The sequence below is a fragment of the Micropterus salmoides genome, unplaced genomic scaffold (assembly GCF_014851395.1).
Source record: "Micropterus salmoides isolate LMB-PRFRI ecotype aquatic unplaced genomic scaffold, ASM1485139v1 Ms_hic_scaffold_8, whole genome shotgun sequence".
In the NCBI taxonomy this organism is placed as follows: domain Eukaryota; kingdom Metazoa; phylum Chordata; class Actinopteri; order Centrarchiformes; family Centrarchidae; genus Micropterus; species Micropterus salmoides.
Genome location: NW_024044570.1, coordinates 5,902,682 through 6,013,255, shown reverse-complemented (window position 1 = coordinate 6,013,255; position 110,574 = coordinate 5,902,682). Strand labels below are relative to the sequence as shown.

General features: G+C 39.7%; 6 protein-coding genes across 6 annotated transcripts; 1 reads left to right on the top strand and 5 right to left on the bottom strand.

Moving 5' to 3' along the window:
* Positions 1-2,704: 2,704 nt before the first annotated feature.
* Positions 2,705-19,414, bottom strand: LOC119893082 (D(4) dopamine receptor-like). Its single transcript, XM_038705011.1, has 4 exons — positions 18,597-19,414; positions 11,820-11,932; positions 7,269-7,846; positions 2,705-3,216 (listed from the first exon to the last, which is right to left on the bottom strand). The coding sequence occupies exons 1-4, from the start codon at positions 18,837-18,839 to the stop codon at positions 2,969-2,971; spliced, it is 1,182 nt and encodes a 393-aa protein (XP_038560939.1). The 5' UTR covers positions 18,840-19,414; the 3' UTR covers positions 2,705-2,968.
* A 4,306-nt stretch (positions 19,415-23,720) lies between these two features.
* LOC119893414 (cytosolic 5'-nucleotidase 1A) lies at positions 23,721-27,536 on the bottom strand. The gene is made up of 6 exons (XM_038705545.1): positions 27,296-27,536; positions 26,329-26,448; positions 25,250-25,385; positions 24,958-25,080; positions 24,568-24,689; positions 23,721-24,476 (listed from the first exon to the last, which is right to left on the bottom strand). Exons 1-6 carry the CDS (start codon positions 27,329-27,331, stop codon positions 24,231-24,233), a joined length of 783 nt encoding a protein of 260 aa, XP_038561473.1. The 5' UTR covers positions 27,332-27,536; the 3' UTR covers positions 23,721-24,230.
* A 4-nt stretch (positions 27,537-27,540) lies between these two features.
* LOC119893412 (GRAM domain-containing protein 4-like) lies at positions 27,541-49,061 on the top strand. The gene is made up of 19 exons (XM_038705543.1): positions 27,541-27,749; positions 29,986-30,226; positions 30,812-30,917; positions 33,356-33,476; positions 33,626-33,717; positions 35,926-36,058; positions 36,248-36,273; positions 36,559-36,650; positions 37,207-37,298; positions 38,070-38,118; positions 38,370-38,441; positions 38,536-38,579; positions 40,091-40,200; positions 41,280-41,434; positions 43,159-43,306; positions 43,819-43,912; positions 44,830-44,920; positions 45,735-45,803; positions 46,454-49,061. The coding sequence occupies exons 2-19, from the start codon at positions 30,044-30,046 to the stop codon at positions 46,559-46,561; spliced, it is 1,785 nt and encodes a 594-aa protein (XP_038561471.1). The 5' UTR covers positions 27,541-27,749; positions 29,986-30,043; the 3' UTR covers positions 46,562-49,061.
* Positions 49,062-49,550: 489 nt separating this feature from the next.
* LOC119893413 (cadherin-related family member 5-like) lies at positions 49,551-64,029 on the bottom strand. Its single transcript, XM_038705544.1, has 15 exons — positions 63,939-64,029; positions 62,372-62,547; positions 62,202-62,258; positions 61,964-62,053; positions 60,966-61,052; positions 60,666-60,767; positions 58,972-59,157; positions 58,331-58,421; positions 58,126-58,223; positions 56,413-56,610; positions 55,425-55,535; positions 55,266-55,332; positions 53,527-53,805; positions 52,073-52,242; positions 49,551-50,792 (listed from the first exon to the last, which is right to left on the bottom strand). Exons 1-15 carry the CDS (start codon positions 64,027-64,029, stop codon positions 50,238-50,240), a joined length of 2,358 nt encoding a protein of 785 aa, XP_038561472.1. The 3' UTR covers positions 49,551-50,237.
* A 2,696-nt stretch (positions 64,030-66,725) lies between these two features.
* Positions 66,726-70,748, bottom strand: LOC119893589. Its single transcript, XM_038705840.1, has 4 exons — positions 68,653-70,748; positions 68,338-68,445; positions 67,846-67,989; positions 66,726-66,873 (listed from the first exon to the last, which is right to left on the bottom strand). The coding sequence occupies exons 1-4, from the start codon at positions 68,919-68,921 to the stop codon at positions 66,783-66,785; spliced, it is 612 nt and encodes a 203-aa protein (XP_038561768.1). The 5' UTR covers positions 68,922-70,748; the 3' UTR covers positions 66,726-66,782.
* Positions 70,749-70,816: 68 nt separating this feature from the next.
* LOC119893588 (ceramide kinase-like) lies at positions 70,817-91,550 on the bottom strand. The gene is made up of 13 exons (XM_038705839.1): positions 91,190-91,550; positions 83,674-83,814; positions 83,227-83,349; positions 82,991-83,116; positions 82,840-82,906; positions 82,403-82,548; positions 81,446-81,520; positions 80,129-80,281; positions 78,902-79,007; positions 78,526-78,605; positions 77,737-77,942; positions 77,316-77,536; positions 70,817-77,211 (listed from the first exon to the last, which is right to left on the bottom strand). The coding sequence occupies exons 1-13, from the start codon at positions 91,323-91,325 to the stop codon at positions 77,124-77,126; spliced, it is 1,668 nt and encodes a 555-aa protein (XP_038561767.1). The 5' UTR covers positions 91,326-91,550; the 3' UTR covers positions 70,817-77,123.
* Positions 91,551-110,574: the final 19,024 nt, after the last annotated feature.

The window sequence follows — 110,574 nt, the reverse complement described above, 5'->3', positions numbered from 1 at the left end:
CTCGGAGGTAAAACACAGGGTTATTCTTCCTGCAGAACTCCAGCAGACAGATTTAATTTTTTTGTTTCACATTAAGCTTTTATATTCTGTTTTTGTGTGTGTGTTTGTGTGTGTGTGTGTGTGTGTGTGTGTGTGTGTGTGTGCAGCTGAAGTGAGAGTTTAGTTTTTTAATGTTTCTGACAGTCAGGTGATCTGTCAGAGCGACTTCTGAAGAATCGCCTCAGACATGATGACATTTGATTCTGCTGTGTCTCCAGTCCCAGTGGCACTCAAGTGTCTGCTACTGCTTGTGACAGTTTAGGCCCCCTAAGACCAGACATTTCCTACATTAACAGCCATGTCACCTGAACTGTAAATGTAGGACACTTTAACAGAAGGAAGCTACAGCCTTTTCTAACTTCTCCTTTGAAGGATAAGTTCATAATTTTTCAAATCTGTCAGGTGCTCAAATGAACATTGACACTGGCTGAAATCCTTCCGGCCCTGAAGAGGTCATATCCTAAAGGGATTTCAGTGTAGGTGATGGGGGACAAAACCCAGAGTCCTGATTACATTAAATATACCTTCGTGTTCACCTTGAGTTAATAAAATATGTGTCTATTGAGTGCTGCAAAATCACAGGTGACCTTCTCAATGCCGTACCTGAATGCATCCTTTGTAGACACTGAGGGAGGACTGAAGCTTCTGCTCTTCTGACATGCTTTGTAAACAAATCAAGTATCTTACAACATTGACGTCATTTTATAACTCAGACAGTTGAAGTCTCTAACTTCAGATACAGTTTGGACATTTTTGCACAGAAGAATGTGGATTTTACTTTATGCTACTATACTTCTACTCCACTACTGGGAAATATTGTGCTTTTTACTCCACTGCATTTATCTGATAACATAACTAGTTACTTTGCAGAATAAATTATGATATATTTTTATAGCTTACTTTAAGCTAAGCAGTAATCAGTTGACATCAGCTCCACCTTTACCAGCTAAAACATAAATATATAGCATCACTACTTATTATCCAGTCTAGTATTTTCACTTTTGGATAAATTTTAAGATATATCCTCTACTTTTACTTTAAATACTTTGAATACTTTTTACTGTACTTTCACTCAATGTGAATTTTGATTTTTACTTGTAACAGAGTATTTGTACACTGTTGTATTGGTATTTTTACTTTAGTAAGAGTACAGCACTGCTTGCCGTGTACTTATGGGCATGTGAGTATTGTTTTTAGACAGACTAGAAAAAATGGTGAACCTACCATATAACATGGCAACTGACGCCACACCACAAGCTCCACCCATCTTTGCAGAGGGCAGGGCGGGGCCAGGGGGTTTAAAATGATCTGAAAGGAACACCAGAGGCATCATGAGATTTCAGCTCTTTGACTCTGATTAAATCTGCTGAAAAGCTTTTAAAGCTTCACGTATGTTTGTGATGTCAGACCTTCACGTGACTTTGTGAAGGTCCCCTTCTGCAGGGACCCTGGTCACTCAGGACTCTGGAATATGCTGAGCAGCTCTGACGTACTTTAGTAATGAGCTAGCTCGGGGGTGAGTTTATAACTCATTTTATCCCCCCTCCATGAAGTATTCCAGTTACAGACAGTAACTGAAGAGTTTGCTGCTTTTATAGTGTAGTACACATTTTGGCTTGGAGGAGGCACTGCCTTGAATACTGAGAATTCAGGGAACAAAAGTCCCCCAGAAAACTCCACAGATTAAATGAAGTATAAACAATGACATGCATATCTTGGTATTTTAGGAACACTAAACGCAGCACTTTTGTTTTTGCGGCCATTTATCATGACCTGAACTCTCAAATATTGTTCAAATTGTACAAATCTGTCAAAATCTGCGTTAGTGAGCACTTCTCGTTTGAGATAATCCATCCACCTTACAGGTGTGGCATCGCAAGATGTTGATCAGACAGCATGGGTATTGCACAGGTGGGCCTTAGGCTGGCCACAATAAAAGGCCACTTGAAAATGTGCAGTTCCATCACACAGCACAATGCCACGGATGTCGCAAGTTTTGAGAGAGAGTGAAAATGGTATGCTGACTGCAGGAATGTCCACTAGAGCTGTTGCCCGTGAATTGAATGTTCATTTCTCTACCATAAGCCGTATCCAAAGGCCCGTATCCAAAGGCCTTTCAGAGAATCTGTCAGTACATCCAACCGGCCTCACAACCACAGACCACGTGTAACCACACCAGCCCAGGACCTCCACATCCAGCATCTTGACCTCAAAGATCGTCTGAGACCAGCCACCCGGACAGCTGCTGCAACAGTCAGCTTGCATAACCAAATAATTTCTGCACAAACTGTCAGGAACCGTCTCAGGGAAGCTCATCTGCATGCTCATCGCCCTCATTGGGGTCTTGACCTGACTGCAGTTCGTCGTCGTAACTGACTTGAGTGGGGAAATGCTCACATTCGATGGCGTCTGGCAGTTTGGAGAGGTGTTCTCTTCATGGATTCTCACTGTACAGGGCAGATGGCAGACAGCGTGTATGGCGTTTTTTTATTGTGGCCAGCCTAAGGCCCACCTGTGCAATACCCATGCTGTCTGATCAGCTTCTTGATATGCCACACTTGTGAGGTGGATGGATTATCTCGACAAAGGAGAAGTGCTCAAATCAGCTCCAGACCACAGTTCACTTCACAAACAAAGTTTAACAACCAGCTTTTTTTGTGAAAACTTTTATTCTGAAAAGATGACTTTCAACATATAAAATCAGTTCTTGTCGGTTGTGTGATGTAGATGTGTTGCTGATCCTCTCAACAGTTTGTTCCTCAGACTGAAGCTTCTTCACTGGAAACATGAAGCTCAAACAGACTTTGCTGTCGTCACATGTAGAAAAATAAAAACCTCACAGTGGAAAGAAACGATGGCAACATACAAAGACTACAGGCAGTAAATGAACAGTCAGTAGCATCTCTTGCAGCTGTTCGCATTTAAAAAATCATCCAAGCAGCAGCAGCAGTGGCATCCTCATCCGGCGTTCTTGGAGCAGAGGCGGTGCAGGAACTTTTTTGAAGAAATTCCTGAACTCTGTGTTGAAGACGGTGTAGATGACGGGGTTGAGCGCACTGTTGACGTAGCCGAGCCACGTCACCACGCTCATCAGCGCTGGTGGGATATGGCAGTCCTGACAGCGAGCTCGCATCGTGTGAAGGACAAAGAAGGGAGTCCAGCAGAACAGGAAGGCACCTGCAGGAGGAGAAGAAGAAGAAGAAGAATCAGAAGCTTTTCTACAGTAAGACAGAAACACCAAGAACATTTACTTTGCTTTTATCAGTAAAACTCCTTCTATCCACAGTCAGATATATCAGTCAGATATATCAGAGGGATATCAGTTTCATCTCTGAGCAACCGGTACTGAGATGTTGATGTAGGGGAGGATGTGTTTAGTGTCACGGAGGCTAAACACATCCTTGTGTTGTTGCGCTTGCTTGATCTTTACCTGTGTTACCTAAGTTGTTGAAGCAAGCAAAGTCAGCCAGAGGTTTCACAGACAGAACAGCTAGCTATAAATCTAAAATTCATGTAAGCAAACTAGATAACACCCTCGGAAATCTGTGTTTCTACCGGAATAAGTGCTCTTGCATGAATTGCTATCCAGCTTTGTTGGCTGGCTTGCCACCCAAGTTTCAGGCAACATAATGCTGCATGTGGTGGAGAGTGGAGTCGGTGTTGTGCTGCAGCTGGGCGAGCGGGCAACATAACCAGGCTCAGCAGCCTCTGTGGATGCATTAGCTAATGGCAGAGGTGAAGAGGATATTGATGGAGATAGCTAACAACTAAAAAAGAGAATGACTAAGCAAGAGGATGCCGAACCTTGGTGAGTGCTTTGTGAAATAAAAGGCTGCAAGATGCCCAACTGGCCTTCTTTCTGTGTACGCAGTTTGACTAGTTAGTCTTGTGTTGTTGCACTTACACCTACCAAATTACTTACATATTTTACAAACCTACCAACTTTTCTAAATACCTAAAAACATACCTAACAATGTACAAATTTACAGCTGGTAGATTACCTTCAGGTTGACACCTGTGTAGTCAGATTAGCTAATGAAGCAGAGCTTCACCCGCTTACCTACGAACTACTTTACTTACCAAACTCACCTATCTTCCAACCAGCTGACCTATTTATCTAACTACCAACCTAAAAACATACCTACCAGCCACCCAACAGAGTAGCCACCTTGTAATGTAGCAAGTAGCACTGCACACTGAAAATCGTGTCTGACCAAGCTTACGTAATAATTGGATTTCAGATTAAGAAGCTGCAGGATTAGCTGCTGTGTGCTAAAGAGAAGCACTTCTGCTCATTAGGACCAACACTTGCTGCTAATAATAGGCTGACCTTTTCTAACTGTTGTGTTAGTGCCTCTGAACAGACATCAGAGGTGGAGGTGTGGCGTTCAGGTACCTGGAGCCTCGGAACAGACATCAGAAGTGGCGGTGAGGCGTTCATGTGCCCATTATAACGCTATTCATGTAAGTGTATGAGGCTGATAGATGGATTACTTTTTACCTAAATAATGTTTGTGACATGTGTCACCAAACATGTTGCTGTTGGTTTTTCAGGCCCTCTTTGTTTCTCTGGAGGTCAAACACAGTAGACAGTCAAATCTTAAGCAGCAGTTGTAAAATAAAAAACAAGCTTGTGGACTTTGTCAGGTTCCACGTTCTTTCTGATGAAAGCTACAAGCTATAACACGTTGGCCTTATAATCAGTGTTGGGCTGTGAACGTATATTACTTACTGACTCTGTCTGACAAGTCACTTTGTTCAGTAACAGTTGTGTAAGGGATTCAGCTATTACATTACAGTTACTAATGCCTCTTTGATAATTTCACATTTTGGGGGGTCGCCTTATTTGCTGTTTTACCAGGAGTTGGAAGGTGGGTTGGTATCATTTTCGTATCTGTGAGTTCAGCCGACACCCTTGTCCAGAGTGTGTTAAGCTGGACAGATAATAAACAGATTAAACCTGACTTTAAACCTGAATTGGTTGCCCCCAACTAATTTTAGAATCGGACAAAATGTCCACCACATCTGCTGGCAATCTTTCACATGTAACCTGGAAAACACAGCATACCACACTCCTGGTACATTTTCTGGGTTTGTATCAAGTTTAATCCTTAAACCAGATAAAGTAATTACTGAAGAGGATATTAAAATTCATGTGACTACTGACAATGACAGCTTTAGTACTGCGTTTATCTCTCTATAAGATTCGATTGGCTTCTATCAGAACTTTCATAAACACACTCACTGTTTTAACCACACCCTCGACCTTGTTCTGGCAAATGGCATTTAAATTGAACATTTAATAGTCTTTCCAGAGAATCGTAACACTATTTAATAACTTTTGAATTCCTATTGCTGAACTACACACCATTAGGCAAATATTCCTACACTAGATGTCAATCTGATAGTGCTGCAGCTAAATTTAAGGTGGAAGTGATTCCATTGGCATTTAATTTTATATCATGTCTTAATAGAACAGCAGATTCCTATGCTAACTTCAGTCCCTCCCAAATTCATCATCTAGTTGACAGTGCTGCTGGCTCACTGCAAATGACACTCGATTCTCTTGGCCCTCTAAAAAAGAAAATAATAAAAATAAGGATGGTTAGCTCTATGGCATTCTACCCAGACATCCCTACTCGGCTGCTTAGAGAACTTTTACCCTTAGTTAGCACTTATTTACTAGACATAATCAATATTTCTTAACTAACAGGCTATGTACTACTGTCCTATAAAGTAGCTGTAATTAAACTTCTATTTAAAAATCCCACTCTTGATCCAGGGGTTTAAGATCCTTGAGAAAGCAGTCTCTGGTCAGTTGTGTGACTTTTTAAATAGCTTAGATTTAGAGTGCATTATAGCAGAGACAAACTGGTGAAAATTACAAATTATCTTCTAATTTCATCAGACAAAGGACTTGTGTCTGTACTTTCTTTTTAGATCTTAGTGCTGCATTCAACACCATTGGCTATCATATCCTATTACAGAGAGTCGAACATTTAAGTGGCATTAAAGGAACAGCACTAAGCTGGTTTAAGTCCTACTTATCAGATCGATCTCAGTTTGTACATGTTAACAATGAATCCTCCACGCACACAAAAGTTAGTCATGGAGTTCCACAAAATTCTGTGCTTGGGCCAAACATATATATACAGTATATATATGCCGTATACGAATATGCTTCCTTTGGCGATATTATCAGGAAACACCATAAAAAATTTGTTTGCTGATGATACCCAGTTATTTGTAGTGATCAAACCAGGCTGATGAATAAGTCCATTGAGACTCTTCAGCTGATCCAGAATGCTGCAGCACGTGGTTCTGACAGGAACCAGGAAAAGAGATCATGTTTCTCCTGTTTTACCTTCTCTGCATTGGCTTCCTGTAAAATCCTGAATAGAATTTAAAATCCTTCTGCTCTCCTACAAAGCTCTTAATGGTCAGGCACCATCTTATCTTAAAGAGGTCATAGTACCTTACTACCCAACCAGAGCACTGCGCTCCCAGAATGCAGGGTTACTTGTGGTCTCCAAAAGTAGAATGGGAGCCAGAGTGTTCAGCTATGAACCAGGTCCCAGTTTGGGTTTAAGAGGCAGACGACATCTCTATATTTAAGATTAGGCTTAAGACTTGCCTATTTGCTTATAGTTAGGTATCCCTTAGTTATGCTGCAAAAGGCCTCGACTGCCGGGAGACTTGATGCACTGACTTCCTCTCTTCTCCTCTCCATCTGTACGGATCCTTAGCCCATTAATGCATGTTGCTAACTTGACTTCTTCCCTCTCCTGTAGTTTTGTGCTCTCTCGTCCCTCTCCTCTCTCTTTCTCTCACTTTTATGGAGGTGCTTCTGCCTCCAGAGCGTTGGGGTCTTGATATGTGGTTGCAGGCCACCTGCTGCCCCCATGTTCCTGCTCGACCCCACCATCTTAACACATGGCTGTCCACCTTGAGTCTAGGCTCAAGGTTTCTACCTGTTAAAGGTGAGTTTTTCATTGCCACTGTCACCAAGTGTTTGCTCATGGTGGGAATTATTGAATCTGTAAATAATATTAAAGAGTATGGTCTAGACCTGCTATATAAGAAAAATGCAATGAGATATCTTCTGTTATGAATTGGCACACAAAATAAATAAAGTTTTACTGAATGTACTTAATCTGTGTGAAATCGCTCAGTTTGTTGGTTATCCAGCCTTGAGTGGTTGTGATGTAACTACCAGGAAGTAAACTCACCCACAACGACAGGAAGCACCTTCATGGCCTTCCTCTCCCGGCTGTTGATCTTGGCTGTCTTCCTCCTATGAGGATCGAACTTGATCTCTGCGAAGCTGACCGTCCGTACAGGGCCGTCTTTGTACTCTGGCGAGTGGAAGGGCCGGTCTGGGGATGGCAAGGTGGATGGCTCATCATTATCGATCAGCTCCCTCTCTATGATGGGCGGCAGCGGCGGTGGCAGTGAGGCCAGTGGTGGCAGCGCAGCGGCGGCCTCCTGCAGCTTGCGACAGGCCTGGATGCTGTTCTTCAGCTTAGCTTTACGCGCCTCCTCCCAGCGCCGCAGGCCACGGAACATGCCACAATACAGCAGCAGCATGATAGGACAGGGGATGAAGAAGGAGCAAACGGACGAGTACAGGACGTAGTCGTCATTCTCTAGTTTACACTCGCTGGGGTCGCGGCCTGGCACATTATTGATGAACATGACGGGTGAGGCTACGGCCATGGCCAGGAGCCAGGTGGCTGACAGTAGCACTGTCTGGCGCAGGTCCACGTGTTTCCTGTTGTAGTTGAGAGGGATTAACACAGCGATGAACCTGCAACAAGTGAGAAATTTTAGAATCCGCTGCACCTGAAATTAAATCACTGACCATCTGAACAAGCTGAGAGCTGCCAGGCTATTCAAGGAAAAATTTATACATGAGATTAAATGTTTGTCATGTTAGAGTTGATGGCGCTTTCTTAGGAAAAATCTCACATTTTTAAATTTGTTCTTTAGAAATAAGCACGATCTACTCGTGTCTCCTAGAGGATGTCCTGTTCATTACAGCGACAATATCAACAAATAACATCCTGATGATTTAGCGATTCTTACGGTCTTGCCACTAGAGGAGCTAAACACGTTTGTACTGAAGGTGGTGCTAAAAGGAAAGATCTGAAGTGTTTTTCCTTTGGGGAGCAGGAATATGACAAGGACATTTCAGGACAACCTTCATGCTAGTTTTTTATTGGAAATTTCACAAGGACACAAATCATAAGGGTTCATCAAGGGCGTAGGTGTATATACATTTATTTAAATAATGGTAGTATAACATGTTTAACCTTTGCATTGTTAATACACCAATCATAATGTTTAGTTTATTTTCTTCTGGTATACACTGTTGCATTTGTATCTTCATTATTTGGGTTACTCAGGATTTTTAATCCGTTCCACCTCATCACTACCAGCACTCATTATTATTAAACTATTTATCATTAAAACTCTGTTAATACTGTATAGTACTTTATTACTATATTCGATATTTATATATTATATATTTTTCTTATTTCTATTCCTTTTAAGCTTTGCCGAGTATCTGTTACAAAGAATTTCCGCTCAGGGATCAACAAAATATTCTGATTCTGATTTTCAGTTCTAGGGTCTGTTTAGGAAAATATTAACCTGAAAAACAAGGCTGCATAAAGCCTGACCTTAATCAGTAGTTTGAGCAATATGTATATCACCTGAGAGGTTAATCTCAAAAAAGCCCATGAAGCACTCACTACTGCTCGTTAAGCTTATTGCTGAGAGGTTGTAATAACTGAATGCAGCTCAGATGAGTGTAGAAACATTTTTATCATGTCCAATCTTCTTTCGTCTGGATGTTGATGGCTGGATGGTGAGAAAACAATGCTTAGAGGGCCTTTATTATTAATATAAACCTGAAACTAAAAGTGAGGGGGACAAAAATAGGATTTGAAAATTACACCCTTGGAGTTCATCATCTGAGGATCATGAAAGTTCACATCAGATTTTATGTCAGTCTTTGTCGAGATGTCTGTCTCTGATTGAGTGTTGAATGGATGGACTGAAAGCCCTGATACACAACAAAGAGCAAAATTTTCCATCCATCCATCGTCAACCGCTTATCGACGTACAGGGTCGCAGGGGGGCTGGAGCCAATCCCAGCTGACATCGGGCGAAAGGCGGGGTACACCCTGGACAGGTCGCCAGTCCATCGCAGGGCCACACATAGAGAAACAACCACTCACACTCGCACCTAAGGACAATTTAGGGTCACCAATTAACCTAGTCCATGTCTTTGGACGGTGGGAGGAAGCCGGAGCACCCAGAGAGAACCCACACAGACAGGGGGAGAACATGCAAAATCCACACAGAAAGGCCAGGGCAACCGGGGTTTAAACCCACAACCTTCTTGCTGTGAGGTGACAGTGCTAACCACTGTCCCACCGTGCCACCCAGAGCAAATATTTATTATAGTATTAAGTTTCTTTTGGACAAATAAAAAAAATGATTTAGTTAAACTTTGTTCCAAACTGACACAGGGCTCTTCTGCATTGCAGACAGTGAAGACAGTGACATGTCAGCCTGATGATCATCGCCTGTTTTTCCTTTCTTCCCTGTCAAATCTTTCCATCTTGTATGTTACATAATAACAACAATGATCATAATAATAAAAATACTCCATTTTCATTTCAGTTATGTTTGTAAAATAGTATTTAATAACAGTTTTTCCAAGTTCTGTTTAAACATCTGATGCAGATGAAGTAAAAAGACAAAAGTCCTGTGACCAGCTATTTCCCCCTGTTTCCAGTCTTTATGTTAAGCTGCTACAGGCAGCCAGCTGCTTCATATGTAATGGACAGACAAGGTTGGCATCAATCTACTCATCTAACTCTCTGCAAGAAAGCGGATATTCGTATTTCCTCAAATATTCCTTCAAAGTACTTTGATCAGGAGGATAAAAGAATGATCACCTTCCTACAAGAAATATCATTAACCGACATCATTCAGAGGCCCTTTGGATCAGGGGCCCCTGGTCCTGTTCAGTCATCCATCCATGAATGACAGCAGGTCATCAGTCCGTTTGATATAACCATCGAACCTCCACAGAGACCAGAAGTTTTTTCCCCTTCACCCTGTGGATAGCAGCAGCAGATGAAGTCTCTGCAGACCTTCAGGATCTGTTTCCTGCCCAGTCTGTTGAATTATTTAGACTCTGTCACACAGTTAAACCTTTAACCGCTGCCTCCTCCTTCAAAAAGCTTCAGATCATCACCATCAGTCTTCATTAGCTTCACTGCATCCATCAGTCTCTAATGTAATCATATTTTCTGGAGTTACAATGTCAGATTTGAGGAGCAGTCCTGCTTTTTAGCTTTTAGAGTTTCATCTTTCAACATCAGCCGAGAGATCAGATAATCTCATTGAGTCTCACTAACGAACGCAGAGCGATGCTGACAGTTCATCACCGCAGACGCATGCTTCATTTGGGGGCTTAAAATTGTTTGGCCTGCTCTGATATTTCTTCTTTTGGAGCTTTTACAGGAAACAGACAAAAGGTCATTGTCATATTTCCACATCAGAGTGGACTGTGTTGTGACTGTCTGACCCTGATGACCTTCAGATGGAGAGCTGAAAATCTCAGCGAGGTGTTCTCCGTGTCTTTGACAGACACCCCAGGGTTATGGTTTGATTAATCAGCTGCATGTTGCTGGATGACCCTGACCTGAGGCTGATTAAAGCGCTGGTTATTACACGAATTCTGTGAGTTACGACTGAACTTTGACTTCTTCCTTTTAATCTACTGCACAATTTCCTCTGATATTCCTGCAGGGGTTTTAAGGTTGCTGCAATCGTCTGCATGTAGATGGACTGCACGTACTGGGGTGCTTCTGACCACTCGAAACCCTTTACACTACACACCACAATCTTGCATTGATGCCAACTGCTAATCATACATCAGTGTGTGAGTAAGTGATAAAATTTAAATCCCAAGTACATATCTTCATTTTAGCCATGCTAGCTGCATGGCGCTAGGGATGTGGTCGGCCATTTTACCTCTTTGCCTTGTACAGACATTGGAAATCCCCAAATAATGAATCCTGTTGACTTTGTGATTCCCTGACTTTTCCTCTAGCGCCACCATCAGGTTGTAATTTGTGCTTTTGGGTAAAATGTTGGATGGCTTGCTATAAGAAATCCTTTTGTTCCTCTTGGGATGAATTGTGATAACTTTGGTGATTCTCTTACTTTTCATCCAGGCGTGAGTTTTATAAAATTCCACCCCTGTATAGTTCTCAAGAAGAAGAAGAAGATGTACTTTATTTTCTCTTTCTACTTTATTTCCACTGTAAAATTGCATTTTAACATGGGGGGTCTTTGGGTTTTGACTCGCTTTTGGAGCTGGCCTCGAGCAACCATTTGATGAACTGCAGGTTTTGGCTTAATTTTTCAGCCCCAGGTTGCCGCTTGGGTCAAACTTGTGGCTCAGGTTGCCCGGAAATCGGAAAGTCCTTGGGCAAGATACTGAACCCTGAATTGCCCCTGGTGACAGTTCCACCAGTTTATGAATGTGGGCGAATGTTAGTTTCTGTTTGAGCACTAAGGCTCAGTGTGTGAATGGTGAATATCATGTAGTGTAAAAGCGCTTAGAGTGGTCGAAAAGACGAGAAATGCGCTTTACAAATACGCAGTTACATACAACTAATGATTTCAACATTCATATTTTCACATAGACTAACCCACAGTTTACTTGTTTACTTGCACCTGTACAGGTGAGTACTGACCTGTCGATGCTGATGGCGCAGAGGTTGAAGATGGACGCGGTGCACAGCATCACGTCCATGGTCATCAAACAGTCACAGATGGTGGTGTTGAGTGTCCACATGCCGTCCTGGAACTGAAACCCAAACACATGCTCAGTATGTTCACTCATATTCAACATTAGCATTCAACTGTATGTACTGTACACACATAGACATAACAAATATACATCATGTGACTCTGAAGTACTTGAAGTACTATTTAAATTATACTTCTACTCCACTACATTTATTTGACTGACAATTCTGTCTGTTTTTTAGATGAATATTTAAGATCACCTTATAAAATAAGGCACATTTTTATAGAATAAAGTACCGAACAGTGTAAAGTGATTTAAATGAATCATCCTTTAACGCACCAGGAACAATTACTGCAATGACATACTATATAATAACAATTTTTTGCTTGGGTGCTTTTACTTTTCATACTTAAAATACATTTTGCTGAAAATTGTTCTGTACTTTTACTTAAGTAATTTATTTAGAAAAAATGTATAAAACAACAATCAGTAAGAAAAAATAAGGTACAAATGAACAAAGCATACATGAAATATACATACCGTACATTAGACATAATAAAAATATAAAATAAATAAATACATGAATGCAAGAGGGAAAATCTGAAAACACAGAGATATATATATAAAAAGATAACCTCTATAAAAAGCTCTTAAATGATTTATTGCAGAATTTATTAATTCACCCACAGAGCTGCAAAGCCTTTAATACGTCCATTAATTCACTTATAGTGGAGTAATTTTAAATTGTGGTATTACTATTTTACTTAATGATACTTTTTCCACCAGAGTGCAGAGGTCTGAAGAAGGACCCTGAGGGTGAAACTTGAATCAGCTGATCAGCAACTAGTTTCTGTGGTCAAATGTTTGTTGAGACGTTGAAACCAAAAACAGTTCAGATTACTAAACGCAACAAAGGTTGACGGTAAGGAGGAAACAGCAAAATATGATGAATGGATAAATATACACTCAAAGAAGACGAAACACAGCAAGGACAAAATAAACACTACTGACGGACTCATTTTGATTGTTTTCTTAAAATCCTTTGTTCCTGCGGGGCCCCTCGGCTGACCTCTGACCCCTGAGCCAACGTCTGGAGGGATGTACAGTACGCACTGTATTGAGCTTTGTTCTCTGAGCTCTGACAGACAAAGACTGATAGATTGGGATAGCTGGGAAAGATTGTTTTGTATTCAGTTAGTTAAACAAAAGATCAAAAAAGTGAGGAGTCAGGGGGGCGGAGCATCAGCAGAAGGTCAGCAAGAGTTCAGAGCTGACGGTTAAAGGGACAGTTCCGTGATTTTAAAACCCGGATCTTACTAACATGTTGGTTCCCTGTAGGACCGCAAACAGGAGCATAAACACTCCAATGTAAACATTAATAGATATGTAAAATTCATTAATAAAAACATGATCTTCATCAGCAGCGTTGAAACTTTCCATTTTTCTGTGCACGACTTGTCTTCTACGCCGACCTATAGGTCGATCTTGGCATCTGCTGATGAAGACTGTGTGATAAAGTCAAAAGCTCCAGAACAAGTGAGGAAAGTGGACCTTCAATGAAATGGTTGTTTCCAACAGGTCAACAATGAACTGTCAAACTCAACTTTTAAGCCAACCCGGATAAGAAGCTCTGGAGGCGATGAAATAGTTTGCAATTACCAAGACACTCGTCTCGGTCTGCTGATGAAGACTATGTGATGTGGTCGAAAGCTCCAGGGCAAATGGGTAGGCAGACCTTGAGATGAGATTGTTTCATCTGATACGTTTGAGCTGGTTTCTACAAACTGCAGCTGCCACTGAAGTTGTGTTAAGACTGTATGTTGATGAGGTCTTGGCTGTAAAAACATTGAACTGATCCTTTAAACCAGTGTTTCAAGTAAAAGTAGCAAAACCACAGTGTACGCTGTTATATGTAAAAGTCCTGCAATTAAAATCTTACTTAGTAAATAAGTATTAACATCAAAATGTCCTTGATTATGCAAAATAGCTCATTTCAGGAAAGAAAAACATTTTTACTGTATTATATATAATTAGTGACGCAATAATGTGTAAGCATCACTAATACTGCAACTGGAGAAGGTGGAGCTAATTTTAATTACTTTATCTGCTGGGTAGTTCAATCCATAATATTACATCATAAAGTATTAGTTGATTTCTATTTTTTATAAATCATCTGAATCTGCAAAGTAACTAATAACAGATGTTGTGAAATAAATGTAGTGGTGTAAAAAAGAACAATATTTGAGTCGAAAACACAGTGGAGAACAAGTATAAAGTAGCATAAAAGTATGTAAATAAGGTACAAGTAGCTCAAAATTGTACTTAAGTAGAGTACTTGAGTAAATGTACTGAAACTACTGGAGGTCACGAGAGGAATCTTCTTGGGTTGCCAGATTTGTGATTTTGTTTTTGTCAAGAAATAAGATAAAAACAAGTTTCTCTAATCTTTGCTTCATTTTTCACGTGAAATTTTGTAATTTTACTCTTTCAAGCCTCCAAAATTTTAATCTGAATTCCACTCAGAATTTATAGATGTGCAACTTGTGATGAGACACTGCTTTATATTCAGGTGTAACAAGCTATAAATGGCAATAAGTGAGGCTTGCACATGTTCAATCTCGCTGTCAGTCAAGATCCAAGCAACATTTGAGCATCAGATTTTGGTCCATGGTGAACTATTCACTTTCTAGGTCTCGACCCTTGAACCCTGTGAGGTCAGAAGTAAAGTAAAAATTACTTTGAGATTTTGTTGTTCTACTTTATTAATTCTCATCTGTTTTATTATTGATTATGCTGTGAGCTCATACTTGCTGTCACTTTCACCAAAAACCTCCCAGACGTCACTGATTAGTTTTGTTACTTTTCTGTGATCAGATTTTATGCATTTAAAAATCTATTAAAAAGCATTTTGTAACAACTTTTCCCAGGCAAACCTAAATTCTGCATGTTTGTATAATCTATTATAAATCATGAATGCAACACTTCAAATAAATCTTCATTTTTCAAGGAAACCCAGTTATAATGACAAAGGAAATGTGCCATTAATTCATTTTTGAAGCTAATAAGAGACTTTGGGAGGCTAAGAAATGGAACAAATATTACAATGTTTATATTTCCTGTGGCAGCTGAAAAAGTTAAACTTGCAACAGGTTTTGTACAGATGTGATAGTTTGAACCCCCCAATTTAGCATTTATAAATAGAAAATAAATGTTTGGCTTATAACCAGATATAAGGCCTTTTTGAGTGTTTATACTGTAAATGTATTTGTCAACAACTTTAACTCCTCCCGTGATGGTATATAACGACTGTCAACATAGTGTAACCTTAGTCCTTACACATTATATTTTTGGGTTACTTTTTTAAGTTTATCATCCTAATATATGTTGCTTATAAAACTGTACAGTATACTGTGGTAAGATGTATGTTTTAGTGGGAGTAAGTAAGTAATTAAGATTATTATTAGTAATCATTTCATTATCATTTGTCGCACTTAACTGTTAATTATACTATTATTAATTAATTTATTATTGTATATTTTACTGTATTTATTACTGTATTTATAATTTGTGTAACATTCAAGTTGCCATTTCATTCCAACTTGGCTCGGAGCAGACTAATTTTGGTTCCTACCTGCCATTGTTTCTGAGGGGACAGTGTGTTGTAGACACAGAGAGAGAGAGACGTGCAACAACAGCGTGAAGTTGTGTGTGTACAGTTATGCCATCTTGGTGTTGAATTAAAGCAGATTATACAAGAAGGAAGTGTAGCCGCTTATTAGCCACAGGCCCGTAGGACAGGAGAACACTACCAACCAAGAAATTAGAGTTACAAGAGTAGATGTAGTTGTGATTATATAACATACAAGCAATTGCTTAAAGTGATGTACATTATTAAAACAAATGTCTTTATATCTGCTTATAACTTCAGTGAGAACATCATGAATAGAGAGAGAAGAAGCCCAAACACCAGTAGACAGTTTCACAAAGACAGACTTTGACTCTCACACTTCAGACAGACGTCTAAATCAATTGCGCAAAGCTGTCTAGTTCTTGACTATCTTAAAAAGAACAAATTTGCCGTGAAGTCTGTAACATAATAAAATAACACTTTTTTAAACTAAGAAAAAATCCAGTTACAAGTAAAACGATTGCTCTTCCTTCAGAATAACAAACCTACTCTGGGTTCCTTGTTGTCACTTGATGTATTATCTTTTAACTACCTTAGCCTGTGTGCCTGTGTGTGTTCTGTGTTTTTACCTGGCTGCAAGACAAATTAAAAGTCAAAACTGAAGTTGATACCCGATCCAGAGATTGCACTGTTTGGGTTTTTGTGTTTCAATTCAAAGTACTACTTTTATGAGTCTGTAAGTCAGATACTACACATTAAGACCTGGTAAATTACATTTGGAAAAGGTTCAATTCATCATGATGCACAGTCTTAATACATTTTCTGGTATATGGCAGCCATTTTTGGATCATCTTGCTCGATATGACACTGCACCTGACCAGCAACAGAATGTGCCGTCAATCTCTCTCTTGGAGTATTTGTGCTAAGATCCATCCATCCATTCATCGTCAACCGTTTATCCTGCGTACAGGCTCGCGGGGGGCTGGAGCCAATCCCAGCTTACATTGAGCAAAAGGCGGGGTACACCTTGGACAGGTCGCCAGTCCATCACAGGGCCTTGTGCTAAGATGTGTTGTGAAATTCAATATTTTCTTTGAATACGCCTGGTTTGTTTGTTTGTTTCTCTTCTTTTTCAACTCTGTTTTCTGTCTATTTCTGTATTTCTGTGTATTATGAAAAATACTAACACAAATATTAAATCTCAGCACAGTGCAGGATTGTTTCAGCAGTATATTTCCAAGAGGTTATTTTGCTCTCTAAAAACTCTCTCCCTTCTCATCACTCGCTCCACAACATGTGAGAAACCCACAAATTATGAGCCATGTTTTGTCTGTATTTTGTGATCAGCAGGTGTCACTTTATTACTTCATCTAAATATTTCCATTTTCTCCTATACTTCTTACTCCAGAAAAAAATATTGTGCTTCTTACTCCACTGCATTTATCAGTTGACTTTAGTTACTTTGCAAAATCAGATTAGAAATATAAAATATAATCAACAAATAAATTACAATGTATTAATACAGTAATTAACATTAACTCCACCTTTACCAACACATTAATGCATCAATAATTATAATCCAAAATGCCATTTGACCTCTTAAGTACTTTTATTTTTGGTATTTAAAGTATATTTTGAATGACCTTTTTAATGCCTTACTGTGTTATTAGGCCTACTACATTTTACTCATGTTACCACAATGCAATTCATTTTATCTATATATTTTATTTGTATATTCCTGTTTCATGTTTGTTAATGTTTAATCACACTTTTATTAAGACACAGTAAATGTGGACCATCGTCCCTTTAAGGAATTTAAGAGATGAAGGTTTCTTACTATTTGGTGCATCCGGTTCACTTTTTCATTGATCCCGTGTGGAGTAAAAGCTTTTCTGATATCCCTGTTCTTATTGTTGCTGTTTTTCTCAGCCCTTTTCATGTCTTTTACTATGTTTTTATTGCATTTATGTTTGCCTTACAGCAAAAGAAATTCCTCTTGTGGGACGATAAAGACCTGAATGATGAGAACAAACAAATATCTAGTGTAAAAATTCCTGTTGTTTCTTCCTGTTTTATGAGCACGATGAAACTGAAGCCCATTAATTTACCCACACAATACAATAATAATGTAATTAAGGTACTTTTAATGGGATTAGGGAGAAAATTGATGGACATATTAATACATTATGATATTGGAAGGAGTGATAATAATTTATTTGTGTGGTTTTAGGGATCTTTATGGTATAAAAACATCTTACCAAGTGATGATTAAATGACATGACAGCCATCCCTACCTTCATTTTTAATCAATGTCACCATTTATATTTGAATGTCATGCTTTGTGGTTCATTTTAAGAGGTTTTTAATTATTAAAAACCCTTTTAACCCCAAGCATATAATCAATTTAAACACCCAATAGACACAATCGATCCATTAATTAATGGATTGAGCTGGTGTTGCTGCATTTAGAGTGTAAAAGACAGAAAACATGTTAGCAGCAGATGACTAATATAGCAATTAAGAGGAAAGCATCATGTGCCCCTTGACACTGATTTAATTTGATGATTGAGGGCTCTGGCAATTGAGTTGTTTTTAAGAGGTTTAATTCTGCATCTATTAGCCTACATAACTAACTCCTTAATGAAAATTATGTCTTGGTGTCCTGTAGCTTAAGAAAAAAGGAAGCACCCATTTGATTCTAGCATACTTAACTTGTTAATTTTACTTTTAAACGTGTTTTTAAGGGGCTTGGTTATTGCTGTTCCAAATGAATGGATGTCTACCACCTTAATCTAAATTAAGGTGTTTGCTGCGTTTTCATGGCTAAATTAAAGTTTATTTTTGTGTTTAAGGGCTTTTTGTTAAATGGTGAGAAGTTCCGTTAAGAGGTCGGCTCTTAAAAAGAGGTTTGAAAGGAAAATGTTCCAATGAATCCATAACACCTGCTGTGCAGAGACCCGACAGACCCGCACCTGAACTCTGAAGTCATGCAGCTCTGTGTGGCCCCTGAAAGAGTCGGGGGGGCTCTGGTCTGGATGCAGCTGTGGGGTAAACATCTAAAGTAGTCAAACCACAGACGGTTCAGGTGCTTACCTCGGAGTAGACGAAGAGCGGCAGCACGAGCACAGCCAGCATCAGATCCGCCACCGCCAGACTTACGATGAAGTAGTTGGTGGTGGTCTTCAGTGCCTTCTCGGTGAACACGCTCAGACACACTAACATGTTCCCGCAGATGATCACTACGATCAGCAGCACCCCGAACAGCAGGGCCGGCACGTTGTGTCCCCTCGCGGCCGCCTCCGGCGACGCGGCCGCAGCGCTCAGGTTGTCCGCCATGTCCGCCGCGGCTCCTCCGCTCCGTCCCGGTCCGAGCCGCAGCAGCGCGGCCAGCGGGCTCTCATGAAGGCCGGGCAGGACTCTGGTCTCCGAACTGTAATCTCATCATTGTGTCATGGAGACGACTCTAGGCCAGACTCTACTGTGGAGCTCCAAAGCGCTCCGGCGCACACTTTACGCAAAATACACCGCGTAAAACAGATTGGAACCCGGGGAAGTTTGGTCTTATTTACAAAATAAAAAAGAAATTTACAGTTAACTCATAATTATAAAATAGATACGGATAAAGTTCCGTGTCTTCTTCTTAAGAAAGAACATTTTGTGTCGTAAAGATGACAAAACTCAGAAATAGCCTATCAGGCGTACGTAGTTGACCAGAAGCGCATTAAAATCCTGAAATCATTAGAAAACTTAGGAGGAAATACATGTCTCCTCAGGTAACAAGTCAGGTTTTTGAGTGGCGACTAGTCTCTGCGGTCTGACAGCGGTATAAGTGCGTCGATCTGCGGGGGATGCAGCTTCGGTGAGTTCACCTGCAGCCTGTTAAAGGCCATCGGGGCCAAATTAGCCGATTAAAGCTGCTTATCAGCTGCGCTTTACGATGTCCTTCAGTCCTTGAGCTCTAGCAGGAGATTGTCCATCTGTCTGTTAGTCTGTCTGTTCATCTGTGTGTGTGTGTGTGAGAGAGAGAGAGAGAGAGAAAGAGAGAGGTGCGGCCTCTGCAAAAAATATCCACAACTTTATTTAACAGTTAGGCTAATTGATGGACAGCAAAAATGTAGGCCTAGGCTATACTTAGACTACTGCATATAAGCTACAAATACTACAAGAATCCTCTGAATTTATTTCCTTTCACATTAATTAAGGTATTTTAATGGACTTTTTGAAATTAACAGAGAGATGAATGGATTACGGAATTAAGAAGTAGTAGGCTAGTCAATCATTAACAATAGAGGTGATTAAAATTAAGAAGGTTAGCAAAAATACACTTGCTAGCATCAGAGCACTTTTGTTTGTTTATGTCACCACATGATCCTTATTCATGCTCAACATCCCTTACCCACTAGCGGATCTACACCCCCTAAGATTTTCAGAGTAAAGGCCTCAGAGAGATTTGGAGGCTAAAACATGTTGGTGGGATATTTTTTGCAGTGTCGAGTGAAGGACTATGGGTCAAACTGGGCAGAGAGCTGCAGGCAGAGAAGAGGAATCCCCCAGACAGCAAACTGCAGGAATCCTCTGCTGCTGTTTAGTGTCAACATCTGGATTTATTTAAGAGACTGGACAATGTTTGCTAAGGTGTAATTAGTGGTTGCAAGTGTGCTTGACATGAACTCTGAAGTGTTAAGATTGGGTGATTGTTGAGTGGGTGTTGTGTTGTTGATACCTCGTTAGGGTGGTTGTTGAGTGGGTGTTGTGTTGTTGATACCTCGTTAGGGTGGTTGTTGAGTGGGTGTTGTGGTGTTGATACCTCGTTAGGGTGGTTGTTGAGTGGTTGTTGTGATGTTGATACCTCGTTAGGGTGGTTGTTGAGTGGTTGTTGTGTTGTTGATACCTCGTTAGGGTGGTTGTTGAGTGGTTGTTGTGTTGTTGATACCACGTTAGGGTGATTGTTGAGTGGGTGTTGTGTTGTTGATACCTCGTTAGGGTGGTTGTTGAGTGGGTGTTGTGTTGTTGATACCTCGTTAGGGTGGTTGTTGAGTGGGTGTTGTGTTGTTGATACCTCGTTAGGGTGGTTGTTGAGTGGGTGTTGTGTTGTTGATACCTCGTTAGGGTGATTGTTGAGTGGGTGTTGTGTTGTTGATACCTCGTTAGGGTGGTTGTTGAGTGGGTGTTGTGGTGTTGATACCTCGTTAGGGTGGTTGTTGAGTGGTTGTTGTGTTGTTGATACCTCGTTAGGGTGGTTGTTGAGTGGGTGTTGTGTTGTTGATACCTCGTTAGGGTGGTTGTTGAGTGGGCGTTGTGGTGTTGATACCTCGTTAGGGTGATTGTTGAGTGGGTGTTGTGTTGTTGATACCTCGTTAGGGTGGTTGTTGAGTGGTTGTTGTGTTGTTGATACCTCGTTAGGGTGGTTGTTGAGTGGTTGTTGTGGTGTTGATACCTCGTTAGGGTGGTTGTTGAGTGGTTGTTGTGTTGTTGATACCTCGTTAGGGTGGTTGTTGAGTGGGCGTTGTGGTGTTGATACCTCGTTAGGGTGATTGTTGAGTGGGTGTTGTGTTGTTGATACCTCGTTAGGGTGGTTGTTGAGTGGTTGTTGTGTTGTTGATACCTCGTTAGGGTGGTTGTTGAGTGGTTGTTGTGGTGTTGATACCTCGTTAGGGTGGTTGTTGAGTGGTTGTTGTGTTGTTGATACCTCGTTAGGGTGGTTGTTGAGTGGTTGTTGTGGTGTTGATACCTCGTTAGGGTGATTGTTGAGTGGTTGTTGTGATGTTGATACCTCGTTAGGGTGGTTGTTGAGTGGTTGTTGTGGTGTTGATATCTTGGTAGGTGATACATGCTTAAGGTGGTTGATGGGGTATTTCTCGTGTTGATACAAGGTTAGGGTGGTTGCTCAGTGGTTACTGTGGTATTGGTATGGATGGGTTAGTTGAGTGTTGTGGTTGCCACAGTAATATTCCAGAAAGAGATGGAGTTGGTTCACTACAAACAGATATATTAAACATTTTAATTGTAATCAATGTAATTACATACTTTGTAGTTCCTTTAGATAAAAAATAAAAATAAAAAGTGGCTAAAAATAATCCTCAGAGTGAAGGAGGTCACACGGAGTCCCTGAGGGAAACTGATCGGGCAGACAGGCTGTTGGTCTCCTCTGCGGATCTGTGTTTTATGCTAATTAGACGTATAAACGGGTATGAACGAGTATGATGATTGATGAATGATTCAGATCCAAAGTGTTTGTCAGGACGTCAGAGCACAGCTGCTGTTTTAATCCAGTCTGTCAGAAATCACTGCCGCCGGTCAGACTGAACATCTGAACTGGGTCAGTCTGCCACTCAAGAGCTAAGATCAAATGAGATGATGCAGTCACACAACCTCACCTGTTTTCAGGTGAAACTGTTCTCAGACTAGTGGTTTAATTTTGTCATTGTTTTGGTGGAGGGATCTTCTCTAACCTGTTAAACTCATTGAATTGCGTGTCATTTTATTGAGAAATTAAGTTATTAAAGGAAAATTCTTGTGTTTTATGCTTTTATCCATCAAGGGAGCGTATTTTCTGGTTCAGTTGAAATTTGAAATACTTTTTCTTTAGCTTTTACTACTGTAAATCCTTTAAACATTCACACTATGAATCTGCATCAGAAAAAAGTAATAAATACATAGATAAATTAATTAAAAACATTTTTATATATTCAAATAAGTAAAGTAATAAGTAGCCATTAAACTGTCCAGAAACCCATTTCTATCTATTATATAGTCTATAAGAAGCATGAAAAACAACAAGTTTTAGAGTGTTTAATAACCTGATGAGATGACATTTTTACAGCTGGATCAAGTATCTTATCAGTCCAAGAATGTCAAATTTAATTATAAATATTAAAAAAGACTGTCACATACAATTTACAAAAAATAAAACTGAGCTGTTAAATGAATATATAGTTGGGGAAATTTGGACTTATGACTCAAATGGGATCAAATAATCATAATAGCAATATTTTTCTGACATGTTTCTGTGTCAGGACAGGGTCAAATCTTTTGCCACATGTTTTATCATTTTCCCACTGCTGCGGCCCTCCAGTTTGCTTCAGGATCCAACAGATGCTTCAGCATCTTCCTCCTCCTCTTCCTCCTCCATCATCACATCCCTCCATCCTGACTCTCCTGCCTGTGGCTTAGAGCAGAAGGAGCAGAGAACAGAGAAGAGGAGCGAGGATCAATGCTGTTAGTCTTGTGATATACGTTACTTCCCTTTTACCAACATGTAAGCAGCTGCAACTTCATTGTTCACTTTTAAGTCTTCTTCACTGCAATAAACTCACCAACTTGCAACATTACAGAACTTTTGGTACGAGGTGTTCGCAGTTATATTTGACAAATCAGGCAAGTCCTCCAACCTAAATGACAAAATAGGTCTTTTGTCAATGACAAACAATGTTAGTTGAAATAAAACACGTGATAAACGTTGAGAAACTGTCGCAGTTTGGTTAGGTTTAAGCAACAAAACTACTTGGTTTAGGTAAACATCATGGTTTGGTTTAAAATAAGTACATTATGGATATACTCACCTATACCTGGAGTACCTTTATACCAGTCTATAAAAATAAAACATAACAATAGACAACATTTAAAATCTCAGTTAAACAAAACATTAATTAATATACTTCCTGTCACAGTACATCCTGTGTCCAGTCACATGATGTGACAACCGTGTGTAAAGCACAGGGCATGATTTTGTTTTGTTATATTTAATTTTGTTTTGGTAGTAATCACTTTTACCAACATTGGTCTTCTTCTTCAAGGTCCCCTGAAACCTCCTGAAGGACCATGGAGACTCTTCGTTGTTCGCTGGAACAAGACACTGGAACCATCTCAAGGGCCCCTGTAACCCCATTAGGACCATGGCCTTTTTCCATGACCCCTGGAACCTCTACTCAAACACCTATCTTACCCCCTCAAGGATCCCAGGAAAGCCACAAGCATGTACCATTCAAGAATACAGGGGAACCTCCCAGACGATCCCTGGCATCCTCTCAAGGACACCATGAACCTTTTTAAACACACCTACTGTAGAATTCTCATTCTTTTCCTTTATATTGACTGCCTCTTTTCATGTGTGCATGTCTTCAACTGATTCTCTGCAAGGTTTTACAGACTGAAGTTCTCTGCTGCCACCTGCTGCTCCGCTTTAAACATCACAGTAACAAAAACACAACAACTGTATTTTCCTTTGCAATATTTTATATGTGGAACTTCCTAATCCTTGTAACCAGACCACATGTGCATATTGAGATGGACGTTCTGCACAAAAATCTTATCATTCGGGAGTTCTGGAGCTCTCTAATATCTCACAGGTTTAACATACAGTGTTTCAGAAAATAAAAAGATACTGCAAACATGTTTTCAGTCTGTTTTAAAACAGAATTAGCAAATGAGCAGAGATGCATCTAGTGGGGTTAAACACCTGGAGAAGCCAGTAAATATAATCCTGAACTAAGATACTGAGCTTGTCGAAAAACAGCAGAAGCTTCTAAATCAACAACATAAACTTTGAAATTAATTGAAGTGATGAAACTGAAGAAGACAAGCAGCCTCTGCTCAGAAGCCTCACGTGTCAGAAATGGTTCAATTTAGTTTAAACAGGTGTTTAATTTCCGAGGATTTGGCAGCTTGTTTCAAAGACACTGAAGTTTGTTGTGAAGTCATGTGACAATACATCCCTTCATGATGTCATCACTCGTCCAGGCCGATGAAGCGGTCACTGAGCAGGAAGTGAGGTCGGAGAAGGGAAAGGATGGGGCCCCGCGGGGACCCGGCCAGGCTGTATGCCTCATCTACGCTCACGCCGTGGGACCGCAGCGTCCGCAGGGCGCTGCCACAGCTTTCCCTCCCGCCACACGACGTCACCAGGATGATGCTGAGAGGGGTGTCCAACATGCCGAACCTCCGCCGCATCTCGCCCAGCTGAGACGAGAAACTCTGCAGAGGAGGAGTGTGAATTATCAGCTTTGGGAAAAGTCTGAATCACAAAGTAAAGATGGGTAGATTAGCAGGATGTTGCTGTGAGCACCTGAGAGGCCTGTTGGCTCGGGCCAGCGTCGGGCCGGATGATGGCGTCCCCGCAGAACATGACTCTGAGCTGCTCTGATGGACAGGAAGCTATCTGCTGGTCCAGCATCACCGAGAGAACACCTGGACCAATGACAAGGAGACCAAGTCACCTTCTAATATCACACTCACTGATCAATACTTGTTAAACTGAACTTTTAGGAGGAAACTACACAAGATGAAAAGGGTCCAAAATCTCATTATTATTATTATATAATTTCCTCTTCAACCATCTTTCAGATTCCGGCATCTGACAGAGACTGATCAGCAGTCAGCAGTAAAAACTCCTGGAGGTTCACATCCGTCACACATTAGCTCTAATAAATGACAAAAGAAGAAGAAACTTCCTGACCATTCTGTGATGCCTGCAGCGCCTCGTTTCTGTCTGTTGTCAGGAAGAGCTGCACGTTATTTTTCAGTAAACTCTCAATGAAATCATCCTCGCTGGCGAAACAGAACCTGCCGACATCGAGGCCTGTAAACAAGAGTGGCGATGACATCATAACAGGAAGTCAACAATGCAGTCACCAACAAGCCTGCAAACTCCAACACTGATCAACTGCTGACTGTAATCTGTCTTCTGAAGGTTAATGTGAGATTACCGTAATGTCTGGTGCTGCTGCTGCTGGTTAAAGTGAGATTACCGTAATGTCTGGTGCTGGAGATGATGCGGGAGCTCTGCTGCTGTTGCTGGCTGTCAGTGGTGATCAGGATGACGTCAAACAGCAACGATTCGGCAGGATTTTGCTCCAGCAGACGTTCATTCACTCTATGAAGCGCCTGAAAAATAAAACATGTATATGAATTAAGATTAGCTGGTGTTCTTATTGTACCCCATCTGTGGCTCTCAGCTCCAAGCCCCTTGGAGATGTAAATCTTAAAAAACGCACACATTAATCAAACAGGAGGAATTAGATCAATCCACATCTGGCGCTCTGGTGAGCATTTGGGGCAGCAGGACAGTGTATTTGGGACTGAGTCAGGATAAACTACAGTGTGTATGTTCATAATGAAGGGACATGTCAACCAGTGAGGAAGTTACTGGTCCCAGCCAAGAAATAGTCTGGCACAAAACCCCCCAGAAAACTGAAAGTTGTTGTTTTTACGCCTCAGTTTTTGCACAAATTAAACAAACAAGATGCAATGTAATAAAGTAGTGAGCCACAGAGGTGATGCTTGGTAGATTTTGTTTCTTTTGGACATATCCAGACTAGTAGTTTCCACCTGTTTCCAGTCTTTATGCTAAGCTACACTTACCGGCTGCTGATTGTGGGCTTATATTTAAAAAGACAGATATGTCTGGTATTGATGTTTGCACCTAACTGTCATGAACAGGGGGAACATTATGGCGCAGGGACATGTGAACAAGTGCAACAGTGAGGCTCACTGATGTGTTTTTAACAGTTTTTGAACAACAATGGAGCTCTATAGCACAGAGGAAGAAGATACATCAGGCTTTGGATAAACAGCTGGATCAATTAAACTTCTGTTTGGGTCTGCACGTGGAATTTGTTGACAAGAAGAAAAATATTGAACATCAGCATACTTACATTTTAAATACCTGACGAGAGAGACTTCTTCAGAATAACAGGATTTTGTTCATAGAAACAATTTGGCATGAATGAATATCAATAAGCTCACATACATGCAAATAAGGTAGGTAATAATTTTATCCACACACACACAAGATTTAAATGTATGTATTTTAGTTTTAAATTCTGACCTTCAGCAGTGGGAAAGCCAAACCCACTCCGTATACGTCATCGCCACCATCATCATCAGCTTCACATTCAAACAGTGCGCGAGATGTTACAGCGACCACCACTGCAATATCAGCATCTTTCTGCAAAGGAGACACAGAACCTGCATCTTTATCTGCACTTTTTATCTGACCTGTAAATCAGAACCAACATGCAACCAAAACAGAACCTATATGAAATGACCAGAAGACCACCACACAACCAACATGGAACAATACAATATGATTAAAATAACAGATTTTGAAGTGAAAGATAAAATTCGTGAAAAAACACCATGCTATTGTACATTTTCTCACACAATAATTTTGTTTGTTCTGTGCAGACAGACTCTTTTGAGTTTTCACAGACACTGCTCCAATTTTTCCCGAACGCCAATTTCAAAATGTTCAATTTTAGCATTGCGTCACTAAATGGTGAAAATATGTCACAGTTAAAAAATGACTGACTGTGTGTTTTAAATGATCAGGCCTCGATCATAAACTCGGCATATGTTACATACATTATACAGCCATTTTCCCCATATAATTTAAACTTTTAAAAACACGTTTGACATTTTTTTCCACTTGACGGACGTTTGTAAGCTTCAAGAGGTCACACACTTTAGTGCAATAATGGACTGCATGTATAAATTAATATGAGCTTAATCTGCCGACAACACCTGATTTATATAAGATAAGATTTACGCTATGCTCTATTATATAATTATAGTAGCAGTAACGACAAAACGTGACATTAAAATACGTAACTATTTACATGTAATCTGGTGGAAAACTGACAAATGGCAAGAAATAAAATGTGATATTTCTAATCAATGTCCGGGCTGGGTGGCAGTGTTTTTTTTTATTTATTTTGCAGGCAGAGGGTCTAACTTGCTTTACTTGTCTTTCAGGATAGGACATTCCTAAATAACTTGCCCCTGGTGAGTCTTACCTGCTTCACGTCGGTGTTCAGGATCGTGGAGACCATCTCTGCAGGTTTTAAAGAGTCTTAACAGGTGAATCTAAGAGACCTGCTCGCCGTCACAACATCGCTACCCCTGAACCTGCTGTCAAACTAACTTACTCCGAAGTTCCTCCAGAAACACAGACCCGCCTGTTCGGGTTCCGCCTTCCTGACGTTCGCTTTAAGAGCGCAACGTGATGGCGTCACTTCCTTGTTTGCCTACCACTGGCCACCCCGCCCACAGCAGCGCTTCTGGTGTCAGGTAGAGGAACACGGTGCGGGTTTTACCACCTGAAAACCACCGCATCTGGACTAACTGTCGGGACAGCGGAGTGTGGGGGGGCTGATCTGGAGCCTGGCCCGGTTTGCAGCGTGTCGGTGACGAGTGCGGACCGCTAGGAAAGAAACCAGGAGGGAAAGTTTGCTTCAGCTTCGGTTCACGGTGAGGAACTCTTTCCTCTGCTCCCTCTTTCCTTCCTTTCTCACTTCTCACGCCCTCTTTATCTCGGGGCCCCTGAGGTTTTCAGGTGTGTGCAACCTGGACCCGCGGACCGGTCTGGTTCTCGCAGACCATCCTTGAGGTCCGCAGGTAAACAGCGGCTGATTGCGGGTGTCCCCAGGTCAGGTTGTGTTCAGCAGCGATACCAACAGCCTCAGATCATACTCGGGTGAGACCAGACACTACAGGTGAATAGGGTAAACATTTAAATAACAGATATTTAACAGACATTATCTAATGCTAACTTTTGGTGAAAATCTACAGACGCAAATACACAGTGTGGTAAAATAAACACATGCATGTTGTATTTGGGGGCATTTTCATTCTGCTAGTCTGTAAGTAGACTTGTTACAGAAGCAAAATAGCCCAAAATCTCAAAAATTGACCAGTGCATGAAAAATGTTCAGTACACTGTCAGTCAGCCACTTAAAAGATAAAAGTCAGTGGCTCAGTGAGAATTGGGAGTCACTCAACAGTGAGTCTGTAAGTCTGAGTGAGTCAGTTTAAAATCAATCACCATTTCTCTCCTTCAGTCAATAAACTGTCAATCAGTCAGTCTCACCTGTACAGACAGAGTTGAAGGACAAGACAGAGCAAGCCAGTCTCTCTGGCAGTAGATAGCGTGTGATCAAACTGAACGATATCAGTCTGCCCTACATGTTCAAACAGTGTTTAAAATCAAAGCACACAGAATCAGACAGAACATTATTGAAGCAGTCAGACCAGTCAGACAGCTCGGTGATCCAGCGGCTGAACACAGCTTCAGTCTTTTTTTCCAAACACAAGATCTGGGCTAGCTGAGCTTTAACTGAGGGCTGTGTTGAAGTGTGTTGAAGCCGGTTAGCGTAGCTTAGCAGTAAGACTGGAAACAGGGGGAAACAGCAGGCCTGGCCCGTCTAAAGGTAACAAAACCCACAGCACATGTAAAGCTCACCTAAATATCACATTATATCACATTTGTACTAACATGCAGGGTTCATACAAAGCCTGTAAAGTTTGGAAAATATTTAAAATAATAATAATAACATAATCTGGTGTTTAATCACAATCAATCTTGTAAATATTTGAAATTACATTTTGAATCTATTAGATCGTGTTTTGTGTTTACAAATTGTAATATTTAAATTAGTTTTAGATGTTTATTGTCATTGTGCTCAAAACAATGAAAATATAGCAGCTCTTCCGCAGTGTGCAGCATAAACACAAAATAAAAGGGAAAATAGAAGCAAATATAAATAGAAACACATTATATACAATGGCACAAATGATAAAAATGAGACACAGTGACCTAAAATAGTGCAGTAGTGGTAAAATAGCAACCTATGGAACGGTATGTGTAGTATAGCCTATATTTGTGACTCATAGTCTGTGCATTTACAATGATATTGACATAGATTTACCCCCAAAGAACATTGAGTACATTAAATATCAACATGCTAGCATTGTCGTTGTTATTATTTTTGAAGGTATTATTTTTAAATTAGATATATTTAGATATGAATTTAACAATTCATGCAGTAGTTAGTAGTACCCAAAATGTTAACCTTGTGGTTGCTCTAGAAGAAAGGTCAGGAGGTCAACAGTCATTTTTATGTATTTTCTGGGAACCGTGAATGTCTGAAACAAATTGTCCATCCAGTAGTTGAAATATTTTGCAAGCTAAGTGATACCCTTGACCTGCTGGTGGCGCTAGATGAAAAGTCAATGGATCTCCAAAGTCAAAAATCATCTGGGAATATCTGTACAAACGTTTATGGCGGTTCTTGAAATCAAGATTTTCCCACACTGCAAAAACTGAGCTCTCAAAAACAAGGAAAAAAAGTATTAAAATGGGGGAAATATTACTTAAAATAAGCAAAATTATCTACCAACAGAACAAGAATATTTCACTTGCTACTTAAGGCCAAAAACACTTGAAACAAGTGAAATTCTCTAACATAAAAGCCGCCTGCTAAGAAGAAATATCTTGTCAGACAAAAAACAAGTATATTTTGCCTTCAATTAAGATAATTAATCTTACTAAGATTTTAGTTTTTGCAGTGCACCCATAGAGCCGTGCTGCTAGCATGGCTTAAAACCTGACTCACCGTGGAAACACACATCAGTTATCAATGTATTGAAAACAGGGTATTATTTAATGTTTTGTGGATAATTTCTCGGTGTTCCTCTTGTCTTCCAGTCTCTGCAGCACCGTTGTCAGTCATGTTCAGGTAGAGACGGGCTCCACGGCGCCCACCATGCGGAGGCATCTGGACAAGATCCGGTTCCGGGGCCAGAGACGGGACGAGCTGGATCTGGCCGAGTCGCCCTACACGTCTGACACAGAATGCACTGAGGAGGTCGTGATTAAACCTCGCGTCTCTGTCAGAGAGGCGGAGGAGCCGAGGGAGGCGGAGGGCGATCAGCAGAGTTACGCTCAGGTACGCAGACACACCTGTTGAGTAGAATTTCAACAGATATTTTCACTTGTGTGTTCACTTTTTTCTTGGTGTGATTAATTATTGGGTCAAACTGCAGGTTTGATACCAACCTTCTGGTTCATGTTGCTCGGTTGTGAACGGATCTCTGTGGCCGTGTGATGAAGCTGTTGATGTTCTATAAACCGATACAGAGACGAAGCCACCTTGAAAGTGACTTGTGAAAGAAAGTGTTTCAATATCGTCTTTTACTGAAAGTCATTTTGTGTGATAATGGGCCTCATTCACCCAGATTAGGTTTTCTGGTGAGTTCTAGGCCATACAAGAGCAAATAAGATACAACTGAGGTTTAGAAAATACCAGATGTAAAATATTCAATTACACAATGAGGTCTTTCTTAAGGGAAACTCAACATCTTATTCTGGTTTTCTGAACAAATTTGGGGGAAATTAAGTATTTGTGTATGAGGCCGACCGCCTGCTGTTGAGATGTATAATGTTAAAAGTTTCTGTAAAGGTTAATAGTTGATTTTATTTCCCTGTCCTTGTATCAGCTTTTCAGTTTGTCTGTCTGTGTTTTGTATTTCAGGCCAGTTCAGGATCATTTTCTGCAGCTCTCCAAGACGAACCCAGGACAGATCTCAACGAGGTCAAAGGTCATCTAGAAATTGCCTTGTTAGAGAAACACTTCTTACGTGAGTATTCTGACATGAACAGGGTTTCTTTGGTTTCATAATAAAATAAAATGAAACGAAGACAAATAAAACACAAAATAAAAGACATTGTGTCCCTGTTTAAATTGGCTGTTGGGTCATTGTGGCTTGTTAATTTGGAGTAAAACGTCCCAAGGCACAACAGCATGCTGGGTAATCCGTCAATATCTCCTGGTCTGCTTTATGTAACACACACACGGCTATTAATAACCCTGCTGACCTCATCTTACACACACACACACGCACACACACAGTGGTGAATTTAGGACTTTATTTCTCCTTTCATGAGGTGTTAATAGAATTTACAGGAATTAAACCACAGTCCCAACCTCATTTCCTGTCATGCTCTGCTAATTCACTGTTGGACATTATAAAACAGGCTGCTGAGTTCTGTATAAGTGATGACACTAAAATGAATCTGTGGATTCACTGTGAGAAGAGGATGATGGTCATTAATTAAAACTAAACCCGTCCCTGATTAGAGGCTGCATTTTAAATTCATGCCATTAAAGGAAAGGTTCACATTCATTATCTATCTTAAAACAATAAATTCACATGTCCACATCTGTTTGCGGTCCCCCCCCCCCCCCCCCCCCCCGATACTGGTCAAAAAGAGATCCCTTCTCAATGGGTAAAAAGACATTGTACTGTAAAGGTGCTTTTAGACCTTAAGCGTTGGCCGCTGCATCTGCCATCCAGAGAAGCCGATGTTCAGTATTTTGAGTGGGCAGCCGCAGAGTGCAACTATAGCGCCTCCGGCTGCCTCCCAAACTCTGGGAGACTCTCGTACGCTACAGGCTGCTGCTTTCCACCTACTATAATCTCATCACACAGCTAAATAGAGCAGGTTGCAGCTTAGAATTATTGCATCTAAAAACACTATTAAAGGGTAACTTTGGTATTCTTTAGCGTGTGTGTATATGTGGCTAATGGGAAAAACATTTTTTAAATTGGTCCAGTATTGAGCGAGCGTTTGGCAGCAGCGAAACATGGCTGCATCGTCATCCTTGCAGGCCATTGCACCACGTCAAAGTACGTCCACTGAAGTGCTAGTTTTTGCCATTGACAGGCTCCCATTGTTATTATAAGTGTCCCTACAGAGATAGACCTTTTTTTAAAATAGTAAGATCCTTTTTTGTTTAACCAGTAACAGTCGCTATATTGCTATAGTCAAAGCCACCAGACTCCCTTGACAAAAATAGTCATTTTACCTTTCTGGTCTTGTTTGTTTAATTGTGTGACTGTTGTGTTTTTAACCCTTTAAAACAACAAAGTCACACAATAACGCACATGAACTAACCGACCAAGGCAGCGGTAGACCAGCAGCTCCTGTGTTCTGTGAGGTAAAATTACTGTTTTTATCAATGGAGTTTGGTGGCTTTGACGAGAACGATATAGAAAAAAGGTCTATCGCTCTATACAGTTTCTTCCCATCTGCCGCTGGCCACATTAACAAGACCCCCACTGTCACTGAATGTCACGCCCCCTGATAATGTTTTGTACAACATAAATCTGACAAAATTGCACATGTAAATAACTGCCACATTGCACAAAGTCTATTTTATTCCACCAAAGCAAAGTCCTTGTACATGTAAAAACTACTTGGCAATAAATCTGTTTTTATTTCTGATTCTGAATATCATAAATGTTGTTTATTGACCTGATAATCAGGCTTTGAAGCTGATGTCACTCCAAATAACATTTCTCTTCCTTGATCTGTTTGTTCACTGCCGGTAAAGAGGTATGTAACTCACCGAACTCACTGTGGTTGCCATGATCACCAGGCCATTAGAAGCTAATATTAAGCTTCAGCAGTCTGAGTTAGTCAAATCAGGTGAATACCTTCAAAAGTTAAGATGCTTTTAGGACAAAATGATCTTTGTGTTAACTTCCCTCCACTGCAGCTCAGCAAGGAAACACTGTCTGGGGAAACATGACATTTCATATGGAAAATACCCTAAGTTTGGAAGATATCTACTTTATTTGGCTAAGAATGTATATTTAAAGAAAAAGTGGATTTTGTGTTGGAACCATGTTAGAAGATTTCTCACACAACCAGTATGGACATGAACTATCAGTGCGACCAAAAACTGTTTAATGTTACAAATGGGCATGGGACTATTAAAAGAAAATGTGAATCTACGCTTTAATGCTCTTGGCTTGTGTACAAACTTTGCAGCAGCGCTTAAAATGTCACTGCGAATCCTTGGAGGGAAATCGGATAAGAAAATGTCCCTTAAGGAAGCTAAAGGTAGACATCACCAGGTAGAGGGGGAAGAATGCCATCTGGCTCTCAGTGACTGGAGAAAGTCTGAAAAAGCATCTGTCTGATTTATTTTAGCCTCACCGACGCTGACAGCAGTCTGCTCAGAGGACTCAGTTGTTAGTTAAAGAATCATGTGACCATCCGTCTGTTTCAGAGGAGGAGCTGAGGAAACTTAAAGAGGAGTCCAACGTGGATTCACTGAAGCAGGAGCTGGAGAGGGAGCGCAGTAGATGCAACGAGCTGGAGCAGAAGATCAACGAGATCTTGAGAGCCAGGTTGTTATTTAATAAAAAATTTATTCAATGAGCTGGTTTTGAGACATCCGACAGAGCAGCGTCTTCTTGTGGTGTTATATCTAGACCACAGACTGTATATAAAAAGGTCTGGACTGACTGGTCTGTTCTCTCTGCTGTTCAATTCACAGCCTTGAAGACTCACCTTCTCAGACACCTAAAGCCACGCCCCCTCCCCCGCCACCTCCACCTCCTCCACCTGCACATGCAGGCAGCGGTACAGGTGAGCTACAAAAAAAAAACACACATTCACTTTGCCTACCTCTTTTCGTTGGACCAAATTTCCGTCTGTTTGGTCCGGACCGTGGTCCGTGGGAGGTTTCACACCTGCAATTGTGGTTCGGACCCAAATGGAAAGTCTGGACCAAACGAGGTAGGTGTGAAACCCCCCTCAGTAGAAGTGTTCTGCCTTTGAGTTAACAGTATGTGTGCTCCATGCTTAAAATTAATTGTTTTCAACGACGCTGAAGTTAGCATCCGATTCGCAGCTTCCGATTCGGCAGTTAAGGGGAAACTTAAGGGAAAGTTAAGTGAAAATTAACTTACGTTGCTGAGCGACCGATTCTCCGTTTTTTTGCACCTCTTACTGCTGTGAAAGCATTTATGCATTTTAGGCAAAGCCTTAACGCTGTCTGAAACACTTTTTTAGGTTTGAAAAAACTTTATTCAATTTGTGAAAATACTATAAAGTGCCACTTAACTGCTTTTTCTGCTTGTAGACCATATTAGACCTGATCCAGATCCAAAACCACTATGCCTAGAGCTCTCAAATCTGGACTAGATTGTCCAAGAGAGGCTAAAGATTAAAGCAAACATAGTTTCGGGTTTGTGAAACCCTTTTTTTTTCAATTTGTGAAAATGCTTTAAAAGACGATTTCACTGCTTTTTTGCATGTAGACCACATTAGACCAGGTCAAGATCCAAAACCACTATACATAGAGCTCTCAAATACTCCTTTCCTTTGCCAATCAGAGTCAGAGAAGGGGAAAGGATATGAGGCAAAATGCGTGTTCTTCAAATGATATTTGTTGGATAAATGGAGGGGAAAACATGTAGTATATGTTGTGATTTTTTTATTGTATGTATTCCAGTTTTTAGCCTTTTTCTTTCTGCCATAATCCTGTATCTGTTTAAACTGATGTTGTCGTCTTGTGTTGTCCCTGTTGACATAGAAAACTCTGTAATGATCTTGCGTTTTGTGTCTCTGAGTCTGTCCAAAGTCCAGAGTCTTCAATATGCAAATAAATAAGAACATTAAACACATAGTTAAACACTTATAGCTATAAATGCATTGATTGCTGTTGTGACCGAGTACATTTTGTACTTTTGTTGTGGAGTATTTTCACAGTGTGGTAGTACTTTTACTTAAATAAAGGCTCTGACTAATTATTTCACCTCTGATTAAGTTGGTGTGTTTATATATTATGTATTTACTATATACTAACTATAGACACCAACTACAGGCATTCACAGAGAGATTGCAGAACCTCCACTTCCCGTTACATCCCAATAAAACCCAGTATTAAGACATTAATGCATCGATTCTGCTCTTTTATTTATCTTTTTAGGTACACAGTTTGGTTTGATCTGGTTTCAATCTGTAACAAACAACAAAAAAAATACGTAACACTACAAATACAGTTTATTTACTGTGACTATAGGTTAGCATTATTGCTAACAACCTTATGCCAATAAAGCCTCAACCATGGAGTGTTTTGCGGTTGTGTCCATTCTGCTGACATCGCTTGAATGCATCACAAGTAGCAGGACATGTGATCGGCTCTTTAGCGCCGGTAACCAGGTCTACATCATGGTACATTACAAAGTTTTTGCAGTAGCCCAACTTAGTGAAATCGCCCTTTAAAGCATTTTCACAAATTGAATAAAGGTTTCACAAATCTGAAACTGTGTTTGTTTGAAACCTTAGACTCTGTGGGACAATCCTGCCTTGAACTAACCGTTCAAGGCTGCGCTAGACCAGAGAGGTAAAATGACTGTTTTTTGTCAAGGGAGTCTGGTTGCTATGACGAAAGCGATACAGCAACTGTTTTTATTAAAAAAAAAAAACTAAATAAATAAAAATGTCACCTTTAAATATTAATTTCATTGGAATTTTTCTTCTATTTACTCGCTTTTTGTTAATTGATAAATATAATCTATTAACATGTCTATTTTTGAAAGCATTCTTACTTTACAGCATTTTTTCCACACCTGCCTAAAACTCTTGCACAGTACTGCATATATATGTATATATTTTTTGGAGTGGCGTTCCTTTTATTAGTGAGTAAATCTTTTTTTGCATTGCCACATTTGCCATAATATAAAAACACATTTCCTCTCTTACTTCTTCTGGTGTCTCTCCAGTCAGATTGGAGTTTGTTCAGGTACCAGCTTGAATGAATGTTGATCAACATGTTGGTTACCTCCTCAGACAAACAGAAGGACTCTCCTTCCAACAGCTTTTTGAAATGGCTTTATGAGCGTTTTGCCGTTTATATGGAGGACTTCCGCTTCCAACCGGAGGAGCAGACGGTGGAGACGGAGGAACCGCTGAGTGCCAAGAGGTGAGGAGGAAAACCCCGAAGCTGTCTGTACAGAGACCATTCAGGACACGTCCGCTTACTTCAACAGTAAAATCTTCAAAACACAGCAGATAGACTAACTCAACGACAAAAAGCAACTGAAGACTGTATGTTCATTATTGGCGCTGCATTTGTCTTAAATCTTATTAACATCTGGTTTCTGATCCACAGGTTGACTGAAAACATGAGACGGCTCAGTGAGTATTTCTTTCTGATTGAGCTTTCAGACTGAGGGAGTCTTATCCAACACAACACGTCACATTCACAGCTGTAATGCATCAAATACAGCAAAACCATGCAAAACAGACCCGGACCGAAAGGACAGGGGTGTCCACATACATTTGGCCACATGATGTAGTCAGGAAAAGCTTTAATGTTCGTTAACAGGTTATTTAAAACCTACAGAAGACACAGAGTTGAGGTTTTCCTGTCATGACAAATGCTCAGTCTGTGATTGGTCAGCTGTTCTGTTGTGTTTCCAGAACGAGGTTTCAAACCTTTGACCAACTTCAAGAGGAACCTTTCTGCCTTATCCAGCTGGTACTCAGTCTACACGTCAGCCATCGCCTTTATTGTGAGTCCACACTGACACTGACTAGACAGTCGACAGGGCGGCGTTCAATAAGAATGAGATTTGTAGAGAAACAACTATGAGATCATACCAAGATTTTGAAGTTTCAGACCAACACGGCGACAACTCAGCGATAACAGATGTGATGAAGGAAAAAAAAAAACACTGATTAAACGGTTTTGTCTGTATTGTTTTGCACATCAGACAAATAATTTTATTTTAATTTATGAAAATAAGCACCAGGAAATGCAACTTATTGTCAATATACTAATTTTATTTGGTAAATTTCAAGTCAATGTCCATATTTTCTAAATCTCTCCCATTTTTGAATTATTAAGAAATATGCACATATTATTAATGAATTAAATGAAATTATTTTAAGGGATGTAAGGAGGCTAAGTGTGTGTGTTGAACATAAATAATGACACAATGGATATTTTGGTTTAGTCACCCTTGTGACATGAAGTGAAGTCAAGCATTTTCTTCTCGTATCAATGTGTCTTCATCTTGGTGTGTGTGTGTGTGTGTGTGTGTGTGTGTGTGTGTGTGTTCTCTACAGGTCTACATGTATGCAGCATGGCGTGGCTGGGTCATCCCCATGTTCCTGTTCCTCGCCATCCTCCGCCTCTCCTTGAATTATCTCATCGCCAGGTCAGTGCAAGTCACGCCCACTCTCTGTCAGCAAATCACAGAGCCAGAATCCGTAACCTGTCTGTATCAGATCTAATGGCAGGTCCATGCTCAGTACAGATTTTTTGTTATAATAATGAAGTTAGTGTTTTTTTTTTTTCATATCTTTCTAGCTGTGGCATCCATCTTCTAGACAGCAGGTGCACATGCGATGACAGTTGTCACCCTGCTTCTCGCTGTTAGCTCCATACATAGACTTCGCCTAATACATCCTACGTACTGCGTTTCATAGTAGAATGCAGTATGAAACCATAAACAGATTTATTTTGATGTGTGTTAGGCCAGGCTTAGCCGGTTTAGCAGAAGTAAATAATAGGAAGAAACTACACTTTATATAAATATTCATGATTTAATCTTGTGTAATGCAAAAATGTCTGTTGTCAAAAAGGTCGATTTATAGTAAATTACTAACAGTAATTACAAGAAAAAGATAAATAAATTTCAGTTTTAAGGAATATTTATGGTTTAAGGGGTTATATGGAGTGATGTGTACTTAAGTCATTAAAAAAGGACTTGAAAAGTTTCTTGTTTCAGCCGTAAGTGATTTATTCCAGTACAGACACACAAATTACTTTTTACATTCTCACACACACACACACACACACACACACACAAAGCCTTCACAGTGTTTTAAAACCACTTGATGATTCTGATCAGTTCGAATTTAAATATGTAGTGAGCAGGAAAATCTCTCATATGTACTTGCATGTTCCCATGATGCACTGCTCTCAGAGGCTGGAGGATCCAGTGGAGCATCGTACCTGAAGTCTCAGAGCCTGTGGTGAGAAATCTCTCTTCACACCTGCAGACACTTTACTGTATCCAGTGTTTTAACACGTGTGTCTGCCTTTTTTAATATGTAAAAGATCCACATAAAAGTGACCTGACATCCTACTTGGACAGCTGATCTGAGAGTGACATCATAACACGAACTGTTAAATTATGTGCTAAAATGCTGCACAGGTGACGCCAGGTGATCGACGTGTGTGTCAGTGTTTACGACATTATTGTCCTCCTCTGTTTCCCATCCAGGATCCTCCTAAAGAAGACCTGACGGTATCGGAGAAGTTCCAGCTGGTTCTGGACGTCGCTCAGAAAGCTCAGGTGAGACGTTGCAGAAAGGTTATAGCCTCCACATCACGACCCTGAACACCTGCCGACAGATTTCACGATGACTGTTTTTCTTTTGTCCTCACAGAATCTGTTTGGGAGGATGGCCAACATCCTGGAGAAAATAAAGAAGTGAGTTTGTCTGCACACAGTTTGTTCCAGGTCAGAGAGAGCCGATGGTTCCAGGCTAACATCATTTTGTCCAATCTGTAGTCGCATTTTCAAAACTCTAAACACAATTAGCCCAACATCCATACCATACCATTAACACAATTCATGTTGTTCCAAAATATGCAGTCATTCAACCCATTTTTGAAAGTTTTTCTTTACTTACAAGTTTACCGAGTGTGTTATTTACAAATGCTTGCAACATGTCAGAAATGAAGACACTATTATCAAAACCTTAAATTATGTATAAAGCATCTATGTCTGCTACAGTTGAGACTCAAAATCTATACTGAAACAGCTGACAAGCATTTCTGAATAAACATATCATTGAAACACTGAGAAATAGCTCATTTATAGTAATTTGGGTAAAATAGATCAAACAAAGCTAATTCCAGTCTCAACCAGAGACATAGACAGGTGTTGAAGGTCTTTCAATTACATACACAATGCAGTAAAAAGGGGACTTTCTGGAGCATCAATACACTAGTAAGAGCTATTAGCACGGCCAGAATCAATACGGTAAACACATTACATTTATTCATTACCTGACGCTTTTATCCAAAGCGACTTACAATTGCTAATTATGTCAAAGATCGCACGCCTCTGGAGCAACTAGGGGTTAAGTGTCTTGCTCAGGGACACATTGGTAGATGTGTCACACTGGGGGATTGAACCCGGGTCTTTCACACCAAAGGCAGGCATCTTATCCACATACCTAGGGGAAGAAGTAAGAGTTAACGGATAGTGCAATCAATACAAGAGAATTGTAAGGAGATAGAAGAAGAGCACAGGAAGTGCAGAGGTTAGGGGTTAGTGAAGTTGTAAGAGAAAGTGTTCTAGGAAGAGATGAGTTTTCTTGAGCTTCTTGCAAAAAAAAAAAAATAATGCACACATTTGACCCCTAAAGCCCAAAATGTAGGGTGGTTTACAGTAAAAGGAAACTGAATTCTGAATGCAGGTAGAGCTGAAACATCAGTAATGCAGATTTTAATGCCATCAACTGTTTGTATTTAGAAAGTCATTGTGCAATGATTGATTGATCTGGTCCTCTTGGAAAGAAAACGTGCTAATGATTTGATTTTGAGTCGGGTTTGCTGAGACCGTTATTTTGAATTTTGAAATGTAGAGTTGGTGTTTAAAGAACAAAATTTGGTTTTGAGCAGAAATGTACTATTTGGCTAATTGTGTGGTGCTGTTAAGAGTTTCGAGAAAGTATCTCAAGTTTAGGTAAACAGTTGTTAGCAATTGAAAAAAACTGTAATACTATGCGTGTGTGTGTGTGTGTGTGTGTGTGTGTGTGTGTGTGTGTGTGTGTGTGTGTGTGTGTGTGTGTGTGTGTGTGTGTGTGTGTGTGTGTGTGTGTGTGTGTGTGTGTGTGTGTGTGTGTGTGTGTGTGTGTGTGTGTGTGTGTGTGTGTGTGTGTGTGTGTGTGTGTGTGTGTGTGTGTGTGTGTGTGTGTGTGTGTGTGTGTGCAGTCTTTTCATGTGGGTTCAGCCAGAGTTGACTCAGAAGCTGTACGTTGGTCTGTTGGTGGCCTTCATCTCCTCCTGCCTGCTGCCGTACAAACTGCTGGGATTCATGATAGGTACATCCCGTATAGTATAACACCTACACACTATTTTCATTGAATATATTTATATTACTTGTGTATGTGTTGCCCCTCACCTTCACACAGTATTGGTACAGTACACATTCTGGCTAATTTGTTTAACATTAAATGTATGCAGAATTAGTTATTAGCAGATCTTGTTTACAGTTAACTCATTGATATACAAACGACTATAACAGGATTACTTACTGGATAATACTGGAGAACACTTAAAAACATGATGAATCTCAGGGAAGCTCTGATGCGTCTTTTTTCCTATGATTTATAAGCCGATTTATGGGCGTTTATACATCAACGATAATGATGGTCAATAACCCTCGGAAAATGTAAGTCACACTGAATCTAATCTTATGTGTATTGTGTCTGTGTGTTCAGATTTGAGTTTTGAATCAGCTGAGAGCTTCGCAATTTGAAAACCTCTGATCTAATAACACCCAAACATCTGATTTCAGACCCACTTCAAATATTAACTCCATCTGTAGACAAGACTTCATTATCCTTTTTTCAATTTCCCAAAACATACATTTTGTTTTACTCAAATTATTTACATCAAACCACCTCTGAAGTTTATCCATAAGTATCTTTAAATCATCAGCAGCAGAAAAACCACCTGTAAAGAAAACATGCACTTCATTTTAGATATAACAGTGTTTGTATAGTGCCGAAATATTTGTTTGTCTACAGAAACTTCAAAGGATCATTCTGTGTTTTGCAGGTTTTATTACTCTACAAATTCTGGATAATTTTCTTAATCATCCATCTGTTTTAGATTGATTTTCTCCCTTTTCCCTGAAGCCATTGGCTTCAGTCCATTTCTATGAAAATCCAATTGCAGCAGTTTGCCAGAATAAGTCTTCAGTAAGTGATCTTTGGGAGCAGAAACAAAATTATAGCAAACAGCTGCTAACTCCTACATCCAGCAGACACAGAGCAACATGATCGTCCTATTAAAGTGCTTTTTGTCCAATATTCTCTCAGACTGTGATTCAATGACACCCTGAAGAGTCCAGTTACTGCCGAATGCCTCTGATTAGAGTCTTCCTCCTCTTCCTCAGGTGTGTACGCAGGTATAAAGTTCTTCATCATCGACTTCATCTATAAGAGTTGTCCCAAGCTGAGGCAGCGCTACGACACACCCTACATCGTCTGGACCAATTTACCCACCGACCTGCAGCTGAAGGAGCGCAACAACGCCACGCTGAGCAGACGGGTCAGTCCCCACACTCTCAGATATCCACACGTGCCGCTTGCTTCATCCTCGAGTGACACGAGAACACAGATCCTTCAGGGCTGTTTCCTTGTCAGGACAGCAAGATTATGTGAACTAAATTAAAATAGTTTGTAATTTAAAGTTGATTGAATTGAAATTTAATTTGACCAAAGTGAATCTGTATTCCATATGTATTGAGGAGCACTGCACCACAGTAGTGTTGTACTCCTAAAACATTGTCAGAATGAACATTTTCTTATTCCACTATGCAACTCGGCCTTCGACAGTTCAATTACAGATTCATGTGTGTGATAGCAGCTAATGTAGCAACCAACGCACTTTTTATCAGACTTCACTCCGCTCCCTTTTAAGCCACGAACGGTTTCATGGAACGTTTTCCAATAAACTGACCTTGATCATACTTAAAATCAGTGTAGTTCTACTTTAAGTGTTTGTCACTTTTTATTGAGTTTAATATGGAGTTAATTTCCCACCCTAAACTATTAATGTGTAAATTTAAATAGTTTTACACAACATGTGACTCGAATACTGATTAAATTTAATCAGCTTTGGCCTCAAAGCTTCAGGCACAAATCTGAAACATAAAATACCAAAGATCTGATTATTTTACACCCAACAAGTCCAGAGACGACGTCTTTTTCTAGACCGACTAAGAGTTCAACTCCACTCAGGGTTAATACAGCAGATTTTCAATGGAAGTTCTGCACTGGGTTTTTGATAATCTAGTATCCAGTAGACATTTTGTTAAAGATAATCTCCTCAATTAATCTAATTATTTAAACTTGAATAGAAACTTCAAACTGTTTCATAGAACAAAATGTGAAATGTTTAAAGTTTCATATGAACCTCAGACTCCTCTGAGACCCGCAGAGGACACATCGGCTCAGATACATCATGGTTTCTGGATCACAAAACCAGCAACAGCACAAACTGGAACAGTATGTTGCTGCTTCTTACTGGTCCCAGTAGGTGGTCTCTGGTCTGGTTTCAGTTCTCTGTTGTTGTCTTTCTCTCTCAGCTGTCTGAGTGTGAACAGGTAGGATTCTGGTGTGTGTGTTCAGTAGTGAGGTCAGTAGTGTGTAGTGTAGTTAGAGATTACTCTGATTCCGTAATTTGTCCCAATACTGTCAGTAAACGTCCCGATTTCCTTCCTGCTCTTCAGAGGATGAATCCTCTAGATTTTAATGACCCAACAACCTTTCCTCTAGCGCCCCCTTCAGGTTAAACTTTGTTCAGATGTTACTTGAATTTTACCCAAACTTGGGTGCTTGTACCCGAACCTTCAGGTTTGTACGCAAATGTTTTTACCTGAATTGGGTCTTACTCAAAATGTTTGGGTTTTCTTACCCAGACCTTACGTGAGATTATGTTTTTTTTTTTTGTTTTTTTTTTTTTTTTTATTTCATGTTGGATCTTCTTCAAATTTGTGAATTTAAAACGGTTGTTTTTTTTGTTTTTTTTTTCAAATTAGAATAATTTTGTCATCAAACCACATCAACACACTGAAGGTATCCAGCCACACTTTATTAGTTAATCATGCTGATTTTACTCGAACATGCATAAGATTATCCAGCTTTTTGCAAGAGTTTACACATTGACGCATCACCAGGGTTTTGTTGTTTTTTCGCACTGTGGCCGTCACTGCAATACCTTGTCCGCTGCTGATTCGCTTATCCAGTGTCTGCCCCCGCCGCCCTGTTTAGGTTCCTGCTGCGGGGAGTCGAGTCAGCTCCAGCGCTGCAGCTCCTCTGAGTGTCGGCCGGGACGAGGACGGAGGACGATACTACAGCACCAAGAGAGGAGCTTTTCACGAAGTCTTTAACTTGCCGGAGAGTGAGCGTCCTCTGGCAGGTGGGGGGTCAATAGTGTAAAATGTTATTGCATCAGATTCAGAATGAGAGACTTTGTGGATTTCCTGTTTGTTTCAGCTGATTTAACCTGTCATTGATCCTTAGCTGGATCCTATATGTTGAACCTCATCCTCCAGTTTGCAGTCAGATTTAGGATTATTGAGGTCTTTAGTCAAATGAAGTTCCCCAACGCAGTATTTATTCAGCTAAATGTTAGGAATTATACCTTTTTATCTCCAAACATAAAGGTAAGTCAAAGTCTTCACAGTGTCAGGAATTGATGTGTGATGGAAAATACAGATCTTTTTTTTAAAGTTAATTATTAGTTATGGCCCTTTAAGATTTTAATTAAATACTAAAAACACCGGAATCAGTCAAATAACCATAATGTGTAATGTAAACTCAACTCAGGCTGCTAAAACCCCCAAATTTCCAGGAAAAAGGACACGACCTTACCTGCAGCAGGTGACGTAAACTGTTCTCTGAGCAGGTTTTTTTTGTGTGTTGTCTCAGTGTGTGAGAACGGCTGGCGCTGCTGCCTCATCAACAGAGACAGGAAGACCCCGACAGACTACATCCGCAATGGAGTCCTCTACGTCACTGAGAAGTAAGCTCAGTTTATTGTACAGACTGCTCTGCACAACAGATGATGACGATCTGACTGGGATACAAGCGTTAATTTATTTAAATGCGTTTGATGTTTGGAGCGAAGAAACGGTCACAAAAAGAGGCGGTAGCCAACTTCTCATACTCAATTTAGAGAGAGAGATTGAGAACTTTGCCATGAAACATCTGTCACAGCCGTACTGAATGTCATGTGACTCGATTATGATGGTCAACGGTCTAACACACGTCGTGTTTTCAAACTAGCAGTCTGTTAATTTTCATGATTGTGTTTATGTTGCATGTCAGGGTCAGTTAATCTGATGAAAAAGTGGTACAGTAGCTTGCTGCAGCATTGACTCTTTGCTGCAGGATTGTACACACGATATAGCTACATATTCTTCCAGCTATAACGCAAAAACACATTTGTTGGATGACACTATATATCCATCACTATCTTACAGCCACCGTGAAATGCTTGCACGGCAATGAAATAGTTTGATGGGTTTTTTTTCGCACTTAAAACATTTTAAAAATGTAACCACACCTTTTTTGTGTGTGTCACATTTACTGTTGAGCATGTAATTACTCACCTCTGATTGAGTAGGTTAAGAAGTTCATCTCTACAACAGTGTTCATTTGGATGGCTGCTGATGTCGCTGGATTTGTCCTTCCCGGAACCGGTCGCACAGCTTACATTATGTTGCTTATTAAGTCCAACAGGTCAAACAGCTAAATCAACTTCTGAACGAGAGATATTACTGGCTAATGAAGGATGCTGGTTGACCAATCAGGGCCTCCAAAGTGTGATTATGTATGCAGGTTGTTTAACAATAGAAACAGTAGTTAGTTCATTTCCTGTCCAGTCTATGACTCTGTCTGTGTAAAGGATTGTTCACTGAATCTCCTTTGTCTCCTCAGTCATCTGTGTTTCGAGAGCTCCAGCTCCAGGTCTGGATCCTCCAAGAGGAACAAAGTCATTAAACTCAAGGACATCACAATCATCCAGAAGGTATGCAGAGTCTCTGGTTCTGTGTCCTCCTCTAAGCCCAGAGGACGTGTCTGACAATGTTATGGAAAGGATCCCTGCAGAGATCGAGGGAGATCCTTTTTGTTTAACTAGAAAGAGTCACTATATCGCTCCCATCAAAGCCACCAGACTACTTTAATTTTACCTTTATGATCTACCACCTCCTCGATCAGTTAGTTTTTGTTACAAAATAACAAAGTCACACACTATTACACAAACAAACTAACTGACCGAGGCAGTGGTAGACCAGCAATTCCCGTGTTCTGCAAGGTAAAAATTACTACCCGCAAGGATGACGCTGCAGCCCTGTTTCACTGCTGCAAAGTGTAGTGTTGTCACAATTAGTCACATAGAAGCAAAAACATAGAAAAATAAGGTCCAGGTTTGAATAAATATCAACACAGCTAACAATGTGGAATATAATTCAAAGCTAAATCCTATTTTACCAACTCATTCTGTGTTTTGCTTTTTTATTTATTTATTTTTTAATGATGCCTAATAATCATTTCTGTCACAATGTTATTGCAAAGTCTGCAGAGTTGCCAACTTACGGAAAGTGTGCGTAAAGTCTGTGAGTGCGTAAGCGGAGGCCATTGGATCTGGGCCCCTCTGCTGCAGGAAGAAATGGCAGCTTTATATTCCTTATGACTTGTTCCTGTTTATTAATGTTTAGTGTCTGTGTGTCCTCTTGTTGTCGTGTCCGTTTTTTTTTTTTTTTATGCTGTGCCATAAACAGTTGCTTATGCTGATTCATCCAAATAAAGTTAATTTGAATAAACGTCTCTATCCCTTGCAGTACAAAGTGCTGTCAGTGCTTCCTGGTTCTGGGATGGGTATCTCTATAGCAACGCCATCCACCCTGAAGGTAAGAGCTGAGTGGGAGGAGCCTCATCAGGGGGCGGGCACTCTGACCTAATCTAGAGTAGTGATACAGTCAGCAGTCTGTCTGACAGGATTTCTGGTGAGTCAGACTTGAGTTTAAATGAACATCAAACACAGATTAATCAGAATAAAATAAATCTGGTCTTTAGTCTCACTTTCATCATTTAAATCAGTGGTTCTTAACCTGGTGGTCCCAACTCACAGGTCTTTGTGTTTTGTTGTTAAAGACATGTGCTTTAAAAATAAAATAGAAAAAACGGAGGTTGTCTGTTTGTTGAGCTCTCAGGCATGGTTTGGAGAGAAAAGACCGACCAAAGTTTATCTGGGAGTCGTGGACGTGGTGGTTAAAGATAAAACTAGACATAGAGACAGGTTTACAGCTCAGCTTCCCTTCTTCCCTTCTGTTTGCTGTGCGGAGTGTAAAAAGAGCTCTGCTATAAGAAATGCTGCAATTTTGGTCCTCAAAAGCACAGAATTTGTCTTGGTCAGATTATTGGCAGAGGGCCAAATCTTTAAAACTGCCTTCAAACAAATTGTTTTAGCACTGTAGTTTTTATAAAACGCTAGGAGGACAGCGGGAAATAGTGCACTTGTTGTGGACTATAAACTGATTTTCCATCTGTTCTGTTGTAGCCGATGGTGTTTGGTGCGATGATCCACAGAGACGAGGCCTTTGACGCCATCAACGCTCAGTACCAGAAGATCAACTCCACGGCTGCAGCCACCAGCCCAGAGCCATAGGCTATGTGCAAAATTCACTCCATACTTACTATAGTGCACTATATTTACTGTCCGCCATTTTATTTGGGTGCCTGAATTCCTGAGTATGTAAATGTATCCACTATATAGTACCCTCAAAGTACAATCCATGGCATTTACTCTTTATTACTTTATTCGTCAGTCACATTTTTAAGCCGCTGCTGACTTCAGTTGGAGCTGCTGGTCTGCTTTTAAGGGTTACCTGTTCAGTCATCCAAATAAATCGAATCAGAATCAGCCAAACTAACTACCAATCATTGTTCTTCAACAGTTTTTTACAGAAAGTTGCCACAAAACAGATCCCTTTTCATCACTCTTGAGTGTTTTTAATATACATTCTTAAGTTAATGGCTGGATTTTAAATAATGGATCTAATAATCACAGAAAGACCAGGTCAAATCATTGAGGAGGGTAAGGTTACCTGTACTCTAATGTCTCACTTATTTACTCATTTATTTACATCAACTTGAATTCAGTATAACTGCATTGAGTACAACAACAGTCGTGTCATTCTCACCACTCTGCTGAAAACGCTTTCAGTTGCTTCTACTTTTATTTTGTTTTAATTTGATCCCTGTGAAGCTCAAGACTTCCTGCACAGATGCTTCACATTAAAAGTCTTCCAAGGGCACAATCCCTTCCTTATACTTGTTAGGATTTTAATGTGAAACATCTGCGGGGAAACAGTTTTCTTAAAACTACAGCTGTTTTTGTTCTCAGAGTAAATCAGTGTTTTAAGATGTAAGAAGAAGCGGTACTTTCGAATTTGGTCCCCAACACAGCTTCCCCTGCAGCTCATCATGCAGCTGTGTCATGTGACTGGCTGCAGGTTGTGTTATTTTTAGTTTACTACCATAGATGTATATTACACTGGTACATATTGCGCTGGAAAGTTTACTAAACAGTGTGTTAGTGCTGAAATGAAGCAGAAAATCATTTAATTCACCTATAAATCAAAAACTTTAAACATTCCTTGCAATCTGGGGATTTGCTGCTTTTCTCTGTTTCACATAAACTGAATATCTTTACTACATATTACATATCTTTTTGACTGAAGTCACCTTGGACACGTTTCACTGTTTTCTGACAATTGACAGTGATTGATATCTGTTAATAAAGATACAAAATTATTTTTAAAAACTGAAGAAAGAACACAGGAGACACTTTTATCAAACAAAAATATGACATTTTCCTTGGTAAATTTAAAGGACTTGAACAATTCTGACTTTGACAACTACTAGTGGTAGTGACAAAATTTACATTTTGTCAACAATCACCAAAACTGAACTATAAATTGGGGCTGCAACTAACGCTTATTTCCAATATTCATCTAATAATGCTGATTTGGGAAGCCAAAATTATATAAGACAAAGACGAGCAGAAAATCCTCTGAATAAATTTAAATCAGTTCTTTTTAACGGCTTTATTAGCAGATAAACAATTTTAAACCACATTAATTTACATAAATGTCTTCAGGGAATTGTAAACTTCATTATATGAGTCGGTATTGTACTTAGCAGCTAAGCCTTACAGTTAATTTACAGTATGTGGTTTTTTATGTGGTGGTAAGAGACTGTTGTATCCTATAAATGTTTTTAAGCATTGCACAAAATGAACCTCCGCTGTTTTTGTTTGTTAGTAATTGTCTTTCACAATCAATAATCTACTTCTCTCAACTTGAAGCTAATCTGCTAAAGCTAAACTATTAACACATTTACCTTTTTAAAAGCAAGTTTATTTTTAAAACCACAGATTAGTCATCTTTTAGGTTTATAGCCAATAAGCCAAGAGGCTAAAAGTTTTTTCCCGGATACGGCTTTAGCTTTAGCAATCTGATCTAAATGAGGCACTTGGATTTAAAACTTTTAATTTTAAACCAAGATTAGTCGTTATACTTTAAGTTTTACTTTGGGCATCCGAACATCCATAAACATGTATGTTGATTCTTTTTCCGGTCACCATCGGCCTGTTACTGTGGTTTTTATACTGCATCAAATTAACTTAATTTTAATGGAAACGGTGGAAATAATTATTTTTTTTTTTTACTAACCTGCACATGCAACATCGCCACATAAAGGAAACCAGTTTCTTTTTTTGGACTCAGAGGTTTTGATGGATCTTTTCTCTTTCTACAGACCTCACAGTTTTAGCTGTTTAAATTTTTTTGCAATATTTATGACAGTTGTTAACGCCATGTTGCCTCATTTAGACTTTTTTGTTTCACGTGTGTCCGGCCTGTCTTTGCTCCTAATCTTCTTCTTAATTGTTTGTGGTTTCTTGGGTTTCGTTTCTGTCCTGTCTACGTTAACTCTGTAAACGTTTCTCTATCGACCTGTTGAATCTTTTCGAATTTAATGTTTTTTATAAAATTGGGTCATTGTACAAATGGGTGTAATTTTTTAAATGAAATGATTTCTGTTGTTAAAATGTGATTATCTTTTTTTTTTTTTTATTATTTAAGTAAAATCAAATGTCAAACAGTGACAGTCTCCTGTTGTTTTGTGCAGTACTTGCTCCAGCTGGTTAGTGTCACCACCTGGAGGTTGGATTCCTCCTCTGTGGTTTCAGAAGGAAAGTTTGCCTTTTTGTGTGAACGCCAGTGTATGAAAATTTAATGAGGAGACAAACTGACTTTAGTTTACAGTAATCTCCCTTTTAATTAAATGTCAAACGTCAGTCATCACAATTATTAACGACTCATTAAATTGGTGTTATTTGTTTGACTTCATAAAAATTGAAAGACAAGAATTTTAAACCACCTTATTTCTCATTTTAAGGGTTTATTATACATATACAATATTGTCTTCATTTTGGTTCAAGCCAAACATCAACAGACATTTATTTACACCAGTTTTTGCTCCAAGTTGAACGGTTTCAGCAGTAAAATGTGACAATAAATGTTTCTGTTAACTGCTGTTGATTATTTAATTGATTTTCAGAGTTGGTTTCAGTCATATAATGTTTTACAGTCTTCACTATCGGCAGGGAGGGTTTTATTATCACAGACCGTAAATGCAGATGTTTCTGTTTTTATCACCTGCAGTTTATCTTTTTTAGATGTACACAACATGATGTATTAATCTGTCAGCACTGAACAACCAGTAAATTATTAACTCAAAATACATCTCATTTTTTTGCCATAGGTTTTTCCTGTCAGGCAGTGTGACACTTACAAAACTAGAGGGAAAGGCCAACAAACTAAACATACTGATAGAACTTACATTTTTGGAGAAACGACAGAAGTAACTGGTGTCAAAGTACAGTGAAAGCTTATTCCTCCTGAGTTACCTTCTATTACCGTATCTTCATAGTAGGTTCAAACCACTAGGAGTCCACAGAAATGCCTTCAACACCTTTTATACATGAACATGATATCTTTAATCAGGTTACACTACATTAATTATGACACATGAAGTATTTACATAAAGAATAAAAGCTGTAAAATTTTCAATGTACTTACTACTTACTACTAAAGTTTTGAATTAAATTAATTTCAGACTTTTTAAAAATCTGTCCGTAAGGTGTGTTCAGTCCTGGTCCTCTGGAATGAACTGATAATGCAGATTGTTACAGGACTTAATGCTGATAAATGATCACTAAATTTTATTATGGGTGGTTCCTGCTATGTGTGCTTGTGTGTCTTTCCTTTTTGTGCCTCTCACAGATCAACGTTCAAAGGTTCGTCACCATCTGAGTCTTCTGCTGGATCCTCCATCTTCACCCCAAGTCCACTGTCCAGATCTACGTCATTAAAGGAAACCTTCGGGGGTTTTATCCGTGGGTTGTCGACTTCATCCTCCTCTCTGCCGCTGGATGACTCTTCGGCCTCGCTGTCGTCCTCTCGGTTGTCTGGGATAATGACCACCTCCTCCTTGGCATTGGGGTCGATGTCCTCCTTAAACCAGACTGACTTGTATCCCTCGTCCATGCGTCTCTCCTTGGTCAGGATGGGTTTCACCTCCTTCTCGTCGTCGGCCTTATCCGAGCCCGCCTGGCTGGTGTCGTCACTCAGTAGGGCGTGCAGTGGTGCTGAAGACTTCACGATGGCCTCATTGAGCAGAAAATTCCTTGCCTTGTTTCTTTGCTCTACACCATCCATTACGTTTACCCCCCCTGGACCTCCAGAGCCAGTGCTGTCTCCATCTTCATCTTTCTGGAAGGCATCATTGGTGTAATGCATGCCCTCCTTATGACCATCTGAACCTTGACCCAGCTGTGGAAGGACGGTACATTCAGAGAGAGAAGAAAACAGAGAGAGAGAAAACAATATTAACAGTTTAAAGCCCTGCTGGCAAACCTGCTGCATTAGTCCAACTATGGTCTCCAGTGAATGTTTGTTCCCAGAGTTTATCTTTGAGACAGCAAGTCTCCCAAGGTTTGGTGCCATTTTAAGAAGGTACTCATGGATGTATTGTACCTGAGAGTTTGACTCCCTGCACACATGAATCTGCTCATTAGATTCAGATTTCTCGAGCACAAATGGAAATTTTGTCCTAAAGATTGTCATAGAGGAAATGGAGATAACCAAAACAGGACTTATCCTCTTGGAGCCATGAATATCCACTGAAACTCTGATGGAAATATGCTTCGGGTTTGGCATTTTGGCTGTCGCCATCTTAGTTTTTTGGAACCATAAATGAGGATGGTGGAACTAGCTAGCTTAGTTAGCAAGGTGCGTCCAAAATGCACCTTTTTAGATTATTTAGATTCAACTTTATTGTCACTAAACAAGTATAGTACAACACAATGCAGTTTGCGTCTAACCAGAAGTGCAAATAGTGGAAGGAGGAACCTGACTGTGATAATAATTGGGATGCAAATTTTAGCTAGCGAAAAACAGGCTTAAAACAAAATGTACTTTCCTGAGAGAAGCCAACTCCTGAGAATGTCTTTTAGTACAACTAACCACTGAACATCCAAACAAAATGTTACAATTAACTTTCATGAACTGATAACACACTATGAAAGGGGTCAAAGTTCTCAGACAAAAACACAGACAGCACTCAAAAACAAGTTCACAGCTTAGTTAAATGCAGTGCTGTTAAATAAGGGTTTTCAACAGTGCCGGTTAAATGTACACAGTGCAGTGGATACGATTCGCCTTGATCCTGACTGGCAAGTTGCTGTCATAGAGTTGTCAATAACAAGGTAGCCACACCCTGAAGCATACCCTGCTTTATCATCTATTTTGCTCTAAATGGGATCATAATTTACAAAATGAACATCATGTTGTACTGAAGAAGACTTAAAACTAGCAATTGAGACCATTAGTTAAGTGTTTAATGAGGTAATAAATTAAGCAAGAAGTAGGGTAATTTTGTCATAGACTGTCTGTCTTCTTTTGCAACCAATAGAGTCGCCCCCCTGCTGGCCGTTAGAAAGATTGCAGGTTTAAGGTTGCCGCTTGGTCTGGATGGTTGGAAGACGTTTTTATACTTCCTGAACTTGCCCTTACTCAGAGAACTTTATCAACCTTTTAAACTTTGAACTTACAGAGCTTTGGAACATGCTGGCATCATAGATCTTCCTCCAGTCTGCTTTCTCCCTCCGAAAACGAAAGGCGAGCACCCCGATGACCACCAGACAGATGAACAGCAGGACACCCAGGGTCGCACCGACCGCTGCCATCTCCGTTGGCCCGTAGCCACCTAATGGTATGATCACTGCAGGACAAAGGTCACTAAATGGAAATGTCACCAAAAAACATCTCTGAAACTAACTCAACTAACTAAAAATCGATACAGCAAAGTATCGCGATATTTTCCGTGGCAATACTGTACAGATACACGGAAGCCAAGTATCATATCTTTTATTATATAAATTGCACATGAGAATTTTACTTTTTTGGTACTATAATAATAAAATCAATTGCTTTTTCAGTCCACTAGAAAAAGAGCTTTCCTTTGGGGATACAATTTAAAGTTGTAAAAAAGATATAATAAATTCCAGTTCATCGCAATATGTTTTAAATCGCAGTTATACGAAGTATCATGATAATATCGTTTAAGCTTATGGTCTATGTAATTAAGCCATAGGCAGGCTATATATAGGCTGACCAAAGGTATAACCAACATCAAAACTAGTAGCTAACTAAAGAGACAGGTACAGTCAAGCTAACCAAGAACAAAGTTAGCAGTCCAGTTGCTAAGTAAAGCTGAAGCTAACAAGCTAACGTCAATGTTAAAAGTCTTCAACTATTAGATTTTGCAGAATGACTTCCAGGGGAATCATCACCTGCTTTAACTTTAGATACCTAATTTACTTGTACTGTACAGTTTGTAAATGTCTTTTCGAATAAAGAAAACAGCTGCATTTGCAACAGCTATTTGTGATTTAAACATCACATGTACAAATAATAATAGCACTATAAATCTCAGTATAAGTATAAATTGAGAACACAGGGGGACCCAGGACTGAGTTCCTAAGGAAAGCCAGTTGCTTTGGTGTAGAGCCAAATTACGAAGGTTTTGCAAGGCAAGACTTGGTTTCATATAGTGCTCAGTGGCTTCATAAAGTCAGATTAATTAGGCAAAAATATCACAGTCAACATTTTGAGGGGTTTTGTTTTTTTTATAGTACTCAAGAACCTTGAGCTAGCTTAGCATTGAGCTCGATGATGATATATATAAGACAATATATATATCTGGTTACACTCTTTCAGACCTGACTACCGTCACTGCACGACAAAGCCGAGCTCTGTGGTTGGTCGCTTTGAATGTCAACAACAAGACACCTTTTCTGGTCAGGCAGCTCTTGAACACATTGTGAACTCTACCTTTCCAGGAACTTAGAAGTGGGCTCTGGCTTCCAGATGACCTCTGCTTCACTTTTTAGTGTATTGTATTGTATTTTTTATTACCATGGAAGGATCACTCTTATGTTAGCTTAATTTCCCTCAATGGTCAAATTTCCTATGACTGAAGCTACTGAGAGAAAACATTGACCACCTGTGGGAAGGTGAGCTGTGGTAGCTGTTGTGATGCTTTCTTCACTGGTCAAACTGGGATTAGTGGTTGAAAAACTGCCTTCAGTGGACATACTGGAGATAGTGGTGGAGATGATGGTTGTGCTATGGATGGTAGTTGAGATGCTGCTGTCAGTGGACGTACTGTGGCTGGTTGTGGATACGATATCTTCAGTAGTCTTGCTGTTGGTGGTAGCTTCCCCTATGGACGTCGTGGTCATAATGTCTGTAGTGCTCAGAGGCAAACTGGTGGTGGTAAGACCTGGGAGGAGAGCAAACTTTGAAGCTTAATTGTTTGACCTCATGTCCCTTTTTTCTCCGACCCGCAAAGGTGCTTCAGAGTGGACGCAAAGTGAATTTCCACGTCGATTTATTTCCACTAACCTGACTGCTGGAAGATTTTTGTAATAACTGGCTACAAACAGCCAATAGTACAGACATGTGCTCTAGCTAGCCAAAGGAGTTCCTGTATCCTCATTTATCAAGCTGTGTGTAGAAAGAGTTTTACACTTGTGAGAAAGGAGTTAGAAAATTGGTATTTATCAAATGTGTGCGCACAGCTGCGTGCTATCAATAAATACCACACACTGTAGAGCTGTACACATTTTATAAAACACTACATATCAATATTTATATATTGAAAACTTTCCTTTTGGATGCCAGAGAAAAGTTCAAGACACAACAGAAGAAACAGTTGTGTATCTAATGAACTTTGTACTGATAGTGCGCAGGTCTTTTTTATTTTAAATAACTTAAGGACCAAGAAGAGACACTTTACTGACAATGATGGGGAGGTAGTAACTGATGTAGTAGCACAAAACCAAATAATATTTGGCACATTTATAGACGGACTATCACAGAAAAGAAAGGACACAGCATGGCGTTGTTAGAAGTTTAGCAGATGTTTAAAAGAAAGTAAACTAACAGCGATTTCCAAAAAAAGGATTGCAGCGAACAGTTAAGTAATAAGTGCCACATGATGAGGGCAGTACACCTCAGCCAGCGGCCCTTCAGCAATCCAGAGAGCGCACTCCGGAGAGCTTCTTGTGTGCTTGGTTGTAGTTACCGGATGCCATTTGGAAATGTTAGCACTTATTGTTTATGCAAAAAATGTGCATTCAAATGGTTGATAAATGAGGCTCCTGGATTGATCTTAAATCTTAGCAGGAACTTCACATGTTCCCTTTAGTTTTTCTATTTTCTTGTCTGTATACGTTTATGAAGTGGAATCATACAGCTTCAGCCTCCTACATTCTCCTACAATTCACTCAAGCTGATGAGAATGCTGCCTATCAAAACAGCTGCACCAAGACTGCATAAAAAGTATGGTCTAGGTCAAGGTATATTTATTATCTCTGTCTCCCACGCAATGGATGAAACAGTCCCAACAAGACTACTACTAGTAACTTTACACCCTGGTGCCTCTAGTTGAAATGCTGGAAAATTGCCTGAATTCATAAAAAGGTTCCTGGAAACGTTCTGTGATGGAAAAGGACCAATTATGAACCTTTAAATTGATTAAATCTAAAAGGCAGGTATCTTTTGGTCTGGGGAAGTCAGCAGCTAATTTGTTTTCATTCTGGCACTCATGTTTGCATGTATTTGATGGTTATACATTGGAGGTTAATGCTGCATTGAGCCATATATGAAGAGGAGCCAGAATTTTTTTGTAGACTACCTTTCATTTTTAGGAGAACCCTCATGTGGAGGTTTTATTCCTACCTGATGTCACGTCCACTGAGAGCTGGGCTGTAGCTGATTCATTGTTAGACTTGTCTGTTGCCACCACCTGGAAGTGTGAAGATGAAGTTGAGTGCTTTGTAAGAAAATTAACTCTTAATCAATCAGTCACTTAAAATTTTACTGGATTTGCAAACTCACTTGCAGATATACTGTTCCCTGTGAGACATCCTTTGTCATGAATAGATAGCCGTGAATGATGGAGAAATCACTGCTCCTGCTAATGGAGTAAGTGATGTGGGGATTTAGACCCTGTTTGAACAGACATGAAAAGGTTAATGCTGCATATCAAGTAGACAGAAAACTCACTCACTTATCAAACACACAAAACAGATACAGTGAATATTCAGTTAAACTGTAGCTGCATCAGCCCGTGCAGTTAGCTGAAGTTAGGTGCGTGTTAAAGACAATATGCAAAGTAGTCTGGAACCAACCCTCTGAATCAACGCCCACATCTCAAATTTGCTGCCATTATAAAACACACTTAATAATAAGGCATTTTTAAACCCTAAATGTTTAATATTAGTAAATGTATTCAGAGCCTGTGTTCGCCGAACTTATTTGCAAGAGTAAAAAGTGAATCTTGAATGCTTACTGTAGCTGATGTTTTTGTTACTGATAAAAGTACAAAAATAATTCTAATTGACTGAATTTCCGAAAAATATGCAAATTATTTTATGTCAATATTATATAGATGATTTACTTTTTTTTTTAACTGTGAAAAAAAGATGGCTCTGCCATAAAGCACCTGCTTTTTGAATGGAGTTTGGTTTAACTCAAAAGACGATGAGATGTTAACGTTTTTTACATAATGACACAGATTATTGATCGCAAGACATAATTGTTTGCCTGACCGGCCATAACATTTACATTTACATTTATTCATTTAGGTGACGCTTTTATCCAAAGCGACTTACAACTGCTATACATGTCAGAGGTCGCACACCTCTGGAACAACTAGGGGCTAAGTGTCTTGCTCAGGGACACAGTGGAGGATTGAACCCGGGTCTCTCACACCAAAGGCATGTATCTTATCCTTTGTGTCACATCCCAAAAAAACTTTTTGGAGTAACATTTCAAGTAGAATTGACTGAATTAAAGTGTACAGAGTCTGGAACCAGTGTTTTACCCCAGGGTAGTCATCATCTGTGGCGATGATACGCAGCGGCTGGTCCTTGTTCTTTGTATCCACTGCCATGGCGCCCACTTTAGTGATGATGCCTTCATACTGAGGCCTCTGAAACTGTGGAGGGTGGAGACTCTTCACCTGAACATTGACTGTGACGGTGGTGGTGGCGAACTGATAACTGTTCATCTTCTGAGCAGCCTGGAAGAGAAAAACATGCCTGATGGAAGATTCTCACTCATAAAAACAGACACAGGTTTCTAACCACAGAAAGCTCAGGTTTGGTGATTTGCAGGTGAAAAGCAGGAATGTAACAGTTAGAAATACTTAAATCAGATATCCAAGTTCCCCCAGCAGAACTTCACTGAAGACTATCCACCAACCAAGCTCAGTGTATTTGTAAATAACTTTTTACAGCATTCTACAGTTTATGTAATGATTTAACCATTCAATTAGATGTTTTGTTAATTTGATGCACGTCCGCCGACTAAAGCCTAAAATCCACTGCAGTCTCGACGCCACCGGTTCACGCACACCTTCTCACCGGTCTGCTCTTCACTCCCGTATCCATCAGCACGGATCCGACTCCACCCCTTCATCCCTCACCTGTCTTCCCCTCAACCCTTCATCCATCACACCTCGACCCTCTCCCTTATCCCTGCATCCCTCAGCCCACCCTCCGGGCACTCGATCCGTTCTTTTCGTACAATCCCATCTCAGCTCCATTATAAGCAATAAACCATCTTAAATGTACATCTTCGCAGGCGTGGTCTTTGTTAGTGAATCAAAGTCAGAGTGAAATCACATTTAGTTGTCCCTTTTTGCAATCAAAAATAATGTCAACATGTTTTACTATTTTGCATAATCAGATAATCATTTAAGTCATTTTTAGTTAAAATGCTCAAAAGTCGCTGGTATGAGCTTCTAAAACATGAATATATGCTGGTTTTCATAGTCTCGATATTAAAATATTTATGTTTGGTTTTGGACTATTGATCGGACAAAGAGATCTGAAGATATCAACTTGGGCTTTGCAAACTTATTATTTTTATTTTTAGGGCATTTTATGGCCTAAATGATTCATCGATTTGTTAAGAAAATAATTGACAGATGAACTGATAATGAATGTAATTGTTAGCTGCAGTCTTAATAATTATTTGTTATTAAATGAGGAAAAAATGGTCTTTAGGGAAAATTCAGAAATGCTCCTTTTATGTTTGTGTGTTTAGAAATAAAACATTTTATATTTGAACAATATAAATTTCCCCCTTTTGGTTTCAGTTTTTTTCTCAAAGGAGAACAAGTCATGTGATTTACAGAGCAGACATGTAGCCTGTAGAAGACTAAAAAGGATATTTAATTCTAGTTGTACTTTAAGAGATTCAGTCAATATATTAGATCAGACTTTAAAAAACACCACATGTGTTTCATAGTAGAATGTAAATCCCTTTTCACGCGTTTATAAACCGTTAACATTTGATTCCTCAGTGGTAGCTTTGGCTTTGGTGAAAAGATGTTCCAGGAGTTAAAACCAAGCTACATGTTTGTTTGTCCAGGATACATGTAACAACATGTTTCTTTAATTTCACTAGTACAAACCCAAAGAAGCATTTGGTTGCAGCATTAGGCAACAACTCAGATGAAGAAGTAACAGAGACACAAAGGTACCATTGTTTGAACAAACTGGATAAAAGAAAGTGAATGTTTTGTCTTTACGAGCACTGTCAGACTGATCGTCCCCAACACGTCGGCCGGCTTCAGCATGCTGATGTCCCCGGAGTTCGGGTTGATCTTAAACAGACCATCACCATCTCCTAAAACACAGACATAGTGAGCTGCTTCTACCTGCCAATAATCAACAACTTGTTCCTGTAGACAAAGACGTCAGACTGAAAAACAAACCACTGTTAATTATAATTACCGCTCAGGAAGGAGTACATTATCTCCTCATTTATCCCAGAGTCCCCGTCAATGGCGTAAAGTGGTGCAGGTTTCAGTGGTAACACTCCGGTCTGCAGAGGAGAAACACTCTGATCATCATCATGTGTCTAGCACAGCGGTGAAAGTCGTCCTTTAGCACGAGCACAGTGGAGAACAGACTTTAGAGGCTGTATTAAGACCTCAGCATACTTCAATCTGACAAGCACTTTCCTTGTCAGATTGTCTCAAATCATCTGAAACCTTTCTGATGGTAGAATTGGCTGCATGTGATAATTTCTGTCTAAAACTTCTCTGTCTGTCTTGAAAAACAAGACATTCTCATTTTTCATTCTTCACACATTCTTCATTCTTTTCGTATGTTCAGCCAAGTCTAACATCAAGAATGTCTTTGAGGACAGACTGTCTGAAAGTGTACACTGTTATCCCCATGTCAGGACATCAAGTCTAGCCTGATGGCAGGCTTTTCACCCCGCCTTCCAATGTTTATATTCAGATAGTAACTGACTTGGTTAGACCACACGACAGTCCAATTAGGTTGTTTCAAGCCTATCTGGACCTTCAGTCAGGGAACTCGCTGGACTTTCCTCATAAAGAGTTATCACATCAACGGAAATGTCGCACCTCTTGTTCATTTAGGATGACCCTGCTGGTGTAGCCGGCGCTCTGGCAGATCACAGCCCCCCCTATCTCGTGCATGGTGCAGGGCTGGAACCACGGCGGTCTGTTGTCCACGTCTAAGATGGTGACCATAATGGTGGTGGTGGCGGTGAATGAAGCCTCGCTACTGGGCGGTTCCAAAGGTGTGTCCTTAAAAAAAAAGAATTATTTCAGTAAAACAGACAGTTTGACAGTGAGCCCAGGTCTGACAAGCTGGACTTAAACTAGGCTCGCAATGTTTAGCTGTTCAAAGAGTCCAGATTCTGTAGTGTCCAAACATTTTAGAGGCTTTTCTCCGTCTAAAGGCACTACTGACAATGTCACCAGATTTTGATTTGTTATTTTGACAAAAAGGTTTTAGTCAAATTTGAGTAATTTCAAATACAAATTTGACAAAACTTGTCCTCTGAGGATTTTGAAGCTAAAGTTGTCGCCATCTTTGTTGTCTACAGTTACTAAGGTTAGTGGAAAAGGCTCTTTCTATGTAACTATCCTGCAGTAAGTCTATGAAGATTCTCAGTCATCCAGGTCATAGTTATCCAACGAAGGTTAAAATCAAGGGCAACTGGACTTGGTTGAAGATACTGGAAGACGTTTCGTCCCTCATCCAAAGGACTTCTTCAGTTCTGACTGGCTGGCAGGGAAACTCAGCTATTTAACCTCAGTGGGGTCGTTATCCCGGGTCATCGATACCGCTGGTTCGTTAGTGTTCCTTGTTGCTGTGACGACAGTCGTTACAGTCGTTAAGACTACCTGTGGCCAAGACTGAACGACCATCGTTGGTATCTTCACCTGAGGTCAATAGGTGGCGTTTGTTGAGTTTCCTGGGAAGTGATGAAAGGACAGCATTGTAAGTGGGGGATAAGTGGTGGCGTAGACCCCCCTCCTCCTCAGAGGAGGGGGTCTACGCCACCTATTGACCTCAGGTGAAGATACCAACGATGGTCGTTCAGTCTTGGCCACAGGTAGTCTTAACGACTGTAACGACTGTCGTCACAGCAACAAGGAACACTAACGAACCAGCGGTATCGATGACCCGGGCCAACGACCCCACTGAGGTTAAATAGCTGAGTTTCCCTGCCAGTCAGTCAGAACTGAAGAAGTCCTTTGGATGAGGGACGAAACGTCTTCCAGTATCTTCAACCAAGTCCAGTTGCCCTTGACTTTAACCTTCGTTGGATATCCTGCAGTAATAAAACAGACAGACTCTCCAGTATAAACTCTGGCTGTATGAGCAGAACCAATCTCCTTCCTGCTCACCTAGCATTAGCATGACATGATGCCATACCGTACTGAAGTATTATCTGTTCACTGTTGACTGTGTGAGCAGCCATGTGGACTGTGAAATGTATTTATATATGCATGTTTATCCAAAGTGTTACATTTTGCCTCTAATTCACACACAGATGGTGGCGAGACAGCACGCAAGTGTCTTGCTCAAGAACGCTTTGACATGTGAAAACGAGATAGGGATCCAACCCTGTGATTAGTGGACGGATAGTTCACCCTGCTGAGCCATAGCCAGCCCATGTTCACTTGCTGTCTGAATTAACATTTAAGAGAGCGTACCTGACCTCCAGAGACTGAAAGAAACATTTGATTTCATTGAGTTGGAAGAAGTAAATCAGTGTTTAGAAGCAGCAGTTAGCAGTACTCACCTGAGCGTATAATATTAGTTTGACATTTTTGACTTTGTCATAGTCAAGAGGTGTTGCAACAAGGAGATCCGGGATGGTAGACGATTTCAGTTTAAAGCCGTTCTGCAGAAATCAAACAGACAATAAAAGCTGTTTAGATCTGCCTCCACCTGTAGTTTCCTCCTGCTTCCTGTCCTGGACCTACAGTATCTCTGTACTAGAAATTAAACATATATCTCATCTGGCTCTAAGAAAGACAAACAGCAAGAGGATTTATCTAAACTTCTGAGAGAAAAAAGAAAAATGAACATAATGTCTCACAGATTCAGATGTCAGTGTATAGAAGATCTGTTGCTCGTCTAAGTCTGTGGCAGGGAAGTGGCCCACACTTGTGTCTACAGAAGACATCTGGGACAAAATGGTACAAACAGTCAGTGTGATAAAAAATTAACATGAAACACAGTTTTCAACATTTCAATAAACCTGAAGCAACCCTCAATTAGCAGCCACAACAGCATGTTTCTGACTCTTACATGATCAGCAAACCTAAATAAAACCTATACCATAGCGTTCCTATTCAGACTTGACATGGCCAAAAGTATTTCCACAGCCATGGGCATTAACCAGCTGCTATAACACTGTCCACTCGTCTGGTTTATGTTATTACACCGGACTTTGGAAACTGGCTGCAGGGATTTGCTTGTGTTCAGTCACAAGAGCTTTAGTATGGTCCAACACTGATGCTGGACAGCGGGTCTGGCTCACAGTTCCAGTTCATCCCAAATGTGATGGATGTGGTTGTGATCAGGGCTCTGTGCACAGCCGTGTTTGACAACACAACCCTGTTGAAATTCACATAAAACGCAAGTACATAGTGCACACAGTGTACTACATGGAAGTATACTAATGGAAGTGTCCGATTTGAGACACAGCTTGTGTCTTTATGGAGCTTTGTGTATGGGGACGTTGGCTGTTGAAGATGGAAGCACACTTGAGTCTGATATATAAATGGATTCTGTCACAGTCAGATTTTCTTTCAGTGGAAGCAAACCATGAAAATCAGCTACAGATCAAAAAAAGGACATTAAAATATATAAACATGGTGTCTACATGCTTCATGTAGTGCACTTTAGCTACAAAAACAATAACCAGAGTATCTGCAATTAAAACAGAAGATAAGGTTGCAAATAAATGAATTCAGAGAAACTTATTAACACTGGAGCAAATTTAATTCAGTAAAACAACATTTTGTCATTGGTCAGGTCAAAAGACAAACAGAAAACGTTATGTTTAGTCAAATGTATTTATCAGACTCTTACCTCATTGACATTGACATTGTAGGCTTCCTGATCAAAGACTGGAAGGTTATCATTCACATTGGTCACAAGTACAACAATGTTGATGCCCAACTGGAAACATGGACACAACCTTTAGTTAAAAAATACTTCTAAGCTATTGATTTTATTTTATTGTTTATTCTAAATATTTTTGCGTATTTACTACAACTTGTAAATGTTATATGAAAATATTAAAAATAGTATATGTAGACAGTTTTACCTGGAGGCCTATGGCTTTGTCAGTGCAGATGATCTGGGCTCCATAACTTTTTATGGTCTGCAAACAAAATAAACTTCATTGCTCAACAGTCATGTTTTTCCACAGATTAGTATCTGAACAGAGATGTTGGTTTGTATCTGGTTGGTAACATCAGTCATGACCTACTGTACCTCATGGTCCAACACCTTTGCAGCTATCAGCGTGTTTCCTTCAAGAATAAATGGGTTGTTGGGGTCTGGGGGAGATTTGAACTCGAGGGTCACCCCTGGTTGGACAGTGATTGTCACCACAACATCACCCACCCTGTTGTTTTCTGCAAATTCCACAGCTATAGGAGCAGAACAGACTGTTGGGGGAGAAGAAGAACACAGGTGTCACAATTAAAGAGACGGTGGCAACGTTTAGTAAATCCAGTTTGTTCTTTCTTCTCCAAAGTCAAATTGGAACATAGATATCATGTCATACATATCAGAGAGCTAACCTGAGTTCTATACACTCAGAGGCCCAAAAACATAAACAAATGTACTTAATGAAACAGGGGAAATTAGAAATAAAAGCCTGCAGACTGTTGCGTCATGCCATGTGTACATTTAAGTGTAGTATTAGTTTGACCAGAGTGGGAAAATTACGTTATAACTGTACAAGTTATAAGTTATAAGTTACAAGTAAGTTACATATAGAGTGTGGTGTTATGCTGCGTTCACTCGAGATGGGGATTACCACTGACACCACCTGGTTGTTTGTAAAAGAAACTCATAACTTTTCAGGTGTTCAGCTGAATGTTTTTTTTTTACCCTTTCTCGTATCTGCATTTTAAAGCTTATTTTCATGTTGAAATGTTGATGGATAGCGCTGTTTGTCAATGACTTGGTGTTTGAGTCCAAATGCTTAACCTCAACTCAACCTCACCATATTCCCAAGAACTATTCAATGTCTAAGCCAGTCACAGAGGGGAATGGTACAGGAAACACAGGTAGGAAAAATACTTCAACACAAGACCGGTGCTGGTTTTAGTTCTGCAAACTACAGAGTAAATATTAGTAAATAAAATCTAAATTTGGCAGTTCTGCTCCATTATTCAGTGACATCAAATACACATAAACAAGTTAATATATTTTGAAGAGCTCTGAGTGTGACGCTCTGCCATATCAGCAGGACATATTACATAATCCATTGAATCATGGAGGGTTCTTCTGCTACCGCAGTCTGAAGGCGTCACTGTGATTTTATGGATTTATTTATAGTAGTTTTTATCTTAGGCGGCTGACAGCTTTTGCCTGTACTGCCCAGCAAGCCAGCATAGGAGCATATTTGATTAGCCTTTGGGTCTGTAAATCTTTTATTAACAGGTCAGACTTGGACTGGTTAATAAAGGCCTCTTCCATTTATTGATATTTTTTCAACAAAATTATCCATAGATCAACTGATAACATAAATAATCCGAAAATGAAAAAATAATTGAACTACAGCACTTACGGTAAATGTCTCCCCTCTCTGGCCTCCACACATAATGTCCATTGTGCTGTTTCACTGTCAAACTACTTCCTGTATCTATCACTTCAGCTCTTTCAGTGGTTTATCTAAATTTACACAGGGTGAGCAGTTAAAACTGGTCTGTTTGTACCACATATACCAGTTGGCACACTGTTATTGAGAGCATTATTTTCTGTAAAGTGACACCATAAGTCAGATAAAACAAAACAAGCCTCATGTGAACCATCAGTTTTTAGTACTTACTGTCCTGGGCCTCAGTGGACGTTTGAAGCAGAATCAGAAGAAGAAAACTAAAGTACGTCCTCACAGTGAAATGTGGACGAATCCCGTCCATGTCTGTTTGTCCTGCTGAACTGATCCTCGTCTGTCTGAGTCCACCGCTTATCTGCTTAGCTTTATGGCTGCAGTGGACTTTCCCCCATCATAAAAACATGATCTTTACTTTGTGACTAATTGTCTTCAGGCATATATCATAGTTACAGGTATACATACGTGGAAAAAACTTATTATAATATTAATTTTTTGATCATCTAAGTATTACATCTGTGATTCTCTCCTCCACTCTCCCTTTATCAAGCGTCCATGTGTCTTGGTTTCCATTTATGGTTGACAACGATGATGTAACCAACGTAACATTAACATTGCCCCTTGATTTTAACCTTCGTTGGGTAACATTAACATAAACCCTTGACAGGTCGCTAGTTCATCACATGTCTGACACAGATATTTCAGCTCACATTAATACCTTCGGGCAATTTAGAGTCACAAGTTAACCTGCATGTTTTTGGACTGTGGGAGGAAGCCAGAGCAACTGGACAAAACCCACGCAGATGTATCCAAAATGTTGATATCAAAATTACTTCTACGGTTCCCAGTACTGCTTTAACATGTCCAAAATGTTCCACTCAAACCACTATGTGTGTGGTTACACTGTAACCTTAGTTCTGTGAGAGCTCTCCAGCTTTTAGGCTGTTCCTTCGTGGCTCTGCGACGTTGGGTTTGTTCCATCCTCCGCGCGGCTTCATACTCTACCGGGAGCGTTTCAGAAGCGAGACTATTTTGCCTGCCCAATTTTATTGACTTGAGATTTCCACTTCACTCTATTGGGTCACAAATCCTCTGACTGGTTCATTTCTGGCCTGGTGCCACTGTTTATGATGTGATGTTAATGATCACTACAAAATCGAGAGAGTTGAAAATTGACTGAATGCTCTGTTACACCAGGTATCTCAGCATGATTTGTGCAGTGAATTGCATGCTTCCAAGAGACAATCAATGAGTATGGATTTTGTCAGTAGCGTGAGACACTTCTGAAAAGCGCCGTGGCGTTGTCTAGAGTGGCCTACATACCGTATCAAACAGATAAATATGAAATCAGCTGCATATAAAGAGCTTTATTCAGAACATTAGTAAAGTGTTTGTCCTTCTAACATCAGCTTTGCATCCCGTTGAACAACTCTCTTAATTAAAGTTACAAAAAATGTACTCTAGACTAATATAATTAACTCAACTTAAATTTTTTGTTGATTCATACTAATCACTAATCATTTTGAGTTCTAAATTTATGTTGTGATGAAAAAAAACTACTTCCTAGGTATGTGAAATTCTACACTGTTGGGATTTTCATATTCATAATTGCTGCAGTCTAGACCCTTCAGTTAATTTTGTAACCTGATATCACAGAGGCTTGAAGTGTTTCGGTTACAAGATTTATGAAAAATACTAAACCATCATCTGCATATAAAGACATTTTGATGCGTCTTTGACAGTTATAGTGTAGAATTATATTGCTTATTTAATTATCATTCAGACCGGCATTCATCACAGCCAGAAGCAAAAGAGGGGCACATACATGTGTCCATTTTTTGTAAAGGTGAGACCGAGCAGACCTGTCTTTCACCTCACCATGTAGAGAAACAGGTAGAGCTTTTATTTTCAAATACAACAATTGATTATATAGGAAAATGTTTGGAAATGTCTCTTCAAATCCCTTGGTGTGCATATGTACCATAGATAGTAATATATTAGCTGTTGTATTACATTGTCTCTTGTATTCACAATGGTCCCATTTCCATCTGGTTTAGCATGTGATCTATATCTGGATATTATGTGTTACTGTATTTACACCTGGTATTAATACACGTCATCCTAATCTTAATTCTGCCACAGTGTGATCTGATTTTGATACACAAATTTGGTTTTGCTTAAGCTATTGTGAGAGAAACAAAAAAAATCCTTACAAATGGTATGCATGTGGGGTGGTGATGGCTCATAGATAAGATGCTTGCCTTTGGTGTGGGAGACCTGGGTTCAATTCCCACTACGAGACATCCACCATTGTGCCCCTGAGCAAGACACTTCACCACTAGTTGCTCCAGAGGCGTGTGACCTCTGACATGTATAGCAATTGTAAGTCGCTTTGGATAAAAGCATCAGCTAAATGAATAAATGTAATGTAAATGTAATGCATGAACAGGCAGAGTTAGGTAACCTTTCTAAGCTGATTTTTTAAAGCAAAATGTGCATTTACACCAGGCTGGCTGAGATCCAATCATATGTGAGCATGACATCTCCATATGTGGTCTGGTCGATCTGTTTCTGTGCATTAACCTGCATGTGCTTTTCTTTATCCAAATAGGATATCCAGATGAGGATTGCATGCCAGGTGTAATGGGGTCATCAGAATATATCAAAATCTTAAAGAATCTAAAGCAGGCCCAGTTGCCCTCGACTCAGTACTTTTAGATATACTTTACCATGACATGGATTACTGAGAGTTTTACATCTCATAGACATTTAAGGATAGCCCCTTTTCTCGTTTCGACCACAATGTACCAGGTACTATAGAGCCAGAGCAACTAATCTCAGGAGCTAAACTAGGAACTTAAAATAAATGTGAAATACAGTTTCACACACACACACACGAAACACCTTAAGTACTTCATAAAAATGTTTAATATCAAAGATAACTGTTTCCACATTAAATATGATAACAGCTGCACATAAAGATCTTTATTCAGAACATAATAAAGTGTTTGTCCTTCTAACACCAGCTTTACATCTCTCTCTCTCTCTGCTGAGTGACTTCTACAAGTCAGTCGCCCAGTTGTTGTAGACGGACGGACACATGTACTGTTTCAGCAGCAGGTTCACCCTCTCCATGTCTCCTCCCACCCCGCTGTGGACAAAAACACAGTCATGGTTAAAGATTAACTGTCATCATAACTCATGTTGTCTTTTATATACAATACATTTAGCATAACAGACATTTCCACAGCAATAATTACATCAGTACAACAACAGAGTCATTATGAACAACAGATACTGCTAAACTTACCATTTCTGTTTAACTGTAATACTATTTGTATTCTACTTTGCTGTTTTTTCAAGCACTGTTAAGCTTAAGTCAATATATGTCAGTATACATTCACATTAAATGCATATCAGGAAAATAATGCCTTTCCAAAGTATTAAGATAGAGGAGTGTTCAGTATTTTCACTGCCATGATTAGTGACTGTAGGTTTAACATAAAGGATAGAGCAGTAGCCTCTGGGTACCATGAGAGTTCAAACACAGGACAGTCAGTTATTTTCTCGCTGCTGCATTTAAAGCTAATTGCTATGAATCCACTGTAATTGAAAGCAACCTAGATGAACAAATCAACATCCGTATCAACATCTCTTATATCCTCTGGATTTTGGCAGCTGGACAGTCCCAAGAAATTTTAGTGAGAGAGGAGATATGTAAAATCTGCAAATTAGTAATGTTTAATGTTTAAAATATATATAGTTAAACACAGCGGCTCGACCTATGTGACGTTTCAGATGTGTGTCTTTAATAAACCAAATCTACCCAACAGCAACGTCTTACCGCCTGTCGGACTAGTTTTGGGTAAGCTCAAGCTTTCATTTTGTGCAGCTCAACAGGAAAATTAGTTCTTCAACCTAATGTTAGTGAGTGTGTTTATTAATGAGATATGGAAGCATAAAACATGGGTTTTAGATTAATTTTAACTTTAAAATAATGTCATGAAATAAGAAAACATTCAATATGTTGCTACAATTAAATTGAATGCATGTGACGCAGGGCTTTTCAGTTGTGTGCACTGCGCACAGTTATATCACTGTTATAAAGTTTGAAGTCTCACACCTCTTCTTGACGCTCTCCATGCGGCGCAGGAAGGCGCAGATGGAGCTGTGTTTGGCTTTGGATCGCAGGAACTCTGCGTATCTGTTGGAGAACTCGATATCTCCCAGCTGCCTCCTGCGGTCCAGACCTGCAGAGAGCAGTTGCCTGAAACACAATCACATCAATAATCATCTATATGGATCTGAATACACCAATCATTTATCTGTCTACCTACCTGTCTTTCAAAAACTGCAAACTGAACCTGCTGTTCCTAAACAAATTCAGGATGTTCGTTTAAACTCCGAAAACTTAATCAGCTGCTAAATGATCCACTTTATATATATATATATACACACACTATATATATATAGTTTAGAGTCGCTTGAAGGGACAGTTAAAACCTTATGCTGTTGCATTTGTGCCTATATAACCACCAAAGGGAAGTGAGGATTAATTTTCTTCACCAATAAGTGTAGAAGCTTTGTTTTTCTTCTTCTTTTGGTGTAAACTCACCCGAGTCTGGCCTTGAGCAGAGTGTCTGCAGAGTTCACCCCCGACATAGACCACGGTGCGTTCAGGTTTCTGATCTGAGTCAGAAAACTCTCCACCTCATCGTCATCCCTGAGGTCACGTTTACACATTTAAACAAACACAAAACACAATATCAGCAAACAGTAAAACTTTCTCCAGAAGAGAATGAAAGGAGGATTTCTGTAATGGAGAACATATACAGAGGAAATCTGACACTAAAGAAGATGATAGTATTTAATACAGATCACTTGTTTGTAGTTTCTCATGGATAAATCAGATTTGTTCAGGTGTTGGTACCTGACAGGAAGTGATATGGTGATGTGGAGAACTGCCAACAGCAGGAACACCTGAGTCACACTCATGGATGGCATCATGAGGATGATGAAGATGAAGGTAAGGATAATGATGATTTCCTGAGGAGACAAGTTGATTTTTGAAACACATACGTTATTGTCCTTTTGGTCTCGGCTGTTTAGTTCCAATGAAAAAGAAGTTTGTGCTTGTCCCTTTCCTGTTTCAACATGATACTGCCCCCAGTTACAAAGCCAGCTCCATAAAGAAATCATTTCCACAGTTTGATAGAGAAGAACTTGACTGTCCTGTTCAGAGCCCTGACCTCAACCTCATCCAACACCTTTGGCATAAACTGGAACACTGACAATGAGCCAGATCTCAGTTGGAATTATCTCAAAACAAAACAAATCTCAATACCTCACTCACATCAGCCAAATTTAATGTAATTAATCTTAAATTTAATGGATATGCTGTTATATTTTCAATGCACAGTATTTTTACCCTAACACAACCAAGTCTGTATTCATACCATATCCTTGATGATGTGAAAGTGCAGTATCTTTTCCATCTCTACCTTCCATCCCATATTACATCAACTAGAAGAGACTCACCTTGACAGATCCTGCTCAGAGACCAGATCAGACCTGCAGACTGGCTGTCAGGGTCCAGGCCACCTCCTTTTGTACCCCTTCAGATATTGACCTTCTGACAGACTTCACTCTAATTTTATTGGTCTGATTATTTACTGTGTCAACATTCTGAGTTGGGATTCGGATTTCCCAACCGCAGCGTTGGTTTGTTTGCTTCCTGAACTCTTAATGAAATTATTGGATCTCACTTCCTTAACGAGCTATAATCACCTGTGAGAGCTGCCTGCTATTTGCTCACACGAAATCATCCTCACATCAATTCAGTTTATTGATCCATAAACACACATTCATGTGTTTTTATTACTTTGATTTTGTGCTTTTATTTGCTCTCTCACAACTGTTCAGTGGAGAACTTGGCCTATCAGGTTATCAGGTTTTTGCTTCTTCGTGGGTTCTGACCTCTTTCACATACAGATGACGGTGTTTGCAAACATCATTTATTTGTTACTTGTTTTAATCCACCTAATTTCTGGTCTTATGATATTTTGCATAAATTATGGGCAAAACTTCCAGCTATTTCTTTCCCTGAACCAGGTGCAACTTTGGCATCTAAGAGAGTTGGAGGCGTGCTACAGGTTTCTTCTCTTTTCTTAGATATTTGGGGGAAATAAATGATGTGGGAGCATAGCCTGTCACACTATAAATGGGATATCGTGATCATAACTCTGCCTTCTACTAGAGAATGTTGAAATGTCCTGATTTCGCCTCGGATAACGTACAATAGCATGTCTAGCTATTTACTTACCAAACCTAACTTATCTGAATTTAAAAAGTAACCAGTAACATAAGTTAACAAATAAATAAGAGAAATAAGAAGCAGGAAAATCTCACTCTGAAATGTAGCGGAGTAGAAGTATGTAGCAGATAAACGAGATGTTTTCACATTTATAACCTGTCTACACACACACCTGCTTTGACACAGCACCCCATGTGTTGCTATGGAAATCATTCCCCATTTTAGGCTCAAATCAGACTTCTATTTCAGTAATTTTTCATTTTGGGTAACACTTTATTTGGATCCCCTCTGCATTTATATGAACAGTATATTATACATGTAATAAATGGTTTATAACTAACTTATATTTGTTTATAACTAATGTAGTTATAAGCAAATATATGATTATTTGAGTGATGTGAGTATTTCTGTATTTCCCGTGTTTTTTTGGGTTTCCCCCACCATCAAAAATATATATGTTAGGTTAATTTCTCCAGTTGATTAGATCTACTGTTGGTCTCCGGGCACTGCACAATGGATGCCCACTGCTCATAATTAAGATGGTTTAAATGCAGAGAATGAATTTCGCATATGTTGTACTGTGTATTATTGTATATGTGAAAATAAAAGTTGATTTAAATTTGATTTTAAAACTGGTATAACCAGATCATGAATGACAATGTGGTAAAACACAGTTGTAATAATATAAAATGTTTCCATAGCTGAAGTTATAAATATAAATTGTAATTGTATATAAATTGAAAACAAGAATGCAGGAGAAACAAGCACTTTGTACACAGAATAGTTGAATATGTTTTTAATTCCTGATAATGAAACCGCTACAGCAGAAAGTAAAGATCAGTTACAGCTCAGATACAGCTAGAGGTCGACTGATTGACTAGATTAAACTAGTTTTTAGTGTCAGATTAAACTGCAGTGTTGAAAATAAAAATAGAGGTTTAAATTAAGAGAAACTAACTTCGCAGAGCTTCTTCTGTAAAAGTTTGACATTTTCACTTTGAGAACTAAAGCTGGACATTTGACTTTATTGACATTTTTTGGAAATAATCAACCACAAAGATAATTAAGATTAATCAATAGTAAAAATAATCATTATTTGCAGTGCTAATCCTTCATTCTACACGTTCTACATGCTGTTAGCGATATACCTAACACAACACTTGTTTCACTCTGCTTAAAGGTCCCGGTCACAACAGCATATTTATCAGCAAAATTTCATGACAAAATCTGTTGATTTCATTGTCTGATCTCTGCAATCAGTGGATTCACTACTGAGAGTGAAACAAATTAGTCAGAAGCCATTGCGTAGACTTCAAACTGGCTATTAGGGCCATTGTAGGTCAAATACATAAATAACAGAGCTGGGGGTAAAATTCTGAGAAAAACTCAGAAATTAAAGTCTGTAAATTTACAAGAAAAAAACAAAAAAAATTTATGAGAAAAAAAACTTGAATATTCTCTGGGATAATAAAGCCACAAATTTATGAGAAAAAAAAGCTCAGAAAATAATAATTATTAAAGGCTCTGTACTCAAGGTATTCAGATGTTAATAACAGCCATCACGAATAAGCTACTTTCACCAACCAGTGTTATGAGATACTTCCTTTTGTTCAAAGACCTAAAGCATAAAAAATTGAGAAAGAACTACAGACATTTATAAGTGACGTGTGACATATACTTTCTCCGCCTATCTGGAATCTCCACCTCTTCTCATATGTCTGTACTGTGTCTTGTCCTGTATTTAAGTATATACGTTTTTTTCCTTGTACATTTATAATCCGATATTCTGAGTTTTTTTCTCTGAATATTACCGCCTTCTTCAAATTCTGTTATTGCTTTTCAACCTACAATGGCCATAATACATCTTAGTATTTGAGGGAATGGAAAGCTGGGGAGTATAAATTTGAGGAGGCTATCGTATCAGCTTTGTGGCACTATTTAGTTTTATATAACCCTGCTCGAGTATAAACTGCTCCACAAAGAGATGCAGCATTGTCTGCAGTCACCCAGCAGTGCAAATAGGTTCCCTTCATTTACTGTGCATTACTGTTCTGTTAGCTACATGGCTAGCTTGCTAGAAAGCATGTCTGCAGAATTTGAAGAATAAAACGTTGTTTTTATCACCAAGCTTGTAGCACCAACTGAAGATGCGCAGATGAATTTTGCTGTCACTTTCTGGTGTGGCCACGCCCTTTTGGTTTTTACGATGTTTGAACGCGACATTAGCTAGTAGCAAACCAGCTAGCTTGGCAACTAGCTATTCTGGCGGGACTGTTTAACTACTGCTTGTCAGAAATTGCGCTAGCTAGGTGGGCTATTAGTATTTTGCTCACCAGCTACAGTACCTTGCCAGTTATTTACTATGTCACCAAGATTTTAGCATCGACTACTTCCCAAAAACATGCAAATGACTTCCAGTTTTTAGTTTAGCCGAGCACTAAATATATGGTGTATAAGCACAAACGCATTTAGTTCATAATTACAGCTTATTTCACTTCTGTTCAGTCGACCTCTGTATGCATGTTTAACTCTTTTGGTTTGTTTTTGTTTGGGGGTTTCACAGCAAACATTCAGACTCTGATTGTACATCAGTATAACATTATCAATCAACATGAGACAGACGGCTGAACTATAGGTCTTCACAGGTCCACTCGGTTCCTAAGACCCAACTTGGGCCGGGTTCGCATTATTGTCAGTGTTGGTGTTCTCTCTCCTGGTCAGGTCCATCACATACAGGTCTATAGGTTTTCTGTAGATAAGTACTTTTTTGACCGGGTCCAAGATTTTGGACCTGTGAAGAACCCAAGGCTGAGCTACAACTGTAGCAGACACAGATTGCTGGTATTTGGTCAAATTAGGATCAGGAGAAAGCTGGAAGCTGACTGATTGGTGTTTGGAGCACAGTGAGCTGCTACTGGTTCCCTCTGTGAGTTTGAGTCCAGCTCTACATCAGCAGAGAGGAAACAGGACTGCTGGTCAACAAACAAACAGACAAAAAAACCAAACAGCATCTGCAGCCCGACAGTCCAGTGCTGATACTCTACTTCCTGTCCGGTTCATCTTAGAGTCAACTTTAAATTATTTTTCCGAACACAGGCAGAGTGCTAGATGGATTAAATGGAAACAATCATATTATTTCTAATCTATTAAAATGTATATTTTGTATGACATTGTCCCCTAGAAGCTGCAATATCTGCAAACATAATATCCTTATGATTTAGATATTAACAGTTTGTCCTGAGGGTGGTGCTGGAGGAAAGCTGATGGAGTCATTAAAATCTTAATGGTTCATTCTCTTGAAAACAGGAATGAGATCGGGACGTTATGATGATCTGAAAAGATGTGTGGACCCAATTGTTGGACAGACTGACTTCACCATCCTGACGTATATTGAAGAAAATGAAACTTCACTTTGAATAATATTAGTAAACATTACAGACAATGCTGCTACATGTAGATTGTATTTAGTAAAAAGAATTAACCCTGTGGACACAGTGAGCAGATGGCTGAATATCAACACTGGACTTTACAATGAAGCTTCCTTCAACAAAACCAGAATTAAAACAAACTTCAAAATCAATATGAACCTTCCACTCATACAAAAGAAAATCCTAACAGGGTTTTGTATCTAACAAGTGAAACAAGCATTTTTCACATTGCGATGGATTAATTTATACACAGACAGGTTTTTTTGGAAACTACATCACCAAAAGTACTTGGAGTACCCTGTCAATACACTTCACTGCAGTGACAAACAAGGCTACATCTACTTATGACCCATTTAGCTTTGAGCTAAATGCTAACAAGCAAATGTTTATCCCCTAGATATTCACCGTCTTAGTTTAGTGTGGTAGCATGTTAGAGCTGAGGCTGCTGGGAATTCTCATTGAAACATAAGTTTGTGTAGCAGAAACACGTTATTTTCCTCAGATTATTTTTGCGGCTCCACGTTGGGAACCACTGCTTTAGTGTTCTTTTGACCTTTTCTTGTATGTGAATCTTATTTGATGGGTGGAAGGTTCAAATGATTATCCTGAGGTTTCACAAAACAAAATTAACCACACAGTTCAACACATCACGTCACACTGCGAGTAAATTGAAGTTCCAGCTACAAACTTAAGCTAATTTTTGAAGACAGAATATCTGCACAGTTTGTGTGAAACATTGTGTTAAAGCGCTACTTCTTCGGGTGATTTGCTGCATTTGCTCTGAGTTCATTTGCATATTGAGCAGAAATGGAAGATTAAAAACAAAACAATCGTGTGTGCTGCTCAGCCACGACCAGCTTGACTGACACATTTTCTTGACAAAAATTGCAATTTGAGATTCGACTTTTTTTCCTAAATAGCTGGGAATTAAAATATGTAAAAATACAATTTCATAGTTAGAACTGAGCTCTGGTCTTCCTGGAGACGACGGGAACACGGAGGACTGGAGACAACTCTAACTGACCTGTTTGAGAATCAGAAAGTAATCCTCACACGGCTTCAGAACAGAGACGGTGACTGTGAAAGAACAGGGGAAAATAAATCTCCAGTCAGCAAGTACCAATCATGTGAAGGGGATTTACTTTCTACTTTTCATAAATGTGAATCAACCCCTGACCTCTAATGATCACATGACCCTACCAATGCCTGGCAGGTGTCTGGCATCCTTAAAACATGTAACAGATAATTCCAAATCTAGGAACATCTAGAGTATTTTAAGTAATTAAAAACAACCCAACAACAACGTCTAATCCATTTTTATGCCAAGTGAGTAGGAAAACTCTGTTCTGTTCATATGGGCTGCAGTCGAGACAAGTCCTAGTCAAAACATCCATAAAGCAAAGACAAGTCAGAGATATCAGAAAAAACATCTTGTGACCGGCCTCGAACCGAGACTACAGCAGTAGTCTGACTAATGTTTAGATTATTTCTTTACAAAGAAAATTCATATAGACATTAGTCAGAGCATTTCAAAGCAGTTTCAAGTCCAAATAGGGGTCACGTCAAGACCGCAGTAACATTAGGCCAAGAACAAAACAAGTCAGACTCAAAACACCCACAAGACTGAGAAATGGCTGTAATGAAACACTCACCAAGACGGAAACGAGGTAACAGATGGGACTTGAGTCCTCCAGCACAGTAGAGAATGTGGAAAAATAATATAAATACAAAAGGGGATATAGACATTCGTCAACCGGCCAAGTAACCTCTTATACTCCACTAGGACGCCTACGTGAATGGAAATGAGTTCTATGGGTATCTCCTTCTCTTCCCTTTACAGACATGCCCTCTTTATACTAATGCAGTTTTTTGCAAAACAGTATAAAAAGTTATTTTCGCCTGTTCTAAAAATGTTTTTTGAATATTTATGCATGATGTCTGTAGGATGGTAAACAGTATTGGAAATGCATAAACTGGGATTTGGTTTTGAATAAGGTAGTAATCCCTGTTGATTGATCCCTGGAGGGATCTCTTTTTGTTATCTTGTATTCATGTTTTCGCAGCACCCACGTACCCAACTTTTGTTGTTAAACCTTGTACTAAACCCTCTTGTGAATAAATAGCTTTTCCACCTTACCAAAAACACCTGCTTTATGCGTACGTCCCTTACCCCTAGTGAGCTGGGACGTAACAGTGCTGATAGCAGCCACTTCATTTAGCTACAACCATTTTTGTTGTATAAAATAATCTACTGTGACCTCTAGGATAATCACAGCCTCATGAAGCTTTACAACCACCACTAGAGGAACCCCCACCCCCCAAAAAGACTAAAATGGGTCAATGGTAGGGAGGAGGAGTCAAAGCTGAGTCCAAATGGGGTCAACACCCATAACCGTTGACTGAAAGCAGCCAGTCTACTAAAGAAAGCCTCTAGACTTGGTCAAAACAAAAGTCTGTAACAGGTGCGACAGGTGGCTGACACTGAAACAAATCCGAGTCACAACACCCACAAGACCCGATTCAAGTCCAAATGCAGGCACCTACAACACCGACTAAACTGTGACAGGTCAGAGTCATGACAAAACAAACGCTCACAAGACTGAGACAAATCAGATTCAAGACACGTCCAAGTCTAAACACCAATGTGACCTGAAAAAAGTCTGAGTCAACTTAAAAAGAGACCAAACTTGAGATTAAAACCAGACTAATAGCCATTCTATAGGCAGTGGCATGTTGCTTTGACATTTTCAACTTACAGCAGCTATCTGTTTACACATTTTGTTTTCTGTAACAGGTGGTGGGGAGGAGGAGTAAGGAGTGCTGTACACAGAGAGCTGGAGAGAGAGAGAGAAACCTGCAGGATGTTCGTCTCTCTCCTCAAAGGTGCATAATGGCTAGCAGGAAGAAAACCCCCAGAACTACAAGGAGGACGATGAAGAGCTACGAGGTGGAGGCCCTGGTGAGAGGAAACACTCGACACAACTGGCAAAACACTTGTTTCTGTTGAGCTCAGTGAATGAATGGTGAATGAGATGTAGTGTAAAAGTGCTTGGAGTGGTCGAAAAGACTAGAAAGGCGCTATACAAATACGGAGCATTTACATGCAACAGGCAGCATTTGTAACCTCAAGGTAACCAGATCATCAAGTCATGATCTGGGGATTATAGGGAAAAAATCTTATCAAACAAGACGGGTCTTAGTTTTAGGACCCGAGTTCAATATTTAAATTAAATCAGGTGCCAGACACCCGCCAACCATGTTCACATCGAAACACCAACGGCTTCGCCCAGAACTAATCCAGAACCTGAGGATGAAGCCTTACTCTCCAGGTCAATCATTTCCTTATTATATCCTACAAACAGCTGCAAGTTACCAAGGAATAGATTTAAAGCTGTTATGGATGATTCAAAGAAACTACACCTCACTTCTTGTCTGGAAATCATTTTGGACTTTCAGACCCAAGTTTTGTTTTGTTTCGTTCTGTAGGCTACCGCTCATCTTTGTTGAGTAACTCATTGCTGATTCAGTAAATCCTGTCGAGTCTACTTGTGAAAAATGTGAAGGAGTGTCATGAGATGGTGGCAGCAGTAGTAACATAGGCAGAGGCTGAAAACAGATAGCCCACTCCAGTGTCTGACAGGGAACAATGGGGGCGAGGGTCTATATTGCACAGGGGTTGGTGAGATCCTCGAACACCAATGGTTCTTCGATCCCTCGTGCAAACAGCTTGATCAACTGGCAGTGCACTCTTGGGAAAAAAAACAGAAGGAGACAGTGGTTTTAGGAGAAATTTAGCCTGGGTTAAAATATTTGACATTGGCAAAGCAGGAAACTCCCAGAGGGTCGTGGTACCTGACATCAATGGCCGTGTGAGTCAGGATCTCGCCATCGCAGTTCCAGCTGCTGTAGGCGGGGGCACAGCCGCATGCCGGGTGGTCTCGGCAGATCTGGCTGAAAATCTGGTGTTTGCCGGTCTCTCGCAGGTCCAGCTCCAGGTCCGAGTCGCTCTGGCAGTGACGCGGTGTGAAGCGGAAACGCCGCACACGGTGGACCTCCACAAAGGTCAGGTCAAACTGGTGAAGACAGAAGGAGTAGACAGTGAGGGAGGCCTGGAGGGAAGCAGGTCTAACTGTGCCAGGTGTTTGGGATTTGCATTAAATCAGTATTTAATTTGTCCAATGAAAACTGAGGTTTTCTTCTCTGAGAAAACCAGAGGTTTCTGTCTTTCAATTATGATTATGTGGAAAGACCATAAACCAGAATTCTGATTTACCTGGTCATCTTTGCTGGTGTGTCGAAGGAGGTGTCTGAGGAAGTCAAAGCGGGAGCATTTTCGGACCAGGATGAGGTCTGTGGTGCCGTCGGCCAGGTGAGCAGCAGGTGAGAGGCCTTTGGGGCTGCGAGGACAAGCACAGCTCATACTGGCAGCATTAATGGCCAGGAACTTCCCTCGGATTGTCCTCCACTCGTCGTCACTCTCTGCAACCAAACCAAAAGACAGACTTGACCTTTCTTACTATTGCTGCTGCCTTTATCACTCCGGGTTGTGTGCAAGTTCTCAAGAGTTTATTTAAACAAAATTAACTGAAGGGTTTCCAGAATATAACCACAGTCAACAACAAATACATTCAGTAGCATCTAAGTATGGAGAGGAAATGCGGAGCATGAAAACCAAACTCCGTCTGCAGATTAAGATCATGGGCTATGATTGAAAGCTCCAGAAAAGCTACTAAATAGATAGAGATCGAGGTAAGATTGTTTTGTCGACTTGCACATTAGGTCTTTTCATGTCAACCCTGGTGATTTTCATTTCTTGTGTACTGGACGATCTTGTGGCGTGCCCCAGGGCTCCATTAACGGACCACTTTTATTTCCAAAAACAGCACAAATATAATCTAAGATTCAAGATATAAATCAATCAATCTTTGGAGTTGTTGGAAGGTGTATTTTCATCACTTCTGATGAATCCATGCTTGCAGTTCACCCATGTAAAAATCTATTTGTTTGACAGGATATCTAGCCTGTGTTTTGGAAGCTTTGGATGAAGATTTGTTGAACTCACCGCTGTTTGATGCTTCATCCATCTTGTATGTCTCAGCTCTCTCTGAAAGTAGCTGCCCATTGTGCTGACAAACCAAACAGCTGAAAATGTACAGACACACGGATGTTACTTTAAAAAAAAAGGAATAAAACAATGTGTTGTGTTTTAGCTACTAAACTGTCACATGAACCAAATCCTTTGCTGAATTCAAACTGCTTTAACCTCTAAATTGAACTGTTAGCTAACCTGAACTGAACCAGTTTTGCCCATTACCTGAACTGTCAACTTACCTGAACTTATCAGTTTTGGTTGTTAAACTGAAGCGTTGGCTAACTTGAACCAGACTTATTCTTTTTTTGTATTTCAAACAAACATATTTTCTCTCTCACTCTCTTACCCAGATCGACACCTGGCAGCGTCCCGTGGCGTTCCTACGATGCCTTTGGCCGGCAGGTAGGAAACTGCTCCTTCATAGTAATGATGAGTCAGGAACATCTTCACACCTGCAGGAGTCGGAGCAGAGATGGATGAGACAACTTTCATCCTCATCATCAGTACAAGGTCTATTCATATACATCTGACAGCTACCTCACCTACTAATCACACCTTGTTATACCTGCTCTAATTCACTTTCACATTCATATCTGTTGTCAATCATACAGCACTTGTATTGCTGGGTCCGCCCTGCACTTTGTTTGTATGCTGTTGGTGTTGTTTCATATGTAACATTGTTTGTTTTTTATTTGTAAAGTTCTGGATGAATAAGGAAAAGAACACCTCTATATACATGTGACATTCACATAAAAATAAACTTAGCTGCTGTTCACCTCATTGCTGCCTTCAGACTTGAATTACAGCAGTCGGTAGTTGAAAATATTGTGTTATGAAAACAGGGAACATTAATAACATTCAGTAAAAGACAAAATTGCCTTAAATTACTAGCAAAGCAAAAAGCTTTGTAGATTATTTGTCTTTTTTTAACACGGCAGCTCTGGGGTTGTACACAGGACTGAAGAAAACGATCTGCTCTGCATTTTTTAAAGCTAAAAACGTATTATATATTTTGATTTCACACTCAGAAGATTCAGAAATGAGGATCGAATTTATTGCCAAGTTGTTTATACACATTCAAGGAATTTGTTTTGGCGACTAAGGTGTGCAGAAACAATATAAACATAAACCTATATATAGATATCTAATGTGTATGAGTGTGTAATTGTTATATTATGTAAGAACATCATTTAAACAGAATGTAGTTAAGGACAGAGGTTTGTCTTATTTTGTTCATTGTTATAGAGAACAATTTCATGATGTATTATTTGTTATATTGACATAATTTGGGTTTAAAAAAATATTACTAATATATTTTTGACTTCACCCTCCTCACTCTTTCTGAAACCAAACCTACACCCTTGATAATATGAGAACTGGTGTGAAACGAATAATGAATAAATGTCTCGAGAGCCCCAACCCACTTGATGGGATGATGGAAATGTTGTGTTGTTGAGATGTATTGTCTACAGGAAGCTCCAGTTACTAATAAAGCAGCTGGTTCAATTCCCAGGATTGTAACTAACACCACAGACTTATCCTGATAACATCTGAACACATGTTGTATTTCTACCTGAGAGGTCGTATCTGGCCGGACCCATCCATCTCTTCCTCTCACTGTCAGTTAGCACGTCCCCGTAGAAACCGTATCCCAGCAGAGAGACGGAGTATCTCAGGAACGTGTTGTTGTGATGAACCGAGCAGACGTCCATCGGCTGAGAGTCTCCTGAACACACCCATAAACACACACAATCAACAATCAACATACTAACATAAAATAAAATGTTTTTAAGAAATACAATTAAAAAACTAGACATGCAACCAGGTTCTGGAGTCTAATAATCCAAGGAAGATAATACGGAAGCTATGTGTGATAAATAAGGCTCAAACAGGTGTTTTGCTCAGAGAGCTTCCTGCTGTGCATGTTCAGGGCCTGGTTTCTCAAAAGGACACTAGATGGCAGCGTGAGACCCTGGAAAGCAAAGTAATGTACACAATGGACTGGGTTTTCATTAAATTTGGATAGAACTTATAATACTAACATATTATCTTGAAAAAGCTTTACAGCACCACCTACTGTTGGATGTCACAAAATAAGGCATGGTTGATCACATCCAGCATTAATGTAACAAATCTGGTGCAATTTGGATTATCGATTGGTGAGATAATGAGATTGGTTTTCCAAAATAGCAAAATTACTCTGTATAATCATTATCCGTCACATAATCAATTTAAACATCTAGATTATAAACACACATAAATCTGTTTAAGGTGAGACCAATTTCATCACTCTTTAGTTAAACAGACTAGTTTGCAAAATTGAGTTGGGCTGAATAATTATTTTCATTATTGATTTATCCTCTTATATTAATTATCTGATGAATCATTTGATCTATAAAGCATCAGAAAACGTCAGTTTTCCCAGAGTGCAAGGTGACGTCTTCTGATGTGTTGTTTTGTCTGACCAACAGTCCAAAACCCAAAGATATTCAGTTTTACCAGGAAAAGCAGCAAATTCTCACATTTGACAACATGAAACCAGCTAAAGTTTATTTTATTTATTCTTCAAAAAATGACAAACTATTACCTGATTATAAAAAAAAGTTAATTTTCTATTGATAAACTAAGCGATTTTTACATATGAGGAATTTGCAAAAACTTGACTTTAAAGGGGACGGACGTGGTTCAATTAATTAATACTAGAGGAGGAACTTCTATGACTTTCATGAGTCATTTTACAAATGAGCTGTTAAATTTCATCACTGCAGGACAAAACCTCATCCTTTCAGTTTTGATCCTTTTAGATGCGTGTTTTGTGTAGAACATGTTAAATAACCTGTCAGGTGCTGAAATGATTCTATTTCATGTGTAGTGAGAACATGTGACTGACCCACAATGATGTGCAGTGCAGAGGTCACAGGGTCGTTGGTGCCCACAGTGGCGAAGCAGATACAGTCTGTTGAACCTGAAACAAACAGACATAGAGAGACGTTCAAGACCCGATCACTTCGTCCAGCTCAAACAACCGAATGTCACATCCTCCTCTTATGTGCGTGCAAAAATGCTCTATAACTATACAGTGTGTAATAACTTTCTGAAATGTCCTCTTTGACATTAACTAATTTTTAGGATTAAGAGTGTAGAATGGTCAACTGTGAGGTGAAGAGAAGGTCTGACAACATCAGATATTCTGATTATATGCATAAATATTGCCTGTTTTATACAAAGCTTTAAAAAAAAAAATTGGCTCATTTTACAACACTGCTGCACGGAGCAACACACACACACACACACACACACACACACGCCATTAATTAACCAGGTGAGCTCCTTCTCCTCTACTGCTGCAGAGAAAAATAAATGTCTCCCTGATGACTGTGTGTTTATAGAGCACTTAAGCAGAACAACAGAAGACAAAAGAGGACACAAACAAACAGAATAAACTGAGAAACAAGGCCACAGTCAGTACCTGCATTTATACACCGGTGACAGAGAATCCTGTTCTCTGATTGGCTGTCAGCTGTCTATTAAAATAATTTTACCTCAAACATAGTTTATTCTTTGACCTCTATTTTAAAGCTCAGGCTATATTAAACTGCAGGAAACTACAGAAACGTCCCTCATAGAGCCTCCTCTACAACCTCCTCAAGGGCCCGTTGAGGCTCCTCAAGGACCTCTACAACTTTACAAACATTTGGAACCTCATCAGGAACTAAATTAAACATCTCAAGGGCCTCTACAGCCTCTACACAGAGAAGCAACACTGCCTACATTTTAATCCAATCAACCAAACAAAAGCTGTATTCTCTGATTCCCTCTCAGCAGGAGTCACAACTGTGTTTCTGACCTGCAGGAATGATTCCAATGCGAAGCGAGCAGGGAAGCAGAGTTTCGTCCACACAGTTTGGATCTACGCCGGTGTCGATCTGTGTCCTCCAGATCAGCCCATGGATGATCTCACTGAACATGCCGTCACCTCCGACACACACCACCCTGAACCGGGGTCAAAGTGAAATGTTAGCAGGGGCTTACAAAAGTGACAAAAACTAACCGTCTGTGTAAACTGTAACTCTATACACAATGTTACATAAACAAAAGATAAATTCTCTGACCAATCAATTTGTTTACTGTCACTCAAAGTGTAAAAAAAAAAAAACTTCGGATGTAAAACACAAGGCAGCAACCTGACAGGTGTGATCTCTGTGGTGCTTTTATTTTGACGGTTTACCTATATTAGCAGGCTTGCAGGTGTTACAGCATGTAATAATTCATCTGAGGTCTCACCCATCAAACTTCTTCAGCTCCGCCTCCGTCCTCAGATGGTCCCTTGCATGATTGGCGTACTCAGTCACTAGGGAAACAAAACACACAGACTCAATGTGCTATTACTGACACAGGAAGCCCAAGAACAGGAAGTGAGTGATACCGGACATACCGATGACATGCGTGGAGACGCCTGCCTGGGCGAACAGTGGAGCGACCTTATGCTCGTAGATGCGTTTGCCCTGTCGCCTCCCGCCGTACGGGTTGATGTAGACAAGCAGGTGTTTGGGTCTGCTGGCTGTAGACAACAACAGACAGATTCTTTCAACAATCACGTGTGTGTTAGTCAGTGTGTGTGTGTTGGTCAGTGTGTGTATTAGTCTCAGTGTAGTCTCAGTAAAGACGTACTGATAGCGGCGAGCTGCTCTCTGATGCTGCTGACCCAGCGTTGACAGAGCGCCTCCTCTGGACACGTGAAGGTCACCTCAGCACACCGCCAGCGGTGCTGCTGGCACCTCTCCACATAAAACACTGAAACACAACAGACACATGTCAGAACTGATCATTTTGATTAGCTGCTTCACATTAAAAACATTTCTCCCATGAGCCAATGGCATGCTTTTATTGTGAAGGAACTACAGAGACAGATTTAGCCCCCAGTTATTGAGATATTTCCAGAATTCATTCTCATGCTGCCTCGTTCAGTTAGCGCTCAGAGCTCTGAGTCAATCCACATAGTGAACATACAGCTGTGCATCCAGATGTGTATATTGTGTTTTAAGGTGTTTCCAGGTGTTTTAACTGTGTTTGTACATTTCCAGCTGTTCATCCTGTGTTTCCAGATTTTTGTTTTACCTGTGAAGGCCTGCCTGCAGTCCTTTCCTTCTCTCTCTTTGATCTTTTTCCAGCTGCCATCATCTCTTTTTCTGCTGCTGCTCTCCTCCTCTTCCTCTCTGACGGAGATGATCTCTGACACTGACACACAGTGACACACACCTGACCACACACAAAAAGTTTGTTAGTTGTTTGTACAGATCAGATATCTCGGAGCCTCTCTGCAGCACCTGAACGCACCATCAGATAGCTGGTTGAGTTTCAGTTCCAGGAATGACGTCACTGCAACCAAATGAAACCTCAAATGCAGCAACATTCACATGATATTTAAAGAAATGAACTGAAACCAACTGGTTCTCTGAACTATATTCTTTGGTGTTACAGAGAACTGAAGTAAAACCAGGACTTCCAGGATCTTCCAGGCCTCAATATGACCTGTGAGGCTCATGTCACACTGGCTCCTGACTGTCCCTCTGACCCACTATAAGGCTGACTGCAGCCTGAAATCCTCTGGTAGTTCTTTATAACTCCCAGGTTGAGACTAAAAACCAGAGAAGACCGGGTCAAGGAAGATTCTCAATGACCTGTACATTATATCAGAAGTGGATTTTGATGAATCATATTTATTTGTGCGATTTTAACATTAATTTCCTAAATTTATTCATTTATATTTCATTTCACACAGATGTAGCTTGGTTTTATGTTTTTTAATAAGTCTACAAAATAGTAGTGAGACAAAAAAACAAAACACCCCTACCTCGCATTCAAATCTAGGGTTTACTAGCTGACCACCTGAGGCCCTTGATTAGCTGTCGATCACATGATCTGTGTCATGTTCACAGATGTGTGATTTAACATGTTACACACTGTTAACCACGAGGGCAGAAACTCTGCTGTACAACAAGGACATGAACTGAGACACTGATATCATCAAGCATCAACGCTTTGCCGGTGTTCTGTTTCCACCTGCGCGATGTTCCCCCCCCCCCCACTAGCTTTCCGACAACTCTGCCTCCGATTGGCTACTACTCGCTGCCTCCATTGGTTTGGTTGGTTAAGGTTAGCCATTCAGAGACAGAGTAGGGGCGAGAAGGGGGCAGGACTTGACACAAAGTTGGCGGAAAACTGGTGGGAAAAATATTAACGCTTTCCACCTGAAGGCGCCATGAGGGGAACTTGTGAATGCCATTTTTAAGCAATTGGTGGACTCTAGCTAAGCTACGCTAACTACGATGTTGCTCTCTCATAAACAATGAGAATAATATTCCTTTAAAGAACGCTTGTTTAAACAGTTTCTGAAAGCAGAAGCGCATAAATCTACAAACAGAAGACACTACAGCAGAGTTACTGAAACTATTCAGACAAACTACACATGAAACACTGAACCAGGAGCAGCGAGGAGGACAGCATGTTTCTGCTGGATTTGATGTTGATGGAAAACGACACCAAAACAGACACTTTCTACTTCTCTGAAAACATGAGTTTTATTCCAAAATGTGAGTTTTGATTCATCTTTAATGAAATCAGGACGACTTAATGAAATAAAAAACAATGGTAGTAGTTTGACAGTAGTCTGGAATCTGTCCACTTTCTATTTTATCTTTTTAAAATACATTTCTAAGATGAATAAGCATCATTTTGGAACATAACAACATGTTCTGTTTGGGAACACACAAACAGCTCAGCCATCAAACATAGAAACATGTCCTAACAGCAGCACCACAATCACTAAATCTGCAGGTCGGTAGGTGCGGGGGCCCGCTGCATTGTGGGAGCAAAATCTCCTACCTGAGTCTGGTCGACGAGGGAACGAAGGAACACAAAACCCTGTTGGAGAACCACACAGTTACCAAACACCCAACAGAGCAGGGCTCACCCAGGAGACTGTCGGCTGGGACACCCCTGAACCGAAGTCAACTGTGGAAGACCGCCACAGTACAGGCAGTTCAAGGTTATCAGTGTAATCAGAAATAAATAAAAATGCCTTATATTATTCCTTTAATGAGTAATTTTACTTTATGCCGCAGCTTAGTTATTGCATTTCCCTGGATCAGTCCTTGACAATATTAAACAGCATCTAGTGGCCCCACTTGATATTGCAGGATCTAGTGTTGTAGTACTCAAGACAGGTCTTGGTCTTGAGACCGGGTCTTAATACCACCTTTTGATGGTCTTGGTCTCGTCTCGTCCTCGACCACATTTGTACTCTGTCTTCTTGTCTCGGTCTCGGACATTGAGGACTTGGGATTTTATCTCAAGATCAGTCAAGACCATAACTTTGGGAGTATCAATAAATTGCTTCTGCATTGTCTGATTTATTTGTTAACATCCTAACCTCCAACAAATAACCCTAATTAAAAATGTGTTGTTCCCGTTAACGACTGTCAGGCCTCCCCCGCGATGGTAAGCATGGAAAAGGAGTGTTGAATAAAGATGTTTTTACGTTGATTTCAGCTCTTAGTGTTTGTATGTGGGTGTTATAATGGGAATGTGGATCTTTCAGATCAATATGAGAAGTACCTATGATCTCGATCCACATTTTATTGTGTGTCATGTAATGTGGGGAACTGGTCTTGGTCTTGACTTGGTCTCGGTTTGGGCGGTCTTGACTACAACACTAGCAGGATCACATGATGCACACCGGCCTTTTTTCCCTCCCATACACAATCATTACAAAAGGAGTTGTTGTAATTAATAAACCCCTGAAATGACTCTTTGTATAATCAGAATTTGATCCCTTCTATCCAGTAACATTTGGAAAGTTTAGATGAGCCATTTGATTAAATCTTTCCCCCCCATTTATATGTGCGGGAAGCCAACAGGAAGTCTAAAAAGAGCCACACAGTCCCAGTGAGCATCTTTCATAGGGATGAATGCGGCGCCATCTTTGAACATCTTTTTCTTTATACAGCCACGTGTTAATCACCGTCTTGGTAAAGCTTGTTTGCACACTAACATTTGCTATTTCGCACTAAACATAAAGTGCAATTGAAGCTGATGGGGATGTCATTAGTTTTGCAGGCATTTGTATTAGAAGAAGTGACCTGATGAAAAGTGATCACCAAAGTCAAACGTACATCCTGAATGTCTGTAATACATTTCATGGCAGTTCATGTCATGGATATCTGTCAAGATATCTGAGTTTGGACCGAAGTTCAACATAGAGCCACGCCACTACAAAAAATAAACCAAAATCTACATTATGACTGACTGTGATGGAATCAGTGTTTTTTTGTCTTTAGCAATGTACCCTATCAACAGTATATCACAAATCTTGTCTATTTGTTGATACAGAACTAAGAATTAGTATATATATATAAAAATAGGTTTGAAGTAGGTTTAAAGTCATTTAGAAATGGTGTCTCCATTAAAGACAAGTTTAATTTTACATTAATTTAAATCTAAGGGATCTGTATCAACACTGTCTGTTTGTGTTGTATGTTTGAAAACATTATTCAGAATCAAAAATCCAGTATTGGTCAGGTTATAAAATATACACACTTGAACGGGAAAACTTTATCAGTAAATTTTAATATACTGAAGTGTAAACGGACCCGTCTTATCTCCCCACCACTCAAAGCACTTTACACTACATACACACACACACACACACACACACACACACTCTTAACACCAACCTTCCAATTAGTGGACAACTAGCTCTGCCTCCTGAGCCACATCAACAATATATTTGGGTAATAAATGTCCTACTATATTTATTAATATGTAGTTTTAAACTTTTGTAAATGTTCTGAAAATAGCAGCAGCTCCTCTCAGCAGCAGCAGCAGCAGCAGCACAGAAAGCAGGTCAGACATTAAAGATTCACAGCTGAAACACACACTGCAGTCTGTTTCAGGTTTACACACCCAGCAGTTTACACATAGCAAAAGCAATGTGGATGATCAACACCTGAACACAGAAAGGAGCTTCAACCTGCTGACACCAAACACCGTCAGTCCTCTCAGGTTCTTTCATGCAGCAACTGGTTCATGTTCACAAAGACAATGTGAGGCAACTGGCAGTTCTGGATCATGAACACTAAACATAATTGACTGAAAATATTTGATTTGTAAAAATGTCGAAATCCTGCAAACATAAAAACTGAAGGAGACAAGTCAACCACGACTCCCAAGAGACATTTCAGTAAGAAAATTCACGTTAATTAACGCCCCACTGAAGTCAGAAAATGTTTGGTTTGAACAACATGGCTGCTGAGTAGAAACGTTGGATTAATGGTGTGAAATCACGTATTTCATACACATTTACTACATATTTGTAATATGGTATTAGGTTGTGTAGCTCTTGCTAGTATCCATCTATCTATCTATCTATCTATCTCATGCTTTGTTGATGCTTGTGTGTTGTTCCTCAAATGCAAGTCGCTTGGTATAAAAGTGCCTGGCAAATGAGTAAATGTAAATGAGGTTCTAACTGTTGGTTTGATGTCCAGTTAGAGTGGCCTAGATTAATTCGGAAAGTTATTGCAGTAACAAACTATGTGACAAAAAGCACTGTGTAATAGAAAGCTTCATACTGTTTCAGCATACTTGGATAACAGTGCTAATCCAACACATCTTTGTAGCAGCGTCCATGTTGTTTCGAGGAGCATGTGAATGAAACATAAAATCCCGGCGTTTCTACAAAGTGTAATCTTTACCTGCACAAACATTCAGCAGGTGTAAAAAAGGTTTCTGATTCTGGCTGAGGCAGCCTGCGGTCAGTCAGCAGGTCACAATGCACCCTGAAAACTTCCTGCTCTGCTGCTCTGAATATTCAAATAAGCCATTTCCTGAACACCGCTCACCTGACTTAGATGATACTGATTATTTTTTATTATGGTTGTGTAACAGTTATTATTATTACTACTACCAAGCCATTCATCATCAATATCTTACAAAATATCATCACAGCACTTATTTTATCACAAGCTCTACAGATTAATACAGATGAGAAGCGAGTGAAATCCCATCAGAGGCGGATTGATGCCGGAAACAAGGGTGGAAACGTGAGTTAGACTTGGAGAAAGGTGTTTGTTCAAAAAGTCAAGTTCAAGTTTATTTATATAGCGTCACAAGCCAACTCTTTGCCCTTGACAAAAAGGAGGTGAGACACAACAGGTTTGCAAGCCAATGGTATGATTTATTATAAAAGTAAAAGAAGAAATCAAATGATCACCAATAATATGTGGTGTGGCAAAGTATGACTATCAGTTATCAGTATGTGTGTGTTGTCAGGATTAACCAAAGAAGAAACACAAGACAAACCCGGTAGGATGTCGGCCTAGGAGGAGAGAGAACAAAAGACTGATCAGTCCTGGCTAAATAAGCTCTGAAGGTAGAGCTGCACAGGTGATTGTCCAGCCCAATCAGCCTCCCTGCCTGCAGCCAAATCTGTCCAACACAACGCTTTCAATGTCGGAGACCCGGCTTAAAAAAAAAAAGTAGTCATTAGCAACCATGTAAGGAGCCTAGCTAATAAGGAGAGCTAAGTTAATGTTAATAATACAGCCGGATTTTCGAGGCTAGCACGCTGCATATAGCTGGTGGTCAACATCGATGCACGCACTCGCGCACGCCCCCTGTCATTCTGTGGGAAACACTGAGCACATTTGACCAAAATGCTTTACAGGTTCAGAATACACAACAAATATACACAACAACAACAGTAGAAAAGGTCAAAAAAATATCACTACTCAACTCTGTTTGAAGGCCAGTGAATAGAGATGGATCTTTAGCAACCATTTGAAAGTGTCAGCGGTTTCAAGTGTTCCAAAGATTTGGAGCAGCTACTGAAAAGTCTCGATCACCTTTAGTTTTTAACCTGGATCTGGGGACATCGAGGAGCATCTGATTGGATGACCTCAGTGCTTTTCAGGGAGTGTGTACAAGCAGAAGTTCTGATAAATAAGAAGGTGCCAAAGCATTTAAAATTTTAAAGACAAGCAATAAAATCTTAAAATCAATCCTAAAGCGAACAGGAAGCCAGTGGAGTGAGGCTAAAAACAGGGGTAATGTGCTTTTTAGTTCCAGTTAGAAGTCGAGCTGCTGCATTTTGGACTAACTGTAACCGATGGAGAGACGGCTGATCCGCACCAACATACAAAGAAAACAGTAGTTTAGTCGAGATGTTATAAATGCGTGAATTACCCTTTCAAAGTCTTTGCATGGCAGGTAGGGTTTGACTTTAGCAAACAGTCTCAGCTGAAAGAAAATGGCTTTTACAACAAAACTAATCTGTTTTTCAAATTTTAAAGCACTGTCAAAGGTCACACCTAGAGCATCTACACAAGCACTTAAATCTCCAGATCAACCGAACACAACAACCTCAGTCCTACTTTCACTCAGAGAGAGAAATTCTGATCCAACCATATTTTAAGATCTCTCAGGCAGTTAAAGCAAGGACTGAAGTGAGGCTTTGTCATTGGATTTTAAAGGCAAATAAATTTGCATATCATCTGCAAAGCAATGAAAGGAGATATTGTGTTTCTTGAAAATGGACCACAATGGCAGCATGTACAGTGAAAAAAGCATGGGGCCCAATGTGGACCCGTGAGGGACCCCACAAGAAAGAGGGGCAGCAGATGAAGAACATTCACCGAGGTGAAAAGAGAAACTGCCAACCATTTGAGTGCTGTGCCCCTAATGGATGGAGTGGTTAACACTATCAAAGGCAGAAGTCAAATCTAAAAGCACTAAAACAGCAGAGTTTCCAGAGTCAAGATCATTGAAAACTCTTAAAAGGGCAGTTTCAGTACTGTGATGGGGCCTAAATCCAGACTGGAATTTTTCATAAATACTAAAATCATCTAAAAATGATTGTGAAGTTGCTTAAAAATCTCCAAGACTTTTGAGAAAAAGGGGAGCTTAGAGATAAGTCTAAACTTAGAGAGAAATTAAGTATCCGGATTCTTCTTTTTTTATACAACAGGTTCCAACACTGAAGAGAGCTGGAACACACCCTGAGCAGAGAGATGTATTAACCAAGGTGACAAGTCAACAATAAACTCCTCTCTCCGGCTCTGACTCACGTTTCCACCAGAGTCTTCCTGCATTTACTCCTCTCTTAAGGGATTTCAGAGCAAGAAATGTCCTTGAGTGAGACCTCAAGTTCCCTGTTAAAAAACCATTTAAAAACAAAGGGTGTCACCAGGAGTCACTCTTTGGGATTCTTTCCACCTGGTACAACAGTTCCAGTTCTTCAAACACATTTTATCTCCTGCGTTTCTCCTGATGTTCCTGTGTTTAGAATACGATAGAAAATGTATGAGGTTTGGTTTATTTTTCCTCACCCCCTGCCTGCAGACTCAGACCTCCACATACCAGAGTGTCAGACTGGATGTTGTGTGTTATGTAACCGGATATATATATAAACATATTTTTTACATGTTCTGATCTCTGCATTAGCTTGTATCTAAGGTCCAAACATGTCCCTTTCTGTTCTTTGTTTATCTCGCAGGATGCCGCGGTGTGTTTAAGCCCGACAGACACACAAAAGGGAGTCAAAGACGCAAAGACAGACAGATTATCTGGGTCTTACTTGGTCTAAACGGGTGGTACACCGGGCTGGAGATCCGTCTCTTCCAGGTGAGCAGGGACCGGCTCAAGCTCACGTCGTATGCGGCGTTTCTGACGCGGAGCTCGGACAGCAGCAGCAGCCTGCCCGGCCTCTCCATCTGCGTCTCTCCGTTCTGCTCCGTCCTTCAGCCGGCTGAGGGGGCAGTGACGGCCCGGGTACGGTTACCTCTGTCCGGGCATGTTCTCTGTGTGTGTGTCCGGGGAGGCTAGTTACAAATGAACGACTATCAAACAGCAGGAGTTTCAGCAAACATATGTCCGTGTAGCGGATTTTTCCACACGGGAGGCTTTTTTTCTGGCAGATAGCGGTTTCCTATCGGAAGTAGGAGGGGCCTGCTGATGCGTTCAGGTGCTGCCAGAATGGTTTTGATTTTGGGACTTTTATACAAAACGACACTAACAACGTGATTATCAGAAAGTATCAACTAAAATTCAAAATTTAATTTTATTTGGAAATTTTACAGTTTATATACTGTTGCAATTTTTTGTCAAGAAACTCTATGTTTTTTTTTAAATCTTTTTTTTAAGCTGTCGTGTCTTTATATGTGGCCCAGGATGTAGAACCCATTAATCGGAAGGTCGGCGGTTCAATCCCCGGCTCCTCCAGCCTGCATGTTGAAGTGTCCTTGGGCAAGATACTGAACCCCGAATTGCCCCTGGTGGCTGTTCCGCCTGTGTGTGAATGGTGAATGCAGATGTAGTGTAAAAGCGCTTTGAGTGGTCTAGAAAGGCGCTATACAAATACGGAGCATTTATACATATATATATATATTAAACTAAATTGGTATCTGGACATATTAAAATACTGCATGGACTCTAAAACTAGAGCCTCATTTAATTTAATTTAATTTGTAATATTTTACATTTTGTGAACTTAAATATAAAACCTGCTGTCAGTTCTTTTTTGTTAATGAAAGGAAAACATTCAGAAATTCAAAGTCTTAAACATGACGTATTTAGTGATATTAATGAAAATCTAAAAGTTGGTTTGATGTGAATAAATTATCATTTTGTGCAAAAATAAAAAAAAAATTTTGGGGGGAGTTGGAAAAAATAATAATCAAATTAATAGATGGAGTTGATATTTAAAGGGCGTTTAAGGTGGTTTTGAAAATCTTACATAACCTCCTTAAAGACAAAAACAACAAAGCAAAGTAGGCCTACTTGCAATTAAAATCAAGGTTCTGGTCAAGTACAGGCAATTTAAAAAAAATCAAGGGCTTACCATTTTTGAATCCTAAAGATCACATATTAAACAGATATCCAATCTTTTGAAATCAATAATTCTCCCCGAGTCTTTCTGTTGGGATGTTTCTATTTTACAATTCCTACATTTCACACAGCACCTGAAAGCATCTGTCGTCATCACGTCGTCTGATCCTGTGACGAGGTACGCAACTGCTGGAAACCAAAATCTATTTTTCTGCTCACTGAGGAGAAGTTTGTTTTGAATTTATCAGTTTTAAGATAAGAGTTTCTTATTAATTTTTACACGAGAACTCACAGCTCATTCACCGTGATCTTATAATATAAGGCAAACCTTTTGTTTCCTGTCATATAACTTTAAAAAAAGCCTTTTACAGGTTTCCCACGGTCATGGAATTACTGGGAAAGCCATGGAATTTTAAAATCCTATCCCATTCCAGGCCTGGAGAAGTCATGGAATTAAGTAAATTCATTGACATTTTGGAAAAGTCATGGAATTTGATTTTGTCAGAGAGGGGCATAGGAGATAGCAAATATGAAAATAACTGACATTACATAGATGGAAAATGTTGTTTAATTGTCATATAATAATTAGACACAGACTTTGGAGTAAATAATGCAATTTTAATGTATGTACTTGTATGTAGTGAGAGCTGATGGAAAATTTAATTAAATGTCATTATTAATTAGCCTATTATTAATAGTCATGGGAAATCTTGTCCTTGAAAATGGGTGGGAACTATTCTTTTATGAATGCTAGCACAATGTTTTAGTGTTCCAAAATGTCTTATCTGGGGCCTGTACCACGAAGCGAGTTCAACATACCCAGGATATGTTTTCGTTATCTGGCTTAACTAACTCTAACAATCGCGATCGGGATTAGCGAACAAGGATTCAACTGCAACACTACAGATATACGACAGTAGCACGGCTGCAGCTGACACATGCAGGGAGACAGAAAATCGCAGACAGCTTAAATGCCTAAATAAACAGGCGTAGGCATAGTCTATAATAATGCGTTGATTTAAAGTGTTCTTATGAGCTGTATGAAATTATCAGCCTTATTCTTTCAGCTCGGCTGTGTGTCGGCGTTTCCACATTGAAAAACTTGTCGTCACTTCAAAAATGACATTAATTTATTTAACACACTCAAAAGTGTTCAAACATTGTCCTAAATTAACTTCATAAAGCAATGAAACGAAAACTCCATTCATGCCATAAAATGTGCTCAAATAGTGGTTGAAAGACTGAATCTCAACATTTAGGCTACTGAAAACCCACCTCATTACCTGCACCCACATAGACATGACTGCAATATCCGTAGTAGACCTAAGAAAGCTATACTAACCTAAAATAGACAGCCTACGTTCATATTAAAATGTAGTATTTCAATATCCCTAACAAACTGCTCATAATATTCAGCCTCACATAAGAAAAGTTTTATTATTATTATTATTATTATTATTATTATTATTGTTAGCCTATTATCATTAGTGGTAGTAGTTGTAGTAGTCAGGATCAGTGGCAAAGTGCCGAGACGGAGTTGTGGACCCCGATGCAGGACACTGGGGACACTGATGCAGTTTAGGATGTTTAATCCAAACAGAAATACACAGGCTCACAGGCAACTGTAGGCAGAGGTCTGAACAAAGGTAACTTTTAATCCAAGACAAATAGGAATCCAAAAACTGGGTTAAGTAGCCTAAGCCGAACACAGAGACAGAACAGAAACTCTCAACACACAATGAGGACATGACAAGGGCAGAACAGAGCTGAGCACATTAGGGGCAAATGAGCAGGGAGGGAGTGAACAGGTGAAACATATCAGGATAATCAGACAACGGGAAACAAAGCTAGACAAAGACACATGACAAGATAACACAGGAAGTCAAGTGCACATAACAATAACCAGCTCTGCCTCCTGATTCAGCTGCAGCAAACCACATGAGGACAGATTAAGCAAAATAAAATAGAATACATGGAGTGACTGCAATTTAGAGAAACTAAAACACACGGGGACAAGCAGAACCTAGAACATCAAACCCAAAACCTGATCTGCTTTTTAAACTTTGTATCTGTATGTACCTTTGATGTTTGTGAAGTTTCTTCTGCAATGTAGCCTACAATAATGTCTTGGTTTATTATTTACTGCTTACATTTACACAGAAGGTTGAAGTCAGTAATAATATTTGGGCATAATGGAATAATAATGATAAAATAATACTAATAATCACTATTTTGATAACTGTTATGTTAAAACATTTCATGGTTCCAGCCTCACACACACGAGGATTTGCTGGTTTTCCAGACCCTGACCCCGGATAAGCGGTTGAAGATGGATGTTAAGGTGTCACTTTGGCCTCTGGGTAACTGTGACGGTATTTCTCACTATTTTATTTTTACAAACCAAGCAGTCAGTCGATTAAAGGAAAATTAAATGAAAATAATTATTAGTTGCACACCGATATAAAATACTTCGAAATGAGCTCCACCTCAACCAACTACAGCAGTAAAATCCTGTTTGACCCTCACAGTGTGAGCGGGATCTGTGCAGTAGGCAGATGATGACGTCATCCACCCCAATGCACGGTTGGGATGCAAATTGCATGGGGTCCAGCATTTTATTTATTTATTTTTTAGTAGCACAAAACACAAAAACAAAAATATACTGTATGAATTTAATAAGCAGGAGAGGTACAAAACCCCCAACGGCTTACAGTGAGACCTCCCTAGATTTTCAGTTGATATTCTACAGAATTATAATAGAAACAATGACAATAACCATGACATTAAGCATTTTTTCATGTTTGACTTAAATACAGACAATGATGGATTCTTTGTGTTACTATCCCTCTCAGGAAACTCTGGAAGCACAACCAAAAAGACTAACATTGGAAAATACCCATTTGATTTGTAAAACTCAAACTGCTGGAACCTCATATTTGCTTTTGCACAGAACAAGGACTTGTGTCTCCCATCATATACATTGAAATTATGAACGTGATTATGGTTTTAACAGCACATCCTCATACCTAAACGACAAGATACACTTGAAAAAGTGTAAGTAAGTAGTGCTGCAACTCAAATCCCTCAAAGATATTCAGTTTACTGTTATACAAGAGTAAATAAACCAGAAAATATTCACATTTGAGAAGCTGAAATCAAAAAAATTGGACATTTTTCCATAGAAAAAATTACTCAGAACAATTTTTCGATTATCAAAATAGTTGGCGATTAATTTAATAGTTGACAAATAGTCAATTCATTGACTAATTGTTGCAGCTCAAGACACATCGATTCACAACTGACAACTGTGATTAAACTCCCAATTAAACATGGAAATGCTCCAGTTCCAAACAACCAACAGTGATAACCAAAATGCACAAAATGAATAACTTTACTATGGAACTTTTCTACTTTACTTTCCATTTATATTTTGATGAAAACAAAAACACTTCTGTGACTATTATGTGCCTTAAAAAACGAACAAACAAGACTTGATGAAAGAACTGACTGACATCCACTCACTGTTTTCAAAGACACATCAGTTTATTTTGACATTTTGCAGGACGTTTCCATGACTGGAAAGATTCGGGTTTCCCGGGATGTGTAGTGTGTTTCCACCGCTCTTCATTCCAGTTTAATTTCAAACAAGGAAGTTTAGTTCAAAGGCAGCAGGGGGAGCTGCTGCTGCACTCAACGCACTGTGTGTGAGAAGCTATTTTCCTTTTCAGATTTTATTCATTCTTCTTTCATATGATGACTGTAATTTTGAACCAATGCATTTTCAAACTGCCATTAATTTCAGCTCAAACTGTTTTAACCTTTAGCTGAATCTGAACTGAACAACTCAATAAAAATCATATTGATTTTAAATTCCTGATTTACCCACATACCTCTTTGTAGTGTATGTTTCACTGTGTTCCTATAAATCCACTCTGTCTGCAGGGCTCCATCTTTCCACTTGTGTTGCATTAAATTCATTTTTAGCTGCAAGTCCAGGAGGGTTATAGGATGCCCTGTAATCTAGGTTTCAACACATCAAGTAGCTGGATATTTTCATTTTAAACCTGTTGTTGATGATTAGTGTGTCATCAGCAGCAGGTTATTAAAACTGGATTTTCTCTGATTTAGATTAATTTAAGACTCTCAGGAGACTCCCTCTCTGCCTCTGCATTGTTAGAAATGTAATTTTCTGTTCGTTGACAAACAAAACTCTTGACATTCAGCCTGTTTTTGTCCTAATGAAATGGAATCTCTCATTGGACTCTTATCAGGTTTTCTTTCAGCCATGAAAAGCAGCATGTGATGGCCTGCGGAGGAGAGTTCAGGCTGATTGGATCCAGAAGATGAGGTGGAAGCGACGATGCTTGATGACAGGTCAGAGAGCAGGTCAGAAACTCAGAATTGTCAGTCAGTTAATGATGAGTACTGTATTTCTCCCCCTGATTATTAGAGACCAGACCAGATGATCCAGACAGGTAACTGTCTGGATCATCTGAAGTTAAGTCTTGTGCGATAGTGTGTTAAGTTAAGTCTTGTGCGATAATGTGATAAACATGTGTGATAATGTTTTTAGAGTAAAATAATCAGCGTAAAAGGCATCTTAAATCTGAGTGAGTTTGGAATCCAATCATTGTCCAATATGCAACTTATCACAAGTGTGATGTTTAAAGTTAGGACTGACAATGGACTTTTCATTGAAGCAGGAGACATTTTGTGTCTCACTGTTAAACCTTTGAAATGAAAAATATTCATATATTCATAGAATTTGGATTTTCCAATGAGGGAGAATAAATAGGTGTAATTTTAAGATTCTTTAAAAAGGTAATTTCACTTTTTTTGTAAAAATAAAACCCATATCAGACACAAATTATTAGTCCAAGCAGAGTATTTTTATATGTCTTAAAATATGTCTGAAGGGGATTATGTTACAGTGTTAAATCTGAAAACTTCAAACCCTTTTCTCAACGTTTGTAGTTACTCTTTGTTGTAAAGGTTGCCACATACGCAGATTTCAAACTTTCAGGAGATCCATTGCAGTGATGTTGAAGAAATGAATCAATGATTCTTCAAACAGTGTAGTCTGCTGTTATTAGAATAATGCACCAACATTGAGAACAAAAGCCAAGTAATTGTAGGTTTTCTTCAAAGGAACAGAGCATTTGCTGGTGAGGTACCATGTTGGAATGGTTGTGGACAAACTAAAATTGAGCTGGATCTGTTTGTTTGAATGTAATTAATTAATAAAAGACAAAATAAAATCATCACTCTGACCCAAACACAAAGTTCAACATCGAGTTTTCATTCATGAGCGTTAAAGACTTTTATTTTGTTGTTGAGTTTGACCCTGTGACCTCTGAGTTTCAGGTCACACAGCCAGATGCCGTCCCATCCTCCCCCGAGAGATGAAGAGCAGAGACGGATGAGTCCGACAGGAAGCTCCTCTCCGGCCCGTGATGGATGCAGCTGCTTCCGACTCTCAGGCTGCAGTGAGGAAACAAGGAGGCTGGATGGTGAGGAGGAGGAGGAGGGTGTAGGTCAGGGTTATATATAGAAAATAGATGGTGAGCCCTTTGCTCCGCCCTCTCTGTGATGCATGATGACAGTCTTTCCAGCTGCGTCCACTCAGGTGATGTCATCTAAAACGGACAATGGGCAAAGTTGCAGAGCAGCTGTCCCAGTAGACACCACTGACTGAGTGAACTCTTCTCACCACAGCATGAACAGGAGAAGTGCAGGATCAGAGACCAGACGGGTCAGACTGAAGGTCAAAGGTCAGTCACAGTACATTAATGGAGTACAGTACAGTGTGTTTTAAATTTCACTTTAACCGACAACCAACAACTGCAAACGTCTTCCAAAGTAACTGGGTCACTGGGGCCTTTCCTCCTTATCTCAGGAGTTCTCTCTGTTCTTAGTAAAAGCCTGTCTAAGCAGCTTTGTGAAAAGCTCTTCAGAGGAAACTGTAGTAGTCTCAGACGCCTCAGCCGTTACCATAAGAACCCATGCAGAGAGGTCGGTGATGTCTGGACCAAGATGGGAACCTCCTCTGAAAAGTGAAGCCAATACGGAAGTACCTTAAACCTGCATTCTTTCTAACGTCCAGCAGGGGCGACTCATAGATAAGATGCTTGTCTTTGGTGTGGGAGACCTGGGTTCGATTCCCACTGTGAGACATCCACCATTGTGTCCCTGAGCAAGACACTTAACCCCTCGTTGCTCCAGAGGCGTGCGACATGTATAGCAGTTGTAAGTCGCTTTGGATAAAAGCGTCAGCTAAATGAATAAATGTAAAAAGAAGTCAGATTGTGCAGAGGTCTCTGACAAAATGAGCCTACTTCTCACTTGATTTATTACCTCAGTGAACACCTTCACAGCATGATGTTGATTTGGTAAATTACGGTCCCTTTTAGAGTAAAATAGATGATAAAGGAGGGTATGCTTTACAATGTGGCTACCCCGTGATGGTCACTTCTGGTTCCAAAAAACAAAACAAAAAGACAACAACGGCCAAGAAGTGAAACTCAAACTTTAAAATGGTAGTCCACAAACCAACGGGTGACGGCACACTGCATCTGGGGCTGTCATGGTGAAGTTATTTCCCCTTCTGTGATTTGTTGTGCCTCAACAGGGTGGTATGTGGTATTATAGTCATTTTTATTTTGTTTTTGCGTTACTGACCTGAGTAAATTTACAAACCTCAGCAACCCACACACACTAAAACACAACACATGAACTGTTACAGCCCCCGTAATGCTTATCAAATTTTTGAAGCTTTGATTGATTTATTTAACACGCACTGAAGTCTAAAGCCAGCCAGTATTTGTTGCGGTTAGCTTGCCAATAGCGTGGCATTTAATTTTTGCAGTTATCACAACAGCCACGTCTACTTCTTTTATACAGTCTGTGATCTGTACACAAATTCCATCTGATCACTTGCAACTAACAATACGGACAATCTGATTAGAGAAACAAATCTGATCTGCCTGCAGTCTGAACAAAACCTCGAGCTGCTAGATCACTAAACTCACTCCTAACTCCACGCCTCCAGGTTTTTTGTTCTATTTTCAAACGGGATATTTCTCAGATTCCTGTAAAGGCCCGCAAACAGACTTTAATAAATTTCTTCTCTCTGAACATATTGATTGGACCCGAGAGTCGACTGTACTAAAGCTTAAGCCTCATTCTGCTTCAGGTTTATCAGCAGATGTGCTCTTCATTAAGATCATCATCACCACACTCACAATTACTGAATCCCTTGATTGCTTTTTACCCTGAAATTTAAATTATTTATTTATAATGGTGTAATTAAGGTGTTTAAATTGCATTTTAAGGATAATTAAAGGGTAAATTAAAAAAGGTAATTGAGAAAATAAACATTTCAATTAAACTGACAATTTAGAGATGGCTTTTATGATATTTGGTCCATTTTTAAAGGGATTAACCCCTTTAATTAAATCCCCTTTATCCATATCCACGGTTGATGTGTAGAATACAAACAGACAGTCTCATGTCAGCAGCAAATGAGGGAAGAGTTATTAAAGTCAATTTAAGTTGAAAATTAGTTGCTCAAGAATATAAGGTGTTTTTAAATGGGTTTAGTTTTTGCCTTTTGGGAAAACCTTGTTAAGGCTTTGACATTAATGATTTTCAAATATTCTAAAACGTGTAAATTAAGGGGAAAGGCCTGCACCCCTTGTGTGTTAAAAGCTTACTTGCAATAAGATGTTTTAAGTGTTTTTATCATTTCAAATCAAAGAGATAAATGAAAGGATCTTGTGGATTAACTTTTGATTCATAGTGGTAGAACCTGAGTTGACATCGACTGGGAACCTCAACATTTAATGTTTATTTTATTAATCATTATTAGTTGAATATTTAGCAGTTGTTATTTTTTCCCCCTCTCTGCAGACTGTTCTGTTGAGGATTTGTTTGTTTTAGTCAACTGTACAAAGTTTCCACTGGATTCTTTCTTTAAATCTTTGTGTAATCACTCTCAACCAGAATAATCTAAATAATTAAAACAGGAGTGTAATGGTGGAACTGGCTAATGAACAGGCACAGATCTATAAACTAATTATTGTCTCAGACCACAGATTTATTTTTTCTGGACCTTTTACTGCACCAACCTGCTGCATCTAACCTGAGCTTGATTCAAACACACAAATTCTAGAGAAAGAAATGATCTATAATGATGCAGCAGATGAGAGAAGATTTCAATTTGATGGAGTGGTGTAACAATAAAAAGCAGGCAAACACTTTTATCCTCATGTTTTTTTCCCCATATGCAGTTTATTTTAACCCAAATAATAACACATTATGAGGAAATTGTGCCTTCAAAGAGTCTTAACTGACCCTACTAATGTTTGGACCTCATACTTGCACCAGTAGTGCAGCAGTCAGCTCCTTGTCAGCGCTGCTCACAACCATCATGAAACGCTCCCAGACCCGAGCGAGCCAGATCAAAGCTGTGGCACCAACACCACATCCAGACTTATCCTGGATCAGCCCGGCTCAGTTTGTAAGACTGGTGCTCTGGGTCACATCAGACCAGAAACACAGTCCAAATCCTTTTTTTGTTTCCTATGACATCAGCAATGTCTCGTTGTCTCTAAAGTTCCAGGTCTTGTCAAACTTACTTTACAATGGACAATAAAGTTTTGTTGTTTTGAAATTCTGTCTACCACCACAGACACAGAAAGTGAATTTGAATTGGAGAGATTTCGCAGCGGATCCAAATCTAGTTAGCTCATATTTGTCAAAATAAACTTAACTAAAGGTAGACTTACTAGTTTTATCCAGAGCTTTCATTCTCATCTCAGAGTCTCCTCAGTGGACACAAGTCAGTTGATTACAAGGTCGTGGTATATGATGGAGATGGTAACTTGATCTTTACTGAAATATAATTTGCATATATTGCCATATAACAGATTTGTGTATATGGCCATATAACAGATTTGTGTAAGTAGTGGGTGTGTGTGTTTGTGTGTTTGTGTGTGTGTGTTTGTCACAGACTAATTAAGGTCCTGATGGAGTTCGTCCTGTTAAAATTGTTTATGAATCATTAGAGGCAGAAAAACGTGCTCTCCCTGTGTGTCCTCCATATAAATAATTAGTCCAGCCAAGGTCACACAAACACATAGCTAACACTAATGCTAACGCTAACACACACCTCACATCACACACACACAAACATACACACACTGGTGATGGAGGTCCTGAGAGAGAAGTGAAAAGAGAAAGGGCAGAGAAAAATAAGAAGAGAAAGAAAACAGGAAGGTGAAGGAGGAAGAAAGTTAACAGAGAAAGGGCGTAGAAAAATCTGACATATAACTTTTTAATACTTTTTGTAGGTAATATTAAATGTCTCTGGTAATATATATATATATAAGTCTGTATACGGTATGTATATATATTGCTCTTTATACTAATTTAACATCCATCCAGCTAAAACAAGTATAAATAAAATATTCCAAAATAATTCTTTGTGCATGTATTTAAAACCACATCACATTCTCTCCATATTTTGATTAAATAATGACATTCATAGTTCTTTTTTTTACCTTCTGTGAGAAAACATACCTTCAATATTTTAATATACTTAAAAAAATTTAATCTGTGAGCTACATACATTCAAAATCAATTCAATTTTTTTTATATTAACAACATAACAGATGATGTTCAAATAGAGCGGGTCTAGACTGATAAACGTTTTAATCTTATTTTCACCTGCAGAAAGTGACAGAAGGAGAGAGGAGAGGGAAGAGAAAGCACTAAACTACAGGAGAGGGAAGAAGTTGAGTTAGTACAGGTCTGGACGCCTGGACTGGTACTTGCCAACGCTCGTACATGTCGTTTTGGGAAACTGTGAAATATGTCTTTGTACTTTCCAATGGACACATATGTTGTTTTCTGTCTTATATGTTGTTTTGGGACACTTGACAATCGACCCATTTTTGTCGTTAAGGTTTGAGGACCTGTTTAGTTATTAACATGCATTAATGGGAAAATAGTGCATACAGATGGAGAAAGAGAGGAGGAGAGAGGAGCTCAGTGCATCATGGGAAGTCTCCCGGCAGTCTAGGCCTGTAGGGATGGTTCAGGACTCACCTGAGCCAGCCCTAACCATAAGTTTTATCAAAGAGGAAAGTCTTAAGCCCTCTCTTAAATGAGGAGATGCTGTCTGCCTCCCAAACTCAAACTGGGACCTGATTCCACAGGAGAGGAGCTTGATACAGTAGTTGTACATGCAAACATTACGTAGGCTAATGTACAGACATTTTTATAAATATATATACATACATATTGAAATGTTTGATATATACTTATATGTTCATATGTAAACATTTATGAAAGTAAATCCCATTTTCTTTTGCACTGTTCATACTATAATGATCAAATTGTGTCAGTGTTTCAGAAAATGGCTCGACGAAACCCTGAAATATTCTGCTGTACAACCGATGACACATTTATTGTTTAATTTTGTCAAGAAAAGAATGTGAGATGAACTATTTAATTAATCTTTACCTCTGGTGTTATACAGAATATGTTGTTGTCAGTCATTTATGAATGATGTTGCAGACAATGAAGGTGATGAAGACATTTTTGGACTTTATGTTGTATTGTTTAAAAATTGATAGGAGAGAGTTTGACCACCAGGAAACCAGGAAACCAGTGTGTGTGTGTGTGTGTGTGTGTGTGTGTGTGCGTTTGTTAGCATTAGCGTTAGCCCTGGTTGTCTCCCTCAATTCATTTCCTGTATAAACTGCAGCAGCCTCCTGGGGCTGTTAGCTGCTCACCTTCACTGATATTAATGAGCTCTCTCTGCTCATTTCCTTTATTTATTAATCGCTAACAGCCAGAGGAACGAGGTGTGTGTGCGCGTGTATATGTGTGTGTGTGTGTGTGTGTAGAAAGGGTTCAGTCGTTTAAGTTTAATGTCGTGTTATTTTTACGCAGACGTGGCTGTTTTTTTTTTTTTTTTTTTTTGTTTCTCGAAAACGAAGCAGTTTGTTAATGATGATGATGGCAGCAAGTTTTTGGGACGACCTTGATGAAGGAGTGGAGAGTTTTTAGACGACAAAACTGCTGCTGTGATGGGGCTGGTCACAGGCAAAGGAACAAAGATGATAAAATATTAATAAAAATAGTAATAACACTTTATTTATATAGACCATTTCTTAAAAAAAGATGGAGTACTGTGCTTTGAAATACTAAGATATATACATAAAAAGACAGATGGAAAAGAGAATCATTAAAATTAATTCAGTATAATGTTTTTGAACAACAAATGAAAGAAACATTCAATAATATATACAATTAACAGTGAATAAATGACAGTTAACAATGGGGAGAGGTAAAATATAGTAAAGGTTATATATATATATGGTTTTAAAGTGAGTCTTCTTTTAAAGAGGTGCTCATTTTCAGGTTCAGTTTTAGGGGTTGTACCAGAACAGGTTTACATGTTTTAATTTTCTAAAAACACATTTTTTTTTGTCTTACTGCACATTGCTGCAGCTCCTCTTTTCACCCTGTGTTGAAAGCTTCGTTTTAGCTATGGAGTGATGCATCTTGTCTCTAAATGATCTTTGTTGGGAGTTGCACATGCTCAGTTCCTAGTTAAGGACTACTAGCCAATCAGAAGCAATGAAAGGCGGGTCAGCGAGAAGCCCATAAACAGCTTCGATTCAGCTGTAGGCTACATGTTGCCCACCGGGTTGGCAACATGGACTGGAGCAAGAGTTTCTGAGTGGTGAGTTATTAATCTGTAACAAAATTATCTTTCATCCATAAAGTTTTAACTGAGCTCTGTCTCTACATCACAGTAAGAACTTCATGTCCACTGACTGCCTGGAGGGTAGCTAGTGTTTGGAAGGGAGAGGAGAGCTGTGTGCTGCAGCTCACTGTTTTTCCACCGGTGTTTTTGAGGGCATGTCGGACTAGCCGCTCAGCAGCATTATGACACGTATTTTCATTGTGACGTCACAAGAAAGGGAATTAAAGGCTGGACTACAAACGAGCTGTTTTCAGGCAGTTCAGAGTTTTCTGTGGGTGATGGGAACTCCTTTTGGGCTGGACTTTGGGCTTTTTTACTTTGCAAACCTAGCACATAACTCAATAAAGGAGAGGGGAAAAGCCAAAAACCATAATACCACCTTTTTAAATGTTGTAATAAAGGTGAACACAGATGAACATGGTATAAAGTATAAAAGTATGCATATGTATAATACATATATAAAGGTATGTGTAAGTTTATACACATATAAAATACAATCAAATCACTGTAAGGAGAATTCAGAATGTAAGTTATATTATAATAATAATAAAAAGCAAAACTGCATACAACTTCTGTGCTTTTCAGTTTCAGGCACATCATACACAGTATAACAAATTTAGGAGTGTCAAAAAAATTGCTCTTTTTCACCCAATGTGACGTAATTTACTGGGAAATGAAGGGAAACTCAATGTGCCTTTAATCCGTAGTTACCTCTTGTGACTACGGTGGCAGCTTTGATTCATTGAATGATTGATGGAATTCTTTATTGATTGTTACAAGCCTATATAAGTGATAAGTACAAAAACCATCAACAGGATGAAAACACAAAAAAGCTTATTTCCATTGTGGTCCTTTTTGGGGAGGCAGGGGGTAACATCTTGAAAAGAGTAGCCTCTTCAAGCATACATTATTTTATTTAAAAAAAATAATTAAATGACAATCAAATATAGATATTAATCCATGAACATACTTACAGTATGTTCATGGATTAATAATGGATCAACAATTTTAGTCACAACAGTCGCTACACTATATATAACAAAGTTCACTGAATTTAATTAAAATGAGATATAAATAAAATAAAAATAAAGCCTGAAACAACATCATTCTAACTACTGTTCTTGCTGCTATTTATGAGAGCAGACGGTAACTCAGCCATTTTTTCAGTGAGGTTTTAAAGCTCTTGATCGTCTGAATGCTCATTGGTAGGTAGTGTCGCTGTTCAGCAACACTTTAAAGCCGCACTAACCATCCATCCATCCATCATCAACCGCTTATCCTGCGTACAGGGTCGCGGGGGGCCAGTCCCAGCTGAAATTGGGCGAAGAGAAGTCGCCAGTCCATCGCAGAAGCTGCACTAACCAACATTGTTAAATCAATAAGAAATCAAATAACAGAGCTTTTTTAAGCCTCTTTTAAGTTTTGTTTTACAGCAGCACATTTCCTGTCAGGTTCAGTGTTTCCAGCAGCAGCAGGGAGCAGTTTTCATTACACAAAAAAGCCACTGTACACGACCTGCCCAGCACCAAACAGCAGACAGACACGGTTACAGTCTAACTGGTAAAGAAAGTGGAACATCTAGCAGTCAAAGAGACAGATATTTTCATGAGTTGGTGGAGACCAAATCAGAGCTTAAAACGAGGGTGGAGAGATTTTTAGCCTCTAAAGATACTTTTTCAGACTTCAAAATGTCCCCTCAAGAACATCTGGAGCTGGAGGACAAAAAAGACACAAGCAGGCTTTTATTTTTTCATTTGATATACTTTGTAGTATGTATTTGTGTGTGTACACTTTGTGTGCAGAGGTAGCTGCTCGGACAGACAAGGTCAGAGGTCGTTAGAAGACAAGCGAGCCCTGTTGTGGAATCTGCTGAGCGCCACACTTCCTGTTTGACCTCTGACCTCCACCATCCATCCCATAATCACATTCCTGCTCCGTCGTCCTCTGCGGTCCGACTCCTAGAGTCTCACTGAATCAGAAATACATTAACCGGTACTGTGTGTCTGGTTTTATGAATAAAGAACCATTTTAAGCAGAGCTACGAACAAATTCACCATCAAACACTCAAGTAAATCTTTAATCCCATAATAAAGCAGGTAAAAATAGGGCCCTGTTCTTCAACATAGTTTAATTAAACAGGCTGACAGGATGTTATCCTGCTAAAATGGCTGCTAACTCTTAGTCTGGCTAACTTGGTTCTCTGATCACAATCAGACGTTTGCTTTGTTAATCTTGAATAAGAGTGAGCTCTTATTTTGAAATAAAGGCAAAGTTGAAATCATAATCAGCACTTTTTAATTTATTTATTGCTCATCATTTCCCTAAATAGAGCTGCAGCTAACGATTATTTTCATAATCCATTTATCTGTAGAGTTATTTTCTTGAATTATTCATAGTTTTGTCTATAAAATGTCCCACTTCATCCACTTCATAATGTGAATGTCTGTACTAAAGTTCATGGCAGTTCATCAATAGCAGCCTGTTCTCATTCCCTGGGCGTCAAATACCTACGCTTTGTCACATCCTTTAGCATCTGGTACCAACGCACCATCATAGCTCAACGCACTGGGGGAAGCCTGTCTACTAAAAGTAGGGCCCGTATAAATAACAGAACAGTCAGAGTAAGGAGGTTGTTGGATTGGTGGAACCGGACTTTCATCCAGGAGACTGGTGTTCATTTCCCATGTGAAACAAAAAGTCAACATTTATTGATTTTAGTTACATAACATTACTTGAGTTACGTCATACCTGGTAATGGCACAGTAGATAAGATGCTTGCCTTTGGTGTCAGAGACTTGGGTTCAAATGTGAGACGCCAATGTGTCCCTGAGCAAGACACTTACCCCCTAGCTGCTCCAGAGGCGTGCGACCTCTGACACATATAGCAATTTTAAGTCGCTCTGTATAAAAGCGTCAGCTAACTGAATAAATGCAACGTAAATCTTAAACTAAACCATGATCTTTTCCTATTTAAGATGTTTTTGGGGCCTTTTTTATCTTTACTGATAGGAAAATAGATAGAGAGGAAAGGGGGAGGGAGATAGGGGGCGACAAGCAGCAAAGGGCTGCAGGCTGAATTCAAACTTGGGCCGCTGCAGGAAGACTGGCGAACTGTCCAGGATGTACCCCGCCTTTCGCCCGATGTCAGCTGGGATTGGCTCCAGCCCCCCCCACGACCCTGTACGCAGGATAAGCGGTTGACGATGGATGGATGGATGGATGGATGGATGGCCGCTGCAGGAAGGACTCAGCCTTGTACATGGGGCGCACACTCTACCAACTAAGCTAATTGCGCCCCGATATTTTCCTAAACATTAATAAGTAGTTTTGTTGCCTAAACCTAACCAAATTGTGAGGTTTCACAACATAACGCACAAGTTTTATTTTGAAAGTGTAACCAAACATGCATATTTATTCTCACTAACTTGACCGTTGCGCAAACACGTGCAAAGATTACTCTAAAGGGGTATTTTAGTCTGGACCAAAGTGGTGGACCGACCGACTGACAGACCCTCTACACCCACGCTAGCGTGACTTAAAACATGAAACTTTACTTTATATTCAGACAAACCAACTTTGGAGCAAATATTTTAAATTTCAACTCCAAAAGGAATGAAATCTGTTTAAATCTCTGCAGAGAGCCACCGGTAAGTTACCAAAAGGCTGCTGAGATTAGACTTGTTGACGCTAACTGGCTCCAGGACAGGAATATTATATAATTTATCACATATTCAAAATCTAAACGGTTAATTTCATCTGCATGACTCCCATCATCATCATCATCATCTTGATGTCTCATCAATCCAGAAACCCCAATGAGCTGCGTTTGCCAGAAACTTCCTGCTGACAGACAGACAGACGTTCCTGTCTGAAAACATTAGATCCTCGCTGTAAGATCCTCACTGCTGCAGCGCTGCTGAGGGTGGAGCAGAACACAGACAGTCTGACATGTCTGGGATAAACTGGAGAACAGCACAGGATGAGCAGATGGAAGGAGACAGGAAGTCCAGGAGGAGTAGAAGAAGAAGAGGGGGATGTTTAGCCTCTGACTACTCGGCGGCCCTCGTCTCTTTACTCTCCAGCATCGACTCTGAGAGCTGGAAACTCCTTCAGGACCTGTGCAGCGCTTGCCCCTCTCTTATTACCACCACTGAGGTGCCCTTGAGCAAGGCCCTTTACAAGCAGCGGCTCTAGTGGAGCTGCTCAGCGAGCAGCAAATCAGACTGTGGTCGTACTGGGCAGCTTCCAGGTGTGAATGTGTAACTGTGCGAATGTGATCAGGGAATTCCTGCAAGAGATGTTTCCCCTTAGTGAAACTAAAATACTAAAAACTTAAATGAATAAATAAAGTAAGCAGGACACACATTCATTCATAGTGTTTTTAGAAATTACCACTTGGGAACCATTTCTAAATTGTTCAGTACTTACATAACTACTTAACGTTCAACGTACTTAAACTTTTTTAAGTTGATATTTACTTATGTATTTAATTCACATCAGCTACTTTCTGGGCAATTCAGGTGAATCACTCACAATCAGCATTAATTGAAAATCACAATAATTACTGGACTCTAATGTCAAAACTGCAGCGTGACAGACAAAAGCTGATGTCTGAGTCCTGTGTGTGTGGAAGATGAAGTGGATCAGGACTGATCAGCACGTTAACCAGCTTTAATAAAACTCCAACATTATATATCTTGACAGGGAATAAAGCCAAAGATCATGATTCCAGAGCCGCTTTGGAGACTTTCAGTTATTTATTCCTCAGAACTGGAGTGTTCAATGTTCTTTTAGTGGGCTTGAGTGAAAATTGGCATGTGAAGTTTTACGGTTAAAATACTGGTACTTTTAAGGTAATTAAAATGAAGGGTTTTCATTTCAGAGAGCGTTAATCTGTTTTTGTCCTCCTTGCGTTTTGTCTGCCAGGCTTCATCTGTCTCTCCACACTGTTAAATGAGGCGTCTCGGTCTTATGTAAATATCCCCCTGCATTAATACGTATAAACCTGCTTTTGTATTCATGTATGTGTGGGTGATGTGGTCCTGTTCATCAGCAGCTGGCGGAGCGATAACTGCCTATAATGACATAATCACATTACTGCGTAGAAAGACAGCTGGGTTTTTATTTTTTCCAGTTTGAGCAGAGTTAAGATAAATTCATGTTGGGCTGGGCAGGACTTTTATTCCCATCATATTTGATCATAACTTAGTAAAAAGCCTTCCTGTTCTCTGACCTGCTGTCTGGTTGACCTTTGTCGCCATCAGTCTGCTGAGGCGGTTTGAGGTTCTTGTTGGATTTCAGGGTTATGGTCTGTGATGATTTCTTTGTCTGAACCTTCAGACTGTTTGAATCCAGATTTGGAGGTTCAGACGTCTCTGTCTGTCTGATCTTCTTGGCGTCAGCTGGAAGACGATCTGAAGGAGCGAATCTCAGTCTGCTGAAGCTGGCCTGTTTGGAAGGGCTGCAGAGGCACTGTGGGTTAGGGTTATTAGCTGGTCAGTTGAGGAAGCAGCTGATTTTAATAAAAAAAAAGAGATGTTCAGAGGAGATGGAGTGGCTCGTCTGAGTGTTTTTCTGATGTTTGTTTAGTGCACATCAAAGCTGCAGTCTGTGTGTAGAAATGTTTCTGTCAGAATAAATCCCTGCTGGCTACCGCTGAATCATAGGCTCTTTATCAGCACTTACTGTACTGTATGATGACGTACAGGAGGGTGTTACTTGACTTTAAGGGTATCAGAAGGACTGATTGGTGTCAACTCCGACCTAAACAACAAAATAGGTTGTTTGTCAATGTCTCCCAAAACAACACATATGTGTGTTTCCTGTAACAGTCCAGCACAGACGACCGGACCTTTATACATTACAGAAGTCACGTGACATAAGTCACATGTCATTAAACTTGTGGTTAACGTTATGAAATTGCAGGTTGCAATTTGGTAAGGTTTAGGAAAACATCATGATTTGGGTTAAAATAAGTACTTAACGCTATTAACGCTATATAAAGCTAATAAGTACAGAACGCAATATAATATACATAACCATGTTTTCAGTGGTGTAAAAAAGCCTACATAATGAACCGTTATGTTTTAATTACTTTGTACAGTAGCCCAAACAGACAAACAGCTCTACAGAGCGTGTTTCGTCACTACAATGAATATGTACGAAGAAGAAGGTAGAATAAGAAGAAAAAGTTGTAGAAGTAGCAGTAAAAGTGAAGAAGTATGTCAGGATCGCTGGGTGGGCAAAGCAGAAGTGAGCCCAAACACAAGTCACTGTGAGCTGAGATAGACTTCCAGGGTTTATTAATCCAAAGCACGACAAACAGGCATGAACAAAACTCACGGGTACAGAAAAATGGT

Excerpts from the sequence above, each read along its gene's own strand:
- LOC119893082 (XM_038705011.1), bottom strand. The coding sequence starts at position 18,839 with ATGGCGGACAACCTGAGCGCTGCGGCCGCGTCGCCGGAGGCGGCCGCG. Across the intron at positions 11,933-18,596 it reads CGCTCTTCGTCTACTCCGAG|TTCCAGGACGGCATGTGGAC; the intron begins GTAAGCACCTGA and ends TTTGGGTTTCAG. Across the intron at positions 3,217-7,268 it reads GGTGCTTCCTGTCGTTGTGG|GTGCCTTCCTGTTCTGCTGG; the intron begins GTGAGTTTACTT and ends CTCCTCCTGCAG.
- LOC119893414 (XM_038705545.1), bottom strand. The coding sequence starts at position 27,331 with ATGGTCTCCACGATCCTGAACACCGACGTGAAGCAG. Across the intron at positions 26,449-27,295 it reads TGAACACCGACGTGAAGCAG|AAAGATGCTGATATTGCAGT; the intron begins GTAAGACTCACC and ends TCTCCTTTGCAG. Across the intron at positions 24,477-24,567 it reads CGAGCCAACAGGCCTCTCAG|AGTTTCTCGTCTCAGCTGGG; the intron begins GTGCTCACAGCA and ends CCTCCTCTGCAG.
- LOC119893412 (XM_038705543.1), top strand. The coding sequence starts at position 30,044 with ATGCGGAGGCATCTGGACAAGATCCGGTTCCGGGGCCAGAGACGGGAC. Across the intron at positions 38,119-38,369 it reads CTGAAGTCTCAGAGCCTGTG|GATCCTCCTAAAGAAGACCT; the intron begins GTGAGAAATCTC and ends TTTCCCATCCAG. Across the intron at positions 43,307-43,818 it reads GAGTGAGCGTCCTCTGGCAG|TGTGTGAGAACGGCTGGCGC; the intron begins GTGGGGGGTCAA and ends GTGTTGTCTCAG.
- LOC119893413 (XM_038705544.1), bottom strand. The coding sequence starts at position 64,029 with ATGGACGGGATTCGTCCACATTTCACTGTGAGGACGTACTTTAGTTTT. Across the intron at positions 61,053-61,963 it reads ACAATGTCAATGTCAATGAG|ATGTCTTCTGTAGACACAAG; the intron begins GTAAGAGTCTGA and ends ATTTTGTCCCAG. Across the intron at positions 55,333-55,424 it reads AGGGAACAGTATATCTGCAA|GTGGTGGCAACAGACAAGTC; the intron begins GTGAGTTTGCAA and ends TCACACTTCCAG.
- LOC119893589 (XM_038705840.1), bottom strand. The coding sequence starts at position 68,921 with ATGATTTCTTTATGGAGCTGGCTTTGTAACTGGGGGCAGTATCATGTT. Across the intron at positions 67,990-68,337 it reads CTGCTCAAGGCCAGACTCGG|GCAACTGCTCTCTGCAGGTC; the intron begins GTGAGTTTACAC and ends ATTGTGTTTCAG. Across the intron at positions 66,874-67,845 it reads ATGGAGAGCGTCAAGAAGAG|CGGGGTGGGAGGAGACATGG; the intron begins GTGTGAGACTTC and ends TTTTGTCCACAG.
- LOC119893588 (XM_038705839.1), bottom strand. The coding sequence starts at position 91,325 with ATGGAGAGGCCGGGCAGGCTGCTGCTGCTGTCCGAGCTCCGCGTCAGA. Across the intron at positions 83,815-91,189 it reads GTACCACCCGTTTAGACCAA|GTGTGTGTCACTGTGTGTCA; the intron begins GTAAGACCCAGA and ends GTGTGTGGTCAG. Across the intron at positions 83,117-83,226 it reads AGAGCAGCTCGCCGCTATCA|CCAGCAGACCCAAACACCTG; the intron begins GTACGTCTTTAC and ends TGTTGTCTACAG.